The following is a 144,179-nucleotide window of genomic DNA, read 5'->3' as shown; positions in this document are numbered from 1 at the left end:
TCAACACCATTGTGTTGTCCATTTGAATATTCGTATGCACATTCAAATACATAAAGTTTAACATGATTTTGATAATTATGCGTTTGTCTTGAATTAGATTATACTGGTACATGTTTTATAATGTGATTGCTTCAAAAATAGCCGAGCTATAGCGCATGCATTGACAGAGGCTAAATTGAATACATAATAATTGTACTCATCAAAATTGAGTAAAAAATAAACTTAATTGATTCCCCTTTGGGATCTTCTTTAAATAATTTAACTAATGCTTTTTTGTACCAAATATTTAGAACTACTTGAAAAGTCTGTTGAGTTTTGTTACAGTTTGTACACAAGGCAATTATGGAAAAAATTGCAGCGGGGAATGTTCACAGAATTGTAAGGATAATAAATGCAACGCAGAGAACGGCAACTGCGTACTAGGATGCAAACCAGGATTCGATTTTACAATAAACGAGAATTGCTCAACAGGTAATTTATTTCGTTAACACCATTGTGTTGTCCATTTGAATAATCGTTTCACATTCAAATGCATAAACATTATTTTGATAATTATGTGTTTGTCTTGAATTAGATTATACTGATATATGTTTTATAATGTCATTGCTTCAGAAATAGCAAATCTATAACGCATGTATTGAAGCTAAATTTTTTTTTCTTAAAATTGAGAACATAAAAAATGTACTCACCAAAATGGAGTAAATTAAATAAAACCCTTTACTGATTTTCCTTTGGGAAGTTCTTTACATTACCTAACAATGATTTATGTTTTTACCAATAATCTTGAACTACGTGAAAACTTGTTGAATTTTATAACAGTCTGTACACAAGGCAATTATGGACAAAATTGCAGCGAGGAATGTTCACACTATTGCAAGGATGATAATTGTAGCGCAATGGACGGCAATTGTGCGCTAGGATGCAAACCAGGATTTGATTTTGAAATAAACAATAACTGCTCGTCTGGTAGGTTACTCCATCAATGCCAATGTTTTATTAGTGGAATATTCGTGTCAAAATGTATATGCATAAACATAACGTTAATAAATGAAAAACAATTAAGACTGAGGTTATACATTTATTTGTTTTATTTTAATGAGACAGTTAAAAAAAGACAAAATATGGCCTAATCTGCAACACATATGTTTTGGCAATTTGTATTTTCTTTGAATTCATTATGATGAAAGTTGATTTCCATTTCAATGGATTAAAATAAATCAAAACCCTAATATATCTCTCTATTGTATCTATTAAACAGAACAAAAATAAAGCTTTTTTTCAAAACATCTAGAAAAATTATTATGGTCTATTAAATTTTGTTACAGTCTGTACACAGGGCTATTTTGGACAAAATTGCACTACAAAATGTTCACAGAATTGTATGGATAATAAATGCAACGCAGAGGACGGCAACTGCGTACTAGGATGCAAACCAGGATTCGATTTTACAATAAACGAGAATTGCTCAACAGGTAATTTATTCTGTTAACGCCTTTGTGTTGTCCATTTGAATATTCGTGTGCATATTCAAATACATAAACATGACTTTGATAATTGTGCGTTTGTCTTGACTTAGATTATACTGATACGTGTTTTATAATGTGATTGCTTCAAAAATAGCCGAGCTATAGCGCACGCATTGACAGAGGCTAAATTGAATACATATATATTGTACTCATCATAATGGAGTTAATTTAAAAAAAAACTTTATTGATTCTCCTTTGGGAGCCTCTTTTAATATTTTATCTAATGTTTTTTGTTTGTTTTTTGTACAAAATATTTAGAACTACGTGAAAAGCTGTTGAATTTTGTTTCAGTTTGTACACAAGGCAATTATGGACAAAATTGCTGCGGGGAATGTTCACAGAATTGTAAGGATAATAATTGCAACGCAGAGGACGGCAACTGCGTACTAGGATGCAAACCAGGATTCGATTTTACAATAAACGAGAATTGCTCAACAGGTAATTTATTCTGTTAACGCCTTTGTGTTGTCCATTTGAATAATCGTTTCACATTCAAATGCATAAACATGACTTTGATAATTATGCGTTTGTCTTGACTTAGATTATACTGGTACATGTTTTATAATGTGATTGCTTCAAAAATAGCCGAGCTATAGCGCATGCATTGACAGAGGCTAAATTGAATACATATAAATTGTACTCATCATAATGGAGTAAATTAAAAAAAAACTTAATTGATTCCCCTTAAGGAGCTTCTTTAAATAATTTAACTATTGCTTTTTTGTTTTGTACCAAATATTTAGAACTACGTGAAACGTCTGTTGAATTTTGTTACAGTTTGTACACAAGGCAATTATGGACAAAATTGCAGCGGGGAATGTTCACAGAATTGCATGGATGATAATTGCAGCGCAGAAGACGGCAACTGCGTGCTAGGATGCAAACCCGGATTTGATTTTGCAATAAACAATACCTGTTCATCTGGTAAGTTACTCCATTAATACCAATGTTTTGTTCGTGTCAAAATGTTTATGCATAAACATAAGGTAAATAAATGAAAGGTTTACAAGAGGTTATACATTTATATGTTTTGTTTTAATGAGACAGCTACAATAAGACAAAACATGGCCAAATCTGCAACAATTATGTTTTGGCAAAGTTCGTTTTTTTATTTAAAATCATTATTTTTTATTATTAATAATATAATAAAATCATTATTTTTAAAGTTGCTTTCCATTTCATTGATTTATTTAATCAAAAACCCAAATAAGATTCCATTTGCTTGTTTTGAACAAAACCTAGTTTATGATTTAATTATTTTGTTCTAACAATTAGAACAACTTTTTTCGTCAATTGAAATTGGTTACAGTCTGTACATAGGGCTATTATGGACAAAATTGCAGTAAAATTGTTCACATTATTGTAAAGATAATAATTGCAACGCATAGAACGGCAACTGCGTACTATGATGCTAACCAAAATTCGATTTTGCATTGAACATTAGTTGCTCATTGGGTAATGAATTTCGTTAACGCCAATGTTTTGTCCATTGGAATTATCGTGTGCACATAAATATGAAATAACTTGACCTTAATAATGATTGTTATCTTTGTCAAGACTGAGGTTTTACTGATAATTGTTTTGTAATGTGACAGTTACATGATATATAGCCAATCTTTTACACATTCTTTGAGGCAAAATTAAATCATCTGACAAATCAGTAGAATAAAAGTTTGATCTAAACAAAATGGAGTATAATAAATTAAAACCCTTAATTGATTCCCCTTTTGAATCTTTTTACAGAACCTAACGTATGATCTTTTATTTTTATTAAATATCTACAACTACTTGAAAAGTCTGTTGAACTTTGTTACAGTCTGTACACAAGGCTATTATGGACAAAATTGCAGCGAAATATGTTCACAGAATTGCATGGATGATCATTGCAGCGCAGAGGACGGCAACTGCGTGCTTGGATGCAAACCAGGATTTGATTTTGCAATAAACAAGAACTGCTCATCTTGTAAGTAATTCCGTAATTTTTTGTTCCCTGTAATATTCGTGTCTTAAGTTATATCCATACATTTGACGTTAATCATTGAAAAGTTTTCAGGACTGAGGTTATACATATATATATGGTTTGTTTAATGAGACATCTACAAAATGAAAAGAAAACGTGGCTGAACCTGCAACACATTTATTTTTAAGAGTTTCATCGTACCTTTAAATCTTTATGATTAGAGTTTGTTTTCATATAAATGGTATGAATTGATTTAAATGTTCAAAACTCTGAATTGATTCCCGTTTGAATCTTCTGAACAGAACTTGCATTATAATATGTAAGTTTCACCGAACATCTAGAACTACGTACTTAGTCTGTTGAATTGTGTTACAGTCTGTAACGAAGGCTATTATGGACAAAATTGTAGCGCAAATTGTTCACAGAATTGTATGAACGACATTTGCAACGCACAGGAAGGCAACTGCGTGCTCGGATGCAAACCAGGATTTGATTATGCAAAAAACAAGAACTGCACATCGGGTAATTTCTTCTGTTAACGCCAGTGTGTTTTTTTTTTTCATTTAAATATTTGTGTGCAGGGTTATAGACATAAGCATAACTTAAATTAATTAAAAATTTGTCAAGAATGAGGTTACACTGATATATGTTGTGTAGTGTGACAGCTATAACACATTTATTGAGGCAAATTTGTATGTTTTTACAAACAGATAACAGAAAAAAGATAGTATCAGCAAAATGGAGTTAAACCAAAATCGATATCCCTTTAGGATCTTCTAAATAGAATATAAATTATGTTTTTCTGTTTTTACCAAATGTTTATAACTACTTGAAGAGTTTGTTGAATTTGTTACAGTTTGTACTCAAGGCTATTATGGACAAAATTGCAGTACAAAATGTTCACAGAATTGTATGGATAATAAATGCAACGCAGAGAACGGCAACTGCGTACTAGGATGCAAACCAGGATTCGATTTTACAGTAAACAATAACTGCTCATCGGGTAAGTTACAAACACACAAAATGTTGCCAACACTGCAACATATTATTTTTTGAAAAGATTGTATTTTCATTAAAAGAATGTGATGTTTGTTCTCATCTTAATGGAGTAAAATGAATCATAACCCTTGATTCATATTTGCATCTTCTGAACAGACCTTATTGTTATTTATTTATTTTTACCAAACATCTACAACATAGTTTGTGATCAGTTGATTTTTTTATTATTTCGGCTGTACAGAAGTCTATTATGGACGAAGTTGCAGCGAAGACAGTTCATAGAAAATACAAAATACGGCCCAATCTGCTACATATTTGTTTTGGCAAAATAATAAAATCTTTAAATCACTATAATTATATTTGGTTTTCATCTAAATGGAGTTTATTTTAAAAAAACACTCTTTATTCCCATTGTGATAAAAAAAATTACCAAAGCGGTATACTTTTTGTACAACTTGTATCCTGTATGATAATGTTAAAAGTCACTTTACATTCAAATCAAAATTATTGTAAGTATCCTGGGTTCTACCTTGATAGTACAAGCGTGTGTGAACAATATAAAAGAGCCACAAAGTTACAAAACTGATGGACATAGCACGGGTTGCTGTGCAGAAGGTTACACTGGATATAAATGCAACAAAGGTTATCTTACCGCTTTGAGTTTCCTATCATTTACCTGTGCATGACTTGTTGTAGAGCTCTCAGCCTTCGTATGCACATTTTATATGGTCAGTAGATGCCCTGTGCTTTTTTTTGCTCGACAAAACTCGGCGCTGCCGACGGGCGACAAATCAAATTCGGTGAACTATGTAAAGATGTGTGAGGTGCATAAATGTTGTAAGGCGTAAACAAATCCAGGCTGTTTTATGTTTTCAAGAATGTCCCACTGGTAGCTATGGCGACAAGTGCTCCATCAGTTGCAGCCAACATTGCATTACAAAAGAGTGTCACCATGACAGTGGGGTATGCAACAATGGATGCCAGCTTGGTTATAATTTTCAGGTCGACTCAAAGTGTAAAACTCGTAAGTATTAGTTTGTTTTTCCTGTTAATGTAATAATTGTTTTCTTTAGAAAAAACAGAATTTGCGTTTAAAATGCACTTTGATAAAAGAAGGTAGTATGGCAAGAGAAAATAGCGGATGTACATGCGTATGATCTTACGCGTTTTCACTGCACCCATCTGTTTCAATTATGTACGTCATAACAAGTCGTATGAAGGAAGACTTACATGAGCTCCTTATAGCTACTTCATTAACAGTTTGTTATATTCTGTATAAAACCATGAGCCTAAAACGCCCAGTTGATATGTCTATATATCTGGTTACTGCGGCACCACTTCTAATTAAGATTTTAAGATTGAGAATATGGAAAGAAATAAAAAAAAATTGAGGCGAATGTCGTCCAAATGCTATTATTGACAAGGTGTTTGTCCCGTTGGATGTACAAAGGAACGTTCTGATTAGATTGGAGTTGTAGACTATAAACCGAATATCGATGACATTTCAATAGTCCCAATTTTGCACCAGTCACATGGATAACAGTTTATTTGTTGTACCAGTGTCTTCTTTAAATAATGTTGTATTTTTTTAAAGAAAAGCAGTGTCCGGTTTAAGTTTTAAAATCCAGTACAAAGGATAAACAAATGATATCTAACTCAATAGTAACGTTAAATATGATTTTGTCTTAATTGAACATATAGTGAATACTTATACGTTAAATCACTGAGAAGTGGAATAAAAGAGAATATCTGTCGGACCGAAATATGAATTGATAACATTGATAATATTGTCTTATCAAGATTCAGATTTAAATAAAGTTTCAGTTCTCGAAACACAGTTAAAACACAATTTTCATAGTCATTAAATGGATATTGTTGTAGATATTCATATATGAGACGTTGTTTGTAAAGAAAACGCACACACACACACACACTATAAATACAATCTTTAAGAATGTAATATTTTTATCTGTATGCAATCTGTAATCAAACAGCTAAGTATACATGGAACCGACAAATCGTATGGAAACGAAATCAAATGTGATGGATACCCATCAATAGTCTTAGGGCATGTTAGCTTAGGAGATAACTCTGCATGCTGACACTGCTATATGCTTCTATACAAGGTTTATATTTGCTTTTATGAAAATTGTGTTTGTCCCTGTATCTCGTCTTAAATATGAACGTCAATAAGACGATTTGTCGCAGGATATAGGGCAGTCTACGCGAATGTTCGTAGGACAGAACGAAATGTCCGGTACATTTCAATATTCAAAATTTCCACTCTGGTCGATCACAATGTCCGTCACATTATTTATTTTCCTTGAATTTACTTTGAGTTTCTATTCGATAGTTATCGTAAATGTTAAGTGTTATTATTAACTATTATATCCTCGTTACACACATGAAATTGTAATATCCGGAAATACCCATAAACTCATTGATCAAAGAAAATTTGCAAAAATGTTTGTAAATAACATAACTAATTTTAAATGCTCGGGTTCTGTATTTATTTAATCCTTAAGGTGATTCCAAGCAATGATCTTAATTTAAATTTGATGATCGATGCCATGCTGAAATCCTTAATTCCCAATTCGAATGGCTTTTATATATGTTTTCTTTAATACAAAAACGTCTGGAGCAAACAAATATTTCAAGTAAATAACCTGTATGTATATATTTGATTTAGTAACATTTCATTGTACATGGCATAGCTCCAGGTGTTTATGCACATTGAGTCATGAGCCGGGTGTTATAGTTTAGACACATTAATATAGAACAATTAACAAAATACATAATTCAATTAAAATGCCAATAGTTTTTGTTGAAAATACATTCATAGAAAGTAAGTTGAATAATTATGTTATTTCTGTAAAACAGGGGAAATAACTGTATTTTAATTCATTATTAACATTATTCATTAAAAATCATCACATGAAACTTCGAACACATGTTGCAAGAGAAACGGGCACGTGAAAAGCAAGGCCCTAAACTCTGTCCGAAATAATTGTTGAATGAAGCCCCTATTTGACTGACTTAACAACCAACAGCCAAGCGTATGTTTTTGTTCTACGGCACTCTTTACTTTATTATTGTTTACTTCAACATTATCTTAGTCTGCAGCTAAATCCAAATTAGCAGCTCAGGCAAGAAAAGCTTCTTTTTTTTTAATTAAAAATTCTCAGTTGTCATTTGGTACGTTTAATCATAATGAATTTTTTAAACTTTTTGATACAATGGTCTCCCCGATACTGACATTTGGCTCAGAAATTTGGGGATTCAAGGAATGTAATGAGAGTAAAAAAGTACAGCTTTTCTTTTGTAATATTTTCTCGGAGTTAAGAGTTCTGAAAATAATTGTGTGGCTTGAGGAGAATGTGGTAGATTACCAATGTTCACTATTTATGTCACGAAATGTGTAATATATTGGTGCAAAGTATTACAAATGCTTAAAAAGAGATTCCCTAGAAATTCATATATTATGATAAAAAATCTTGATAGTTTAGGTAGGCGTACATGGGATACTTACATAAAAGAAATAGTGTTTACATATGGCTTTGGGTATGCTTGGATTGCCCAGGATGTGGGAGATATAAATATATTTATGTGTCAATTTAAATTAAGAATTGCTGATTGTTCTAGACACACATGGCTTTGTGATGTAAATAATTCCTTACGTTATGATACTTATAAATGCTTTAAGTCTTTATTGAATGTTGAAAGATACCTTAATATCAGTTCACCGTTTCCTGTACGAAAATCATTGGCTAGATTTAGAACATCTAGTCATAAACTCCATGATATTGAAATTGGTCGATTTTTTGTATTAATAGAAGTGATCACTTTTGTATTTATTGTTTATTGGATAAAGACATACTTGTTATTGAAGATGAATATCATGTATTTTTCAAGTGTTCAAGATTCAATGACATCCGGGAAAATTATTTGTTCTTTTGGTATCGTGGAAATACTGACATTGTTCATTTCTATAATATGACGGCATCGGAAAATGTTACCCATATTAAATCCATTGCTCTTTACATTCATAAACTCATGTTAGCTATAGATAACACTTAACTTGCTAACCAAGAGACACAACTCTTATTTAGTTATATATATGCATTTTGTTATATTTGATATGCATTGTAACATGTATTATGGGCTGGAGGCCTTTCATTGAATAAACTTTCGTTCATTCGTTCTTTACTTTATTATTATTATTATTTATTATTTTATATTAATAAAACATAGTAACATATACTTATTAACTGTGACATATGCTGTAATATTATAAAAATATCCTTATTGAACGAGGCGAAAGCTGCATATTATACAGCTAATAAGAAAATAACTGTTTTATTACATGATACCGCAAGATATATTATGACGTCATATGCTAATCTGGTTCCAGTCTTTAAAGTAGAAGTAGAAAATGTAAATAGACTAATTGTAAAGAGCTTAACAAAATAGAAATGTATTTACGTAAACTGTACAATTACTTGTGACATATAAACATATATTTAAACACATCAGACTACAAGATAAAAGGTAACAATACATGATATGACTGGATCAAACAATAAATCTCTAAACATTTCAAAAGGTTAAGAATCAAGAAAAGGTCAAGCATGTTCACGTTACATAAAATATTGGTGAAAATAGTGTGTAAGTAAAACAATGTTCAATGGTTACATCATCAAAATATCGGGATAAATCTGAGACAAAATATCTCACTGCATTAAATGTAATGTGTGTGTCATTGATGTTCGTATATTCATGTACTTGACATCAATATCTCAGTCTTCTTTGATGAAAGTAACTGTACAATCTTAAATATTTATTGTCCTTGTAAGCCTTTTCCAAACATACTTTGAAATACATTTGCCAACCAAGTTCTATTTGTATTAAATCCTGTTGTCATATGTTATATTTATAAAATAACACATGTTTGAACAAATAGCAATACTGTCTTTATCTCCAGCTTGCAATAACGGATTTTTTGGATACAACTGTTCTTCACCGTGCCATTGCATTGACTCTGATTCCGTGTGTGATATCAGATTAGGAAATTGCTCTACAGGTTGTTCGTTCGGATATGGAGGACGTAACTGCAGTTTAGGTGTGAAATTTAATAAAAACAAACAGTAGCATAATGATGTAAAAAATATTTAGTATTTCCATTGGAGTATTTAGCGGGCTAAAAGGATATGTTTTATAAATATTCATTGAGAAAAGTCATGATCTGTAGCATAATGTCGTGAATGTTTAGATGGAATATGCTTGAAGCATCAATACATTTATATCAATCAAGCAATATGTTCTCGAAGACTGCTAAGTTCCATTACACTTCATTAAAATGCTTGTTTTAATTAGCTTAGTAGGTACAATTTTATACATTTCAGCTCTCACTGAAGATAACAGAGATCAGGAAGCTTCTAACGCCGGTGCAGTAGCTGGAGGTGTAATCGGAGCGCTTTGTGGTGTCGCTGTCATTGTCGGTGTGGGGTTTTTCTTCTACAGAAGAAGACTTAGGTAAGCCATGGTCACGCTGATTTTGTTCTGTAATAACTGAGAATTAATTGTGACTGGACTCAACTTTTCGAATAACAAAGAATGATAAACCACAAGTTTATTTTAATATTTCAGAAAACCGCAAACAACAGAATCAAGTAAAGCGTACGAAAACATCGAGTTTAATGCACAAAAGCAAACCGTTTCAAATTCGTTAAAGCACAGTCCTGCAAAAACATCAGAAAGTAAGTAAATATTAATATTGAATTTAAACAAGATTGGCACGTCTACAAAATCGTTCTAAAAGAGACAATCAAAGCACAGAAATGTTATATTTAAGATTTTCATTATCACAGTCCCTTTCTGAATTAAACTTATGGTTTAGGATCTCACTTTCAGAAGCAATTCAAAATATTCCAGGATCAAACACATTTACCACATACTGTTTCATGTTAGAGTATAGCACAAAACAAACATATTTCAGTTCAACACACCACGGACACCGATGTAAATTACTATGTGTTTAAAAATAACATACCTGGCATACAGATTCACAAGCTTTGGGATTACATCAGAGAGAACAAGAAGAACAGAGGACAACACTTTAAAGACGAGTTTGCAGTAAGCTTTGAAAACGTGTTTCAATTGTTTTTCATAAAGTCATGTGATTTGTTTGATTCATTTGTAATTGTTATATTGTCCTTAGGATAAAATAAAACATGCATACGTGGGAATGTAAATTATTCTAAGTAAGATTATTCCATGTTGGTTTTTCCCCATTTTTATAAAAAATGTAGTTATCAAGTTGGCTGTGTGTATGCAAGATTAAAATAGTAAAGAGTGACTAATCGTTCTCAAAACTTATGTATTATGGCAATTTAAAAGTACTACAGTACATATCTAGAAATAATTTACTAAAACTCTAAATTTCTAGAATTGTTAGAAATATGCACAAATGGTGTAACATTAGATATGGATATAGGATCCTTAGTATAATTGCTGCAAAGGTAAGTGTGTATGTTAGAGAGTGCGCACGCGCGCGCGCGTGTGTGTGTGTGTGTTTGTGTTTGTGTGTGCGTGTTCATGTGCGTGCGTGTTGAAGTAATGATAAAAACATGTCCTGTTTTGTTTCTGATTTTTGTTTAAGTGTTATCATCTTGTTCTGTGGCAGCGTTTGCTTGAAATATTAACAAAAACAGAAAACACAATCCAGAATAATTAAAGTGTCGTAATATTTATGATTAAAAATAACATATCTTTTTCTGGTCCACAGAAGCTTCCAACAGGGCTTGTTCATAAACACGAAGTGGCTGGAAGGGAAGAATACAAGGGTAAAAATAGATACAGGGAGATGTATGCATGTAAGTTTCGATAGGCGAGTAAAACTTAAAACTATTTATTACACAAAGGAGCAACTTGAGCATACCAAAATATGCCATTTGGACATGTATAAAAAGGAAGCATGGAAAAACTATTAATGCAAGGAAAAAAATGATACAGTAAGGGATACGCAAGTAATGTTAAAGTGAGAAAGAAGAGCAAGATGGTGTACTTAGAAAAAGTAAATGGGAATTGTTTAACTAATAAGAAGGCCTGGTGGAAAAAGTACATTTTCTAACCATTTCAATTGAAAATAACAACATTATGCTTAGATACCTGGATACTCTCACTTGAAGTATGATATTAACACATTCGTTACTATTTGATTTAATGCAATAATTCCTCATAATTCTCGTAACTCCAGACTTCATTCTTCTAAATGTATACACCAAATAGGTTTTGGAAGGTTTGGTCGCCATAACGAACACTAGTTTCTTTTTAAATTACCTTGGTGAGAAAGATGACTTCGTCCTAGCCGGAAACAAATATGTTGCAATTAATTTCATTATTGTCTTGTCACTCATACGTTTTCTGGTTATGTTTAGATGACCACTCTCGCGTGCCGTTACAGAAGGAAAGGGATGGCGACTGCGATTACATTAATGCGAGCTACATTGACGTAAACTCATTAACCTCTCTTAAAATAAATCGAAAAATAACATGCCCCTTGTTATTAACATTTAACAAATTCTTAGCAGAAGCCAACACCATATTTTAATACTTTAACTGATACAATTGTTTCTATTTTGTATTGACAGGGTTATTGCAAAGCTCAAAAGTTTATCGCTTCTCAAGGTAACACACAACTACGTTTTTATTCGACGTTTCATTAATTGACACAAACGTTAGGCCACATGACAGTTATCATTGTAGCTCGGGTCAAATACAAACAAAAAATATTTATCTCAAAGTTTATGATATCTCTCTGTTTTCATATAACATTGTTGTCTTCTTTATGTTAAACTTTGCAATAATTGACTATTGACATACTATTTTAATGCTTCGTCCTTACTCCTATTCTTGAGTAAAGGTCCAACGAATAACATGATCGACGATTTCTGGCGAATGGTCTGGCAAGAGAATGCAGAAAAGATTGTAATGCTTACTAACCTGATTGAAATGGCGGCGGTAATATCAACTTGAATAACTCTCTGATAAGTTGCTTATCAATGATTGTGTTAACGTTCTGTATATTGTATTTTTTAATTATACTAAATTCAATACCACGCCATTAACAGTTGCTAAAAAGGTACTGGTTGGTATGTAATATATCAATATCAATATGGAAGTTTGAACCGAGACCAACTAAAATTGGTATTTTAGATTATATTGAAGGTTCCCATTTTCATTATTATGTCAAATATATTTTGCATACATATGAAAAGTAACTAAAAGTATGCCATTCTTAACATGACAAATCCTTTGCAGTGTTGTTCTGTTTGCAATCACATCAATTATCATTTAACGTGGATAATTTCAGTTTAAAATCATATTTATCATAATATAATTTTATTCTTGCATTTATACTTATTTTAGGAATGCTGCAAATTGATACATTGTACATGTTGCTTATATTATATCAGATAAAGTGTCTTCAATATTGGCCGGAAATGGATCAAACCTGCTCCTTCGGCGGAATCGACATATCCATTATTGCTGTGAAGAAGTTTCGAGATTATGAAATAAGAACATTAATTGCTAAAAAGGTTTGTTCCAAAATTTTAAGGAGTTAATACTATTTAAATTTCTTAGTTATAGTCATCAAATGTAGTTGTTTTTCTCACACGATTCTCATTTTGTTCATGGTTTCAGTGACCGTTACGACGTATACTTTTTTCCAGGCCAAATGCAAATCCAGGGAAATTCAACAGTATCATTTTAAAGCCTGGCCGGACAAAGATGTACCTGACAATGGATGGTGTCTGGTTGAATTTTTGACTGTTGTTGAAACACAGTCTACAAATGCACCAATCATAGTACACTGCAGGTATCAATAAAGTTTTAATACGTCATGCCTTCTGAATAATTATACTAAAAATGAACATTAGCATGTGTTATTACAATCATAATGTTAAGACCTTGACCTTACATTCAAAATGAACCTTCTATCTAAACAGTTGGAATTTATATTTAAAGTGCCGGTGTGGGGCGGACAGGCACGTTCGTTGCTCTTGACAACCTGTTAGAACAAGCAAAGTATGAAGAATGTGTTAAACCTTTGGAGATGGTTATAGCCCTGAGGCGGCAACGAGTCAACATGGTCCAGACAAAGGTCGGCTTTAAACCATATTAGATAATGATTTTATACGTACAGGCTTGTCTTTGTAGATTGTTCATATCATTATGAAACACCATGTTAATGGTTATATTACTATTTGCGTAGAAGACGAGTTGTTTTGACATCTGATGTGGTATTTGGATTTACTTTGAAGAGACTTTGGAGAGTCATGAATGTTCGAGTTTCAGAATTGCCGAGTTCTGGTTTGATTATATGTCCTTGTATGTTAGTCCATGTTATGTAAATTTATCATAATTCTCCCATAGGATCAGTATATATACTTGCACGAAGCACTTGCCGAAGCTCTGCTGATGGGCACAGATCACATCTGGCATAGACAGTTTGAAAATGTCCATCCCTTCATGATCGCAAAGGAAACTGGAGAAGAACAGTCAAGACTTGTTAAACAATTTCAGGTAGAATGATTTTACCACTAAGTTAACAATGAATCTAAAAAAAATGTTTTTATTTTTAAAAAAACAACAAATAAGGTAAGGAACTTGTTAAAGGCTTTTGATTTTATTGTTTGGTTTCTTGTTTTTTATTAGTTTAGTTCGTGTGTGTTAGCTCAATTATATAGACCTAAATCCGTTTATTTGCTAGTTACCAGTACCATTTTTATTGATGTTATCTTTATCCAAGGTTATGTTAAACAAACTAATTACAGTTGATTGAAAAAAGCCTTACAAATGAAGCCGAGCAGGTGCAGAATGAGCCAGTTTATGGAAACGTGGAAACAATAACTTCAGAAAGTATGAGTTAGATGAGTTTAATGTGTGTTTAATATGTGTCCACTCTGATATCCCTTTTAAAATAATTAAACCAAAAATATAAAATGACACATTTGTACATTTACACAGCTGTGAAAAGCAGTCATATTATCAATATCTGTTGCTTCTGAATTAAAGTTGACGCATACAGTCCGAAATTGAAGAATCTTGGTTCAAATTTTACACAACAGTTCGGCGCAAACCTTTTGCCAGTAAGTATCCAGCGAACTAACTAAGTTTGCTGTTTGATCTGTTTCAAATAGCATTGCCCGGTTATATGGTGTGCCAAATTGTTTGTATCCAAACGAAGTATTTGTACAATGTTTACAAATGTATTGAAAAAGTTTTCCAACCATTATTCATTAGACTGAGATAATTTTATCATTATCAAAAAACACTACAACTATATGACTTATATATTTTAATGCGATCGATATGTGCTGTATAATGTCAACGTTGCCTCATTTAATGAGCTAGTTTTAGCATAAACATGTATATTCCAATGCAAATTTCATGCAGAATGGATAAATTAGATATCTCATTTCAATGTAATTTATAACGACAAGCCTTTTGCCAAAATATTGAATGCATATTAGCATACAGACATAAACAACTTCCCTTTCCACTATTCGTTCGGGTGTTCCTAGTACCAGATGCATATCTATTTTAAATGTGAATATTTTAGAACTTTTCCGGAAATAACACGTTTTTGATGTGTAAATCACCATGTGAAGAGCAGCTGGAAGAGTTTTGGTCTCTTGTTGAGGAGCAGCACGTGATCACCGTCATTATGCTGACCTCTACTTCCAACCGAGCACACCAGGTGTGGTTTAACACTTCAAATTAATTCCACAATGTACAAAACAACATAAATACATATCGAATCATTGGCGTATCCGGCCACAAAAGGGTGCTATCTTGTAACGACCCTTTGATAAATGTATAAAGTTTATTTTTACGATCCGCAAGCCATACTTCAGCAGCACATATAGTATAAAATAGTTAATGGTAATGACAGCTAATTGAAGTGCATATAGTATGGTAGTATTTTTTTATATTTGTGAAAAGAGAAAATGTACAATGTTTTAATCAGTTTCTGTTATAATATTTGTTTGGTAAAAAGGTGTTAACTTGTGAACACTAGATCAAGGAGAAGATTCCAGTAAGCGGCTGTTTTATTGGCCGGTTTAAGGCGGTAACCCCGACATGTATCTCATGATAAAATTTAATGTGTATGTCTGTCTTGGTTATTGAATGTGTCTCTTGTTTTTCGTGACTGCTGGGCCTTAACATTGTGTCCCTAAACAGGGTTCTTTTAATAGTTTGGCTATAAGGGTTTGTCCCTGTAGTTCCCATTGTATTAGTATAACGTTTTAGACACACCGCCGATAACGTAACTCTCTCTATTGCCTTAAAACTAAACATAGTAACAGAACAGTCACCTGTTGTTCCAATCTTTAACAGCACTAACAGGCAAGCGTCAAGTCAAATTGTTTGGTATATATTATAGACTTGTGAGTACATGGGCGGAAATGGAGGTGGAAAAGTTGGAAGATATTCCGTTAGCTTAATACAAGAACGGAAGAACAAAACATATAATGAAAGGAGCTTTTCATTTCGGGACGAGAACAATGAGGTGGTAATATAATGTAATCCAAAACATTAACATAATGTGTATACTTATTTCGAACACTTTAACACTATTCTTTTCAAGTGTACATAAGTATTTAATTGAATTTTATAATGTAAGAGAAATTTAGTATATATTTTTTAGTGTTAAAGTTAATATGCATATCCATTTAAGGACGAAGAATATCTGACAACAATAAAACAGTTTCAAATCAGCGGTTGGACTGAAGACGAAGCACTCCCGCCAATACAAAACATGTTGGACTGCCTCGATGCTGTCAGAAAGTGGCAGCCGCACCTAGCCGAAAACAGACCTGTTTTGATTCACTGCGAGTAGGTACCTTATTTAAGCAGTTGAATATGTGTTGCGTTTTTCAATTAAGTGTGTTGTGTTTTCTATTTCATTAATTCAATGTAGGCTCTCGTTTTAGTTATTGGCTATACGGAAGTGATTTGTTTTGCAATTGGACATGTCATTCGAATAAATCCTGATAATTGTAGAAAGAAAAAATATGTTTTAAACACATTTTGATATACACATATAATTTCATAACAAGGACGGGACAAGAGCGGAGTGGATTAATCGCAGTACTTTTGAATGAGCTTCATCGCATGGAAAAGACACGAGGTCAGATAAACATCGTGGAGACTGTGAAGACAATGAAACAGAGAAACAGGGACATCATACCTAATACTGTGAGTAACATTTGTATATTACATGTTTGCATTACATGTATTAATGTTTTGTTTTTTGTCATAAAGATTCCAATAAAGAAAACATTTATGTCAGGGACTGTGCAACTGAATCGTTTAACCATTTTTGTTATTGTTTGTTCTAAACTTACCTCAATTCAACAGTTTCGGTAGTTGATTTGCTCATCCCCAGCATGTAAAAACTGAATATTGTTTCGTCTATGGTTCTCACCACCTTATAAGTATTTCTCCACCTTATAAGTATTTCTAACTCGTTTGTCTTTGTTTTCAGGTCCAGTACAAATTCATTTACGATTCAATTTTGGAACATTCCAGGAGCATAACGGACTATGAGAACATTTAAAGAAAACCTGCAAAAGGTCTTGACTATTATAGGTTTTAGTACTGTAGTATGCTGTCCGAATATAAAGTATTTTTTAACGTTTTTATGGCGTTTACTTACAAAAAAACACAGATCATACTTCAATCGCATTGCTTCCTTTAAATTCTAAACGTGTGTGTGTGTGTGTGTGTGTGCGTGCGTGCGTGCGTGCGTGCGAGCGAGCGTGCGTGCGTGCGTGCGTGCGTGCGTGCGTATGTGCGTGCGTGTGTTTGTGCGTGTGTTTTATCATTAATAATCAGTTATTATTTTAAAGCATAACTTGTTTTGGTAATGGAAATCTTAAAACGCAATGCAACATGCTAATCATATGACATACTTATAAATGTTTAACGTTTGTAATCGTGACGATTTGATTTTTGTTTATTTGTTTTTTTATGGCTAGTTTTATTCCATTGCATGATTAGTCGTAAGTTTGGAAATCTTCTAATGCTAATCAAAATGCTAGCTATATGACATACACATGAATGTTTCACGTTTGTCATAGTGACCCATTGCATTTTTGTTCATGTGGTGTTGTTATTGTATGGATAGCCTACACGTATTGTATGGATAGCCTACACGTATTGTATGGATGACTGACACGTATTGTATGGATGACTTACACGTATTGTATGGAAAGCCTACCCGTATTGTATGGATAGCCTACACGTATTGTATGGATAGCCTACACGTATTGTATGGATGACTAACACGTATTGTATGGATGACTTACACGTATTGTATGGATAGCCTACACGTATTGTATGGATAGCCTACACGTATTGTATGGATAGCCTACACGTATTGTATTGATGACCTACACGTACTATATGGATGACTAACACGTATTGTATGGATGACTTACACGTATTGTATGGATAGCCTACACGTATTGTATGGATAGCCTACACGTATTGTATGGACAGCCTAACACGTGCTGTATGGATGACTAACACGTATTGTATAGATAACCTACACGTATTGTATGGATAGCCTACACGTATTGTATATATAGCCTGCACGTATTGTATGAATGACTAACACGTATTGTATTGATGACTTACACGTATTGTATGGATAGCCTACACGTATTGTATGGATAGCCTACACGTATTGTATGGATGGCCTACACGAAGCTATATAGGCTGTTTGATGGTCAGTTACTCAAGACGAAGAAATAATTTACGTACATTGTTTACAGAAGCCTACAAGAAGAAACTGTTATCCATTTGTTTGTGCTATACTTATAATCAGATTTTATGTATAAATGTTGTATGTCTTGAAATTGGAATTCTTTATTTTAACTTCGTACACGGAAAATAGCATTTACGTTGAATACATTATTGGTTACATAATAAATACACTATTCAAAGAATCTACTTCAACAAACATATTTTAAATGAACTACTAGTATATATCGCAGTATCGTACAAACTGAAGTATTTTGTGATGTAAATCTTGTACCGTTCGCTGGCCTGTTAAATGTTAAAACCCTACTGCAGAGATCTTTGACATTTGTTCTGAAATAATTTTTTAATAATAAAAACCTTGTTAACTGTTTGTATGCATGTGATTTCCCTGCAAATAATTGCGACGATTTGTCAATAAAAATACCAATCAAGACCCAGTTTCATAGTATAAATGGTTATGCTCAGCTGCTACAATGCTGTATAATCCCTCTTAATGATCTGAAAGAAGGTCGATGGCCGCCATATTGAAGAGAATTGAGGTCAACTTCCTGAATAACAAGAATACGAATGCATCATACCATTTTAGAGCGGTATAATATTCGCATATAAGTATTCGCATTGGTCGCTGACCACTGTCTTAAAAAAAAAACAAGAGCACTGAATAGTAACAACGATAAAATTGTGTTATAGAAATTGTCTTAGAAGTGGTTCCAAGCCCATTTTGTTTGTGTGTAGTTTTTTTTTCTTTTCGTTATATTAATTTTTTAACCGAAAGAAAAGTGGCAAACACTATTGTCGAGAACCCCAATATAGACAACTGAATGGTACAAAGTACGTCTAATGAACGCTTGACACTCCCTGTCAAGCAATCCACTACATGGTAATATAATTGGTAGGTATTGACAACCATAAAATAGGTTCAGCTTCACAAGGACTAAACGTGTTACTTCTAAGTACATATCAAGAGTTAAAGGGCTTATCAAAACAGCTGTACAAAAATAGAAGCAATGTGAGCATTGCCCCTGAACTTGGAACACCTGAATGTGTATCAATAACAACTCGTGACCGATCATATACGTACATGTATCAAATGGAGGTTTTTCTTGCATACAATGAGAACAACTGACCATGTTCAAACCATGTTTACTACCGAAAATTCTAAGCTCCTGATCTAACGTGTGATAAGATTGATATTGTATGCTTATTTTAAGAACGAATACTTGTGCCTAACCTACTCATTAAATTCACCGAAACCACAGTGTACGGTACCAATAATTCGCCCACTTCAGACTTCTATTTTTTAGAAAATGTTCCCGACTAACATGAAAATATATCATTTATTTCTACTTTCTATAAATCTGAGCATGCGTCCCTGTTTTAACGAGTATCTCGGGATGAAATATTTTCCATTTTGTTGGGTGTTAAAATCTCGATAATCATCCGCTGGAAGATATATGGGGCAACCTTGTGCAATTTCAATATTGAAGATAATTTTCTTATTTTCAGGGGAAAAATAGTTTTCTTTGTTTGAAGATTCATTTCGACCAAACCGGAATTTGTATAAATAACTAATTCAACTGTCAAACGCAGGCGACTAGTTGGTACTGGCGAAAAAGTTGTTCCTAACCAATATATCAATTGCATTACTTTGCTCCTACCAAAATGTGCTTGATTATATCGACAATGATTAAAATCAACTTATAGCAATCATTGTGTTTATATGAATTTACCTCTAACAATAACAAAACGTAAAACACGTTTATTGGCACAAATCTGGTAAAGTAGAAACACAACAGAAATGTTATATCATAAATATATAAGACATTTGAAAATTGTAAGCCATGGTTAAACGTGTAGAAATATGAACAAAAATAACAGAAAAAAGTATTTCATTAAATTTATTCATCTCAGCTCCACTGACAGCCTTTTGTGGCTCTTAAACGATACTGGTTATAATGTTTATGGATCCATCCATGTCTACAGTTTGTATATAACAAATATCATAGGTATGTGTAACCCCTATTTAATCCTTAACGACAGACACTATTTTATGCGTTGGTGGGTATATATATATAAGGTTTTCCTTGCACACCGGACCGGCATTTCCGGTATATTTAGTCGTGTCTAGCACCCCATGCCAAAGGAACCTCGCGCAGCACGTGTCATTTATTTCTTTCACTGTCAATTTGATCAGACATAAATATGGCCACTCCAATAGAGCACGAGTGTATATCTATAAAGTAACAAGATGTATTATTGCAAAACAAAATCGTACGAATCTTTAATAGAGCACGATTGTATATCTAAAAGTAAAAAGAAGTGCTAGTGCAAAACAAAATGTTATGAAATTTCAATAGTGCACGATTGTGTATCTGTGATAAGTAATATTTATACAAAACAAAATTCATATGCTTGAATGAAACTTCAACATAGCGCAATTACATATCTACAAGGTAACAAGAAGTATTGTTTCAAAATAAATTAAATCGTAGATAATTTCAAAAGAGTGGAATTATCTGATTATGTAAAACGTAACAAGAAGTATTATTACAAATAAAATAAATTATCTTTACAAACGCATTTACTAGTCAACATTGAACTTAATTTACTCACGTCCCGTCATGTTTCAATATTTGTTCAAAACAAAATTGTCCGCTCTCCATCATAAGCATTTCTAACACAACCAGAAGGGGAGGTATATGCCAACCTTATCATCACTTTGACGCATACAAATAACCATACTATGGCCAGTTGTCATCGAAGTAAATTTTCCGGTTTCCCCAACTCTCTTTTACATGCTAGACGATAATGGTTGTTTATAATATTGTCTAATATGACATTTCCAAATGCGTTTATGATATTCAAAAATGAAATATTAACTGCAACACGGAATGAGCTCTAATGTTATTGATATTTGATGGAATTGCTTTAAAACATTATTCGTTATTATCATTAATTACCGCCTATTACGGTTTAAATAGCGCATTTATAAAGCATTATGCTGCATATCATAAACAAACAAATACATGTATGTTAATATAGGTCTTCTGTTAGGTATATCATTCCCGCAAATTTTTGACAACAACGTATGCCGAACGTGTATACACATTATGACAGACAAATACTGATATTATATGTATAGCTAAGTCAATCGCGCCAAAACGATCTCATTAACTTTTGAACACGTTTTTGATTAATACGAGAAACCCTTAAAAAAGATTCAACTAGCACTAAGGCACTTTATACATAAATGAACGACGTAATGTGTCTGTGAGACAGTAATACTATGTCGATTTATGTCCTCTATTTCGCCATGAGAAAGTACTAATATTTCATTATGTCTGTGTTGTTCTTTAGTCACGTGAGTTGAAGTGAACCAAGTGTGGTCTGCACAACGGTGATAATAAAGCAGACGATTCCTACTAGAACACTAAGAATGATCATGTTTCGTGCCTTGGAAGCGGCCCTTAAGGATTCCTCGTTGTCACATTCAAAGGTCAACTTGTTGGCCTGAAATGATAAAAAAAGTATATGCTCTCCGTTGTTTTGAAGAGATTTATCAGTGTAATAGGTATATAAATTTATTAGCTCGGGGAATTAAACGTTCTAACGTAGCACACCCGGGGCGATCGTATAATTTTCACAATACTTTCAAATAAATCAAAACTTGTTTAATTTTCGAATTATTTTTTTGTATTGGCCAAGCAAACCCCTTAAAATGTTTTGTTATTCGCCTCTAACCATTCAATGTTTACACGTCGCAATTTCATTACAGGTTATTCATTATGTGTATAAAATATACATGCATACCATTTAGACTAGTTGGACGTCAACATATACCATAACTGAGTGGTGAACGCATACATGTATACTTGAGAGATGTAAACATTCATGTTAACAAGAAGTGCGAGGTGGACATTAGGCATTTTTTTTACACAAAAGGAAGGCAATTTCAAAGTAAAACAGCGTTCTTCCAGTTATTTATTCGTACAATGTTTAGTTGCTATGGCGGAAGAAACATGCATGAATCGCATTTATCTACGTCATCATAAACACGTAACCCAGACCAAAGATGCTTGGCAATCGATGAAAGTAATTTGCCAGACCAATTTGACTTTCATATATTAAGTACGTTTGATTTATAGTTTTAGCAAGAGCTTGTACCGATCGATTCATTTGCATCTTCATAGTATAAACACGTATAGCTTCGTCGATGTAATGATAGTGCGTTTAAATAGTCCTTGTATGAAGGCGAGGCGTTTCGACTGGTTGCAAACAAACTATTCAAATGTAGGATGAAGCGATGACATGAGTTTTGCTAAGAAACATGTTCTATCGTACCTATATTTGACTAACCCAAACTAAACTTTTTTCTTCTAATTATTCAGTTGTCAAAATCCAATATATTTACAAAAGTTAATAGTATATTACTCAAATGTTTTACTCATATGGCATATGGAGGCTATTCGTTGCCAAAAGTCCAGACGTGTATGTGTGTATTTTAGGTTTGTATCATTGATGATTTACCAATTTACATTTTACAACCGCCAACTCATCGGTTGTATGTTTACATTTTACACTGCACATTTTCATTTTTCATTGTACCGATTGGAGTTTTATTCACGTTGCATATATTCAACAGACGATTCAATCGTTTTTATAAAGTTGTGTATGTTAAACACACGTCATTCTGTGAAAGTCACATGCCGAGTTTTACATTGCGGTGTGTAGAAGACAGATTTCAGTTCGTAGTTCTACAAAGTACATTGTATGGATTCGCAGTTGAACATGTTTACGAGATGAATTTAATTTTATTTATAGATAGCTCCGCCTTAACCATGTCTTAACTCCGCCTTAACCATGTCTTAACTCCTCCTTACGTCTATCACTCGGCTCTATTTAAACCAATTATGGATACTTTTGACCATGGACATTGCGAACCTTATTATGGACATTACGAATCATCTATATTATGACACTATGGACTTTGATTTGGAAACAGGATGGATTATAAATTATTTCATGTCGAATGAAATAATATATGACATGTTTTTGTCTATATAATAGTAATTAATACGCACATATGACACGAAATGAGATGTATGCAAAATGATACTTGACTCTTATACTTCAAAAATGAAAAGTTCCACTCTCACAGATTGACCGTGTTGACAACTATATTTATTTTTTTTGTATTAGAATTAGCCAATTTTTGCGTAAATGTCTGGATACCAGTGGTATAAGACTGCTGACAAAAGATCAGATACAGTTTTTCAGTTTTACGTTCGCAAATCGATGTTTTATGGCTAAAAGTGATACTACAGTAACGTTTTAAGAAAAATGAAAAATGTCGGCAGTTTTCCAAACAATTTAGATCTGTTTTATTGTGAGTAATCTTATTATTTGTAAAGAAAGCATTGCTACCAAAATCAGCCGAGTCTGGGACAAAAAAAGGTTGTCAAAACTGTCAATCTGTGAGATTGCAGCTTTAAATTACTATAAACACTATTTTAAAATCTACCATTAGAGGAAACTTTCTTGCCTTTTTGCAATGTTTAAGATTGCAAGTAATATTAGATAATTTATAATTTACGAAGAAAAAAAACTAAATTTTCATTAAGTTGAAATTATTCACTAAGATGCCCCAGAGGTTTCTTACCTGGTAGCTGGAACTGTATGGATAAAATACACTAAGATTACATCCTCATATAGCTCGTACATTATACTGTAACAAATATTAGTTTATAGGTAATTAATAAAGTATTTTAATGATGAAGTCAATTTATTGTTAATAAACAATTATTACTTGCTGCTACCTTTTATACCCCACCCACACTCAACAGTCAGGGCTTTTTTTCACATTTAGGTGAAGCGGCCCTAGCCCTTTTGGAGGGGAAAAATCGCGCGTTTGTTTTTCTAATCTAAGACTCACGATATCTATTATTTCATGTTCTTAAAATCCCCCACTTGATTGTTATGGTTCACAGTGGCAGATCCCGTAATTCATAACTGGGGGACACAAGTGGGTTGGAGGGCTGTTCTTCCATCCACATGGATATTTTGTTTCAATGATGTATTAAATTACACGTTTACACCATACATGCTTATTAAGATAGTAAATGTATAACATCAGACAAAACTAGGTTGATATCATTATGATGTCCATCAAAAGTTTCGTTGGTATGTTGGAGCAGGTTTTGAACAGGAACTTGCGTTAGAGGGGCGTTACTTAGGGGCTCAACGTTTTGGACATGATTCCTCGAGTGGGCATGACATTAATATGTTTAAAATGTGGGAAGTGGGTTTTAGGGGTACTCCCCCTAGAATATTTTAAATATTTTTAGTCTTAATTGGTGCGTTATGGCGTAATTAAGTACTTTTTTCTGAGAAATATTGACCAAAAAAATAACCTTTAAGTTAACTTGCGGGCCAACTGGGGGTGACACAGGCCCTACAGCTCCCCCCCCCCCTACTGAACGACCCGCCCATGGGTCCACTTGTAAATAAAATAAATGAACAATTTTTGCTTGCTTGGGTATATAGGTAAAAAAAAAAACTGACAGTGGCAGTATAAATCTGGGTCCGTGAGCCCAGCTCAGATACACCCAACTGCAATTGACTAAATAATATGGTGATTTATAACCCATTTAGGAACATTGATCGTCAAAATAAAATAAAAGATGAAGTTACGGACTTACAACCGGGAATTTACAGGAGGTAGGGTGTTATCTCCCTTGCTTGATTCGACGGAAATAAACGAAAGAAAATCTGATTCGTTAGCTCCGCCCATTCACCTTCGTTTCTTTCGGTGACATTTACCATATAAGGTATAGGCGAAATCGTCTATCCTTGTAATTCTGAACTTGTCAATTCACTTTTGTAAACCTGGACTTGTTGGACTGCAAATGTTCATTTTACGAATGCGAGTGTCGACTGTAGGATTGCAGTTTTACATATGCATGATTCGGCTTTCTAAATTACATCATCATATTGTAAAGGCAAGTTATACGATCTATGTTTTAGTGAGTTTATACAGGGTTGATCTGACAAATATACATTTTGAGTACTATAATGACAAATGACAAATCAATACGGAAAAACTGACGAATAGAAACAACAAATAGCACGTCTACATTGACAAATGTAAGAGACATTTAGTACGATTAAGAAGCACATTGTGGGAATTACACGTCTGGATTTTTGGCAACGAATAGCCTCCATAATGGCATGCTGTGTGTGTAGCAATCTTATTATTTTGGCTGGTTCTTCACCGAATATACCTCGACTAAACCATTAGGATTTACGTACTGAAATGTTTTGTCAATTTATAAACTAGAAGTATCTCTCTAAAGTCTAGTCCCTGAGTGGGTTTCTGTGTGCATGAAAGGTCCCCTTATTATTATTGCTGATTTTGTTAGAGGAAGGGCTCAGGTGCTAGAAAAGTGAGGGTGATCGTGTCGCATCATGGTCATAACCGAAAATTCACAAATTTTGAAGGATCAGCATTAGCAACAAACGGAATTTCTGTACAAGTTAGCTTAATTTATCATTTTTCTTCTTTGTAGAACATGGTGATACTTTGTAAATCACGTTTTAAGTGGAAAAAATACAATTTTTAATATATTTTTACAATTGTTGTAAAAAATGACCCTTAATTGTAACAATGGTGCCAAAAGTTATGTAGTACTTGCAAGATATGTTCTAAAAGAGTAGTTATTATTCTTTATATGATAAATGTATATGGTGATACGATATTAGGTCAATTTTCTGATCAAATGTGTAATTTAAAGTCAAAAAAGTGGGTGGGGTAATTTGACATGAAAATGAGCCAAATTTCAATTATTCCATATTAGCGACATGTCACTGTTGTATGCCAATATTATCTTAACAAGTGTTTTTTCCCTTAATTATTACATGATTTATCATCAAAATCAATTGATATTTATTCAATTATATTAAAGAATAAATGATAATTTTACTATTTTAATACACTTTTTTATTTATTTTTTATCATAATTGGATCTACTAGTATACTAAAATATTAAAACTCCAGAGCAAAATGCTAGTTTTCATATACTTGAATAAATGTTTACAATATGTGTATACCTCTTGAATAATTTTAAGCAATTGAAACTGTCTTATTAATTACTAAAGTAATTTTCTTCAACAAGTTTCTTCCCCTTTAAACAATTTGCCCTAACAGAAAATGCAGACACTTAACCTATGAAGGCAAGATGACGAAATAAAACATTCCTTAGACAAACATGTCGAGGTATGTATAAAAGGCTTTAAACTATAGATATTTCAATTTTACGTAATTTATATATATGTTTGAAACTGAAATAGACAAAAAGATGACATTAAGAAACAAGATATAGCTTGGACCCTGGCAAAAATGAATTTATCACAAATCGCAGATGGGTCCATTAGCTTTGAAAATAAGGAGCAGCTAATGCCTTCTTGGAGTGTATTCAACTTGACGGTTATGACAACAGGAAGCATTAGTAAAAAGATAATAGGGCTTTTGCCACTCAGATACTGAGCTCTGTTATTGAAAACTGTATACAAGTATATAAAGTATTTCCAATGCATTCTGGAACAATTTCACCAAGACCGATTACCAATTTCTTGCGATGTACATGCAATAAAGGTGTTTATCATATCGCCCGTGAAATAACAATGACAAATCCATCAGAGTTCAGCAATCGTATACTCTGTTTGAGCTCATTCCACATGGAAAAAAAAGATTAGTGGTGCTGAAAATATTTAGTTAAGAAACTCATTGTTTGGCCCAAACGTTGTAAAGTCTGTGCTAAATGGCACTCATATTCCAGTGACCCTGTGGCTGAAAATGAAAATAAAGGAAAAAGAAAATGCACAGAAATGATTTTTGCATATTATGTCATATTGTGTAATAAATGAGTTTTTTCATATATTTCTAATTTAAAACCAGTTATATAACATAAGTTATCTTAAATTCGTTACACAGACAATTTGATTTAACAAACAATCATATAATAACGCGAATCTGTTCAACAGAAATTTTACAGTGACATATTAAAGGTAAATATTTAATTCATACACTATGAAACGTGAAATGGAGAAAGCACATACATACATTGATAAATAAGGTGAAACAATATGTAAGATACATTTGACCATTGCAACTACGCAAGATCTGTTCAAGCGATGATTATATCATATAATATATACAGATTTTTTTCTGGTCAAAACACATCCAGGTGCCACAGCGCTGCTGAAGTACAGTGGATTTAATCTCTCGGGGTCCGCCTTAGCTACTTCCAGAAATCCTGTTAATATAACGATCAAGCAAACAATCAACGAACAGTCAAACTGTCAAGGCGGTATCGTTAGTTTCTGTCGGAATTACTGTGGTTACTATCGCTGGTGCACAACTCGTCATTGTAAGTTATACTAGGTCGTAGATCTCCTGCCGCTTACAAACATGACCCAGAAGAGGCATTGGTCTATTCATATCATCAACCTTCTCAAATACGAAACAGGAAGGTCGATGTCAACACATTTCCTGAAGTGATACGTGATGTCCCTATCCGTTTGGCATGAAACACGACGCGGACCAGCCAGAACGGTTGATTCACACTGTCCAATCGAACGCAACACACTCTCAAAAGTTTCGCTACCACTGAGGTCAACATAATGGTTTGAAGTACTCGGAACAATGTCTCTCAGAGGAAGACATAACGAAACATCTTCGGTCAGCTGGTGCTTCTGTCAGTGTTGCATGGCATTGATCTTGACCTAACACTGTCCTTTCTGCATGCATATCGGCTTAAACGTTAGAGATAAACGGCTTGACACACCAAGGTCATTATAAGATCTCCCGACACAGATGACCTAGTGCTGCTAACGAAGAATTCCAATGAAATAAGCAGGACTGTTTTATTTGATACTGAAGATGGCTACAAGCGACAACTTCACAATGTTTATGAGATTGCTTAAAACAAAGGAGAAGACATGTGTTCAGTATAACCAGCCGTTCATAGCTTTACATGGCGGGATGCAGCAAGTGCGTTTGTGAAGTAAGGAAATGTTGTTCCCACAAAATACTTAGAGAAGAACCAATATTATCATATTGCTACACTGTCTAACCACAAACATAAATGCACTGAGGACCTCCTTGAAGTAATCGAACGCTCGGCAAAATAAACACAGGTGCAAAAAATGCGATATGGCACATACTGCAAAGAGAACCATGGTCGATGTAACATTCTAGATTTGTATGCCAGTATTGACAAATGTTTAGTACAGCCATGTAGGGAATCCCTTGTTTGTGTGTTCAACTATGATGTGTACGTCTGACTTTACTCAAACGAACATTACCGACGGCTACCAGATGTAGAATGTAATGGTTGGTAAAGGAGCCAAATGATATCGAATACGAGTGGACTAGTAGTATCTTTGAAGCACACGAAATTGTTGACATATTGCGTACTAATGAAAATATAAATTCCAGTGACTCTTAAGAAGACGATGACGAAGTTGACCTCAAAACTATTATGGACATCTTGTTTGAAGACGAATCCTGTTTGTAACGTATTTTTTTTATTAAGTATCACAATATTTTATATGCATATTCATCACAGTATGTGATATTTATTTCTTAATAATGTGTGCAGTTCACCTTTTGCCATAAACAAGAATAATTGTATACATATGTTTGCTAAATGACGTCAAATTTTCACCGCTCAAATGTATTATTTGTTTCATATGTATATACAAGAAACAAACATTCATTTTAGGGTGATGTAATAAACATGTGAAAGCAAAGTTTACATTATATCTCATTAATTAGTATTGTATGTAGTTATGGCTAAATAGAAAATAATCCAAAAACCCATGAGGATTCTATTAATGCTTGTTGTTCATCATAAAACATTAACAGTTTTGACGTTATGAAAATTATGAAAATTACATTATTGTGAGACATGAACTATTGTTGTATCTGAAAATATAATTATTTGATTTCTTACGTAATATACTAAAATTAAAACAGTTTCCTGTCCTTTAACTTTAAATTAATGGTAGTATTCCAAAAGTGAAAACTGTTTTCGAAAGTTAAAAATGATTAAGGTACTAATTTGAAATTGCTGTAATTTCCATGACCATTGATATCGCTGTGTACAACGCACTGAATCTTACTTCCTGATGAACCACATCGCGTACGACACATTTATCTCTCGCAATCTGTGCGTATTTTTCCAATTCAAAATCTACTGTGTAGACAAACACAAAAGTTTTAGTATTTTTATCCACCTTGATCACTTGCCTTTTACATAATACATATGCACGCAGTATGTGTTTCAGAAGACAGTGCAATGAAGCGGAAAACTGCAACAAAACAAAGAAGACACAGAGCCCGACAGATAAACATCGATGATTAAATTGACCTATTGAAAGAGATTACTACTGCTGAAAATGACAGCGCATTGGCTAAAACGTCTTGAACGGTTAGTGTTTGAAACATCATTTGACTTGGAACGTGTTCGCAACAAACATTCCGCGCTATTTTTAATGATCTTCAAAAATATTTTACATTTCGATGCAGCAAAATTCAGCTTTAAACTACTGAGTATGAAGTTTATCTCGTTTCTAAGCGATCGTGCGGATGAAGAATTACTTTCTATATAGTCGTGGCATTAATTCATACTTGCGTCCCGTGTCATACATCATTTCTTAGCACGAATTCCTCGTCTGGCCATTAGGAATCTCCACAACTAAAGATATTCAGAGAGTTAGCACGAATGACAAAATAATTTTAGATAGCATTAAAACAATGATTTTCAATTTATTTTAACGATGGAAGATGAACAGTTAGCAACTGATGTCTTGAAGTTATTAATATAAACATTATGAGTAATAAGTCATCTTCTATACGATTTTCAACATCTCCTCAAATGACTTTACATGTATGTTATAGTTAGTGTTTACTTTTGGTCATCTTATCGTTATGTTGATCGGTCGTTCATAATCGGGAGCCGAAATATGGTTCACAATACCATAAATATGTTGCGCAAATGCCTTTATATAAGCAAGCGCACATGCGTGAACTTCTGAATAACTCACTTAACAAATAAGAAAAAACAAATAATGACTAAATGGAAGTTTTAAGGTTTGTAATCTGGTTGTAAGGGCTATTCTTAATACGTCCGGAGGCATGAGCAATCATCGTGTGCACACATCGTATGATTCTCTATATACTTGCATTGCCACTCTTGAGCCTAAAGCGAGTTTCCAGAAAACACCATCAATCTTCAAGCTACACAATAAACAACTGATACTCAGGGGATACGCAACAGCTGATACACAGGGGATACACAGCTGATGCTCATGGGATACACAGCTGATACACAGGGGATACACAGCTGATACACAGGGGATACACAACAGCTGATACACAGGGGATACACAACAGCTGATACACAGGGGATACACAACAACTGATACATAGGGGATACACATCTGATACGCAGGCGATACACAGCTGATACACAAGGGATACACAGATACGCAGGGGATACACAGCTGACACACAGGGGATACACAGCTGATACTCAGGGGATACATAGCTGATGCACAGGGTTCCTTCTGCAGGACTACCATCTTTTAGAATTAGAACATAAATGTTTCATCGTGATAATAATGATAATAAGCATATGTACAGCAGCACAGGTCATATGCATTTCATATATTTCACAAATTAAAGTTTCCTTTTTTCTACAGTTATGTTAGACCAAATCATACCAAATCACCTGTGTATATTCGATAGGTCAACTTCCATACGTATATGATGAAGGATATTTTTCAAAATATATATTCTCTTTGTCATTATATTTCACAATGTAATTCGTCTTTTCCTTAATGATAACATATGTTTAACTGTGTGAAGTTGCCCAAACGTCAACAATCGTCATTTGACATAGAATGGTGAGCTGGTTCGAAAAACGACATTCAAAAAAAAGAATAACGAGCTGGCTAGAAAAAACGAAGATCGACCTAATTTTCTTTACATATTGTTTCGTATGTTTGCAACCAGTATCTATACATCCAATACAATTAAAACTGGTTCCAATACGACTTGTTTATACAGCGTGTTAATCATTGTATAAACTTTTAGAAATAGTACCGTTTATCACCCAAAAAACGTTTACGTACGACATGCGAGATTGGCGGCATTGCATATGTCGCCGTCGTTTGGAAGGAGCCAACGGGATATGGAGCCTCGCGGTAGTTGTCACGTGACGTGGAAGGATACGGTCCGGTGGGATGGGAAGTTGAGCAGGTTTGGTTTTCAAGCGGCTCCTTGTTAGTATATTCGGTTTGGGGCTGTTGATGCCCACCAGTCGCCTGTTCGTAGGTGGGTGGAAAATTGTCAGGCGGCGGCCCTGAAACTTGAAGATCTTCGTGCAAGGGCAGTGTCATTATTGTTATTAGCAAGGTAAATCATAAATGTATTAGTTTTCACTTCCACGTTTGCATCTTAATGACGCGTTCCTAACGTAATTTGTTGGATATAATATCATTTGCTTTATCTCTTAAACAGCAATTCTGGTACGCGGTATTCAAGGGAACTATGGTGTACTTCAGAGCTTTATCCAGTAAATAAATAACTCAGTGAAAATTATATCATTTTTTTTAAATTAAAGGGCTTGGTTCACGAAAGTACATGAATGGCACCGGTTTTCACCATATTGTAAATTTCCCATCCCAGCATCATTTTCACTGTTTTTACAAAGAATAATTATCATGTGTTCTTGCTATATATATATTTTTTAAAAATATTGTGTTTTTGCGTGAATAATTTCAGCCTAAAGAAACCATACTTTTACCAAAATGCTCGTTTTTGTGCCGTTTTGTGCCGTTTTTTTAGATTTTGAATGTGGCGGCATTTCTCACCAGTCATAATATTTTTACAACAACCACTGCCCTACACCCCAAATGCAATATGAAAAGTTCGTAACTGGTGAACGCTGCCGCCACATTAAAAAAAAGAAAATTCTCGCATCCGTTGGTCGATTTTAACTTTTTCTGGAGGGCAAATCAGGCATGTGGAATTGTTATGCTTTTGAATTGTTTGCAGTTTTCCACGCATGTGCTGTATATTTGAAATAAACATATATTATATTGTCAAAGAAATGATACTTAAACAGTTAAGAAAACAACATCAACGAAAAAACACTCTCCCGACATATGACGATTCCATAGCATATTTTATTTCCCACTATTTTTCTTTGCGGTAAAAAGAAAAAAGCGTCTGTTAGCAGCTTTCAATGTCACAACGATGTAAATAAAGTAGACACTTCGTTTATAAGGTAATATTTTAAACACCATAATTAAATACTTCTATAACATGCATTCAACCTACTGGCCATTAGATTTTGCACCATAAATTGTTAAATGTGCCTTTTTTAAACGAATAAATATATAAGTACGTCTGACGTCGTCTGTTGCTGTGTGCTATTAATAACACGAGTTATTTTGTTCGCACGAGGTGATCATATGTTTAATTATTTAAACTGTACATGTATTGAAAATGTACAAATATGATTATTACAACATTAAATATATTTTTTTTGAAATTAATAACACTTGATTGCTGATTAAGTTACGTTTTCCATATAATTTAAAGATCTGATAAACTCTACTAGGTACCCATGGGGTATTGGTGTAATGGATAAAGCGCCTGATTACAAAGTCGGAGTACGGTGGTTCGAGTCCCCCCAGGGTAACCATATTTTTTTAATTCTTCTCATGTAAAACATTTTTAATTTTGATATCGTTAATGATCAAGGAGAATCATTCAATGTTATTATTATTATTGTTATTTTTACAATAGGAGTGAAACAGATAATCAAAAAGAATTTAAAAAAAAAATTGCTGTTTTTATTGCATGATAAAATATACATTCATCCGTAATATTTCAGATGCCAGGAGTACGGCTTCCATTCCAGTGTGTTGTATGTAAAACACGGACAAATCCAAGAAATAGACGTACAATAAATTCAGAACTTAAGCAACTGATACTTAAGCGCCTGCCAATTGAATTGAAGGTCACTGATGTACTCTGCAACAAATGCCGTATAAAGCACTTTTACAAGCTATCACCTGTTGAAAATTTCGATAATAAACTCATTGACCAAAGTTACAATGAGGAATATCAACCTCCAGTATCAAAGAAAACCTCATTTGCTAGCCCTCCATCCGTTAGACTGAATATCCCCTCAACACCCAAATCTCATTCACGGTGCTTTATTTGTAAGAGACCTGGACCCAAGCTTATAGTTGTGCCATTAGAGGCAAGATTCACAGCTTTTGTTCAGCGGAATGTAATCATCAAAAGTGGCACAAGATGCTGTCCGGTCCACATGGATGAATCCAAAATAAAAGATGAAGCCCTCCAATCTGTCAAGGCATCTGAATCTGCATTTGTAAACCGTGCAACTGTGTTGGAACTATTGAACAAGTTGAGGGCATCATGTAACAAGACCCAAAAACGATTTGACTTCAACACGCTGAACAATGAGAAATATGTTGATCTCACCGGACTTAACAAGGAGGCCATTCGGGATATTTGTGCTGGTGTGGAGGGACATATCCGTAACACCCCTGTCAGAGATATTCTCACAACAGTCGGAATTTTTTTCTTTAAATTAAAATCAGGACTTTCAAATACTATTCTGTCAATTATATTTGGTATTTCCAAATCAAGTGTTCGAAGAGCAATCGCTACAACAAGACAAACTTTAAAGGAAAACTTTGTACCTCTCAATTTAGGATTTAACCATATTTCAAGGCAAAAAGTAATTAATCAACACACACGCCAACTCGCCCGATCGTTGTTTGTTGATGAAGCTGGAGACAGTTCACGTCTGATTTTAGTGTTGGATGGAACGTACATATATATCCAAAAAAGCCAAAACCACCATTTCCAACGCAGGTCATACAGCATGCACAATGGGAGGCCACTTGTTAAGCCAATGGTGATTGTAACAACAAGTGGCCATTAAATGTCTGTACTTGGCCCTTACCTGTCTGATGGAAAGAACAATGATGCAAAAATCCTCAACCATATCATCAATACAAACGTTGAGGATATCAAATCGTATGTCCATCCTGGTGACATATTTGTGGTGGACAGAGGGTTTAGGGATTCCCTGCAGCTATTAGAGGTAGGGCAGATGTATCAACATATTTATCAATAGTTTTCATTATGATATTTTGTTTAAAAAGATATATCTATAGGAAAGAAAAAAAAAGTTATGTGATTTGCCCTTTGAATCTATGATTTCCATTTCATATAATGAGCAGCAAAAGTTTATATTTCTTTAATAATATAAATAATCAATATAATGTTTATTAAACATACATATCTTGTTTTAGGATCTGGGAATACAGTCAAAGATGCCTTCATTTTTGCCAAAAGGCGAGACCCAGTTCCAAACCGAGGTCGCCAACACTAGCAGGCTTGTCACGAAGGTATCAATCTCCTTTTATTATTTCAGGATCCAAATTCATTGCACATGCTTTATAATCGTAAGTAAGGGCCAAGTCCAGCACCATAATGACACTTCTAATAAATATGGTATGATATATATTAAAGCTGCACTCTTACAGATTGACCGTTTTGACAACTTCTTTTATTTTTTTTATTTTATTTAAATTGAGCCAATTTTTGAGTTAATGTCGCGAAAGTAGAGATATGATACTGCTGACAAAAAAATCAGATCGCAGTTTTTCATATTTGAGTTAGAAAAATGAGGTTAAAAACTTGGTAATATCACGTGATAACATAGAAGAGCCAATCACGCATAAGAGAGGAATTCTACTAGGTAGACATACCTAATAAACTTTTTTAATGGAAAAATACGAAAAAACTGTTAGTTTCAATGCATTATACACATCAATACCAAGTTTAAGTCAGTTTTCGACAATTTTCTTTTTATTTCGCTATTTTATCATACAGTGTATAGCCCTTTTAAAAACATACTTTAAAACTTCAGATCAGATGGGTGGTTGAGTCTGCCAACGCACGGCTCAAGAGATGGAAATACTTAGACAGAGTATTACCTAACAGCCAGGTTCCATTTATTGGCGACTTTGTGCAAATAATTTGTGCCGTTTGCAACAAATATCTTCCGCCACTTTCATCTTCATGCTCTGATGATGACAGACTCGCACAACATATGCTGCAGTTAGCAACTCAAGAGAACTCTCTGAAAACTGAGATTGAGGAGAGCAATCTCGACAAAAGTCGAGCCGTGTGGGTTCCAGTTTCTGACACTGATCTTGAAGACTTCCCTCGTCTCACTGAGGACATACTACGGACCCTCACATGTGTTGTCTATCAGTTGAAGCTTTGCCCTGGATACATCCAAGAACACCTTGAGGGCGATGAAGACATTCGTGTACATAAAGAAAGAAGTGGGCTGATTCGTGTGCGTTTACAAAGTCGTCATGTCTCGGCGAAACAATACAATCTTTGGATTAAATTAAACAATTATGAAATTCTTGGTTGGTATTGCAAATGTAGATCTGGTTCAAGGATAGTTGGAATGTGTGCACACTGTGCAGCAGTGATTTGGTACTTGGGTTATGGAAAGCACAGATTTTTGGGTGCTCTTGGTGTCCGTGACTGGAGTGAATATGTTGATGATGCTAGTGTTGTTCCACCAACAGTTGATAGTTCAGACTCGGACAGCGATTAAATGGCGCAGCATTTAAACAGCCAACAAACATATGCTAATGTTCTTTTGAAGGATAAACTTTATGACTTAGTGTTCATGTTTCAACAGTTGTTATTTTGCATCAGAAATGCTTAATGGTAATTTATATGAATAGACTATACAAAGTCCATATTGGGAATTGTTAAGTTGTTTTTATGTCCAGTAAGCTTGTCATTTTTAATGAATTAGTACTTTAAAATATGTTTTCTCTAAAAGGTACTCTAAATATTCATTACCAATATAATTCAAATGCTTTAATTTGTTGTTTATATAATTATATTTACACAGAGTAAAATGAAAACTATGAAACAAATTTTAAAAACATGTATTACAACAGCTTTTGTCATACTCACAAAAATCCATATATGAACTGTAAATTCATATTGTTCCATTGTTACCATAGCAACCATCATACAACTATGTTGTAAATGACATGAAATATTATCACTTTATCTGAAGTAACAATTTATAATATATCAATGCAAAATATCAATATAGAATTACATATTTGATTAATTTAACATATATAAAGAATGATTTTACTGCAATTGTATCCATGGTAACATCCTAATTCTTAATTGAATTAAGTACAGAAATCTGGTATATAACATTTTTTATATATGTTGCAATAATGCTTTAGAAGTAAAATATATCATCATTCATGTTCAGGGTATTGTCATTTATATATTTTAACTGAAAAATACCCCTTAATTGATATGTTGCCATGGCAACCGAAATGTTGATAGAATCATCATATTACATTTCATTATTTAACTGCCATTGGTTGTTCTACCAAAATTCACGGGAATCAAGCACATTACAGATGGGGCCATTTTTTACCTTTCGTGAACCAAGCAAGAAAGTTAGCAATACTTACCCAGCAAACATATGGAAAAAGATAGACAAAAAGGACAAATTTATAGATCTATATGAGTACATGTGATCATCAATAGAGGTAATTTAAAATATTCATTGTTTACAATTAGAAAATGCCCGGCTGGAATAAATTGTTCATATAAATATATAAAGATAGCACACGGCTCAAATAAAAAATAAAAATTCATTGTGAAAGCAATCGTTACCCGCACAATTTCCCGTTTGCTTTAGTTGTTATGTGGTGGTGTTCAAATAATACCCGTTTGCTTGTCTTGCTGTATTAAAAAAATACCATGCTCAAGTCGAAATATTAACGAACACCATTACACTATACATCTTATGGAACTAGCATTAAAGATGTTTTACATACAATAAATTATTTGTGTTATGTTATATGTTATTGGCATGCAAGTATTGCCTGCTTTTTCGCTTCTCATGATGTCATCTCCGTCAGCTCCGGTCATAATTGAATGCTGTTAACCTGCACCATTACCATCGATATTCCGTTCTGATCCATGAATTTCCACAGACTCTACGAAGTGATTGTGGTATCGATAAATGGCAATAACTGTTCGCAGAGTACGTTTGTAAAGCAGATATAATAGCGTCGTCGGACCCACGCTAGTATTCCGATATCTCTAATCATAACCATATGAATATAATTAGTATCAAAGATAAACTTTCAGTCAATGTAACACTATAGGTAAATCCAAATTGACATAGAGTTGTAAAATCAAATAATTATTAATGAAAACTTTACGTTAAAACAAACGTTTGCAGTTCGTTGGTTCCATAACAGTAGTAAAACACCTAATACTGGTACATCCGAATACACTGGACAATATTGTTTTTAAATGATTCGTGACTATTATATTGCAATCGCAGCAATTTCCTTTAACTATCACCATCAAGTATTCAAAGGATTTGTCATTCGATTTCTTTCTCTGTAGTTTCCCCCGCTAGTTATATACTACTTGCAGAACTTTTTTTTTACTTTTAGTGGTCACTCCAATGATACCGCTGAAAGTGTTGAAAAATCGGACTATTAACTGATAGATATTTCAATTAAACATTGCATTGCAAAAACATCTTTCTGAAATACAATACTGCTCAGCAAGTATTTAATTGATATCGCCGTGTTTTCATGACACCAGTGGCGGATCCGTGGTCTAGTGGTAGCACCCTTGACTATCAATCCAGGGGTCGCAGGTTCGATTCCCCGTCGCATCACTAAAAATACTCATCGTCTTCGAGACATGAGACGTTAAATGGGGGTCCCGTGTGACAGTGTTATACACTGGTGCACGTTAAAGAACCAGGGTAGCTCTAACCAGGGTTACATTCTATCTGTGCACTATGCTCCAAAAGCCTAAAATGACTAACACTCTTAACGGAGCACTCGCCGAATGGGCAAGGCCCGGGTGCGAGTATAAATAAGCTCACACACACCCCTCATGACAGCAGTAGTATTTGTTTGTAAAAAGAACTCGTTTGAATAAAAACACACCAACACATCTATTTCTTAATATTAGAAGGGTACGTCGTTGTTGTTTTTTCGAAATACACCTCTGACTTCTGGTCAGATCACATTATTATTTATTCCTGTTGGAAAATTTATGGAAATACATGGTTAGGGTGACAGCAAGACCATCGTAACGGTGACTGGTTGGAGGATCAAGCGGACGGATAACTTTGAGCATGGCTTTGTATATTCACCCTTAACATTATCTGTGATGAGGCAAAGAAAATAAAGTGGAGATCGGCATAAGGGGATTTAAATTAATGAGCTTTTATTGCAATACAATGATTATACCTCAGACTTGAAGTTTCGGACTCGTGATGTTTGCCATAGATGTTAAACAGGTGACACAAAGATGGCCTGGGTATTGTCATGTTATTTACATGTCATGATATACCCAAGTTCACCTAAATGCTTTAACCTTTTGCAGGCCCATTTATAAATGAATCTAACAAATTATGTGATCGTGGGCTATACAACAGTTATTCTGTTATCCTGTGTTGTGGTCCTTAATTTGCAGAAATGTCTATTCTTCAAGTGCACAGATGAGCTTGGAATCGGACTATTTCAAAGTCAATGTCAATGTCTTGTGATATCTCCATAGATGTGGCATTGCAGTTTGTGTTTGTTTCATATGTCCTACATCCATTTTAGGACATTAATGAAACTTAGTATCTTGTTGGAAAAACTCATTTAGCAAGTTTCAGAACGCAATTTAAACAAATTTACCACGGCAACATTAAAGTGAAATGTCTAGGATTTTAATTGCCACTTATTCTTTATTTCAGAACTCTTAACTACCGTCTTATGGGTCGTATAGATAGATGAATAATTCAGTAATGATTGTTTTACAAAATACTATGTTTAGAGTTTTGATGACAGAAGTGGTTATCAAACATTATGCACTTTAAGTGCCTCTTTGTTAGGTAGGTGTTCATATTAAATAAAAAAAAATCATTATTGCACACAGTTTTTTATAGTAGTGCAAACTTTCAAACTTTCAACATAGGTTAAAGAAATCATGAGACTGTTGACTGTGACTTAGACTTTTGATCGACTGATACCTGGCCAAAAAGGGATAATTATGCTAGTTACTTTGGTGCTCGCCACAATGTTTAGGTCATCTTTCCGCCTTTGGACACAAAAATTGTCTTGGCTTACACCAAATAGGAATTAGATACAAAGTCATGTTATGAACAATTTAAATACGGGTCATCTACTTTAAAAACACATAAAAAAAGACGTTGGAATAGTATTGTCTATGCTAGAGAATCAATCAATCATGCATACAGATACACAAATTCATTTGAATGTTGAGTCTTTATTTGCATTGGTTTGGTGTTTGTAATATCGCTACACAATCCCAAACGGCCGATTTGTTTTTACTGTTACTGTTGTTTAAGCAAGTTATCCATTCAACAGTTAAATGGCCAATGCCTTGAACTTGTTACCGAAACTCTGCCATCAATGACCATGATGCTTAATTTCTCTTTTTCTCCCAAAAACTATACAATTATGTTGTACTGTTAGTCTAGCATTTTGCAACAAAAATAAATAATGACTTATAGCTTCATAACAAACGCAACAACGGATACAGTTTAATAACATGTTAATAAGAGTAAACACGTAATTATTCTTTTTGCTTTAAATCGATGACTGAAATTGGTATACGCCCGCAAGCCGGGAATCAACGACGGGACTGTACTTTGTTGGGGTTTTGTTATATGTTTACACAATCGGGCATGTTAAAATCTTCAATGAATGTTATATCCATTGGTCATGTTCGAATTATATTATTCCGTATATAATACTTTTTTACGTTGTAATTTTTCGAATTGAAAAGACACAGATAGCTTGAAAAATGTCAAAACGTTTTGCTGTGTGAAGGAAATGTGTATCAATAGCTTCGGAATAATAAAATGAAACTGCAATGTACAAGAACTGCTGACTTTTGTTCTGTCTTCGTTTGCTGTCTGCAACAGATTTGCATGTCACATCAACATCTAAGTTGTCATTGTTGCTCGAACATATTTTGTCTGCTACAAATGTCATCTATATAATATTATATAAATAGTTTGGTTTCTATGAGATTAAAACGCCTTACACCTGCAAACCAATTTTAAAGAAATAAACGGAAAATGTCCTTCCTTATACCTTAACCATATGGAACATAAGTGTAAAGTTTTTGCAGCTTGAAATGCAGACAACTTTGATAATATTACTTTTAATTATATTTTACGCATATTTTAGACAAACTATCCACAACATTCCAATGATGCTCAAAAGCTAAACTCTTATCGTTGTTAAAAAATTATGTTGTCATTGGAAAACGAACTTGAAATTTGATAGGCGATCGTTCGTGTTATGTCTATATGGAAAGTTTCAGCTTTGTAACAAACAATAGGATGTTTTTTGTAGACTATTATTGTGTGCATTGTCGGTTCACTCTGACGCTCTGCTTCATGTACTCTTGTAGTGTGAAAAAAGGTGCCTTAGCTTTTGGTGAGTCAAAATTAATTTTCATCAACGTTATATACGCTTCAAACTCTTGAAAAAACTAAGTGGCATCGTCAGTTTATTACGCTGAGAAATATGTGTCAATCTTTATGTACTGGTGAGTAATGTTTTCAATGGGTATTGGATGTTGAAAGTTTTGTTCGTAGTCATGTCCATTGCTTAAATACTTGTCAAATTTATAACTTTATTATCATGAATGATATTCTCTCTGATAAGCTGGTATATGCATGGTGGCATTTAGCAGGTTTGTAATAATTCATTTAAAAGGCGCCAACTTCCTTGTTGAAGTATATTGATTTACGATATATACAGTGGAATAGATAATTTATAATTGCTCTTTAACAAGAAAAGATCCTGAACTTAATTAGATTGATATTGAAGATTCATAGATAAAGCTGAGGTAATACATAACATTTAGTTTGCTATAATAATACGTGCATTTCGTATTTAAAATCGTGACGTGTACAGATACGAGGAATACAGAACTTGAAATTAATTATGAAAGTTAGAAATATACTGCAGAAAATAGTTTTCTTTATAAATGATTAGTTTGCAACATAATTTATCTACATAAACATTTGCTAAAAGATAACCACAATACACTTGAGAATGGTATAACACAAGGATCGGAAACAGCAATTTGTATTGTGTTTATTGGATCTCTTTGTTTTATTGGCAGTTGGATTTCAGGTACGATCGGCTCTATGTTTAAAAGCACATCATAATTGTATGTATATACTAAGTTCCTTTATTAGTAAAAACATCATCTTTAAAGGACAGTTTTTTAAAACATCCCTTTTTTATAACACCTGAGGACTGACAAAGTAATATGTGATATTTCTTCCGGTTACTAATTTGCTGATACTTTGACATTTTTCGAAAACAGGTAATATTACAGTTTTGTTACAATAAACAAGATAAGCAATGCTTGAATCTTTGACGATAATAGTTTACGAAAACTGTGCCGTGCACAGAAACAATTAACTTCACAGAATTGACATGCTGACAAAACTCGGTATTAAGGAAGAGTTTTTGGATATAGAGATGGCGTTTACGTTCCCTTAGGCCAAGGTCGCTGTCACTAAAAATAGAGAAACGGTTGAAACTGAATATCTTTAGATAGGGCTGGCATATCTTGACTTATGTCAGTATTTAGGAAACGATTATGGAGACCTTTCTGTTACATTACTGTTGACATATCTATACTAAACTGAGTACTTAGGAAGAGATGAGGCGAACTTTCATTGGATTGCGTTTGGGGCCCTTCGGGTGAAGGCAATTGTTGCTCAAAATAGAAATATAACGGGTAAAACTGAATCTTGCAATGAAGACTGCAATTCTATTGTCAATCATTGAAAACCTGGTTTCCTTGCATTGCGCCGTTTTTTTTTTTAATTTAAATGTTAAATTGTATTCCATACAAGTATATTTATCATTACAATTAACAGATGCCCTAATGAATGACAAGATCAATAAAGTTAAGATAAATTTTATTTCCAATCCTGGGTCATGTTATATGACATGTTAATCACAGTTTACATAATGCAGAAACTAAATTGAAACAAAAAGGTAACGTATTTAGTAAATGTAAATAAGGCTTCATATTGTTGATTTTTTACCACAAATAAAATAAGCTCATTTGGAAAATTAATTCCCATTATCCTTTTAATGCCTTACTAAATTGTGTTTGTTTTGCATTTATGTACAAGATTATGTAACATAGTCTTGTACCATTTGTTTTTTTTTTTCAGACAGCTGCCTTACCTTAAATACGATATCTTTACAGAGAAAAAATGTGCAGGGAACTCAACAGGCTGGTTGTTTTGTTGATTTTAAACAGTTTGACCAATGTTTCGGTATTAGGTAAATATTTTACCTTTTAAACTCGTATTTCACTTTAATTGATACAAGTTTAAAGTCTACATAAGTAAAAAATGTGTAAATGGATTTTATCAATTTAGACTTGAATTGCGATCAGAAGAAATGCGTTTACATGCCAAGTGTGAAGTTATGACAATACATACTAATTTAAACCCCCAGTTGATTTGGTTTCCATTCAATCTGTGATTAACTAACTGTTCCAAGAGGACGTTCCTATCTTTTATCAATTAAGCTGTCTTGATGCGTATTCGTTCTGTATTTTTGTGTTTGTATTTGTGTATGTGTTATTTATACGTTTGTGTCTCTAGTTCCTTGTCGTTTGAGACCTTGACCATGTTCCTCTAAACAGGGATTATTTTACAATTGATATCGACTAGTATCAATTCATAGTATTATTCGTAGACCTTACAACCTTGTGTTAGAAAGAGAATATGAATGCGTAATTTACAAAAGCTGATTAATATCGCTGATTGAAATTTGAGCTGAGGTTTATTAAGAAACAAATACCGAAAAATTGAGCAACTTCATGATAACAAGAGTGGCATAGCATACGTTTAAATAACCTTTTAACCATCGTTGTGGTTACTTGCACTTCACACTAAGTTGAATGAAACAATAAATACCATAGCTAAGTGGGTATATGCTGTATAAAAGAACAACTTCCAAAGCACAGTGAATTGTATTTTTTTTATAGTTCTTGAACCGACAAATTTTGATCCCTTTGGGAAGTATGCGAAAAACAACGAATTCTGAAGATATTCCAAACATGCTAAATTAGCCCTAAATGACTTCATTGAAAAGAGTGATCACTTGTCTCTTTGTCAAAGACGGAAACACTAAACGTATTAGTACTTATCCGTGGTAATGGCAACTAATATATTCCAAAGCACGTTTAGATGAATCATAAAAAGCTCATATTAAAACGTTTCTCGGTAAAATTCAATGTTATTTTTTTCTGCTGCTGTTACAAAGCGAAGTGATCACTAACCGGGTTGATGTTTTTAACTAAACGACCTGCTTTCTTTTTTCTAGCGACCGGGAATCGAGTGAAAGGAAGCGCAAATCAGTCGTCACAATACCGTACATGCCAGCAGAAAAAGCCTTCGACGGTGAAATAATTTTCCATGAATCTGAATCTCGTTGCACATGCAGTGCTACAGCTGTTCGTCAAATACCTCGGTGGTGGGAAATGAATTTTGGATCCAAGCATTTGATTGGTTCCATAAAAGTCATCGGTCGTGATGGTACGTATAAGTTAGTCATTTAATTTGTAAGCATGTAAAGTGTATCACAAAATCACTTAATTGATCGGATTTGTAAAAAAAGAAATCCATTGAATAACTTAATTTGAAAATCAGTATGTACGAAAGCCTGTTTTTTTATTAGTTCTTATGTGAATACGTTAGTTTAAACATATTTTATTCATCAATACATGTCAAATACAATGTAAATCAAATACAAGTACAAATGTTATGAAACGGATGAGAACGAAAGATAAATTAATCTTATAATGTTCTTCTCCAAACAATTTGTAGAGTGCTTTTTTAAGTGACGGACATTATATAATCTCTATATAGATGACAAAATGAAAATCATAACGATGAATATAAAGTAATAGAATGTTGAACTATATCTGGGACATATGATAACACGGTTACTTAATTACTAGTATCACACCATATCGTTAATTGAATTCAAACGGAGAAATATAGAGTTGAAGAAGGAAAGGTTAGGTGCTTGGTTTAGGTAAAACACTTCAAGTGTCAAGCAATCTACTTAGCTTAGTACTATGAATGACATTACAAATTTAGTCTGAATTCGATACAAATGTTGGATAACTAGTCAAATCGTTTGGACAATTGAATAAACAGATGAATAGCATCAAACACTATCTTATTTTGATCTTCTGAAAGAGTTTCATCACCATAAAGTAGGTTATGAACAGTTACTTCAGTCAGCTCTTCTACAGAAGACAGCATTATTCGCCTTTGATCTGTATAAAGAGGACAAATTAGGAGAAAATGATAAGATGTTTCCTGAATTCCACACGAGCAGAGGGGAGATGGCACGATATTTCTAACAAACAGGTGATGATTCAATGAGCTGCATTCATTGCGAAGACGTGTGTGCAAGACTTGTAATCGGCGCTTACCATAATAAAAAAGATCATTCGTTTTTGGGACATCCGACTTCATATAAGTTTTAAATCCAGAAACACTGTCAATTAATTTTACTTCGCCTGGGAGATTATTTTATGCAGATATAGTAGAAGGTAGGAAAGAATTCATATAAAGTGAAGTATTTGTACGAATGCTAGATATGTGTGATGAGTTTCTTAACAATCTTGACGAGGCTTGGCCTACTGTTTGTGGAACGAGGTCAGAAAGGTAATCTGGTGCAAGACCATTTTTCATTTTGAAAAAAAGAAGAAGCTTGTGTTTTTCTCGCCGAGAACTTAAATCCTCCCAACCAGATTCGATCTTAAGAAGTCGCAGGGAAACAAGTCGAGTACAACCAGTAACAATACGTGCACACTCAGTTTGAATTTTATCAAGTTCATCCTTGTCATATTGAGTACAATTACTCCAAACAACATCAGCGTATTCCAAGATTGGCCGTATGAATGATAGATAGGTGACCTCAAGAGACCTCCTATCAAGTTGATAACGGAGTCGTTTCGTGATATTGACTCTAGACCAAGCCTTTCCAATATTATAGTTAATATGAGAATGCCAATTTCCTCCATCAGAAAAGAAAATACCAAGGTGCTTGTGTGATTCCACTACAGGGATAGCGATATCAAACATGTACAGAGAGGGATGTATTGGTTTGTTCCTCTTTCGAGAAATAACCATTGATTCTGATTTGTTTGGATTAAACTTGACCAGCCACTTTTCAGCCCAAAGAATTATTTTATCAATATCTCTCTGTAATTGAACAGCCCCCGTCTGTGGGGAATCCACTATAACAAATAGACTAGTATCGTCAGCAAAAAGGTATAGACGAATCAATTTCGCTAACTATATCATTAATATAAACAAGGAATAAAAGAGGGCCCAGAATTGATCCTTGTGGAACACCTGCTTTAATTGATTTTAAGTCAGATGATGCTCCAGGAATAACAACGCGTTGTCGTCTGTTTTCTAAGTAGTTGGCGAACCAAGATAATAAACTACCACACACGCCAGCTCTTTTGAGTTTAAAGAGAAGACCACGATGCCAAACTTTATCAAATGCTTTACTTATATCAAAGAAAACAACTTTTATTTCGAGACCAGAGTCGAGAGCTTGACAAAAGCTATTATATAAGTAGGTAAGTTGGTTTACGGTAGAATCCCCTGGAAGGAAACCAGATTGATATCGGGTAAAGAAATGTGTGTCTCGAAGGAAGTTAAATACATGTTTAAATACAACTCTTTCGAAAACCTTCTCCATTGTATTTAAAAGAGATATTGGTCGATACTTAGAAGGGTCCGAAGGAGCTCCCTTTTTGAACACAGCACAAACATTTGAACATTTCCAATTTGTAGGAACAACACAAGAACAGAGCGAAGCGTTTAATAAATCACATAAAGGTTGACTAAGTGCTGTACAAGCTTCTCGCAAAACACGATTATCAATGCCATCGGGTCCAGATGCTTTTCCAATTGATAGACTACGCAGAACATCTTTTACCTCTGAAGGCATGATAACAATTAAATCAAGTTTTCTATCATTGAAAGCTAAATCAACCCGAGGTAATACATGTGATGAGTCGTCAACATAAGTCTGAAGAACGAAATAATCATTTAGAATGTCAGCCTTGCCTTTATTGTCTGCAACACACTCATCATTAAGCGGGTTAATTAGCGGGGGAATTTCCCGAGATGTCTGCGGAGAGATAAATGATTTAAGAGTCTTCCACCAATCTTTCGAAGTGAGTTGATCAGATTTAAGTTTCGGAGCAAGTGAATCAAAATATTTCAATTTTGAGCTCCGGATTAGAGAGACGACTTCATTTCTCAAGCCACGAAATCTGGCCCAGTGCATTGGATTATTAGTGAGTTTGACCCTTTTATAAGCGCGTTTCCGCTGTCGTATTTTTAGTTTAATATCTGCATTTATCCAGGGAGGTTCAAAGGGATGGATATATATTTCTTTATTAGGAATACACTCCTGAGCATGATCAACAACAGTCTTAGTAAGAGAAGATGTGAAACAATCAATGCTTGGACTACGAACTAATGACCAATCAGTATCTGAAAGCCTTTGACAAAGTTGAATATAATTCCCATTGTCATATTTCCATATACGACGACGAATAGTCTTTTTGATTGGTTTTTGGAATTTAAATATACCAAAAATAGGACAGTGGAAGCGAGTGTTTTGCTCAAGAAATGGCTCACCAACGCCGCTATGGACTATGTCGTTGGAATTCGAAACAAATAAAAGATCGATAATCGACGAAGTATTTTCTGTGAAGTGAGTTGGATCTTTGATACATTGTTCGATGGATGTGAATACGTTGTTCGGGCTAAACAGTTTCTAGTGCCAAGGGCGGCTCCAAAAGTCTAATACACCGGCTTCGGTATACCTTTTCCCCTATATGCAGGAGAATTATACATTAAATCATCACCCTTGTTTTATTTGTATAGATCAGGTTATAATCCATCTTGAGTTTTTTGGAAGCAATGATAACTATATATACTTAATATGTATCATGTATTATAGTTTGCACTTGGATGCAAGTAGAAATGCAATCAATTGCCCGAGTTACGGTGTGTATCAGGGTTCTCCTGGTCTATGAGCAATTTGGTGTGTGTCACAAAACTCATTTATCTTAGTAGGTTTTCCATAAGATACCAAAAATAAGCTCTTAAACTCAATGAGACGTTCTGTCTCACTCCGGAGTAGGAGTATAATTCCTCAAAAGTTTATATATCACACGGATAGAGACCTTCTGCCTCTTGAAGTATAAATACCAATTGGTGTTTATTCATTGATTACCTATTTTTGAAATTTCTAGGCAAATTATCCAAGACAAATATGTTGTGTTTAGAATCTAGAGGTCTGGCTGGGCTGATGAGTACTGGTGCTCATTAGTAACTACTGCAGAGGTCTCTGTACTAAGATAAATGCTCTTTGAGATTTCGTCTGAAGTCTCAAGCTAGTCTTGCAAGTTCTCTTTCTGGCTGGGCATATGAGTAGTGGTGATCATAAGTATCTAATACAGAGGTCTCTCTGTAATAAGACAGATACTCTTTGATGTTTTGTCTGAAGCATCAAAGTACCTGGCCAGTTCTCCGTCTAAGATCCCTAGCTATGCCAACCTAAGCACAAAGGTTTTCCCTGGGGTTCAAATATTGTATCCTTCAAAGCAAGTCATGGATTCAAAGAATCAGTCAAGCTGGGCTCAGTCCAGTAGAAAACGTCTGGAATCCCCCTCCTTAATAATAGCAAATGGGAGAGTGTGGTATCAACCGATACAAAATTGGGACGTAATGTCTGGCAAGTCACGTGGCCGGTGAATAAATGGGTTTTCTGACCAAGAATCAGGGGCAGACAATTTTAAGGAACACAAGATGACAGACGAAATGTTGTATCGAGATCCTGAAGTGTGCTCTTGCCTGGGTAAAGACCACTTACAGACTATGGTTACTTTTCCCAAAAGGTCATTTTGCAACAATAGCTATATTATAGTCTAATTAAAGCTAAGAGTTTCCAAATAACTGAGAGCTGACCGGAGATTAACTGTTTGGGATATCGCATTGAAATTTGGACATGGGACTGCATCTGTTCATGATTGAATCACAACGCAGCCAGACATGAGAAAGGTTTATGTTTGCTGGATTTTATGTGTTCTCACTGTCCAGCAATATCAACAACGAGTTGCTGGCAGTAACACATTTCTGAAAAAATACAGAAACCATGGTAACAGATTCCTAGAATCCATCATCACTGCTGATGAACCGTGGGTTAGTCTTTATGACCCCGAAACTAAACAGGACAGTTCTGTGTGGGAGACTCAAACACCTACCAAAGCTTTCGCGAGGACATCTGCGAAAAAAATGATGTCAATCTTATTTTTCGAAATGCAGGGCGTCATCTTAAACCACGCAGTACCCTCTGGGATGACGATGACAGCCATCTATTATTCAAAGGTTTAAATTAGTTTTATATGTTATACTTAATAATGTTTTTACGTAATGTAATTGTCGGCAAATCTTCACCATGACATCGCACAACCACATACGTCTGTCATTAGTAAGACAGCACTAGCTGGATTAGATATCAAAACTATACAACATCCCCCGTATCTACGGACCTAACTATGTGATTTTGGGATTTTTCGCATCATCAAGAATGAGTTGAGAGGCTCAGTTTTCGACGACGTCAAAGCTTTGCCAGATGTTGTTCGGGAGTGTTTAAGGAGAATACCAGCAGAAGTCTTCAACATCTGCTTTAAAATTTGGGTTCGCAGACACGAGAAGTGTATGAAGTACTTTGATAAATATATTGAGAAATATTGACAAATGCATTGTGTCCAATATTACGAAACAGATCTTCTGTTCTTTTATTTTTGTAATTTTGCTTCTGAAAATAAATAAAAGGTGTATGAGCTATGTATGTTTATAGAATTGTGTACAAATACTTTCCGAACACCCCTCGTATTCATTGTGTACTTTTATGTTTATTATTGGACCTTGCCACAGGATATTAGTCCCCCTCGGCCGGGTTAGACACCGAGACCGCCGATTCGAACACGGAACAGGCTGAAAGCGGCAACTATATTACATCTTTTTTTACAGGTTTCGGAAGAGAGCAAAGTCAAAGCCTTGCTGCTTATATAAGTAACGATACGATGGAAACAAACAGTGGAACAATTGTTCACTTGCCTGATTCGAATACTATTGGGTTACTCGTGCAGTTTAATCACGCTCCTCGGGTTGCCCAGTATATCAACATAAAAAAAGATGATGCAAATAATGTGATGACTATTTGTGAAGTAGAAGTATTCGGAGCAAGTAAGAAATTAAATGTCATAATCAAATCTTTGCTTTAGACAACTTTGTGAGATGTGAATGTCATATTTTTACTACTATTATTTGCGGGACATGAATGTCGTAAACTAATTAATTATATATTAAAGGACCTTGCATATGCTTGTGTATCGACAGGTTGGATAAGAGCCTAAAAAGGCTTCGTTTGACTTTAAAATTGTAAATATGAAAAACTTTTTTTTAATAACTACTCCAAAAACAATCAGTTATACTAATTTTGGCTCATGTTTTAATTAAGAATCAATCAGTTATCAACTGTTGTTTTTTTTCATTATGAATTGCATTATTATTTATGCAAGTTTGATCGTCGAAAGTAAAGGCATTATTTTTTCCAACTACAAAATTAAATCATTGCCAATATACTCGCAAATCAATGTAGCACAACTGTGGTTAATATCAGCATTAGCATTGATTTAAATGCATGCCATGATATGTCTCGGCTTCATCGTGTTTCTTCAAATACACAAATTAGTATCAATGCAATTTAAAAATACAACAACTGTTTTTAAATTATGACAGACTGTCCGTCAGGATATTTCGGTGACATGTGTTTGCGAAGATGTCATTGTAAGAACCAATGTGAAGTTATTTCTGGTCACTGCACCGAATGTGAGCCCGGTTGGAAGCCACCTACATGTGAAACTGGTAATTTTGCAAAAGTCTCTTAATAATCAGTATGTTGTACATCATTTTCGGCAACAATTTTTAACATTAATTATTATAAATGTTTATTGTATAACACTTTTATAAAGTTTCACCCGTTAATGATTCAAAGGACGTCAGCATCAATGAATTTTTATTAATTATAAAACGGTTTAAACATTTGTGGGTATGAGCGATCTAGTTTATTAGAGAGGTCCAATGGTATAGGTGTATTACTCTCATTGAAGATAGTTTGGGTTCGATCCAAACTGTAGAGACCTTCCCGCATAGCTATATATAGACCCCAGTATTGGTTTATATCAAGGATTGGTCTCGAGAGATATTCAAATTAGCTTTCAACTGTCTTCACAAACAAGCTCATATAAATATTTAAAATAAACAATATACTCTGAAAAGGGATTTTTCATTAGTAGATCTGCCCACTTTAAATTTACAAAACATTTTGAAGGCCATGTTTAAAAGTGGTGTCATAAGAAATCAAAACAAAAACAATTACCTTGACAAATATCTAACATACGAATAATGAATAAATGATTTTGTTAAAAAGCCAGCATTGATTGGTACTGGTATGGCATGTTTCACAACTCAAGTCTTATAAAATGATGAATCAGGGTACCGTTTTCTTGATAGATCTTGATCTTAACTATGTAAGTAAGTCATTCTTGGCAACTCCAAAATTATTTTTGTTCCATTTTTTGTAAGTGTTGATAATAACGAGAAGGGGTCCGCATTATTTTGAATAAAACATAAAACATTTACATGTTGTAAGTTTTTGTGTGCACCAACCATACTTTGTAAACGTTATGTGTAAAAGCTGTATATTTAATGCATGCATTTCAATTTTGAGAAAACTTTCTAAAGCGAAGCATACTTAATAAACGAATTTGCCGACCTCTATATATATTGCTTTTAGCAAGAGATATACATTTATTCCGATTAGTATGACTGTTCAACATTGCAAGTTGTGAATGTTCGCGCAGAGCTTTAAAATTCCACTACAACACTATAAATCACTACTTTGTTACTTGATTGAAGCCACTGACAGGTCGCTAATTCCACTACAACACTATAAATCACTACTTTGTTTCTTGATTGAAACCACTGATAGGTCGCTACGGTTTAAGAACATTTTGAACACTGGAGATCTAATAAAAATGTCATATATTAACACTAAAATGTTTCTCTCTTAAATCTTTATGTTTTCAAATCGCATTTTTTGTTTCTTAATACGTATATATTTGCAATATATGTTTTGTTTGTAAAACATAACAAAACGAGTTCCTAGAGAGAATCTGGCCCCAAGAGTCCGGATGTTTTTCTGAGGCAAAACTGATCGTTTGTATGTCTTATAATAACACAGTTACTAAAAAAATATATTTATTTTTGATTTAATTGTAAATCAGTATAATAATTATATCATATAGATGTACAAATATAAACCAAAACCCTTAATTGGATCCCAAAGTTTTGTTTTAATTTAACAAAACGGAGTGGTTGATGTTAAAAACAGCATGTATCCATTATAATTATGTGAACAACTAATTTACATATCAAATTCAATGTCTTTTAGCATGCCATTCTGGGTTCTACGATGACTGCAAACAAGTGTGTGGGCAATGTAAGCAGCAACCATGTAACAAAACTGATGGCTATTGCACGGATGGTTGTGCAGAAGGATACACTGGAGATAAATGTGACCAAGGTATTGGAATATTGGTATTCTAATCGCCTGTTTTACCTATTTCTTACGGGCTTGAAATCGACATACTCACACACACGCACTACAAGTCTTTTTACGTTTCACATGAAAGGAACTACATCCTTTCTTTGTCGGACTGATGGCTTCCTTTTTTGGGATACCTCTGAACTATAAAATGGGAACCTGAAAAACCTGTCATTCATTGGGCATATAATGAGCGTGTATGCCGTTAAACAAATTGTACCTGTTTTGGGCACAATAAATGAGCACTAAATTTATAATTTTCTTTCGGTTTTGTGGAGTGTTTGTAACTGTGATAAATGCACTTTTGTCATCATCCTGTGGGTCAAAAATGTAAAAAGAGTTAAGAGATGTTATATGGATAAAAAAAAACGCTTTGATAAGTTAACTTTAATTAAACATATTGGTTCTTTTAAATAAGTATGGGATATGCAAATTGATAGTGATTTTTCGTGCTTAATTTTAAATATACAATTAGACTTTCTTACATAATTGTTTTTGCGATAAATGTACTTGGACATACATACACTTCAAAGAGTTTACATAACCAAAAACATACTGGGCCTGTGTTTCTCACAAGATGCAAAAAAATAAACCTGTTTGATCGAAGGCAAGACAAAAGGCTAAAGTTTAGGCGTTTTAAATCTAAAAAGAGTAACATTTGTACATAAATAGTTCACTGTCAAATGTCTAAAACAGGACTACGCTTTATTTACCTGAATTTAGCAAGGCTGTGTAAAAAAATATAAGAATTGAAATTTAGCTCATTTTAAGCATAAACCTGTTAACATGATGTATATATTATGTCAAATCATTTATCATTTCAAATACTTGTGCACTAAATAGAAACCAGCAACAAAATTCCTCCCTGTCGAACTAATCTTTCATATTTATGACATTTTATGAACACCAGTTTGCGAACTTTTATACTACATAATGCATGTATTATTATGTGCAACAATTTTCGACATATCCCCAACAGTTAAAGTTTGTGAAATAGGCACCCGTGCCATACCAAATCAAACGCAGCATTCTAGTCGAGACAAGCGGTGTAAGCATAACCTCCCCTCTCAATCTGTGTGTAGACTGTTTCCTGTTAGTTGAATGCGGTTGTAGTGCAGAAAAGTCCTTTCTTGAATTAGTGCTGCTTTGGCGACAGGAGTGGTAAATTATAAGTGGTCACATGGTTGTTAGGACATGGTCTTGTAAGTTGTATCCGTTAAAAAATGTTACAGGGACACAGCAGTTACGAGACTGGTATATTACTGTTAGATTAATAATATTTGCTTGTTTTAACTACTAGTTCATTTATACATATTTGACGCAATTTGAATTTCCTGCAATCTGATAAGATGGTGTCATTTAAGAAGAAAGTTTTTTGTGTCGTTGTCCGCGTCATCAACTATACTAAGCGTATACACTCTAAGGAGATAAAAGACATTGAAATGTTATTGGTTGAAAAATTGTGACGCTTACGATGAGAACGACGTACGCGAGCACGAAGCCGGACAAAATAATCTCAATGTATTCGCATATGATACAGCACGTTTTCCGATCATTTACTTGTGCATGACTTGTCCCTGAACTTGACATTACATCGTTTATTGTCAATAGATGACTCCTATTGCCTTTTGTTCGACAACATTGGGCGCTCCCGACAGGCGACATAATTCGCGGAAATTCAGTTAGAATATACAAATTGAACACAATTCGCAAAACCTACCAAAAACAAGGTTATTTCATGTGTTTAAGAATGTCCCACTGGCAGACATGGCGACTACTGCTCTAGGAATTGCAGTCAACATTGTATTGCTGAAGAGTGTCACCATGTCAGCGGGATGTGCATCCTTGGATGCAAGCCTGGATATAATTTCCAGATAGATCAAAAGTGTGAAAGTACTGAAATGTTTTCGTCTATTAATGTGAATGTGGTCTCACTGCGGAGAGCACATATCGGTTTTTTACAAGGTTAACAATTTATTATCGTTGTTATGAATGAATACCTCAGCAGAAATTCAAATAGCTACCCTCACAAGGATAATACATAAATCAAGAAGGTAGGATGGTAAGATATATACAATGGCGGATGCACTGTCAATTGAAAATCTGTTTCACATAATACATTTCTGTCGGTTAAGTTTTCAAATCCGGAATAGTGGCGTAATAGTATTATATCATTTCTGTTAAATATTTAAACTTTTTATTCTCTAAAAAATCCTTGAAATAAAGTGGAAGTGTTCAGGCACTGGTAACGTTAGAGGGGGCGCAGAGTAGGAGCGCAGCTGACTCTCTTGAAACATATAATTTAGTTTAAACGTGGTTTTCCCCTTAAAAATATTTAAGATTTTATCTAAATTTAAGTTTACGTTTCCATGACACAAGTGTTCATAAGTCGAAATGTATTGTCTCATGATTTCCTCTAGTGGACAACAATTTTGGACCGATGTGTAACTGTTATCATTCATACTATAGCAACGTTGTTTAAATAGAGCCTTTTTTTGCTTTTTAAGACCCCCCCACTCAAGTTTGGATCATTATTTTTCCGACATTAATTAGGCTGATCACTCTAATCTAAAGTCCTTAAGTCGGTTCTGTTTGTCAAATTTAAACTTCTGTTACTTATTTAAGTCACAGAACTATATTGCTTTTCAATAAATACACTTCTTTAAAGAAGAATCATTGACAATTGTTTGTTCCAAGTTTCATCAAAATTGGCCGACATTCATATGATTTGAAGGAACGTGGTCATATACCTTAATACATGTATACAAATCGGTCTTATTTTTTAATCATGATACATTGCTTTGAACTAATGATTAGAAAATAATTTAATGCTGCACTAAAAGTATTAAAATATTCACTCTTGTTCATTGGTGTGATAAGCTTCAATTAATTGACCCTCACTTATGGAAGCTTTGACTGGGGTTTTCAAACACCTCACCAACTTTCACACGACTAGATAACAATGGTATATGTGACTGTTTTTATTGAACTGACACACTAGAAAACACCCAAATATGCCACATCTCTGGGGCCTTTCAATCCGACTTCACACACTTGGGATCTTGTCATCAAACACAGACCGCAATGATCCGTGTCCAGCGTAGAAACCCGGTTTCATGCTCCAAAGATCTTATACCAATAGCCAAAATCTCATCTTACCATACTTGATCGCTATGCTCCTTGTAACTGAATACCTGCACCGGAATAACTCTATAGATATCCAGTTTCTGGTGATTTTCTACCCCATAGATAGCAATTACCTGTGTTCAATAATTGACAGCAAAAAGTCAAGAACCAATTTAAACTTCGAACGTCGACTAACACTTAACTGATTTAAAGTTACCTTGAAAGTGGACAGAAAAGGACTCACACTGACTGTCGCATTTTCATAATCCTGGACGAGTTAATTATTTATATGGTTAAAACGACTTACGTCTGCTATGCTGCCAACATTCTACCGGAAAGCCGGTTTACTTAAAAGATAATTTCAATTACATGTATTAACAAACTACCTAAAGTTAAATAAGTATATGACAAATAATTTCAAATAAAATAATAATATAACAACACAGTTCTTACTTATTTGGTCAATAATTCAATAAGATATAGTTTTCTAAATATAAATATAGAATGACAGATATATAACTTTTATGCGGTTCGTTTACCTAGAGAAATCCCACGTCTACGGCTGTATCAGATCCTGCAGAACTTGCAATTTCAATATTTACAATAATTGTATTCCAATTGTTTTTGGTTAAAGCCCTAAGTCCTGACAAACTTAAAATGATCCTGGTTTCAGACCACCACAATCTGTACCGATGCTAGCCTCCTCGATACTAAGCTCAGTTATCAACAGAAGTCGTTCTGTCACAAAGACATCCTTACTGGACTATGTAACTTTATTTCCCATCTTGTATGGACAGACACAACTTAATGTCCTGGCCTACGCGAAAATGTCACAATTCTGCTGACAAATCTGTTCAACTAGTCCCAGTAGTTTCTGTCTACGTCACTGGTTCCTGTAATTTCATTTGATACAGGGCTGAGCTTTTTTGGTCATGGAAATTGGGCTGGTTACCATTGTTTTTGCATACTATGATGATTCATGTAGTAACAGCTATTGGGCTTGTCTCAAAAGGTTTTTGATACAGGGATTGGCTGCTTGGCTGACCACTAGCGTTTATAGTATTATAGTTCAATACAGAATGTACAGGTGACTCGTACATTCGCAAGTGACACAGCAACTACAGCTACCAATGTCAGGATTGGTGTAATAATGTATTATGGTGCATGAAATAGCTGTGCGGACGGCTGGATCATGAAGTTTTGCGGTAGACGAACAATTTAAACATTGAATTGAACTCTTTTAAGCTGGCTAAATATTATACAACTTCAACACACAACTATTGCTTTATTTCCCTATTTCATATTGTATGTAGACACAGTTCTTAAAAGGTCGTTTTAAGTTAATCGCGGCTTAACGTCTCATCAAAGTGGCTAGTCGTATGATTTTACTTTCAACAAGGAATAGTGACTTGAGAATTATAAAGTATTAAATGTAAGCTGTTCTGAAAATGGAAATTTTCAAAGTAGTTCATGCCTAAAGATATGGGTGAAATAATCATCATTGATAATAAGCTTCTTGCAGATTATAAGGAGGAGCGGATGTTTACCATTTACGAGGTTGCCGGGGTGGCTGGAGTGTCGGTAGCAGGATGTCTTCTCCTTGTATTTGCTTGTAATCTTGGATATAGAAGATACAAGTCGGCATCAAAGGAAAAAGACACAACTAACGTTATTCCGTGAGTAATATATCGTTGGATGAATCTTTAAGTTTATAGTGGTAATAATGCAGGAGACAGTTAATAAAATGTCAAAACATTACATGTACATTTACATCTAGATACATTTACACGTTGGTTATATGATGTGAATGATTTTCAAAATAATGCAAAAAATGAAAACTACGCAATTCAGCTGAACCAGAATTATGCATTTGCAGTTTAATACAGTCTTCATTTCAAATTTCACATCGGATACTTTCATGAGACGCGGTATATGTATCGGATGATTTTCACGTTAATGACAATTATATTCTTTATGAGATAAGCGTTTTTTATGAGGAAAGAATAATGTATTTAACATAGGGAGGCAAACTAGCATTCTAATATTCAATCGAACGTTAGGTATTCGAATGTCAAAATCAGTATTGGAATATTCGTTGTATTTTGTTGGTTTGTTTTTACTTGTGTCTGCAACTGTGTTGTTTTGTATAAAGTGTGTTTTTATCTTGTTGTTATTTCAACGGTTGTCCCGTAATGCCAGAGGCTTGAACGGGTTGACAATACACTGCACGCGCTTCATATTTCAATAAGGGATCTGTCGTCGGGTACTATAAACAGTCCTCGTAATTTTGGAATAGCTGGCTATGAGACAATTGACATCAAACAAGTTTCAATTATATTCGGTACATTTAAATGACCATGTCAATTAAGGAGTTACGGAATCGGTCTTCACACCAATGTGTTTATTGGCTGCCAATTAACCTGTGCAATACTGCTGGAACCGCCGTGATGGTAAAGATGATATTTGCTAGTTGTTTCGATATAACGTTCGTGCTTTGAAATGCAACTGTAAAGTATAGCGTTTAAGGATAAATTTCCTGAATTGTTGTACAATAGATGAATCAAAATCCACGTTTGTTTTCGTTCAAATCTGTTACTAGGCTCGGAGTTGGTTTGTTTTTTCCATAGTTTTATTTAGTTAAGGTCGACCAATGAACGAGATTGCGAGGTATTGCAGAATATCGAAAATTAGATACCCCTCTAGCGATTATTGTGGATCGTCAGACGGTAAAAACAATCTTCCGTTGGCGCATAACGTCATTGAACTAGAAATTTACGGCGATCTATCTTTATTTACAGATAAGAAGGCAATATAATTTAAATAATTCGATTTTAGTTTTTGTTTGTTCAAAACTAATTCCTTTTTGATGAGATTGTTTCTGAAAATGGCTAAATTCAGAGTTTAATTTGGGGAAAATACAAGTATCGTCGCTTGTGGGGAGTATAATGTAGCCGGGTACCATCTACGAAGAAGGAAAAAAAACTGCCCTGGCTAAAGTGAATAACGATAGTTTACTACAATTTCTTAAAGATTCATTTTTGTAATCGAATATTCGATCGAAAGATCTACAGAATATTCGAATACAGATATGTTGCCACTCGTTTGCATTCCTAGTTTTAAATCCTTATTGACCTATATTTTATTCAAGTTCACAACCATAACAACATATTACTAGATCTAGTCCATCTAATTGTATGACCAAACAAGAGTCTTTGACTCTACTAATTATGTCTGAGAACCTTTCCGTTTTGGGATTCGACATTATAATCTTCACGTAACCGAACTAAGATACAAACGACTTTACATAGCATATTTTTGTGGAAAGAACATAGTGTAAATGACAAGCATGTTTCGTTAAGATACGGTTGTAAATTGCACACTTTCATATTTTCCAGAGACATCGACTATGTGAATACGGGGAACGCATACGAAGGCCCGAACGAAGTACAGTTTCAAACTAGCGATGAACATATCTATCAGACTATCCAGAACTGACGCGTGTCAAGAACTTTTATCTGTGTGAGGATGCGATAAAAATCATAGTTTTTTTTCAACAGAACTGCGACATATTTTGTGCGTTCATTAATAACACGTACATTCTTATTTGTGTTTTTCAGTTACATGCAAACTGTTATATCAAATTTGAAATCCAAGGCTGACTTAAATTAACCCTTTATGTTTTGGTTAATTATACAGCTGTTATTTGGTATTTCAATGTAGTTCTGATGACCAAAATACCCATAATGGAAGTTCATGAGTCGACTTTAATTACGCTGTTTAATGTATAACAATAAGTCAATGGTACCATTTTATACTCAATCATAATGCCAAATTGGTATACTGCATTGTTCAATATGTATGTTTGTTGTTATGCTTTCATGAGCCTTGTGTATTGCGTATGTTACCAAAAGTTATTAATATGTATTTATGTAAGTGTATAAATATACATGATAGCTTCTTTTTAATTCATTGCTGCATGTTTTGTTTCTTGATAAACTTTGTTGTTGTTTTTATTAATATTTGTCGGTAAAAGCTATACATAGCTTATCTTTATCTACATGTACATAAGATTATACACTATTTTTAATTTCCTAAAAAAACACACACACTACTTCAAAGTACTTCTTCTAGCGTTTCACGTATATGACAACCATAAATTTCCTTTAAATTTATTTCAAACCAAATTGATTTAAACAAATAAAAAGTTATGTCGCATTCCTCCTAAGACAATTACTCACTTTGATTATTTTTACACCTTTTATATTTCAAGGACTCAATATTGCATCAGCCGGAAGTCAGCAAGTTCTAGTTCCATCAAAATATATTTAATCTGAGATATTTATGAAAGACTTATCTCTGAGTGGAGGTATTAGACTGAAAACAAAGAATAGCAACTAAACATTACGTGCATCACTAAGACATAAACATAATTAGTGCAGAACAATGCTTTCGATATTTTCCACATTGAACGATATAATGTGATGTTCAATGTGTTTTATAAAAATGTACACTTTAATTGATAATGAAAACATAAATTATAATAGCCCTGATTTTTTTTCGAATTTTTTTATTTGAAATACAAACTTTCCCCCAATTATATGAAGGTTACACGGTACTATTACAATATTCTATATGTTTCTAAAACTCCTACGCAGTAATCTCCATTGGCGACAAGTAAAAAAAGCGAGTTTTGAAAAATTAACATTGAGCTTAATTGTTTGTTTTGAAAATGTCATTCGAAAGAACGAATTCCAGAAAATTCTCTCTTAATGTATAGTATTTTTGTATGCCCGTTCTATCTACTCATAAGAGTAAAATGTGTTCACAAAAACAAAAACAATATTATAAAGCCCTGAATTCACATAACATGCCGGTACAAAGGTGAATTTCATACTATTGAAATTCATGTATTAGACCATCGACTCTATTGTTTCCGAAGTAACGTGTATATATTTATGTTGTAATTTTGTTTGTACTGGAGGATTAGCTTGGGAAAACCAGAATATTTATAATTCTAGGCTTAAACTATTGTAACAATAATATCAACCATGATAATGTCCTTCGGACATATGTTTACCCAAAATGTTATCATTGAAATAATAACCTGTTTTGGTTACCTACATGCACGTTTTTCTTCTGATTTTATTGCCCCGACTTGATGCTATGCATCACTTGTTTTCTTGTATCAATTTGAAGTAGCAATTTTAGTCTTCAATATAGAGAGGGCATCCTTGACAACATCGTGTTAGTATGGATTTAGTTATAACGTACCATTTACCACCGACAATAAACACTTGTCTTTATGTGTGTTATTGAAAGCCCAGGGCCCGTATTTTCTGAGCTACATGTTGGAAAATTGAACCTACTAATTTGTTAAATTTGCAAAATGGAATAGTCTGAAGGTTTTCTACAACAATTGAGGAAAATTGATATTAACTGATGGATTACGCAATGATTTACTGTTTTGCATATGTAGAATAGATGAAGCCAGTTCTTCATTTCAAATTTCAATTAAAATGTGAATCTTATTGGGTGTTTCCTGTGTTTTTATTTCTAGAGAAAAACAATATTACTAGCGTGGAACATAATTAAGTTGCAATTATAGGAATAAATATCATTACTTTGATTGAATTAATTCGAGTGATCAACATGCAAATCTGAAAATCCCTGTTATCCGTATGCGTTTTATACTATTGGTGTGTCAATGCATGATAATGTTTAATATAAAAACTACTTATATCGGCAACAATACACGATAACTTAGTAGTACATCTGTTCAACTTGTCCTAATTGAATGTTTTTCACCACATGCTTACATAAGTTCTAATGTTATATAAAGTAAGTTGACTATCGAGATTCACTGAAGGCACGAATTTGTTGTTCTGCATTGCGAAGGGGAGTCGAAGAAACATGGACTACATAAAACAACGATTGTTTCAGTGAGCCAAAGCAGAGACAGTTGATGTAACCCAAATCAATACACCCGCTGCAATATTATGTTATAATTAAAATAATTAAAGCACAAAACAATTGAAACAAATGCTTTGTATCAGATGTGATGTGTTTAACCTGTTCGTATCAATGCACAAAATGACTTTCCTTTCCAAATTTAAATAAATCTTACAGAGGGACCAAATCACTCTAGATAGACACTTGCAGATGTTGACATTATTCTCCGCAAAATGATATATACGCAGTGTGTCCCGTATTGAGGGCGTATGACGCGATAGGTTTTTGTTAAGTGTTTGTCATACATTTCAGCCGAAGTATTTGTAAACGTTCAGATACATCCGTGCTAGGTTTGCAGTAACATAAATCTCGCCAATGGCATGTTGTGTATTTATCAATGATGATTTGACGTTTACCATTGGGGAAGTAAATTAGGTTTAAATAAATACAAACATTGTATTATATGCTGTTAAAAGTGTATTGTGTTAAAACATTTTGAGGTGTATTGTGGATCCTTTTTGCATCAGGCCAAGCTATAGTTAGCTCGTTTTTGTATAACTGTAGAATATTTCAGCTGTTTCAAAGTACACTTCATGAACAAACAGGTTCAAAGTATCGCCATTTCGAGATGAAAGGGATGTTAAATATCTAAATGTACGCTTTTTTCAGCTAGCTATTTTGCATGGCCTCAGAAAAAACGTCCATGATATTAATACAATATATAACAGATTAATACTGTTCTCAGTGCTTCGACTCTTTTTGCTTTCATCTTTAAACGAACGGCAACTTCTACATGGTATTAGGCAAGTTAAAGACAAAACTACTGTAAAAGGAATTACAGCTGGCGACACGTATGCCAACTTACTGGCCTTTTTTGTCCTGATAAAACTACGATATAAAACAGAAAATGTAAGAAGCTGACACCGAATTGGCAGTGGTGATGAGTGTCTCTGGCCTGTATTAAAGTAGTTCATTTAACGTTCAAACTACAGTGATAAAGCTTTTCCTGCATACTATTAGATAACATCCAAAGAGGTTTCTGCGTGGTAGCCAAGCCGAACAAGTAGTATTTCATCAGGTTTTTCGACCCCCACCCACCCCACTACACAAGATCTAAATCACGCGCAATATCGTGCAAACAAGAGTGACACATCACAATATAACTTTCGTCACAATCGTTGTTAAATAAATACAGTTTAATCTCAAGACAGCCGTGTAAACAAATTGTTTTACAACGAAAACACTTGATATAGGGTAGGCATATAATATATTATTCGAATGTCTTCGATGTGTTTCATTTAGCTTTAGGTAAATCGTAAATATGCAATAACCTACCTTTGCCGATTTTTTTTTTGGTTTGGAAACGATGTTCTCAAACGAAAGTTAAATTAAATTAATGTATGTGTTTTATTTAACTGTAATGAAAGGCCAAGAAGAAGATTCTTTTCGCGGGTTTGTAAAAACTGTGTAATTATTTAGCTTTATTGTATGCACCATCTATAATTACGTTATCATGATTTATTTTGGTATTGAGCCAACGAGATTGTTTATGTTTTATTACGTTATTATTTATAAAATCATTATTTCTAAGGCAAATATCTAGAAGCATTTTGTTGATTTCAGTATTTTATTTTACGAGTGTCATAGAAAACATGTTTATAGTTTTTCTATGATCATGAATACGATCGTAAACTGAAACCAACATATTTTCGGAGAGGAAACCAACTTATTTTGAAGTTTTATTAATATAATTATTTTGATTTATTTTCTCAATAATAATTTTTGAAAATAATGTTTTTACGCCACTATCCGTCGGACGCCCTTCACGCAAATTTATAGCTCATAATTCAATTGTCAATTTTACCGGTTCGCTGGTAAAAATTTCTCCGATATTTTGTTGATTGTTTATTATTTACTCGTTTTTAGTGCAAATATTTTATGAACGTTAATCAATGAACTTTTATCAATGCATTTATGTTTTAAATAATTACAGTTAAAGCACGAAAGCACTTTTAAATTAAACAGGGCATGAATAAATGACCAAATACTACGCCGTCATTTAATGCATGAACATTTGAAAGGCCTTACGTGTTAGCAAAACACTTGCGGATAATATTTGGCTAAAATGTTTTGCTTAATTTTAGAGTTTGTTTAATAGTCATCAATCACAGTCAAGATCAGTCTGATTCTCTCGTTTTCAAGGTAAAAAGAGAAGGCCTGGGTGGGGTAAAAATCATCAGTTAATATGTTAATGTTGTGTGAATTTCCCGGGACAGTTCAGTTTGACATTGAATATCAACGGACGGGTTTTGCTCTCTGTGTACATGTGGTTGCCTGGATTTCTATCAGCAATTTTTACTTTACAGCGTTCCAGTATAGCTGGAAAGTATTGTCGTTACTGTACGGTCAGTTTGACCACAGTTGACCAATAGGTGATTGAGTTTTGTTATGAGGGGTCGAGTTATCCAATAGAAAAGATTAACGGTATAGACCGTGATTTTGGAGATGAAAATTGATTCAATTCTAGCATGCACAGTAATCTGGACATTTCGGTTTTCTTTAATTTATTTTCATAATGGACGAAAGTAGCAGTGCCAATAGTGAGAATGTTTTAATGGACAGAATTGAGAAAATGATTTCTAACAAGCTAGCGTGTTTTTTTAGGAAAGGATCTCTCAGTCGCAGAAAGATATTGCAGACTCTCAAATTTGTAAGATGCAAGAAGACATTTTGTGTAACGATACGTATCAATTCAAGAGAAAAAGTTGTGAAGACCAGTTCAAGTTTAATCTTAAAGTAACAACGCAGCTGAGGGAAGCGGAAAGTCATGTTAGAAAGATGGACATTGAAGCAGCGGGAGCAAACATAGTAAAAGGTATGGGTTTAATGATGCAGAGGCAAAAGCTTGTTATGATGGCTGATGCCTCTGAAATGGGCTGAGCTGTTGCGAAAGAATATGTTAGCAATCCTTTTGGCTTCGGACTCTCAAGACGAAAATAAAATTTCGAGAGCGTCAAAGAAGGCTAAGCAGTTCCTGAAAACCCGGCCAGGCAGGGGTCGGTTTCACCCTGTATACCAGCAGGGCGTCGGCTTCTCCACCCCACCTTACGGAACAGCAGCGCCGATACCTACCGTGACACAGGCGGATTTCACGGGACCAAAACCACAAAGACCTGGATTATGTTTCGGTTGCGGGAGACCAGGGCACTGGAAATTTGAATGCAGAGCTGGGGAAACACCCAAGACTTATGATAAGATAAGTAGAATAGTAGATGGTATTGTTAGACAGAATAAATTTGAAAATTTTGATCAGCAAAAGCAATTGCTTAATTTGCCCGGACAGGCCTCAGAATGTTTGGACGGTGCGCAGGTAGAAAAAGACCTCGCGACACCGGTCGGCAGATAAAAGCGTTTCATAGCAGAATGGGATAAAATTTGGGTAAATAACAATGTTTACACAAGAACTATTTTATTAGAAGGTTACAAGTTGCCGTTTAAAATTTTACATAACGCTGAAATTATGAAAAATAATAAATCGGTCAAAGATAACTCTAATTTTGATGAAAACGAAATTGAAAACTTGCTGAGTAAGGGGTGCATATCCGAAATAGGTCAAGTTCCTAAAGTGGTGAACCCGTTAACTGTTGCTTTCGGAAAGAAGGGTAAACCCCGTATGGTATTAGATTGTAGGCATATTAATAAACATTTGGTTACATTTAGGTACACGTGTCGGTTGCTAAACAATTGTTTAGAAAATCTGAGTTTTTGTTTACATTTGATTTGAAGAATGCATATCACATAATTGAGATATTTGAAGGGCATAGAACTTTCCTGGGATTTTCATGGGAGAAAAATGGAGTTACAAAATATTATGTTTATAATGATTTGGCTTTTGGTCTGGCGACAGCTGGTTTGATTTTCTCAAAAGTTCTCAGAGTTGCAATAAAACATCTGAGGTCATTGGGTCATATGGTTGTAACATTTTTAGATGATGGCCTCGGGGGACACATAAATTTTGATAAAGCCATGCATTTAAGTCAGGAAGTAAAACGGTTGTTCATTTCACTTGGTTTTTTGTTTACTGAAGACAAATGTTCATGGGTGCCAGAAAAAAGAGCCACATGGTTGGGATATTTGTGTTGTATGAAAACAAACACTATCCATGCTACCGAAGAAAGAATATGTCGGTTAGAAAATGCATTAGATTCACTATTTTTTCAAGTTCGAAAAGATAAAATTTGTTTAGTACCTGTTCGATTTTTGGCTTCAATAGAGGGTCAAGTTATTTCATTCCAAAGTAGCTTGGGGAAAATTGTTTGTTTTAAGACTAGATTGTTTATGCATGCATAGATTCCAGATTGGGTTGGAATAGCATGGTATTATTAAGCAGTAACGCTATTAAAGAGTTGGAGTTTTGGCGTCAAAATGCTAGGAATTTGAACGTTAAGGGTGATTGTATAGCGACTGAGGTTCAGCCGTTTTGGTTATGGTGGCTATGTTGCTCTTTGTGCGGGCGCCTTTATTGAAGGCACAGAGGTTTATGGTTCTTGGAACGAGCAAGAAACGGTGAAAAGCTCCACTTGGAGAGAGATTGAATCTGTTGACAGAGTAGTGAAGAGCAACGTTGATTGCTTACAGGGAAAAACTGTTTGTATGCATTGTGATAACAAGAATGTTACAAGCGTTCTACAGAAGGGTAACAAAAAGCCTGATTTACATAGTGTAGCTGTTGATATTAAGGAGTTTTGTGATATGAATGATATAACACTGAAGCCTAAATGGATACAGAGACAAGACAATGTCAGAGCAGATGAATTAAGTAGGCAATATGATAACGATGACTGGAAAATGACACCTTGGGTATTTGATCAAATTGAATTCAAGTCTTGGGGTACTCACACGTGTGACAGATTTGCATTAAATTTGAATAATCATTGTAAGAAGTTTAATTTAATGTTTTGGTGCCCTGGTTGTACTAGCATTAATGCTTTTGATCAGATTTGGAAAAATGATTTAAATTGGTGGGTGCCACCACCAGTATTTATCGCAAAAGTTATTCATAAATTTATGCACGAAAAAGCAAATGGTACATTAATTGTGCCTGTATGGAAATCTGCAGCTTTTTGGCCTTTGTTGATTGATGGAAATGTTTTTAAAGAGTTTGTAAAAGACATCATAAATTTGCCAAAGGATGATATTATTGCTAAAGGAAAAGGTAACAATGGGGTTTTTGGTCAAACACCAATGAAAGTGCAAATGATTGCTCTGAAAATAAGGCATTGAACGCCTTGGAGTTAGGGGTGAAAGATTGTCATATTTTTACAGATGATACATGATGATTTTCTTTGTATTTTGAGGTGTTTATGGACATATTTATGTATTTTCAGGCATAGGACTGCTGGGTAACATAGCTAGGCAGATGCAGCAGGAGGGTTTGGCACAGAATGCCAAAAATGTTGATATTGCCAAAAGTATGGCCAAGTAAATTGTTATGTCAAAAAGTGAAAGCACATCAAAGAAATACCATATTGCATTTAAAAAATGGTGCGATTTTTGTGAATCAAATAAGTTTGGGTCGATGCCCGGAAGGCCAATTTGTGTCGCTATATATTTAACGGAGTTGATGGGTGATTCTGCCTCTTAGCCCAAAGTTTCTGCAGCTGTTTACGCTATAAAGTGGGCCCATTCATTGATAAATAAAGAAGATCCTACAGACAATGGTTTCGTTAGAAACTTGTTGGAATCGTCTAAAAGAACTGCTAAGGAGCCAGTGAAGCGGAAGGACATTGTCACTTCGGAGTTGTTGATACAGTTGTGTAGCTCATATGTTTATTCGGTTGATTTATGTGAATAAGAAATTTGTGTATGATAACCTTAGCTTTTGCAGGTTTTTTTTAGGTTCAATGAATTAAGTAATATAAAATACAAGGATATAACTTTTAGTGATAATTTTGTTAAAATTTTCATTTCGAGAAGTAAAACTGATCAATACTGAGATGGCAATGAAATTTTGGTAAGCAGAGGCATTTCATCTGCATGTCCAGTTGCAATGTTGGAAAAGTACATGCATTTGGCAGATTTGAACACAAAGTCTGGTTCCTTTTTATTTAAGCCAATAAACCGATCAAAAAACAGCTGTAAATTGATTTCAAAAGATAAGCATATAAGTTATACAAGAACTAGAGAGGTTGTGATAGAAATGTTTAAGAAATTAGATCCTGATATTAATATAGGTTTGCATTCTTTGAGAGCTGGTGGAGCTTCAACAGCAGCTAATAGTGGTGTAGACACTAGATGCTTGAAACGTCATGGTCGGTGGAAAACAGACGTGTCTAAAGATATGTACATTAAAGATTCGGTTGAAAGTAGGCTTTCAGTATCAAAAAGCTTAAATATTTAAAGTTTAAGTAAATTGTTCAATAATCACTTCTTAAGTTTTGATCAGTAACTGTATATTGATGAAGGCATTATTAATTGGAAACTGTGTTGGCTCTTTAAATTCTTTATTTTTTTGCCTTAATTAGGACGTATATTATGAAGCCTTAAGCTCTAACTTTGAAATTTGGTTCTAGCATTTGTGCACGCTATCGGCCAAACAAATATAGTTGTTGGGTTGTTGATTTATGTATAGATATTAGGGTGAAGTAAAGTATAAACTGAGTAATGGAAAGACTAATAGTAAACAGGTTTTCGATACCATCCAGTGCATACTAACGGATTAAGACACTAGTATATACGACTATACCTCCAGTAGAGCTATTGAAAAAGTGTCTTCTTACGGTTGTAAGCGGACCGTGCATGAGATTTTCGAGTAATCCCACTAGCCGACACATTGTATTTGAAAAAGACATGATAATAATCTGATGTTTTTCTTTCGGAAAAAAAATATTTCTATTTTACTATTTAAATCAGTATTTATTTATTTATAAATGCATTTATTTGTTCACTTATATATACAATACACTTATCGTCGTATAAGTCACATAAATAAACTGTTTTATCGAGGACAACATTCAATAACTAGCAAGTGTTTAACTGAACAATGCTGTAATTCATCCGCATGATTGTAATTGCACGGTTTAGATCCGCCTACTTGTAACCGCTCAGATATTGGAGCTAATGTACAGACGAAAAAAACCTCTCAAACATCGCGCAATTGTCACGAACAACGTGCAACCAGCAAATGTCTCTGTACAATCGATACCTGTCTCGTCAAGCACATTCTCCTTTATCAGCTAATATATATGGCTTGGGCTTCAGCGAAATTTTCCTTGTTGGTTTATCACTTGGTTTATTACTATCAGTAAGTTTTTTAATGTATTTAACAGGTGTCGCCTTTCTTGTTCTTTATTTTTAGGTCTTCTTCAACATTGATTTACGATATGTCCTACTGAGCGGATACTAAAGGGTATTCAACTGAATCTTCAAACAGATCAAATTCAAATGGGATAGCAGAATAAACGGATGTAAACACTTCGCTTTTAGTTTGCTGAACTAATACATGTATTTGTTATCTTAAATTGTTCAGATGCAAAAAGAAAACTACTTGAAATATAAATTCAAAGCAAAAAAGGCAGAAAGAAGCCTACTTCGAAAATAATAATTGAACATTATGATTTATTCCTTTACTAATTTCTCATATATATAACTACACATGTTAGACTGGAATATCACAGGCCTCGGAATCTGCTACTGGAGGTGTTGTTTCTAAATTACTGTTTACATCTCGCTTCACTTGTTGTTGGATTTCAGGTACGTTCATATCTATGTATAGACGCAATTCATATGCATAATTTATGTTTGCACTGAGAATATTAACACAATATTTTTCCTTCATTAATTAATACAGCCTAGCTATTTAACAGTTTCTTAAAAATTATCAACACATATTTAACTGACTGACGATTGCTAGCTATCCTGATCCTACCACTGATTCTACCACTGACATGACCTGTCCACTGATTCTAAAACTGACATGACCTGTTCACTGATTCTACAACTGACAAGACCTGTCCACTGATTCTACCACTGACATACCCTGTCCACTGATTCTACACATGATATGACCTGTCCGCTGATTCTACCACTGACATAACCTGTCCACTGATTCTACCACTGACATGACCTGTCCACTGATTCTACAACTGAAATGACCTGTTCACTGATTCTACAACTGACATGACCTGTCCACTGATTCTAACACTGACATGACCTGTCCACTGATTCTACCACTGACATGACCTGTCCACTGATTCTACCACTGACATGACCTGTCCACTGATTCTACCACTGACATGACATGTCCACTGATTCTACCACTGAAATGACCTGTCCACTGATTCTACCACTGACATGACCGTTCCACTGATTCTACAACTGACATGACATGTCCACTGATTCTAACACTGACATGACCTGTCCACTGATTCTACCACTGACATGACCTGTCCACTGATTCTACCACTGACATGACCTGTTCACTGATTCTACCACTGACATGACTTGTCCACTGATTCTAACACTGACATGACCGGTCCACTGATTCTACCACTGACATGACCTGTCCACTGATTCTACAGCTGACACGACCTGTCAACTGATTCTACCACTAACATGACCTGCACACTGATTCTACCGCTGACATGTCCTGTCCACTGATTCTACCGCTGACATGTCCTGTCCACTGATTCTACCACTGACATGACCTGTCTACTGATTCTACCACTGACATGACCTATCAACTGATTCTACAACTGACATGACCATCACACCGATTCTACCACTGACATGACCAGTCCACTGATTCTATCACTGACATGCCCTGTCCACTGATTATACCACTGACATGACCTGTCCACTGATTATACCACTGACATGTCCTGTCAACTGATTCTACCACTGACATGACCTGCACACTGATTATACAACTGACATGACCTGTCCACTGATTCTACCACTGACATGACCTGCACACTGATTCTTAAACTGACATGACCTGTCAACTGATTCTACCATTGACATCACCTGCACACTGATTCTACAACTGACATGACCTGTCCACTGATTCTACCACTGACATGACCTGCACACTTATTCTTCCACTGACATGACCTGTTCACTGATTCTTCCACTGACATGTCCTGTCCACTGGTTCCACAACTGACATGACATGTCCACTGATTATACCACTGACATGACCTGCCCACTGATTCTATCACTGACATGTCCTGTCCACATTTTCCACAACTGACATGACCTGTTCACTGCTTCTACCACTGACATGACCTGTCAACTGATTCTACCACCGACATGTCCTGTCCACTGGTTCAACAACTGACATGACCTGTTCACTGATTCTACCACTGACATGTCCTGTCCACTGGTTCCACAACTGACATGACCTGTCAACTGATTCTACCACTGACATGTCCTGTCCACTGGTTCCACAACTGACATGACCTGTCCACTTATTCTATTACTGACATGACCTGTCTACTTATTCTACCACTGACATGACCTGTCAACTGATTCTACCACTGACATGACCTGTCAACTTATTCTACCACTGACATGACCTGTCAACTGATTATACCACTGACATGTCCTGTCCAATGGTTCCACAACTGACATGGCCTGTGCATTGATTCTGCCACTGACACGACCTATCCACTGATTCTACCACTGAGACTACCTGTCCACTGATTTTACCACTGACATGACCTGTCCACTGATTCTACCACTGACACTACCTGTCCACTGATTTTACAACTGACATGACCAGTCCATACTTATTATCCCCACCTCGTTTCGTTTAGCTGCTCGCACTGTGTTTGCTTTCCATCTCACTTAAATACAAGATAAAAATGATGTACGTCAAGTAGGCGCTATATAAATTTAAAAAAAAGTTGTTCTTTACAGCAATGATAACATGTTAGGTTAATGTTCGAGAGACATTATTGTTGATAATACTGTAAGAATATATTTGTTTTGTGAACACTATACTGTTATGAGTAAATTGAATGATTCCAAATAAAGACTGTACACTATGAGGGAATGATCTGGAATATTTATTACATTGAATGACATTTGCAAAACAAATTTGCCATAAAATCTTCATCTATTCAGGAAAATGTTAATATTTAAAAACAATAATTAGAAAAAAATATTCAGGGCCGTTAAAATGTATGACTTCGTTATCAATTAAAGTATACAAGTTTTAAAACACACTGCACTTCACATTTTATCGTGCAACGTGGAAAAGCATAGTCTGCAACTTATGAACTAGTTTAAACTACATTTTGGACAAAATCAAATTGAGCCCTCCAGGGCGTCATCGTATGGAAACATTAAAAGCGTTGAAAGACCGTAGAGGCGACAAGTCTGATTTTACTTTTTAATCTTCTCTTCACAGGCGATTAAAATCGAACCCAATTAGTGTTTGATTGGCCAAAAACTGAAACCGCTAGGTGCCTGTCATTACATAAGATAAGGTAATGTAAAATGGTGATATTTTAATACAATTAACTTGTTTAGCAATAATCACTGATTTAAATGAACACATTTTCATTTTTCTGCGAAATAATCTATAATTACCAATTCAAGATTGTTCGGCTTGCTATCAAATTCACATTAAAGTTGCAATCTTATAAGCGTCATTAAATAAAGATATATTTTAATTTGCACTATTTTAATTTTGCATTAAACCAAAACGTCCCAATTTGTAAACCCGGCGCATTTGTTCTTTTATCATGTCATGTCAAAAAGTATGTCTGACGATACCTGATTTAGATTTGCGATACTGAAATATCTAAGCATCTTAATTATGTCTTTGTTTAATATCGTTCAATTCATTTACCACACTATATTCAGAACATATTAAACAATTTACAGTTCTTACAGTGCACTTATCTTTTAATTAGACATAAGCGAGACAAAGAATGAACGCTTCGCCATGATTTTGTTTCGTGAATATATCACTTTACTATATTCACGTCAATTTATCCATGGATTGGTTTTATTTAGGCTCAAAGTTTAAATTGCATGAGAAAGTGTATTCATATTATTTGAATAGTGTTTAAACATAATGGAAATTTTTAATATGTATGTAAAATTATTTCATAAAGACAGCCAAGCGCAAAAATCGTTATACCTGATAAAATACAAAGTATTGAACTTCTTTTACTGTATATGTAATTACATAATCAAAGCTCAAGTTAAACAAAAACTGTCAAAACAAGATTGAAACAAGTTTTGAAAGGTTTAGCGCCATAGCTAATGGCAGGTTCTATTGTAAAATGGGAAACTACCCGAACTGTATGCAGTGGTATTAAATACGATCTTAGCCAGAAATTGAAAACAAAAACACTCCTGAACTTGTTGTATGGAATTTGGCCTGTGATTTTTATTTTGTGATACGTCATGCTTTTCCGTCGCATAGGTTTCTTTTTGTTATACTTAAAACATTTTTTTTCAATGAAGATGGCTGGATTTAGGTCCATAGGCATCAATAATGTCATTTCAATCTCATTCGTTTTTGAAATCGTAAACAGCTTAGCTAATTATGTTAATTTTCATTCTCGTTAAACAAATAGAGTTATCAACAAAATTATCATTCCTACAAGATAGCACATTAAGTGCGGCCTCTGCCTCAAGCTCATTATCCGGTGATCAAGTGCAGCCTCAAACTCGGCACATGTTTTGTACAGTAACAATGTTATTCTATGACACCCATTTGTAGTGTTACGAGCTTTTACAAGAATGGTCAAATTTATGATAACTACGTATTTTATCAGAACAGAACAGAACAGAACAGAATTTATTACACGTAAACTATACAGTTTTTTTGTGTTTCATATACATAACAAATATATTACAATTACAATTATACAGTGTAGTGTGAAATATTAAATAAATATTATAATCAACTTTTTTGAAGGATGAACTGAAATGTAAATCACAAATCTACCAAACTAAAAAGTATACAGAACAGAACATATTCTATAACACGTAAATTTAACAGTATGTGTGTTATGGTTACATATAAACATATCAGCATTACAAGTAAACTAAGCTGATAGCGACTGGTATTATTGACATACAAAGGATGAACTGAAAAAAGTGTTATTGCAATCATCAAAGTTAGTACAAGGTTTTTATTTGACATTTGTATATGAATACATGTTGGAACAATCATTTTCAATATATAATTGAATACAGACGACAATAGAATTAAATATCATAACTTAAAGGTAAAACGTGATTTAAATATTCTAAATGATAATGTAAAAAATCAAAAAAACTACTTATTACGATGAACAATTAATGATATGGTTTATATATTCATTAATAATGTATTACGAATCTTAAATGCGTCCGATATATATTGACCTAACATAAATGCTTCAGATTTATTTTGTGTATTTAACAGCTGAACAAGTTTAAACACACTAGGTCTAACTCTGTAATAACGTTTAATATAATTTTGTCTTAACATAACATATAATGAACACTTAAACATAAAGTGATACTCATCTTCTAATTCATTAGAATCACATAATTGACAATGACGCAAGTTTCTTTCCAGTCTATCATATCTACCAGTATGTATTCTTAGATTATGGGAACAGATACGTAATTTTGTAATAGCAATTCTCAGGCTTCTTGACGCGATATATTCTAAATAATATTCAAATTCAAATGAGGTTTTAAGTTCTCTATACAAAGTTAAATTACCATTTTCGTTGACATTTCGTTGCCATTGCTGTAAATATTCGTCTATAAGACGTTGTTTAAAAATACAAATAAAATGGTTTTCGTTTATCTGTGAATCATCACACCATACATAATAAAATCCATATCGTGTAAGAAGGTTCTTCACATTACTAAACCAGTTTGACTTATCATTATCAATATCTAACATAGCATCTTCAATGACCGATTGAATAACAATATTATCGCTTTTCTTAAGTTTAAACCAGTATTTTAAAATCCGTATATATCTATTAATATGTAACGGGTATCTACCCAATTCACCATATATAGCAGCGTTGGTTGGATGTTGTTTGTCTAACCCCAAGTATAGTTTTGCAAAACTTCAAATGTATCCTCTCCAACTGTGCAGATTTTGTAAATCCCCATATTTCACAACCATATGTAATAATAGATGAAACGAAGGCGTCAAATAACTGCAGTGCTAGCCTTGGTTTACATTCATACCTTTTTAAATTAGACAACAACGTGTTCATTGCTTTTAAACCTTTACCGTACAGTGTTTGGGTATTAAGATTAAAATTACCAGTATAATTCAACGTAACGCCTAAATAGTTAAAATCGTTAACAATCTCCACGTTTTCATTTCCATATATCCAAGTCTCATTTCGTTTTGTACCACCCCTTTTGCGAAATACCACAATGTTTGTCTTAGCAATGTTTACCTCTAAACCCCAAGTAGTACAGTTATTATGTAATCTATCTAGTGACATTTGTAAATCTTCTGGGGTTTCACCAAGTACGACAATATCATCGGCAAATAGTAATAAAATTAAACATATATCCTGCAAAGCTAACCCACAATCATTTCTATTTTGTAAATATAATTCCAAGTCTTCAACGAATAGAGAAAACATTATTGGGGACATTATATCCCCTTGCCTTAAGCTTACTGCGATATCAAAGTAATCTGAATAACTATTACAGTGTTTTACACAGGACTTAACTGACTGGTACATACTGCGTATAATACGTAACATTTTACCATCTAAATTGGATTTATACAACTTCAACCATAACGCATTCAAATATATGGAATCAAAACAACGTTTCATATCAATAAAACAGCAATATAATCGTTTGTTCAAGTTTACATATTTTTGAACACTTGAGTGAAGAATAAAAAATGCATCAACTGTAGACCGACCTCTTCTAAAACCAAACTGGGCGTCAGAAATAACATTATTTTCGTCACACCATTTTGATATTCGCTGGTTAAGTACACATGTAAACAGTTTCGAAAAATTGCTTAACAGAGTTATTCCTCTATAATTTTTAACGTCAGTCTTATCGCCTTTTTTGTGTAATGGTATGATAATTCCCTTAGTCCAAGCTATCGGAAAATTTCCGCAGTTTAAAATGCTATTGAAAATCTCTGTAATATATCCACCTAAGATATCACATGCTTCAATAAAATACTCATTTAGCAATTTATCTTCACCCGGAGATTTATTCTTCTTAAGCAAGGCAACAGCTTTACGAACTTCATCGTATGTTATCGGGTTATCTAGGTCTCCCAAAATATTATCAAGTTCATTAAAATCATAGTTCCTGTTAAAGTTTTCAGCTTCCTCATTATTATCATGATTAATATCAGCGAACATTTGCTCGAAATGATTTTTAAAATCCTCCAAAGGTACATTAACACTTTTATTTGTGATCTGTGAACGAAAATATCTCCAGAATTCTTAAGGCCTATTACGTTTCAAATTTTCAAACTCTTTCAAACGTTTAAATTTAAAAGCTCTACGTTTCTTTGACACAGTAGTTTTATACAAACTTTTCAATCTACACAATTCAACTCTGTCTCGATCACTATGCGAATTATTATAAACATTCAATGCGTTTTATATAAGTTCTTAGCATTTCTGCATTCTTGATCGAACCATTTAGCAGAATCAGTGATAAAGCATTTTTCAAAACTTGGGTATTCTATTACATGCCTAACAAATAATGGGTCGGCAACCTCACGAACAACATCTGTAAAAGTATTCACCATAAAGTCAACATTAATAACATTTTGTACATCACAATTTTGAACTAAATTATTAAAATCGACAGTTCTAGCAATTAATTCATTTCTGAATGCGTCCTTTTCTTCATCACTCCATTTTAGATATTCACTTATGTGTGGTATTTCTTTAATTACATGTGTATTGCACACAATATCAAAAGACAATGGTGCATGATCACTGAAATCATTGAAATGGCCAACCTCAAACTTATCAACAAGATTAAAATTATGTTCATTAAGTATTAAGTAATCGATAACACTTGAGCCATTTGTATTGAAACATGTATAATTGCCGACGCCAAAGTCCGCTCCCAAACGGCCGTTAACAATTCTTAGTGCAGTGGCCTTACATAAGTCTAATAACTTATTTCCATGAGAGTTACTGCCCCTGTCCATTGAGTATCTAGGTAAGGGATTGTCACATTTTATCTATGAACTACATTCATAAGTTCAGTTTTTGTCCATCAACACTATTTCAACAGTACTACTAGAATACAATGCATTTATTAAACGATACCTTTTACTTAATTAACAGGTTTTTTATGGACGCACATATTCCGATATGATAATTGCACTCAATCAAGAAAGACAGGTCAGTAGAATCACAAATTATTTTCCGTCATTCAAAAATCCGTCGCTTTATCAAACATGACCTAGCAATTTATATCATATGCTGGATAACAATCAAGCAATAATTTCTTAAAATCATATTATCAAAACATGATGAGGTACAGAAAAAATCCGAGCAAACAAATTCTTTGTTTGAATTATCCGTTTTGAAGGTTGTTTGACAGCAAAATAAAACGAATAAAATGAGTAAAACTGATTTGGAATATGTTATACTAAAAAGGGTTGTGATGCAATTCTTTTATTATCTCGATTTTTAATGTATTCTAGAAGTAATGAGATTACTCACATTTTTGGTGTCATCACCAAAATTTGCAAAACGCAGGAAGTGGAATATGTTTTTCATGAACATTTTAGTTTCAACACCTCTACTTCAACAAAATCTCTGACGTTGGAATAACAATTAAGCTACAGCATAGGTATGCATCGTACTTGTTATATTGTCCCAGGTTGTTATGAAATGGTTTTAATGTAAGTACTGCGCCCTCGGTCTCATCCATCTAAAATATTGCAGAGTCTTGACCTTGCAGTAGATTATGTATACTAAGAAGCAATTAGATCATAACAACATTGACAACATGACATTAGTATGCGTTGGAACTAATATGCAATTACTTTCTATGCTTAAAGTACTAATTGTATGCTATAAAGTTAGATAAGAGGTTTTATACTAAAATATTGCTTTGATTTTAGGATATATATTTTTTTATGTAACTTCAAAAGCTTTAATACGTTCCATACAAGTACAGTCGAAACCCGTTGGCTTGATATCCCGGGGACCAGTCAAAACACTTCAAGAATCACGAATATCGAGCCAAGCGGAAATTATTACTTATAATAAAAGAAGATTGGTATTTTACGTCAAGTTCGAGCCAACGAAGAGATCGAGCCAAGCGATATAGAGCCAACGGGATTCGACTGTAAATTAATTGTGCTGAATGATGTATGCATACTGCAAAAAATGAAACATGAATATACTAGATTATTTAACACGGTCTTGTTAAATATCGATTTCAGATAGCTGCCGTTCCTTTATAACGATGTTTTAACCGAATATAAAATGGACAGAAAACTCAGCAGTCTGTTGGTTTTGTTGATTTGGAACATCGTTAGCAATGTTGCAGTATTAGGTAATTTTTCACCTACACTTTTAGTATTTCACTTCAGTTGAATCAAGTCAAAAGTATAAGAATAAATCAATTAAATTACAGTTACCTATGAGTAACAGAAAGATGAACTGGTTCAATGAACAACTTATAATCTTCCAACCAGTCAATATAGAAACTGGTTGACTAAAATTAATATGAATTCATATTAGATTGTTTAATGAATATTAAAGTAAAAATTGATGTGAGAATCTAATTCGGTATAAAGTAAAAGCTTTTTGTAGTGTTAATTAACTAAACTATATTTTGTCTGACATATAAAATGTGTAATGTACACAAAACATTGCTCCAAAAGAAGCATACATCTTTGTAAATGGGCCAGTCATAAAATGTTTTGACGGGTCACGCAGAGAAGTGAATAGATAACGCGCGTTGTCAGTAAAAGGTGCCACCACACGAAAAGTACTGATTGGTCTGACAGTTTATTTACAGCGATTAGAAAACATCAATCGTTTTACAAGTGAAAATGAAACTACAATCTTCTAAAACGACTGAGGCACACTTTTGGGTGCTTATTATGCCGAATCGTCGAATTATCGACAGAAGGATAATACATTCTTGGATATTTAAAAAAAAACAATATCGTTTAAAAGGATTGATAAAATAATAACACCGAGCATAAGTGGTCAAAAGATACCGCTACAATGGAATAATAATACGTTGACTACAATATAAAACATCCAAAAAGCATATAGACAAGGAAAACATTATGAATCAGTATGCTTTTAAAATGTCGTATTGTAAAACTTCTGAAAGTCAGAATTGTTTTTTTACGTTGGAGTGACATCTCGGAATATATTTGGAGGCAAATTTCAAATACCATTTGAGGCGTGTGTTTTTGTGCAAAACGCGTACATAAATACTGCCTTATCATCCTTTTTGTTTATTAAAGCTGCATTCTTACAAATTGACTTTTTTGACGACTATTTTATTGTTTGTCTTGTAATGAACCAATCTTTGCGTGAACATTTGGCAACCAGTGATATAAGACTGGTGACAAAATATCGGATCGCAGTTTTTGACATGGACGTTCAAAATTTTTGGCTGAAAAAAGGTTATACACGCTGTTAGGAAAATGAGTTTTTCGGCATAAAATATTAATTTTCGAAGGTAAATGTGAAATCTGATCCTTAGTCGACTGTCTTATATCACTGGTTCTCAGACAGTTCCGCAAATAATTGCTCATTCTTAGACAAAAAAAAAAATGTCAAAAAGGTCCATCTGTGAGAGTGCAACTTTTACTAATGGTATTTCAATACATAATCGTTAAGCATACTTGAATAAATTAATGTTTTCGAAAATGACATGTGCGCAATTGTTTTTGCATGTATCTTTAGAAGTATGGGTTGGTCAAGAGCACAGAAAGTTAAATATTACACGAAACACCAACTTTGAAAACGAAGCTAAGAATTAATTTTAACATAAGAAATATTATCAAACGAGAAGTATTTTATGTACGACTGAATTACATAAACTGGCTCCAATTGCGGACGTTATGCGTCATTTTTAAAAAAAAATAAACAATTGCCTACGTTGGAGAGGACATGTATGTTAGCATCATTCACATGTTACATTGTAATCATTAGTATTAGTAATAAGTTTGTAAATGAGATTGTATAATGTCATATCATCTATCAGAACATGATTTATAAAAGTTATTTCTCGATAGAGTGGGATTCGTTTTCTGTCAATCATGTTTTTCTGTCCATGTTTAATGTCTTTACAAGTTCATGTGACTTTTTGGTATTTTCTTTTATCATGTTATCATGCCATTTTGGAAATAATAAATTCCACATTCCCGGATGTGATCAAGGACGTTCTATATATGTTTAAGATTGAGAATGCACTTTTTAGTAAACATTTAGTTTAAATTTAAAACATACAAAAATATCAATCTTCTAGTTACGCAGAAAGAAAATAGGTAATGAGTATGTCGGAGATTAATATTTATTGTGCTGAATTAGACTTTTGCTAACTTTCCTGCCTTATGCAAATTGATGCTTTGAAACATTGACGTTGCTTACCTCCAAAATGAATTCTTTAATAGTAACGTGAACAAACTTTGTAGCTGCTTAATTGAATCTAATTTATGGTTATCATATACGCTAGAAATCGCTGTCACCCAGTCGGAAGTTTGCCATTTTGCATTTAAATATATACGTAAAGTAAACAGCATGTTGTAACCTCAGCAACTGAAGTTCTTTGTTGAATACAAGCTTATGTTAATAGTTCGTAAAACAATTGTTTAAACAAAATATGTGTATTAAAAATTTTGAACCACTAATTGGTACATCGATCGATCGAATTGATGTTGAGGACAAGATATACGGCAACTCGAATGATCATATAATTTGGTTAATAATTAGGTAATTTTATGTTCAACTTGACCAAGTCTTTCTTATGTGGTCGAAAGTAATGAGATTTTTATAATCTAACTTTAAAGTATGTAAGTTGATAAGACATTTGATTAAAATCATTATATTAAATGCCTTATCTTATTATTGATGTTTGTTTCACTTGTACGTTCATGGTTTCTACTTTTCTAGACAGGACTTGTTTTGACATGCAATCATGATAGTGACATTGGCCAGACTAATGAATGAAGTCAAATGCACTAAGGAATCATTTCTTGACGTGAATTTTGTAAATTGTCTTCCAAAAGTTCAAAACTATTTTTCACCTTCGCTTCAATTTTGTCGACTTTTAAAAAAAAATTGTCAGAGAATCCACTTACAAGTTAAACACAACTGTAATAACAAACCGTACTAATTAGTTAAAGTATCCAATACTTTTTCCTTATTATTGTTTACACATCTTTTGAAAAGCAGTCGGAAACACGAACACAGAAAGGGTTTTGACAGCATATGGAAACATTCCGTTCCTCCATTCCCGAATCTGGTGAGTTTGTCTGCCGATGAAATCGGCAGAAACTCGTATAAGGCGGATTTTGTATTGCGCATGTTTTGGTATATATTGTCGTCAACTGCAATGTATTAGAATGAACAATGATTGTCCCAGTATCGCGTTAAATACGTATTTGGTAATAATTAATATAAATGAGTAGTATTAAAGCTCCAACAGCCAAAGCCGACAAACAATAACATGAAAAGACAAGACAATTAAATATTCAATGTGTAAACATTAAAACAGAGGCTATATTTTACGATATCAATGACCAAATAAAGTGCGATATAGACAACAAGTGTTAGCTATTGGAGACGCATACACAGGATACTTTGATCAAAAACATTCCACTTAATGCATCGACCCTCTTTGGTAGGTCTATGTGTATCAGTGTTAACAAGTAAAATACAAAAAAGCAAGTGTTTTGAGCTGAATATGTTGTTTAGTAAACAAATGACTGATATAAAGATTACAACGGATATGAGTTCAAATTTTGCAAGACACACAATCATTTCGAAATCAAGCGGGGTAAAAACAAGCGCCAAATGTTGTGTAACAATTCTTTCAACCATACAAAACACTGTTCAGTCATACCAAATGCACACAAGTGCATACCGGCTACCTTTGTTAGTATTTGTGTTTGTAATGTTCTTTTACAGATATTCAAATGTATCTCTGTTTTTTTTTATTTCTAGAGACAGGAAATCCAGTGACTGGAATCGCACATCAGTCCTCAATATATCAAAATTGTTCGGCGGATAAAGCGTTTGACGGCAAAAAGAACTTCTCTGAAGAAGATGAAGAGTTGCCAACATGCACTTGCAGTGTTACTGACCCTGAGAAATCCCATCCATGGTGGGAAATGGATTTTAGGTCAATGCATTTGATTAGTTCAATAATAGTCACTGGTCGTTCAGGTACGTATGCGTATATCATTAAGTTTGTAAATATCTAAGAAGTCTCACAAGGATCACATAAGTCGCTGCTATTAATGTTTCTGAATTTCAGTATCTGGTTGAGTTTAATTTATAGCGTAAAAGGACATATCTCATACCTGAAATAATAACCATACCGTTTAATTTGTTAAATTAGAAAATGCATAAGAATGCAATAAACGTTAAATACAGAACGTGCAATGCATGTGTCTCAGCCCAATTTGATCCATTTCACTCATCAAGTGTTCCTTGGGTCTAATAAACCGGCAATTGCATACCTGTTTCGGTATGGGCATGACGAGAACTACATTACTGAAAAATAGTTCGTTCACTGAATATTTTGGATATTGTAAAGTGTGATTTTGAAAAGCATGGGCATTATAACTCATAAATAGTTAAATAATGAAACAAAAGAACAGCGTGAAGCGTTAAGTGTATTTGTTTTGCTATTAATTCCTTCAAATATGAAAAACATATTTTAAATGAACGTTTGATTTTAATATGACCATTTAAGTTTAGTTCATACTCCTAACCTATAAATTGTATGTATTAATTAGTCATTAACAAGAATACCTAATACAGCCATACATTATCTAAAGAGACGCCTTCTATGTCTTAAAATTTACATTCCGTTCCAAGGCGGTACCTAACAATCCTTGATAAACATACCATAGTGTTTTATATATAGTGTGTATGCACTGTGCTGCTTGTGGAGTTTTGTGCTGTTCTTCCATGTTTCTTGTTTGTGATTTTATGTTCTATGTCTTTGGCGTTTACCCATTAAACCGGGTTTGTATTTAAACATTTTGCTACCGAGGTTGTTTCTGTAGCTTTTCGCATAAATATTAAGATGAAATCGAACACTTATGTTTATTCTAGTATCTATTATGACAGTAATTGTGATATGTATAAAGAAAGAACTATATATAGTTAAGTATAGAAAAAAATACCCACCAATACTTGATTGCTATTGGTTATAGTGTACGCTATATCTTGTTGTGGAGGTTGAGCGCCCTTCCCCACGCCCCAAAAAGGCGGGCCAGTAAAATGCCTCCAAATTTAACGTGCACTGCGGATATTATTCAAAGCGGTATTCATATCAGTATGAATGCAAGGTCATGCATGTCAAACTCCTGTTCTCTGATTTGCTGTCTTATATTCAGGGATTTATACCTATCTCTTTCTTATATGCCTATCAAATTCCTTTCCCATATCCAACAGTGAAAATACAGCGCGCCGTATTGAAAAATCCGTATCATGATACTGTCGTTTTCTGATTCCGTATCATGCGAGTACCGTGTGAAATCTTGGAACTACTTTCGCGTTGCTAAAAATAGCGTAACCAAAAAAACTGGTAAAACCTGTCAACTTTTAAATGCATAAATTATGTAACTTAACTCAAGTTCCAGAAGCATGTAAATATTCAGGAACATGGTTCTCATGTTCTACAAAGAACCATGAGGATAAGCATGAAACAGAGAACACTTCCGATCTATCTAGTCAGCTACTTCAGTGAACTAGTTGCTTGCCATTTCGAAGTTCATAAATTGTTGCTTTATCCAGGTCCATTATCATAAATATGAGCAGCTCGCGTAAACAAAGATGAAGGCGAATTCGCGTCATCGATAGAAAAAGCGACTGAATCACGAACTTCCCCAAATTCTGCATATTACAATGTGTGTATACCACGTGATAAATTGCCATAGATTTGCCATAAATGCCAAGTCGGAAGGCAATATTTTGCTTCTAATGAAGACTTTAAACAAAGAACTTCACTATTTCATCACCATTTTAAAGGAAACATAGCGCATTCTACGCCACGTACAGAGCCCTGCCTTCGGTCTGTTACCAGATTTGTAATGAGAGTTTAGATTCTTAAATAACTTCGACAAACCTTTTCACAATACGGCCATCTGACGGAGCACTGTCAACACAATATTTTGGAAATAGGTTTGTCGAAGAGTTTGATGAATCGAAACTTATCTCCTTATCACCAAACTTCGGTAATAAAACAAAGGCGGGCTGTTTAAGCGGCATAGACTGCCCTTTGTTTTATTTAAAACGGTGTAGTAATAAAAAAGTTATCTTTGATTTGTGTCTTTATTTTAGGCAAAATGTTGCCATCCGACGTAGCATGTATGACGTCATTTATCACGTGGTATACACACACTGTATTATGATCGTCAAAATATCCAACGAATATTTACTTTGTTAAAAATGGCTGCGTTACGTCTACAGGAAATGAAGATAAGTGTATACTCGTAAAATAAGTACCGTATTTTTTGTGTTTTTTGTGCTGTGACATATAATAATTGTTCTCGTATAAGCAACTTATTTTTTATTTAAAAAACACAAACTATTTTGTTCTTTTTTGCTCAATAAATTCTGTAACTTCTGACTTCGTTTCGCTGTAGTAGCCTCCCTTTAATTCATTACACAAAACTACGTAACACATTCGGATTCATACAGGCATTTGACAGATGGCGGTAAATTTAAATAAAATTGAAGCCGACAAATTAAAAGGAATAATAAAATAGGCAGGTTTATGACCTGCGGTATCGACAGATATGTGTTTACACACCGAACTCGACGTGATAGAGGTCACCAGAAAAGCGTTCTATAATAATATCCCCTATGTATCATACGCTCCACAAAATGTGCGTGCATAAGTCGATGTACGATCAAATAAGACTTTTGTTTACTTTCCCTATTTGAAATGTTAACAGTTAGCAATTACAGCTACCTCCAACAGTTTTTTTTTCAATGCATCGTTTTAAACTTGTCATTATAGTGGAAAGTCAAGCTAGCGTGAATTCGCATTTTCATATTTATATGATTTTGACGACGAAAGGCAGAACAAATCATATGCCCATTTTGTTCAATGACAACGCTCGCAAGGGTCGTTTTTATTTTATAAACAAACATAACATATTTAAATTTAAAAAAAAAATACTGAAATATCATTTATAAACTATGATCGTTAACTGTATGTGTGTATTCAAACTATTTCATAGATATGATAGGACTATTGAAAAGATAACAAACTCTTAATGTTCAATTTAATGTTTATTGTTTCCAAAATATATACAGATATTCTATTATATCTAGATTTCGCTTGAGATAGTTAGCACTAGCTTATAAATCTAGTGTCCATTGTTTAAGCAGCACATAGTGATGCTTTTTGAGGCGCAAGTTTAGTCCCTCCACTTCGTTATTTAACCAACTCTCAAACCCTTGCACCGAGCCGTCCAGGGGTTTCCCTGCTCTTTCTCGCTGTGCAAGCAGACTGTCAATCTCAGGAGTTTTGTACCTCTTAGAACAGAAACTGTCTCTTTTTAGACGTGTATTTCTATGCCTCCTCACTACCGTAGTCTCGAGCAAATGATGTTTCCTAATTTACTATTTAATACGATCCGATTGAAGAAATTTAATCCGTAAGATAGTCGCGGTAAAGGTTCGCGCGCTTGTTCTTCGATAGTTGTTTACATGTCAATGAAACTTCATCGTCTTCCCCAACCCTTCGATTTTCAGGTAGTTTCCCCTTTTTCTTTGTATTGCAACTATCATTATTAATATTATTATTAGAAGTAGTATTTTTATTATTTTTTTTATTATTATTATTTTTATTATAATAAGCTGGTTTTTTTTGGAAAAATAAAGGGTCTTTCCAGATTTAGAGTCAGTGATGCGTTACTTATTTAAAATGCTTATGAACCTGTAAAAAGCATACCATTCCGAGATCATATGAAAATGTTTTAAATATGTATGCATCCGTATAAGGGTATGAGCGTGTTTTAGTAACGTGTATGCGTGAACTGACCCAGAATGATGATGATGATGATGATGATGATGATGATGATGATGATGATGATGATGATTTTACTTTGATTTTATATCTGTTTTTTTTTGTTGTTGTTTTTCTCAAAAGAACATATACAGAGTGCAAACCTTACTGCTTTTATAAGTAACAATACAATGGACACTAACAATGGTACAGAGGTATGTTCGTCTGCCGTAAATACACATGGATTAGACGTAGCTTTGGACCCTCCCCGAGTTGCCCAGTTCCTTATTATAAAAAGAAATGACACTATTAAAGTAATGACAATTTGTGAAGTTGAAGTATTCGAATCAAGTAAGATTTTTTTTAATATATTGAATCTGGCTTTAGGCATATTTATAAACATAATAAGTATATCAACATAAATTATGTACAAATGAAATAACAACTTACTAGCATAACAGGCGATTATGGTGAACTATATGTTATTAATAGTGTTGCGTTTTAAAAAAATGCAAATGATATATTTATAGAAACATATTTTATTTATGATAGACTGTAGTATTGGACAATTCGGTGACAAGTGTTTACGACGATGCCATTGTAATAGCCCATGTGATGTGGTTACTGGCAATTGCAACGAGTGTGAGCAAGGATGGTATACACCAACATGTGAAACTGGTGTGTTTAGCTAGAAATATATATTTTGATTTCTTACTGAAGCATTTCAATTTAATATATATTTACACGAAAAAACAATGCATACAGCTTTAACAGATTATCATCATAAGCAAAAGTATATGCATTTTGATAACACCTGCCAAAACAACTGCTGTTTTAATTACTAAATAAATTGCAAATATATTATACATGTTCAAACTAACTTTCATCTTATTTTATAAGCAATGCGGTATTTTACATGAAAGTAGATTTTTAGAATTTGGCATATTTTGTCTCAATCTTTCCAGAAATCATCAAATGATTATATAGATGGTTAAACCAATAGTTTTGTAAAACTTAAAGACTTTATTAAAGCAAAGACAGCGCAAAGAAAGTGATACACAACTATCCATTTATCAACAAAGGTTTAAAAAATATGCAAAAACTACATGCACGGTATTTTCAGCAAACAACATTACCGATCTTATAACTACATACCAGGTGAAGGAATATCCCAAATCACGATGTGTTTTACATGTCGCACACATGTTTAGTTGAAAACTCTGCTTTTAATAAATACAGACTAAGTAAACGTATATTCCTTCAGTTAAGGATTTTTCTTTCATCATATTAATATACTAGTTAAATGTAAATATGAAACGGTTCTGTCCAATTCTTTGACAGCTTGTGCAGAAGGCTTCTATGGACAAAACTGCAGCAAAAATTGTTCACAAAATTGTATGAACAACAATTGCAGCCCCGAGAATGGCTCCTGTGAGGAGGGATGTAAACCTGGATATGATTATTCAATGAGCACAAACTGCTCACATGGTAAGGGTTTGAACGGTTCGACTTTAACTATAGTTATTTCACTAGGTAAGGATCTCACTTTAGGTGTACCCATTCAGTATATTTAATGTTTTCATCATAATGGACTAATGAAATGTAAATATGAAATGGTTCTGTCCAATTCTATGACAGCTTGTTCATAAGACTTCTACGAACAAGACTGAAGCAAAAATTATTCACAAAATTGTATGAACAACAACTGCAACCCCGATTATGGCTCCTACGAGCAGGGGTGTAAAGTGTATTATCTTACTTTCTAAATAATGTACTAGTGAAATGCAAATATGAAATGGTTCTATCCAATTCTTTGACAGCTTGTGAACAAGGCTTCTATGGACAAAACTGCAGCAAAAACTGTTCCCAAAATTGTATGAACAACAATTGCAACTCCGAGAATGGCTCCTGTGAGGAGGGATGTAAACCAGGATATGATTATTCGATCAATACAACTTGCTCAGATGGTAAGGATTTGAACAGTTTCACTTAAGCTATAATTATTTTACTTGGTAAGGATCACAATAAACGTATACACCGTCAGAATAATATCTTACTTCCTTCATAAAGTACTTGGTAAATTTAAATACTAAATGGTTCTTTCAAATTCTATGACAGCTTGTGCACAAGGCTTCTATGGACAAAACTGCAGCAAAAGCTGTTCACAAAAGTGTATGAACAACAATTGCAACCCCGAGAATGGCTCCTGTGAAGAGGGATGTAAACCTGGATATGATTATTCGATGAGTACAACTTGTTCAGATGGTAAGGATTTGAACAGTTTCACTTAAACTTTAGTTATTTCACTTGGTAAGGATCAAAATCAATGTGTACCCTGTCAGTATATCACCTTACTTTCAACATAATATTCTTGTTAAATGTAAATATGAAACTATTCTGTCCAATTCTTTGACAGCGTGTAAACAAGGCTTCTATGGACAAAACTGCAGCAAAACCTGTTCACAAAATTGTATGAACAACAATTGCAGCCCCGAGAATGGCTCCTGTGAGGAGGGATGTAAACCTGGATATGATTATTCAATGAGTACAACTTGCTCAGATGGTAAGGATTTGAACAGTTTCACTTAAACTACAACTATTTTACTTGGTAAAAATCCCAATTAACGGGTATTCCATCAGTATATTACCTTACTTTCTTCATAAAGTACTTGTTAAATTTATAATATTAATCTATTCTGTCCAATTCTTTGACAGCTTGTGAACAAGGCTTCTATGGACAAAACTGCAGCAAAACCTGTTCACAAAATTGTATGAACAACAACTGCAACCCCGAGAATGGCTCCTGTGAGGAGGGATGTAAACCTGGATTTGATTATTCGATGAGTACAACTTGCTCAGAAGGTAAGGGTTTGAACAGTTCAACTTTAACTATGAGTATTTCACTTGGTATGATCGAATATATATATAGGGAAACATTGAAATAAAGGCTTAATTATTTTTATAACATAACTTACGGCGCAGGAGTGATATAACCCCATGGAATAATTTTCACATATAACTAGTGTAAAAAAATATATTTCTTCGTTTAGTTATAAAACAGGAGCGGTCGAAAAAAGCAGACACATTTCTCATTTAATTAATACTCGGAATGGAAATGTAAAATAATTATCTCCTTTCAGAAATATTTTGAACTTAAAAATGTTGCTTAACGGATATACCTTATGCAGTAATTGTCTACCTGATTTGTTGTTTCGCAAATAATGAAGCGACCTTGGTAATTGTCCAACGACAAAAGTAATATGAATGCAATCGGAAAAATATCCCGTACACAATCATTGGTGTCATCTCCCAAGAATTACTGTAAATTATTCCGTTTCTGTGAACTCCGAAAAAAACATGTATAGCATTATTTCTTTTCCTCAGTCAAACAGAATAAAATTTCTCGAAGGTCTTTTAATGCTAAAGCACACTATCATAAATACGTTTAACATTTTAGATTCCCCTCCTTCATTGTAGGATATACATTGAATTGATATTTCCCATTTCCGATTGAAGAACTAAAGTGTCTTAAATCCCTCATCCCTCTCTCTATACACTCGAACCTTACGGGTCATTTGTATGGTAGATTTCCTTTTTTCGGTATGATATTTTATTTTGATATAACCTGCATAATATATATGTCGCAAATGGCGCACATCGGATAAGGATTATATATTTATATTATGACCATGAACGTGATGAAAATGAATGAAACAATTGCTTTGGAAAGTGTTGTTTTGGAGTCGTTTCGAATCAACCAGACTAGGTTTTTTGCCCTGCATACAGAATTCTCCGTTCCAATAACACACTCAGTTCGTATGATGGGAATTCTCTCAGACGACCAATAAAACCTGTTTAGGCAGGAATATGTTTTCTGTTGTTATATGCGGATATACAACAATAATTGTTGGTGGCATACATATGATGCATTTTTGTTTTGTCTACAGATAAGTGTTAATTGCTGTTGGAAGACAGATTGTATACATGTTGCTATATGGATATCGATATTTAAACCAACACAATTCTTCCTCTGACTTTTGGGGAATTTTTGTAAGATTGGCTTTACCATCGAATACATTTTAAGTCTACGTCTATGATGGGAAAGTCCTAAATCAATCCCTGATCAGTCAAAATTGTTGAATGGATTCTTCTTCCAATTTTAAAGACACGCAAACCTTTTTTGATTTTGACGTTTCTTTTCAAGGATTTATCAATTTAATTAAAATCTTAAAGACTGACAATGCAACTATACATATGTTTGTATGTCCTGAAAAGTATAGTGAATAAAATCGCGCAGCCGTATGAGAAACTGTGTAAGTATTCACTACGTTTATGAAAGCTACATAGTCTTTAGAATCTAGGTCATGCATTTGTCATTCATAACTCTGATCCCTTGAATGTTTGTTACTATTATCCCTTTACGGAAGTTCTAAAACACTTTGTACATAAACACATGTTCATGTGTGACGGTCGTTCATATACGACACGAGCGACCGATATAATGACCTCATTTCAGTCTTTTTTTTATTTCCAACGGTTCTACAGTTAACCAATATGTATATGCCACGGCATTATAATTTTATACAGACTATCTAGAAGCTTCTGAAAATAAAATTTGGCTATTTTGAAATATTGTGTAATGCTTACATAGAGGTGTTCCATGTACCACTTACCGCTGAATAGTTGCCTTATTATCATCTCACGCATATTTAAGGTAATTGTTGTTTTTTTGTCAGATTTCAATAGTCTATAACAAAGCTTGACTGCGTACTCGAACATCAAATGTGTTTACCACCCACAGCAAGTACCAAGCTGAGGCCAACGATCAACTGTTAAACTGTATGAAAAGTCATCATATTTCTTGTATTGATTTAAACATTTGTTAACAGATCTATAACAAAAATGGTCTTCGTACTGAGAATGAAAAAGGAGGAATAGTTTTTTAAATTTTTTCATTTATTTGTCAATTTTAGCAGAGCTTCAACAACTTTTTTTAGGAATTTTACGGCCGCTTGAAAGTCTGTATATATAATGACAGTCCTTTCTTTGCTGGAAAATAACTTAACAACACCATTAGACAGATCCTTGTTTAGCCTGCTTATTGGCTGGTACTCTTTAACAAGCCAGATCAGTCGCTTTTATCTTCTCTTAAAATACCAACGCACTGTTAGTTACATCTACTTTTCGTTATGAACAACATTGAGATCCACGAAGTAACAACACAAACACATTTTGGCGCCAGGCTTTCGAGACATGCTCATCGGATGTTAATATTCCGAAAGTCAAACAAATCGCCTGCCAACGCATGAATATAATGATTTCAAATAGTATATATACCACCTTCATAAAACCCCTGCATGTATTTGCATACGCTGGCATTTTCTGGAATTATTTTCAAACCTATGAAGAAGGCCTTGAGAAGATTTATGTCTGGTGCCACAAGGCTCCATATATAGAAGAAATAAAAATGAACATATATGTTCGTAAACTATTATCATTTATAGTAAACATGTCATTTTGACAGTATATAAAACGATTTAATTCTTTCTTACATTTCTGCTTCATCTCAAATTACGCCGTTAGTTTGTTCGTCCACTTATCTGCTTTAGTCGTATTTCTCTTTTACTCTCCCTTTTTATATAGCATGACACCACGGACCAATTTAACTCTTTCATCTTTAAACCCGTTCAGAATTACATACAACGACGAAGGCTTTTAATCATCTCTTGTTAATCCCAATGAGCAGTCAACGTGCATACCAAATACCAATAGGAATGTGTTGAAACTATCTGTGATATGTTTTATATACTTTCCTATGAGTCCAGTAAAGAGTTTAAAATAAAAATGAAGGTATAAAGATTGTGTCTACTCCAGATGGACAAAATTAATCTGATAATTGTCAATACATATGCTTATTGCATTTGGATTTACATGCATAGTCGTTTAAATCTCTTTTCCAAACAAACTTCGTAATTCATAAAACAACCAGTCAATTAATATAACTATCTGATGCCAAACATGCTTTTGAATGTCTGTAATTTCCGATCAAGAACTTTACTTTTTAAAAACATGTTGTACTTTTTATGAACTATTATATGTTTAAACCAACTAAAAATTTGTTTTTGTTTTCCCCAGCTTGCGAGCATGGCTTTTTTGGATACAAGTGTTCTTCGCCGTGCCGTTGCAATGGCTACGATTTCATTTGTGATACCATATTAGGAAATTGCTCCTCAGAATGTTCATTCGGATATGAAGGCCTCAACTGCAGTATCGGTGAGTAAATGAATAAAAAAATAAAAAAAAATATTAAAACCGTTTAAAGTATGTTCAATGGATTATTTACCATCCTTAGCAATATATTTTTATAAACATTCATTTAGAAAAGTCATGGTTTGTGGAATGATGTCGAAAAGGTTGTATTTAAGCTATACAGGATTGAATTTGCATGAGGCATTAATACATTATACCCATTATGTAAGATATCCTCAAAGCCTTATAGTTCAATGACAAATCATTTCGATCTTTATGTATCAGCAAAGCGGATGATATGTATATATTTCAGCTCTCGTTGGAGTTGACAGTGAACAAAAGGTCTTTCCCTCTGGTGCAGTTGCTGGAGGTGTAATCGGAGCTCTTTGTGGTGTCGCTGTCATTGTTGGCGCGGCATTTTTCTTCTACAGAAGAAAACTCCAGTTAGTCCATGCTTCATCTGATAATGTTCTGTTATCATATATGTTAAGTTGTGATTCGATTAGATTTAAATGAACAATGAATGCTATACCACAAGTGTAATTTTAATATTTCAGAAAACCGCAAACAATAGAAACAAGTAAAACGTACGAAAACGTTGAGTTTAATGCACAAAAACAAACCGTTTCATATTCTTCAAAGCACAGTCCTGCAAAAACAGCAGAAAGTAAGTGAATATTAATTTTATTGAATTTAAACGAGATTTACACGTCTACAAAATCGTTCGAAAAGAGACAATAAAAAAAAAAACACTTATTTTAGATTCTCATTATGATCCCAGTTTTTTTTAATTAAACTTAATTTTAGGATCTCACTTTCAGAAGCATTTCTTAATATGCCAGGATCAAACACACATACCACATACTGTTTCATGTTCGAGTATAACAAACATATTTCAGTTGAACACACCACGGATACGGATGTAAATTACTATGTGTTTGAAAATAACATACCATGCATACAGATTCACCATCTTTGGGATTACATCAGAGAGAACAATAAAAAAGGCTGCAGACACTTTAATGACGAGTTTGAAGTAAGCTATTCAAACGGGTTTTAATTGGTTTGTATGTATTCATGCCATTTGTTTAATTCAGTTGTATTTTGTATGTAATCATAATAATGAAAAATAATTTGCATACGTAAGTGTGTAAATTATTCCAATTAAGATAATTCTATAGTATTGGTTGTTCCCCATTATTATAAAAATGCAGTAACAAACTGTTATCAAGTTGGCTGTTTGTATGCACGACTACATCGGTAAAGAGTGACTCTTCATTTGTTGTATGTAATGTGGACATCAAGCCCGCAATTTATTACTTATATTTGCACCAATAGTTCATTATTTCATTCAATAATTGTTAAAAGAATACTTCATTTCATTTAGGAAAACATTTCAGTAACTATTTCCTACCCATTCCATAAATAGAATGACCCGACTGTAACCGGAAGCATTTTTTCAAATGACGTCACAATAATGCGGGAAAATATCAGCCACTTGAAATCACTTTTAAACGTAAAATTCAAACACTTAAGGCAACTATTCATTTAGAATTTAAAAAATAATACTTTCTAAAATGTTGATTTATATTTTACGGGACCTGCTGACACAATACAAACAATAACAGTATCAATATTTTTCATGTATATTGTTATGCAATAAATTGCGATCCGAACATATCCGAAGATGTTGCGTTCATCAGTTGATGAACGCAATTGCCGAAAGGCATTTCATTTAAAGAATGGAAGTTGAGGTGTAAACATTTGTTTATTAACATTGTTCGAAGTGTTATCGTCTTGGATGGTGGCAGTGGGTGCATGAAAATATTAACGGAAACCGAAAGCACAATCACGGATAAAAATACTTGTCTATGTTATTTATAATTATAGATAACACATCTTTTCATTTCCGGCCCACAGAAGCTTCCAACAGGGCTTGTTCACAAACACGAAGTGGCTGGCAGGGAAGAAAACAAGGGAAAGAGTAGATACAGGGAGATGTATGCATGTAAGTCTAGATAGGCGAGTAAAACTCAAAACAGTCTATAACCTTTAAAATAAAAGTGACCAATTTTGAACATCGAACATATACAAATGGGCAACTTGAGCATACCAAAATATGCCAACTGTGCATGTATAAAATGGTAGCATGAACAACTATTAATGCAAGGGTAAGAACAGATATAGTGTACTTAAGTAGATATCGATATGCAAGTAAAATTAAAGTAAAAAAAGAAGAGGAAGATTATGTACCCAGAACAAAAGTGAATGGGAAATGTTTAACTGAAAAGAAAGCCTGATGGAAAACGTATATGTTCCGAACCTTTCAATTTAGCATGAAAGCATTATACTTCGAAACAATAATTATCTTACTTGAACTATAATAATGAAACATTCCTTTGTAATTTGATACAATAATTTATCATATTTCTCATTACCTCAGGCTGCATTTTTCTAAATGTTTACAGCAAATAGGTTTATGATGATTTCATCGTTTAAGGTACATGACCACATTCCTCCGAAAAATATGAATGTTTGTTCCAAGATTTATTAAAATCGGCCGACATTCATATTTTTCGGAGATACGTGGTCATGTACCTTAAACGAACAATAGTTGTTTGTTTTTTTCAAAATTACTTTAGTGAGAAAGATGCTTTCGTCCTAAACACAAACAAATAATTTGAAATTGAATTCATTATTGTCCTATCACACATATGTTTTCTGCTTATGTTTAGACGACCACTCCCGCGTGCCGTTACAAAAGGAAAGGGATGGCGACTGTGATTACATTAATGCGAGCTACATTGACGTAAACAATTTCAATTATCTTGAAATTAATCAACAAATAAAATGATCCTTGTTATAAATATGTAACCAATTTCTAGCAGAAGCCAACAGCATATATATCTTATTTAACTAATACAATTGTTTCGATTTTGTTTTGGCATGGTTACTGCAAAGCTCGAAAGTTTATCGCATCTCAAGGTAATACACAAACACTTTTTTATACGATGTTTCCTCATTGACACCCACGTTGGGCTATTTGACAGTTATCATTTGAGTTCTGGTCAGATAAAACTATATTTATCTCAGAACTTATGACATCTGTTTTCATATAACATTGTTGTCTTGTATACAGTTGGGTATTGCAATAAATTACTATTAAAAAGTGAATATATTAATGATTTTTTTTTCTCTCTTTTTCTTTGGTTAAGGTCCAACGAATAACATGATCAACGATTTCTGGCGAATGGTCTGGCAAGAGAATGCTGAAAAGATTGTAATGCTTACTAACCTTATTGAAATGGCGACGGTAATATCAACTTGAATAACGCTCTGATAAGTTGCTTGTGAATGGTTGTGTTACTTGTTGTATAGTGTATTTCTTAATTATACTAAATACAATACCACACCATAAGCATTTGCTAGTATGTAATTTATCAATATCAATAAGAAAGTTTGAACCGCAAAAACTAAAATAAGTATTATTAATTATTTTGAAAATTTCGATTTTTATCATTATTTCAAATATGTTTAACATAAATATGGAAAGTAGCTATGGCATTCTAAACATGTCACACCATGTGTGGTGTTGTTCTGTTCGCAATCATAGCAATTATCATTTAACGTGGATAATATCAGTTAATATCCTTATACTATAATATAATTTTTTGCTTGCTTTTATACTTATTTAAGCATTGCCACAAATTAGTCTATTGCACAGGTTGCTCATTTCATCAGGTAAAGTGTCTTCAATATTGGCCAGAAATGGACCAAACCTGCTCTTTCGGTGGAATCGACATATCCGTAACTGCTGTGAAAAAGTGTCGAGATTACGAAATAAGAACATTGATTGCTAAAAAGGTTTGTGCCTATATTTAAAGGAGTTATTACTATTTTAAATTCTTAGTGAATTTCGTCAAAGTTTTTTTCTCACATGATTTCCATTTTGTTCATGGTTTTAGTGACCGTTATGACGTTTACTATTTTTCCAGGCCAAATGCAAACCCAGGGAAATTCAACAGTATCATTTTAAAGCCTGGCCGGACAAAGATGTCCCTGACAATGGATGGTGTCTAGTTGAGTTCTTGAATGTTGTTGAAACACAGTCTTCAAACGCTCCGATCATAGTACACTGCAGGTATAATTTAAGTTTTAATACGTCATGATTTTTTAATAATTAAACTAAAATTAGACCTTATAATGACTGTGTTCTACATTACAATCAGAATAGTAAGACGTTGACCTTTCAACATGAACCCTCTATCTAAACGGTTGGAATTTATATTTAAAGTGCCGGTGTTGGGCGGACAGGCACGTTTGTTGCTCTTGACAACCTTATAGAACAAGCAAAGACTGAAGAATGTGTTAAACCTTTGGAGATGGTAAAAGCCCTGAGGCAGCAACGAGTCAACATGGTTCAGACAAAGGTCGGCTTTAAACCATGCTTTATAATAGTTAACATGTGCAGGATTGTCCCTGTAGTTTGTTTCGTAATATTAATAGGTTCATGTATATATTACTAATTGCGTAGAAGACGAGTTTTTTTTTGCCATCTGATGAGGTATTTAAATTTACCTCGAAGACATTCGGGAGAGTCCTGAAAGTCTGAGTTTCCCGATATTCCAGAATCCCAGAGTTCCGATTTGAGCAATATATCCTTGTATGTAAGTCCGTATTATGTAAGCATGTTATAATTGTCCTACAGGATCAGTATATATACTTGCATGAAGCACTTGCTGAAGCTCTGCTGATAGGCACTGATCACATCTGGCATAGACAGTTTGAAAATGTCCATCCGTTCATGCTAGCGAGGGAAACAGGAGAAGAACAGACAAGGCTGGTAAAACAGTTTCAGGTAGGGTGATATAACTACTAAGAAAAAAACGAATCCTAGACACTGTTTTTTTAACAATTGAGAGAGTTAAGAACTTGTTAAAAGACTATTGTTTTATTGTTTGGTTCCTTGTTTCTTATTAGTTTAGTTTGTGTATTTAAGCTCAATTATAGAGACCTGAGTCCGTTTCTTTTTACTAACATATACCGTAATGCTTAACTGTTGTTCCTTTTTATCGTTGTTATGTTGTATACACTAATTACAGTTGATTGAAGAAAGTCTGACAAATGAAGCCGAGCAGGTGCAGAATGAGCCAGTTTATGGAAACATGGAAATGATTACTTCAGAAAGTATGAGTTATTTGCGTATAAAGTGTGTTTAATATGTGCTCTGTCAACCATGATATATAAACCAAACGTCAAAAGACACATTTGTTCAGCTGTGAAACGCAGTAATTTTATTAATATCCGTTAATTGTAGTTGACGCATACAGCCCGAAATTGAAGAAACTTGGTTCGAATTTTACACAACAGCTCGGCGCAATCCTTTTGCCAGTAAGTATTTATCGAACTAATTTTGCTGTTTGATCTGTTTCAAATAGCATTGCTCGGTTAAACGGTGTGCCAATTGTTTGTATCCAAACCAATTTTGGTACAATGTTAATGAATTGTATTGAATAAATTTTCCAACCATGTGCTTTTAATTATATAAAAGAGATCGTTTTATAAAATATCAAAACATTTGTAAACTGTATTACTCATATATTTTAAAGCGATTGATATGTGCGGTTTACAGTCAACGTTGCCTAATTTAATGAGCCAGTTTTAGCATAAAAATGTATTTTCCAATGCAAATGTCATGCAGAATAAATAAAAACAATATCACATTTCAATGAATGCATAATAGCGTACAAACATATACAACTTCCTTTTCCACTAGTTTATTCGTATGGTTGTTTACACTATCAGATGCATTACTATTTTGAATTTGAATATTTTAGAGCTTTTCCGGAAATAACACGTTTTTGATATGTAAATCACCATGTAAAGAGCAGCTGGAAGAGTTTTGGTCTCTTGTTGAGGAGCAGCACGTGATAACCATCATTATGCTAACCTCTACTTCAAGCCGAGCACACCAGGTTTGATTATACACTTCAAAAGAATTCCAAAATGTACTAAACGACATATAATAAATATATATATATCGAGTCATTGGCGTATCGGGCCGGAAAACGGTGCTTTCTTGTTACGACCCATTCCTAAATGTATAAAGTTTATTATATGAGTATGAAATGGTTTATGGTAATGTCAGATAATGGAAGTGCATATGGTACGGTAGTATTTTCTGATATTTGTGAAATTTAACATAAAATCAGATTTTGTTTTTATATTTCTTTTATGAAAGGCCTTTATTTGTGAACACTAGATCAAGGATCAGATTCCAGTGAGCGTTTTATTGTCCGGTAAATGGCGGTAACTCCGACATGTATTAATTAATGAATTTTGATGTTTATGTCTGCCTTGCTTATTCTCTGTGTCTCTAGGTTTTTAATGACTGTAAAAACTTAACATTGTGTCCCTAAACAGGGTTCTTGTTAATAGTTTGGCTATATGAGTGTTGTCCTTGTAGTTCCCATTGTATTATTATAACGTTTTAAGCACATAGCCGATAACATAGCTCTTTCTATTGCCTTAAAACTAGAAAAAGTAACTAAACATCACATGTTGTTCTTATTTTTAACAATACTAATAGACAAGCGTAAAGTCATATCGTTTGGTATATATTTTAGACTTGTGAGTACATGGGCGGAAATGAAGATGGAAAAGTAGGAAGATATTCCGTTCACGTCATACAAGAACGGAAGAACAAAACATTTAATGAAAGGAGCTTTTCATTTCGGGACGAGAACAATGAGGTGGTAATGTAAATTTGTTGTGAACAACATCACCATAACAATAATGTGTATATACATAAGTTTACATAAGTATTTAATTGAATTTAATAATGGAAGAGAAATTTGTATAGAGTGTCAAAGTTAATTTACATATCCATTCAAGGACGAGGACTATCAGACAACAATAAAACAGTTTCAAATCGGCGGTTGGACTGAAAACGAGCCACTCCCGCCAATACAAAACATGTTAGACTGCCTCGATGCTGTAAGAAAATGGCAGCCGCACCTAGCCGAAAACAGACCTGTTTTGATTCACTGCGAGTAGGTATCTTATTAAAGCAGTTGAATATGTGTTGTTGTTTTTTCAATTATATGCTTTTTCAATTTCATTAATTTAATTTATGTAGGCTCTCGTTTTAGTTATTGGCTATACGGGAGTGATTTCTTTTGCAATTGGACATGTCTTTCGAATTAATCCTGGTTATTTTAGAAAGAAGAAAATATGTTTTAAACACATTTTGAAATACACATATAATCTTATAACAAGAACGGGACATGAGCGGAGTGGATTGATTGCAGTTCTTTTGAATGAGCTTCATCGCATGGAAAAGACACGAGGTCAGATAAACATCGTGGAAACTGTAAAGACAATGAAACCGAGAAACAGGGACATCATACCTAATACTGTGAGTAGCATTTGTTCATATTACATGTTTGCATTACATGTATTAATGATTTTTTGTTTTTGTTTTTATCATAAAGATTCCAATAAGGATAATATATATGTCAAGGACTGTGCAACTGTATCGTTTAACCATTTGTTTGATCGTATGTTCCAAACTTATCTTATTCAACAGTTTCGTCTATGATTTGTTCATCCTCAGCATGTAAAAACTGTACATTGTTTCGTCTATGATTCTAACCACCTTTTAAGTCTTTCTAACTCGTTTGACTTTTGAGTATGTTTTCAGGTCCAGTACAAATTCATTTACGATTCACTTTTGGAACATGCCAGGAACATAACGGACTATGAGAATATTTAAAGAAAACCTGCAAAAAATCTTAAAATTGACAATGGCTTAGTACTGAAGTATGCTGTCCGAAAATAAAATAAAACGTTTATATGGAGTTTATGTGCCAAATAAACACAGATCGAATTTACACCACAACTGCATTGCTCTCTTGTACATGTTAAACGTGTGTGTGTGCGTGCGTGCGTGCGTGCGTGCGTGCGTGCGTGCGTTATTATTAGTCAGTAATATTATTTTATGCTATAGCTTTTTTTGGTAATGGAAATCTTCAAAATGCTAATTATATGGCATAATCATTAATGTTTCACGTTTGTAATCGTGTCGATTTAATTTTGTTTTGTTGTCAATTTAAATTTGTTTTAGTATGGCTAGCTTAACTGAAGCTAACTACCTGTTTCACTCATGACATAAACATGAATGTTTCACGTTTGTCATAGTGGCGCATTGCATTTTCGTTCGTGTGTTTTTGTTATTTTATGGATTGCCTACACGTATTGTATGGATGGCCTACACGAAGCTGGATACCTGATGGTCAGCTACTCAAGACAAAGAAACAATTTACGTAGCTAGTATACAGAATGAAGAAATTGTTATACATTTGTTTGTGCTATACTTATAAACAGATTTTATGTATAAGTGTTGTATGTCTTGAAATTGGCTTTCGTTATTTAACTACGTATACGGAATATAATATATACGTAGAATACGTTATTGGTTACATAATTAATACACTATTCAAAGAATCTACTTAAACAAACATATTTCAAGTGTACTACTAGTATCGCAGTATCGTAGAAACTGAAGTACTCTGTGATTTCATTCATATCTTTTACCGTTCACTGGCCTGTTAAATGTACAAAACATTTGTCAAAACATTACTGCAGAGATGTTTGACATTTGTTCTGAAATAAACTAACTTAATGATAAAAAAAACCTTGTAAACTGTTTGTATGAATGTGATTTCCCTGCAAGTATATGCGAAGATTTGCCAATAAAAATACCAAAGCAGACTCTGTTTCATAGTGTAAATGGTTATGCTTATCTGCCAATATTGCTGTATAATCCCTCATTATGATCTGTAAGAAAGTCGGAGGCCGCAATATTGAAGAAAAGTTAGTGTTTTTTCCTGAGCAACAAGAAAACGAATGCAACATACGATTTAGAGCAATTTAATATACGTATATAAGTAATTAATCGCTGAGAAAACAAAAGCACTGAATAGTAACAAAGTCATGAAATTGTGTTATGGAAATTTTCGTAGAAGTGGTACCAATGCCCATATTGTTCGTTGTTGGTTCTTTTAATTATATTAATTAATATTTCAACCGTTTAAAAAGTGGCAAACACTATTGTCTAGAACCCCAATACTTACAACTGAAGGGTTCAAAGTACGTCTAATGAACGTTTAGCATTCCCTGTCAACAATCCACTAGATGGTTAAATAATTAATCAGTATTGACACCCATACAATATGTCCCAGATTTATTGGTTCAAATCAAACCATACAGATACCATGTTATACAATTGGTTTCCACGATCCATGTCAAGGGTCAGCTTTACAAGGACTAAAGGTGTTACCACTAAGTAACAACATAAAAAGAGTTAAAAGGCCTATCTAAACAGCTGTACTGCTGTCAAATGCAAGCAAAGTTATCATTGTCCCTGAACTCGGAACCACTGAATGTGTATCACTAACGACTCGTTACCGATCATATACTTACATGTATCAAATGGAGGTTTTTCTTGCATAAAAAGAGAACAAAAACAAGTTGTTCAAATCCTGTACTCTACCGAAAATTCTAAGCTCCTGATCTAACGTGTGATAAGATTTATAGTGTATGCTTATTTAAGAACGGATACGTGTCCCTAGCATACTCATTCAAATCCCTGAAACCACAGTGTACGGTACCTATGATTCGCCCACTTCAGATTTCTTTTTTTAAAAACAATTACCTTAGAAAATGTTCCCGACTAACATCAAATATATATCATTTATGTCTACGTTTTATATATCTGAGCATGAGTCTCGGTTTTTAACGAGTATCTCGGGATAATATATTTTCCATTTTGTTGAGTGGTAAAATCTCGATAATCCTCCGCTGGAAGATATATGGTGCAATCTGGTGCAATTTAAATAGTGAAGATAATTTTCTTATTTTCAGGGGAAAATAGTTTTCTTTGTTTGAAGATTTATTTCCACACAAACCGTAATTTGAATAAAAAGAAACTAATGCAATTGTCAAACGCGGGCGAATAGTTGGTACGGGCGAAAAAGTGGTTCCTGACCAGTATATCAATTGCATAACTTTGCTCCTTTGAAAATATGCTGGGCAATTTCGACTATGATTAAAATCAACTTTTAGCGATCATTATGTTTATATGAATTCACATCAAACAATGACAAAAAGTTGGTCACGTTTATTGACACTAATCTTGTTAAGTACCAAAACAACAGAAATGCTATATCACAAATATATATAAGACATCGGTAAACTGTAAGCCATGGTTAAGTTTGTAGATATATGAACAAAAATAACAGAAAACTAGTATTTCATATTTTTTTCTGTCTCAATTCAGCTCAACTTATAGCCTTTTGTGGCTTTTAAACGATACCGGTTATACTGTTAATGGATCCATCCATATTTACAGTTTGTATATAACAAATATCATAGGTATGTGTAAGACATATCTGTACTTAAACGTGTGACATCATTTTATTTTGCATGCGTAGCCTTGGTGGGTAAAGAGATACGGCTTTCCTTGCATTTGTATACCGGACAGGCATTTCCGGTAAATCCAGTCGTGTCTAGCACCTAAAGGAACCACGCACAGCACGTGCCATTTTTCCTTTTACTTCAATAGTGCACGATTTTATATCTTAAACGTGATAAGAAATATTTATACAAAACAAAATCGTATGCTCGTATGAAACTTCGATAGAGCGCAATTGCGTCCCGTCATGTTTCAATATATGTCCGAATTCAAAATTGTCCGCTCTCCTACATGAGCATTTCTAACACAACCAGAAGAAGAGGTATATGCCAAACTTATCATCACGTTGACGCATACAAATAGCCATACTATGGCCAGTTGTCATCTAAGTTAATTTTCCGGTTTCCCCAACTCTCTTTTACATGCTAGACGATAATGGTTGTTTATAATATTATCTGATACGAGCCAGCATGACATTTCCAAATACGTTTATGATATTCTAAAATGAAATATTAACTGCAACACGGAATGAGCTCTAATGTGATTGATATTTGAGGGAATTGCTTAAAAACATTATTCGTTGTTATCATTAATTACCGCCTATTACGGTTTAAATAACGCGTTTATCCAGCATTATGCTGCATATCATGATCATAAACAAACAAATGCATGTATGTTCATTTGGGTCTTCTGATAGGTGTATCATTCCCGCACATTTTGACAACAATGTATGCTGAACGTGTATACACATTATGGCAGACAAATACTGATATTACATGTATAGCTAAGTCAATCGCGCCAATATGATCTAATTAACTTTTGAACACGTTTTTGATTAAAACGAGAAACCCTTAAAAAGAGTCAACTAGCACTAAGGCACTTTATACATATATGAACGACGCAGTGTGTCTTTGAGACAGTAATACTATGTCGATTTATGTTCTCTATTTCGCCATGAGAAAGTACTAATATTTCATTATGTCTGTGTTGTTCTTTAGTCAAGTGAGTTGAAGTGAACCAAGTGTGGTCTGCACAACGGTGATAATAAAGCAGACGATTCCTACTAGAACACTAAGAATGATAATGTTTCGAGCCTTGGAAGCGGCCCTTAAGGATCCCTCGATGTCAAGAGAGAGGATGACACTTAAAGGTATAACATAGGTGAAAGTTAAAAATATAGATGCATACCATCAGGACGAGGCAGACGTCAACATATACCATTACTGAGTGGTGAACACATGAATGTATACAAGAAGTGAGCTATGAACACATTCATGTTAACAAGACAGAATTACGACTTTTTTAAACTAAATCATAAAAAAGGCAATTTCAAAGTATATTATTTGCGTTAATTATACAATGTTTAGTTGCGATGAAGGAAGAAACACGCTATCATAATCACGCAACCCAGGCCAAAGACGCTTAGCAATCGATAAAAGTAATTTGCCAGACAAACTTGACTTTCATATAAGTATGTTTGATTTATAGTTTCAGCAAGAGCTTGTACCGATCGATCCATTTGCATCTTCACAGTGTAAACAAGTATAGCTTCTTCAATGTAATGATAGTGCGTTCAAATAGTCCTTGTATGAAGGCGAGGCGTTTCAACTGGTAGCACACAAACTATTCAAATGTAGGATGAAGCGGGGAAATGAGTTTTGCTCAGAAACATGCTTGAACTAGTCTAGTTCTTTAAGCCATTGGAATTTACGTACCTAAAATGTTTTGTTAAACTAGAAGTATCTCTATATCTGAAAAACATGTCGTTTTGCCAAAATACTGGCGAAGTTTAAACAAAACCGGCGTAAATTTTAAACCTTATTGACAAATTAATAAGAATTATTTAATATTTAACAATCAACTTATATTCAGTTTCAACTGTTTTGTTTTATTTCAGTAACATTAACATTGACTTTGACACTAGACAAAAAATATGAGCTTGCTTGAAAAACGTAGATTCGTAGAAACGTGACCTTTTTTCTTTAGATATAGTTTCGTATATTTGCGACCGGTATCTATACATGCAATACAATTAAAACTTGTTCCATAACGACTTGTTTATACAGCGTGTAAACTATTATATTTATGTTTAAAAATAGTTCCGTTTATCTACCCCCCCCCCAAAAGAAAAAACCAAAACGTTTGCGTACGACATTCGAGATCGGCGGTGCATACGCCGCCGTCGTTTGAAAGTGGCCAGGGGGATATTGGGCCCCGGCGTTGATGACACGTAACGTCAGTGAAAACGGTCCTGTGGTTTGAGGAAACTTGCAAGTGGGGCCTAGGGGTGGCTCGTTCAAAGGATCTCGAAGTTGGGGCTGTCGATTCCCAACAGTCGCCTGTTCGTACGTAGGTGATGAATTGTCAGGCGACCCATGAAACTGTAAGATGTCCGTGCAAGGTCAGGGCCAAAAATGTAATGAACAAGGTCATTTAACATGTATACAGTTTCAGCATATGTAGATAAGAGCCTAATTTGCATCATCTTTCTATTTAAATGAAGTTATGAATATTTCTTCACCGACACGTTTGCATATTAAGGAAGCGTTCCAATCAAGTGTTTAATATAAAACCATTTGCTACATCTTTCATACAACAGTTTTGACCCGCGATATTCAAGGGAACTAATGCGTTCTTTAGAGCCGTATTCATAAAGCAATTCAGTAACACATAATTTAGTAAAACAAATATATTTTCTACGTTAAATCTGATGAAAGTTAACAATAATTTTACAGCAAAACAGATGGGAAAACTAGAGAAAAGATTAAATTTACAGAATCATATGAATACATTTGATGATCAATAGAGGGTATCTAAAATATGTATTGTTAACAATATTTATGTGAAAAACTACAGAAACAAGCTCAGTAGCCAAAAGTGTTTACCAGTTAGAGTCAATTATGCATGGACAAATAATGAGATAGCACCTGGGTCTAATAAAACATAGAAATTCATTGTGAAAGTTATTTTAAGCTGCAAAATTTCAAAACTTTCTTTAATTGTTCTGTGCTTGTGTTCAAACGTTACACGATTACTTTTCTTGCGGTATTCAAAAATAACCATGCGTCTATCGAAAAATTAACGAACATTATGTTATATTTTAAGTGCATGCAGGTATTACCTCCTTTTTTGCTCCTAGAGATGTCCTCTCCGGTCATAATTGCCTGTTAACTTGCACCATGACCGTCGATATTCCGTTCTGATCCATGAATTTCCACAGACTCTACGAAATAATTGTGGTATCGATAAATGGCCATAACTGTTCGCAGAGTACGTTTGTAAAGCAGATGTTACAGCATTGTTGGACCAACGCTAGTATTCCGATATCTCTATTCAAAACGCTATGAATATGATTGATACCGAAGATGAACTTTCAGTCAATGCAACTATATAGGTAAATCCAAAGTGACATAGAGTTTTAAAATCAAATATTTATAAATGAAAAATTAAACGTTAAACGTTAAAAGATATGTATACAGTTCTTTGGTTCCATAACAGTGGTAAAATACCTAAACTAGAACATGCAAATACATTGGAAAATAACGTTTTTAGATGATTCGTGACTAATATATTGCAATCGCAGCAATTACCTTTATCTCCCATCATCAAGTATTTAAAAGAACAGTTATTGGATTTCTTGATCTGTTGTTTCCCCCGCTAGTAATATTCTATTTGCAGAATTTTTACTTTACTTTAAAAGTTCACTCCAATAATACCGCTAAAAATGTTGGAAAATCGGACTATTTACTGATAAATATTTCAATTAAACATTGCATTGCCAAAAACATCTTTCTGAAATACTGCTCAGCATATATTTAAATGATATCGCCGTGTTTTCATGACACCAGTAGTATTTGTTTGTAACAAGAACTTGTTTGAATAAAAACACACCAACACATCTATTTCTTTATATTAGAAGGGCACATCGTTTTGTTTTTTTAAATACACCGTCATATTAACTTTTGGTCACAGCACAGTAATATTTATCTTTCCTGTGGGAAAATTTATGGACATACATGGTAAGGGTGACAGTAATACCATCGTCACGGTGACTGGTTGGAGAATCAAACGGACGGATAACTTTGAGCATGGCTTTGTATATTCACACTTTATATTATCTGTAATGAAGTAGACAATAAAGGGGAGATCGGCATAAGGGGGGTTTGAATTAATGAGCTTTTATTGCAATACAATGATTAGACCTCAGACTTGAAGTTTCGGACTCGTGATGTTTGCCTATTGTCATTTTATTTACATGTCATTATATATCCCTAGTTCATCTAAATGCTTTAACCGTTTGCAGACCCATTTAAAAAAGAATCTAAGTAATTATGTTTAATTATTACAGCAGTGTTGGGTAGACTATCAATCTTTAAGCAAACGCCGGACGAAATGGTCATTGAGGAGAACATACAATACATTTGTTATCCTTTGTTGTGGCCCTTAATTTGCAAAAATGGCTATGCTTCAAGTGCACAGATGAGATTGGAATCGGACTATTTCAAAGTCAAGGTCTTGATAATATCTTCATAGATGCGGCATGTATTTTGTGTTTATTCCATATGTCCTACATCCATTTTTAGAAATTAATGAAACTAAATCTCTTGTTGAAACAACTCATTTAGCAAGTTTCAGAATCCAATTTAATAAAATTTGCCATGGCAACATCAAAGTGAAATGTCTAGGATTTTAATTGTCACTTGCTCTTTATTTCAGAACTCTTGACTATCGTCGTCATGATTGCTCAAATGATTCTTGGACACATATTTAACAAGCAAAATCAATTAATGGGTCGTATAAATAGATGAATAAGTCAGCAATGAATATTATATTGTAACTATGTTTAGAGTTTTGATTTGTTAGGTGGGTGTTGATAAAAACAATGAATTAATGCACACACTTTTTTTAAAGTAGGGCAAACTTTCAAACTTTCAACTTAGGTCAAAGAGTTCATGAAACGTTTGACTGTGACTTTGACCTTTGATGGACTGACACCCGGCTTCCAAGAAAGGATAATTATGCTAGTTACTTTGGTGCTCGCCAAATTTCTTGTGGCTTCTTCCCGCCCTTGATCACAAGATTATTCATGGCTTACACCAAAAAGAAATTAGATACAAAGTCATGATATGAACAGTTTAAATACGGGTCATCTACTTTGACTTTGTACATTCATATTACTTTTCTGGTGTAATTTTTGTAAGGCCAACAGTTGTTGAAAAATTTGACTATGTGGCACACTCTGTTGTGTATTTACTCTTTTTATTGCTCTTCACACTGAGAATTAATTGTCGAAAAGATTCAGGAGTGCATCCAGAAAGCGCTCCATTTTTATCTTAATTAGAAAGGTTAAAATTACAACATTTTCTCTTCTGTTTTGTATTGTATTATTTCTATCCACTTTTACAAATATACCAAACATAAAAAGGCGTTTGGATATTATTGTCTATGTAAGAGGATCAATCAATCATGCGTACAAATACAAAAAAATATTTTAATGTTTTATCCTTGTTTGCATGGCTTTGGTGCATTGTTTGTAATATCGCGACACAACCCCAAACGTCCGGATTTGTTTTGAATGTTGCTGTTGTTTAAGCAAATTATCCATTCATTTTTATTCAACAGTGAAATGGTCAAAGCCTTAACGGCTTTTGAAACTTTTTACCGAAACTCTGCCATCAATGACCATGATGTTTAAATTCGCCATTTCTCCCCAAATCTATACAAATCTGTTGTACTGTTAATCTAGCATTTTGCAACAAAAACAAATAATGACTTATAGCTTCATAACAAACGCAACAACGGGTACAGTTTAATAACGAGTTTATAAGAGTGAGCACTTTACTATTATTTTTATTGTTTTCAATGTTCTAACCGCAAACGCATAATGCCCGTTGTCGCTGCCTTTCCGTCCTGTCTAGCTGCGTTCTAGACCTTTTAAGTTCAGCCGCTGAAATCTAGTCCATACTATCTGATCGATAGTCATACGCATTGCTGATTTGGGATTGATGTAAATCATCCTGAACATTAGTTCTGAAAAGCATTGACAAATATGCAAATTGTTCTGATTAACGCAATATATATTTATTTAAGAGTTCTCCTTCAGTTGTGTGGACTTTCGAATATTTGCATCAAGTGTGACAAAAATTGTTTTAGCCACGTTGAGCCCATTTTATAATATTGAACAGGGGTTACTCTGTAATGCGAGCGGGAACATGTTCGCAATATTCACATGCAATGATAGTTTTGACATTCATGTAGTCGCGTTTAAAAAAAGGTTCGAGTATAATATATTAGGACAGTGCCCTTGAGCTGAAGTTGAGAAGGTGCCTTAGCGTTTGGTGAGTCAAAAGTAATTTTCATCAGCGTTATGTACGCTTCAAACTCTTGCAAAAACTGAGTGTCATTGTCAGTTAAATACGCTGAGAAATATTTGTCAATCTTTAAGTACAGGTGATAAATGTTTTCAATGGGTGTTGGATGTTGAAAGTTTTGTTCGTATCCGTCTCCATTGCTTAAATACTTAATTAATAACTTTATTCTCATCAATATCATTCTCTCTGATAAGCTGGTATATGCACGTTGGCATTTAGCCGGTTTGCAATAATTCATTTGAAAGGTGCCAACTTCCTTGTTATAGTATATTGATTTACGATACATACTCCTGAATAGTGTATTTACAATGGCTATTTAACAAGAAAAGATCCTGAACTTAATTAGATTGATATTAAAGATTCATAGATAAAGCGGAGGTAAAACATAACGTTTAGTGTGCCATAATAACACGTTCATTTCTTATTTAAAATCGTGACGTGTACATATACGAGGAATACAGCACTTGAAATTAATTATAAAAGTTAGAAATATACAGCAAAAAATAGTTTTCTTTATTAATGATTAGTTTGCATTATATTTGAATCGATATAACAATTTGCTAAAATATAACCACAATACACTTGAGAATGATATAACACAGGGATCGGAAACAGCGACTTGTATTGTGTTTATTGGATCTCTTTGTTTCATTGGACGTTGGATTTCAGGTACGATCGGCTCTATGTTATGTATATACTATGTTTCTTTATTAGTAAAACCATCATCTCTAAAGGACAGTTTTATTAAACGTCACACTTTTATAACACCTGACGACTCATAATGTAATCTGTGATATTTCTTCCGGTTAAGAATTTGCTGATACTTTGACTTTATTCGAAAACAGGTAATTTTACAGATTTGTAACCATAAACAAGAGACGCAATGTTGAATCTTTGGCGATAACAGTGTATGCAATCTGTGCCGTGCACAGAATCAATAAACTTCACAGAATTGACATATTGACTTAACTCGGTATAAAGGAAGAGTTTTTGAAGATATTTTACGTCCCCTTAGGCCAAGGTCATTGTCACTAAACATAGAGAAACGGTTGGAACTGAATAACCTTAGTTAGGGCTGGCATATCTTGACTTAAGCTACTATTTAGGAAGAGATTGTAAAGAGACCTATCATGGGATTACGTTTGGGCCTATGGAGATAAGGTCAAGGTCAATGCTACTAAAAACGAAACACGGTTGAAACTTAATTTTCTTTAGCTAGGGTTGACTTACTTTGACGAAACTTAGTATTTAAGAAAAGTCTATCGGCCCCTAGGGTTAAAGTTCAAGTCACTGTTACTTAAAATAAAAAAACGGTTGAAACTGAATAGAAAACTAGTAAGTTACTGTTGATCTTTACTAAACTCAGTATTTATGAAGAATTTATGGATATTTTTCATTGCGTTGCCGTTAGGGTCGCTGGTGTCAGGGTAAAGGTCATTTTTACTAAAAGTGGAAAACAAATAGTTGAATCGAATAACCTTAGTTAGGGTTGACATATCTTGACTAAACTTAGTACTAAGGGAGATTTAAGGCGAAATTTCATTTGATTGCGTTTTGGGCCCATCGGGTAAAGGTTACTGTTGCTCAAAATAGAAAAAAGGGTAAAACTGAATCTTGCAATAAAGGCTCCAGTTCTATTGTCAATCATTTAAATACTGGTTTCCTTGCATTGCGTCTTTGCATTATTTTGTTTTAAATTCAAATGTTAACATGTATTTCATACAAGAATATTTAATATTTAAATTGATAGATGCCTACTGCCCTAGGGAATGTACAAGATAATGTTACATAGTCTAGAATACATTGTCTTCCAGACAGCTGCCTTACCTCAAATACGATATCTTAACAGAAGAAAACATGTGCCGAGACCTCAACAAGCTGGTGGTTTTCTTGTTTTTGAACATCTTTACAAATGTTTCGGCATTAGGTAAATAATGCGTTTCACTTCAGTTGAAGCAAGTTTAAAGTCTACATAAGTAAATAATGTGTTAATGGATATTATCAACTTAGACTTTAATTACTGAAAGAAGAAATGTGTTAATAGGCCAAGTGTAAAGTTATGACAATACATACTAATCTAAACCCACAATTGATTTGAGTTCCATTGAATCTCTGTTTAACTAACTGTTCCAAGAGGACAATCCTTTCATTTATCTGTAAAGCTGTTTTGATGCGTATTCGTTCTGTATTTTTTTGTGTTTGTATTTGTGTATATGTTATTTATATGTTTGTGTCTCTATTTCATTGTCGTGTGAGACCTGGGCCATGTCCCTCTAAACAGGGATTATTTTACAATTGATATTGACTTGGCTAGTCTCAAAAGTATTTAGCTTTAGCTACATAATTATGATCAATTTACTATTGAACCGCGACAAACAGAAATGGATTTGATATGCGTGTGTGTTGAACCGTAAATTCAATGTTAAGGTTGATTCATTATCAAATATGTGTCACACAAAAAAGAATCTGAGTTCTTTATTCAATAACATAGTCTAAGATATCATAGTGTTTGCTTACGTCATATCTATTCTTATATCGGTTCCGGTATTGTGTTTCGCAAGTAGCATTATAATGGTCCCAGTATAAGCATATCAATTTTATAATATTTTATCTGTGTTATCTATTTAGAAAGAAATGAAATTATTGAAATTCTAATTGCTTATTTGTTTAGGTTTAAATATCTCTGGTTTGATCATTTTTATTAGTATCAACTCATATCATTATTCGTAGACCTAACAACCTTGTGTTAGAAAAGAGAATATGAATGCTTAATTTACAAGAGCTGAATGAAATCGCTGATTGAAATTTGAGCTGAGGTTTATTAAGAATCAAATACCGAGAATTTGAGCAGCAGCATAATAACAAGAGTGGCCTAGCATAAGTTTTAATAACTTTCTTAACCATCGTTGTAGTTAGTTGCACTTCACACTCAGCTGAATGAAACAATAAATACAAAAGCTAAGAGGTGCTAGTCTGTATAAAAACAACTTCCAAAATACAGTGAATTGTATTCTTTTTTAGTTCTTGAACAAACAAATGTTGATCCCTTTGGAAAATATGCGAAAAACAACGAATTCTGAAGATGTTCCAAACGTGCTAAATCAGCCCTAAATAACTCCATTGAAAAGACTGGTCAATTGTCTCTTTGTCAAAGATGGAAATATTAAACATGATAGTACTTATCCGTATTTATGGCAACTGATGTATTCCAAACCACGTTTTGATGGATCATACAAAGCCAATATGAAAACTTTTTTCTGTGAAATTCCGTGTTATTTTCACTGCTGCGTTACAAGGCGAAGTGATCACTAACTAGGATGATGTTTTAAAATAAATGACCCGCTTTCTTCTCTTTTTTTCTAGCCACCGGGAATCAAATGAAAGGAAGCGCAAATCAGTCGTCACAATACCTTACATGCTCAGCAGAAAAAGCGTTCGACGGTGAAATAATATTCTATGAATCTGAATCTCGTTGCACATGCAGTGCTACAGCTGTTCGCCAAATACCTCGGTGGTGGGAAATGAATTTTGGATCCAAGCATTTAATTGGTTCTATAAAAGTCATCGGTCGTGATGGTACGTATAAGTAAGTCATTTAAGTTTTAAGCAAGTAAAGTGTATTACAAAAAATGACTTGATTGATCTGGTTTGTTAATAGAAATCCATTGAATAACTTAAATGGAAAATCAGTATGTACGGAAGCCTGATTTTATTTGTTCTTATTTGAGCACGATGGTCAGGTTAATCAGTTTCTAGTGCATAGGGCGGCCCCAAGAGTCCAATACACCGGCTTCGGTATACCTTTCCCCTATATACAGGAGAAATATTCCTTAAATGATCACCGTTGTTTTATTTGTATATACACGGTTATAATCCATCTTTAGTTTTTTGACGAAAGGATAATAATGTATACTGAATACGTATTATATTAAAGTTGATGTATGTCAACTTGTGAGAAGGTGGTTCATATATTTCATTTATTTTAAAAAACATTATTTGACAATTAGTGCGATTCGTTCAAAGATTGTTTACCATAAACTACTTATCTTCACGCTTGTTCAAAATCGATCGTTTTCTAAACTGTATTCTTAACGTGTTTAGTTAATGCAGTTGCAGTTGTAGGTTTAAAGTTACCTTATTGATGAATCTTGTGTGGTGTTATATATCGTTATGGTTCCATGCTTGTGCAGTTGGTATATTCGGGTCAGAGAGAATAAAGCAAGTTAAACGTTGTGAAGCGCAGAGTAGTATTCATAATCATCAAAATATGTGTATACAGTATTATTAACAAGTTAAAGAATATCGCCCGTTTAAGGTCATTATGTATGATACATTCCAGTTAAGAGCAAAAAACAAACGAAAAAACAAAAAGGAAATTTGATGCATTATAGTCCTATAGATCAGGTCAAAGCAGTACGAATAACAAGACCGGCGGTTTTTAACACCTTGAAGCATGTTAAAATAACATAGAGTCAAACTATAAATCTATCCACATTTAAGTTTTGTTTCGATAGTTGGTATTGCAGCAAGTGCATTATTGGAGTAGCGTGCCACAAGAGGAGGCCAACGCTCATCTAAGTCACACAATGTAATTAGTGTAATTAATGGGATTGAAGTGTTTCTTCATAATAAACTTACAGAAAAATGATAGTTAAATACACAGTGAGAGGGAGTTTCTGAAATATAACCTTCCAATGCATGATCATTTATAATTGTTTATGTAAAACTCGTCCCGCCTGTTATAAAGCTTAATTGTCAATTTGCCATTTTTTAAATCCAAGTTGACCAAAATGATTCAATGGTATTACAACTGTTTGTGTTATGTGTTTTTTTCCATTCGTTGTATGCAGGATGTCGAACTGTCGGTTCGTTTGTTCGTTTTATCGTGTCCCCTATTGAGTTCGATAATACCAATATTAAGGTCAAAGCTGCGGTAGAGTTTTTAGTTGAGTTTATTATGTAATGTGTAAGCTGTTAGACAGTTTATTTGTATCGATACATGTAGGCTCTTTTCTTGTCCATGTCACTCTTTCTATAAAGTTAAATCCATTTGTTCGAATCGAAAGCAATTTATGTTAGCTGTCAAAAACTATTTCCGTTCTATTATATATGTATTTACAACTGATTGCAAATACACATAACAAAACGTGTTCGTTATTCATTTTAACATGGAAAGGTCGCAATGTCAATTTGTACCTTCGAACAGTCGGGTTCAACGTTCAAGTTTTAACACTTGCACCGTTTGTGCATAAAGCTTTTGGTTTATGTAAACCTAAAATACAAGTTTATTGCAATGAATTTCTCTTTGCTTGTCATTTTGCGATTTTTTATGGGAAATCGGCCGGCTGAATTTGTTTGAATTTAGTGGCAATTCCTTGTTCCAGCTGATAATTAAGTCGTCTCGCTGTATGTTTGGTGGTTACATACTATTAAACTGTTAGTCATTGCGGATAATGGTGATGGGGATTTTTCCGAAATGTAGAAAGGCTTAAGGCTCTCTGCTGGTGCCAAACAGGCAATGTAGCAGACCATTATGATCAATATTGTAAACAAAAGGGGCCTACATCATATTCCTCACTTAAGGGGAAATTGAGAGCTTTTTTTGGTGATGAGAAGAGCGTTCAAGCAGCTCAGATAAGCTTTCAGCAATAGTTTCAATTTGGACACGAGGCACCGGAAGAATTGGCAGATAGGTTCATGACCCTAGGGATACGTTCATTTAGGAACTTGGATGACAAGTTCATGAAAACACAAATGGTGAACCGGTTTTGCCAGGGGCTATTTGATAAAGATGCAGGGCATGCCATATGAACAGAGCCTGGTTTTAGCCATTCGATCGGTTCTCAAAAACCTATTGGCCCTACGGTAAGCTTTAGCTGACCTTGGGTAAAATTTAACAAATACCTTTCTTTTTCGTCAATAAGGGCGGGGTATAGGGCGTGGGCGAGCTAATGGTTGCTATGGGTCTGGGCAAGTTGGTCACTTCCAATCGGAATGCCCAAATAAAACAAACGTTAAACGACCAAGTTGCAAAGGAGTATGTCATTCCAAGCCCCCCTTTCAAGTAAACAGGACCTGCCTCCAAATCTCGCATGCCGATCAATTTCTCAAAAAATGTCTGACCCAACCCCGCCAAAATTTAATCAACACTTAGATAGTGGGGGACAACAAAGGAAAGAGGTGGCTCCACTTCAGGTTTCTAAGCCTGTTGTGGTCTGCCAAATATCCTCAACCTAGTTAACCATGCCTGTCAAAGTAGGTTATATATATATTGGTTACTGCTGTAGTTGATACTGCTGCCCAGGTCACCATAATATCTGATCAGGTATTTAAATCCAACTGACAAGACTCCCATATTGAGGCAAGTAGAATTAATGGCAGCTTGTAGAGATACGTGGCTATGGCTGGAATGGTTGTGGGACAAATACAAGTCAAACTTGTTGATCGACTGCATCAAGAACAACAACTGTATAAGTGGTTAAGTTCGCGACGTGGAAATGTTTGCAAATTTCGCGAATTGACTAAATTCGCGAATATATTGACCAGCGTTAATATCCACGCTGCATGTAGTGTAGCGTGTGCTTTTATGAGCTACTTTGCAAGAATAGGATTTATTGCACTTGAACGTAAGTCAAGGTCGTTCACAGACTGGTGGTGTTTGACTTTATCGGCAACGCAGTCAGAATAATAAGTATGAACTACTGATTTTTATGAACATTTTGTTTGGAATGGCATCGAGAGGCTGCATTTGATCTGTACATGACGGTGGGATGAAAACAAACGTGATGTTATTTGCCTTGAGTTTCTCTAACATGGTCTAACTGAAAAAAAAACGTCAAATAAAGCCAGAGTAGCTTGATCACATCTGTACAAACAAACAAAAGCTACAGATTAGTTTACACACCTATATTGTGATAAAGCATGGCATAGCGTTTCTTTGTTACCACGTACCGGCTTTAAATGAAATGTGTATTGTACAGTATTGTTTTGAACTGCACACAAATAACTGTAACAATATGAGAATACTATGCCTTTATATTTTGATGATTTATTACTATTTATGAAACCTGATTAACCGATTACTAAAACTTGACAACATACCTTTCAATTGGCAGAATTTCTCTAACGGACTCAAAGTAGGGAATCACTATCGAATCCAGAAACTTGAGAATCGTGTCACGATTTTCACAACGTGTAAATCTTACGCACAGTCATATTTTGAGATTCGCGAACATTTCTACCAGCGAAACGTCACAAATCTTCAATTCAGAAGTTTTTGACCAGCGAACAAAACCACTTATACAGTATATGTTGCCCTAACTAAGCAGCAAATGCTGCTCGGTTTCGATATTCTTAGATACCAAGGTAAGGCAGCACTAGATATAGGGCGGGGTGTTTTTCATTTTAATGGTATATAAATCAGCTTGGCTGTCTGTTCATCTAATGGTCAGCCATCTGTAGCAACAGTTACGGTTACTAAACGCATGATGGTTTCCCGACATACTGCGGCAAAGGTATAATGTAGAATTTATCAGGCCTTGCCAAGTTATATGATGGAACCAAGCAGCAACTATAGGTTTATAATGTTTGAGTTGTTCGCATTGCCGATTCAGAACCGATCATGGGTTTGGTAAATCCGAGTGACCGGTACCGAGTGGTCACCAAAGGTATGGAAATGGATAGGGCATACCCGGTTGTAATTGTGAAAAACAGGTAATAAAGGAGCCGGTTTGGGGACAATTAAACGACTCGGAGCACGCTCTCTCTCTCCGTACGGTGAGATGGTGCATTGATTTTTGAGCATTCAATGATATAATTGTCAATAACCTGTACCCCCTTCTCCTAATTGATGGCTGTCCAGTAACTTGTGGTTCCCCAAGCTTGATGCTAAATCTGCATATTGGAAGCTTAAGGTACGGGAAGAAGACCGTAAATAGACTGCTTTTATCACAAAGTGTGGGCTTTACGAGCATGTCCGTATGGGTTTTGACCTTTGCGGGGCCAAGCCACATTTGTTATGGCAATAAACCTGATTCTGATTGGGCTAACATGGAAGACCGTGTTGGCATTCCTGGATGATGTATTCGTGTTCGATAAGAGTTTCCATGTTCAACCGGGAAATCTTAAGGAAACCCTTGAACAATTTCGTAAGTATGGCATGACACTCAAGCCCAAGAATGCTCTCTATTTCATTCTGAAATAGAGTTTCTGGGTAGTGAAGTTGGCAACAATCAATTAGCCATGCCTGAGGATGACATTGGTGTGTTCAAAGATTGGCCTGTCTGTACATGTTCTAAAAATATAGAGCGTTTCATTGGACAAGCCAGTTATCATAGAACTTCCATATGTTGGATACAACACTGTACGCTTCAACGGTAAGGGCAAATTTGAGTGGACTAAAGAACAACATAATGCCTCAAAAAAGCACTATCAGAGCACCCCCCCCCCCCCACACACACACACACCTTACTTTCGTTGTCCAATGAAAGAGATGAATTGGGGCTAGACACACATTTTTAGCTATCGGGGCGGTGCTATCACAGTTTCAATATGGTCAGGGAAGGGTAATTGCTTATGAAAGTTATGCCTTGACCAAGGAGAAACGTAAGTATTGTGTAACACGACAGGAACTGTTGGCTGAAGTGCGCTTTATCAGACAGTTTAGGAACTATCTGCTTGGATAAGCTTTCTTGATAAGAACATACCAATCTAGTCTCAGGTGGTTGATGCATTTCCGTGAACCACAAGGGCAACTGGCGAGATGGCTCGAAGAGCTCTCGCAATACAACATGATACTTAGGTATCGGGCTTGACATGACCATAGCAACGCTGATGCGCTGACTAGGTTACCATTAAATAGAGAGTGCCAGGGGTGCAACGAAGGGGTTGGGGGAGTTGCCTTGTGGTCGGTGTAAATATTGCGCAAAGGCTCAATACAACTAGTGTGGACTATGCTGTGCCATTGGCAGCCCGGAATGTAAAATCGGTGACTGATAATGATCAGGATTGTTCGGGAGGTCTGCGGGACACGGGTAAAGCCGTTCACTTGGATGCAAGTAGAAATGCAATCAATTGCCTGAGTAACGGTGGGAATCAGGGTTCTCCTGGTCCCACTGTATATGAGGGTGAACGGTTATTTCCAGGTAAGTTGAGGAAAGGAGTGGGAATGATCCTGTCATAAACTTGTTGCGACAAGGGTCTGTATCTAGTCCAGCAAATATATTCTTGATCGAACTCGGCTGGTAAGAGCTAATGTATAAACAAAGATGCAGTTTTGTATGAGGTGGAGCCTTATACTTAGGATTTGCGGTTAATCTTACCAGCAACCCTCAGGAATAATGCACTGGCTCAATATCACTATTTTCGCTCTGCAGGGAATCAGGGAGCTAAAAGAACCAGGGACCGTAAAGAAAAACAATCCTGGTTTGGTCTTAAGTGGAAAGATATATGTCTGGCTATGTGGTATGCAACTAACATTTAAAGGGCATGAAAGGGAGTAGTATTCCTCTCACAGAATACCAAGGTAAAGCGCTGTGAAAAGGATGCATCTGGACTTTTAGGTCTTCTATGGGCAATGGATACATACTTATGATGGTAGATAAGTTCACAAAGTGGTTGGAGTGCATCCCTCTACCAACACAGTACGCCGAGGCCACCTCGACAGCAGCGGTTGACGATATTTGGCGTTCCGATCGTTTCAGATCAGGGCTGCAACTTTGAATCGAAATTGCTTTAGCAGGTTTGTAAGGTGATAGAAATACATAAGGAGAAAACCACGTCCTTCAGGCCGTCTGCCAATGGTCAGGTGGAAAGGTATTATAGCACCTGCATGGATGCAATCCGGTGTTGTATAGGTAAATCCCATAATTTATGGTATTTGCATCTCCAGCAAATCGTTGAGGGCTCTCCGTTTTTCAGTGAACCGAATGACTGGTTTCACAGCAAACAAGCTAGTGTTTGACCGAGAGATATATGAATCACCTAGTAGCATGTTTCCCCATCGCTCGGGTAAAAATAATAACCCTGAGACGTATGCTCATGAACAAGCTGCAACAATGCAAACAGCTCATCAAGTGGCTCGCAAGGTCATACAAAACACATCCAAGCGGAAGAAAAGGAAGCATGACCTTCGCGTACTGGAAAGAAGCTACACAGTGGCTAATGTGGTTTCTTTATTAGATACTGCTGTGCTAAAGGTAAATTTCGCAAACAATGCCAACCTTTGAAGGGCTTGCTGTTGTAGTGGAGAAGATGTCTGATTATCTGTTCCATATCAAATTCCGAAAATCGGTGTTAAGCCCTGTACGGAAAGAGAAATCCCGCAGTTGCAGAACAATCCAGTACCAGCCTGTACTGCAAGAAGAGATACTCGTGTGTATTGCTTTTACTGAAACACTTGACAAGGCCGGTTTATGATACATGTAAATAAAGCACGTATTTATAAAATACCTTTATTTTGCAGGAAACACTTTGACCAAAGGAAACGAGAATAACAATGGGACAGCAACCCTTAAGTTGGCCCCGGTTGACAATGCAGTCCATCTTGTCATGTATTTGCTAGTACTCGGAAGGGCACAAACCTTCGACCTATGTATTTACCTTTACGTCTAACATCCAGTAGGGACCCCGAACGGGCCATATTAGCTCTTCGGGGTCAGGTTAAATTCGCTAGGGGCATTGAGAAGGAGGGCTTTACAGCTAGGGAACTGCAAATCTTGCAGTTCCAGGGTGCCCATTGGCTCAGGGACAATGTTGGCCCACTGCCAAAGTCGAAGCTTCGCCCTGAAGCCACAGTGGCTCCTATGATATCTTGTCGGGATAACCGTCGGGATATCGACCCCAATTTGGAGCGTATTGAGGCGTATTGAGGAAGAAGATGGGAGGCTTGCACAGGGCAACTCTGAATATATGGAGTTCTGTGTCCTCTTCGTCTCTCCTGTAAAAGACTTATACATGTCGATGAGATAGATAAACCTTCATTGTCTGGCCTAGGCTCAGTTTCAAGAGGAGCAAAGGAATTTCGTGTGAAACTGAGACAAGCGGTACGGACCGTCCAAATCCTTAGGACTTTGGCCTCACTAGTTATGAACTTAATGTGGTTACTGTCGACGAGTGTCCCTTCCCGGGTTGTAGAAGGGAACTACGCAGAAATCGTGCACTTAACATGCATCTTCCGGGAGTGTTTGAGACCCTGATCCATGGAGAGGACATTTCCTTTCGGAGGCTCAGCGCTCTTAAGTTAGTGTTCACAGAGGCGGAAGCTCCATCTGCCTAGCTGCATAGGCAATGGAGGACTTCTGTGTGGCAAAGTCAATTACCATACCGGCAGATTTGACAGCATTACTGCACTGGAAGATAGATCTCAATCTTCCATCGATGCTGGAGGCCCACCAGGTCTCCAAACTTCGTGAGATGTTCTGTTTCACGCAGGAGAAGAGGGATATGGTTCCATCGGTACCGGTGCCTTTGCTAGCCACTATCACTTGGATCGCACCATCCGCGATCTAAACATTGAAGATCAGATACTCAGTCGGATTTGTAGCTTTATAGCTTTGTAGCTGCCTGAGGCTCTTGATGCGAGGGTGACACGGGTGGTTGGGGTCTTCAGTGATCCAAGGAAATATTCTTCGAACTCCGAAGAGAAGGCCTATTACGACCAGGGTGTGGTCCAAATGGTTGGGTTGCATCCGAAGACGGACCCCGAACCGGTATCTACCTAGTTTGGCCAGATGGAGAGGCTGCATCAGGTTCTATTAAAGCTGACCCATGTACTGGTCCTAAATGTTCGGGGTCCCGACTCAGTCGCGTATGAAACTCTCATGGCGGTCATGTTCGAATGGTTGGCTTATCCATCGGTAAGTAGGGAACAGCTAATCCATGTACACACTTACATTGGAACTGGAAAGACTATTGACGTCTGGACCAGGTCCTTTCCTAACACCTACTTTGGTTTTACCAATGTAGTAGCGCTGTCAAATGCTAGGACCATGGCACTAAGGGGTATGACTCTTGGCCGTCTCTTGCTTGAGACAGGCTCGCGATATCTCAGCCGGGGCCTGTCACGAGGCACGGAAAGTCAAATCCCAGCTTCCTTTGGGGTCACGGCAAGAAGCTGAGGTGAGGTCATGAGACTACCCTGGTGGGATGTCCTCTAGATCTTCAAACGAAATAAATCTTTGAGACAGCCACCCCTATTGAGGTTGTAATGTGGGATCGATCTGGAGGGGGTAATTGCATTGCGTCTTGAAGCGATTTGCTATTTAGAAATTAAAGTAAATTTGTTTTTGTCCATATAAAATAGGAATATTTCATCATTTTAATAAAAGAACACGGAAAAGCATAGTTGTATTGAATATGCAGTTTCAGTATTTTAACAATAACTTTTGTCAAAATATTTACATTCGTACTTGATTTTCTGAACGATAAAACTTGTGTTCATTTTTCATGAACCGGTCAACCTTTCGTGACCTTTGTAGGCGGAGTTTTGTAAGAAAGCAACGCCCTGATTGGGCGTTTGTGAATCACCATGCGTAGAGATCTTACTACGATCTTCTTCTTTGCTAAATATAGCACGGCACATGTATACACACAAATGATAAAATGACACTGTTAATGTGTCAAGTTTTAAATATTTGGACACGTTAAATGTCAGAATGCATGTTTTCGTCATAAGAAAGATACAATGGTATCGAACCTATTAATTAATAATAGTTTAAACTATCATAACACAACATTTAAATACATGAAATGATTGGAACCTGTCAAATTGTCATGTCTTTTTCGAGTAAGAACAATCGTCTTAAAGTGCCCATTCGAGAAGACTTGCACACCATTTAACTACAACTTGATTAAAACATTAAAATACAACAACATAATATTTTTTGACGTTATTTTTACCTGTAAAAGTGAGCGTTATCAACGTGACAACTTTTATTATGACCTCATTGATCATGCATATGTTAAACAGGAGTTAAAATATAGCGATATTTTTCGTGATAAAACAATAAATTTAACAAAGGAAATCATTATTACCACCATACGTATTACAGTAGCTACCAAATGATTTAAACGTATCTTGGATTTTTTTCTGTAAATTATTATTGAACTATTTATTATGCGGATGATAAAAAGAACGCCAAGCTTTAAAGACAAGGGCGAAAAGTGTTCGTACCATTAACATTTGTTCCCTTTGTTGTAATTAAAGACTTGTTCTCGATCCCTTAAGGTCGAAAAAAAATAAACAAATAAAAGGGAAAATGTAAATATAAGTATTGATTCTTATTTTTTGTGCGTTCATGCAGTATGAACGCTCGGCCGCGATTTTGCATATTTTGCCACAACCGCTATCGCGGTTCATGGATTTGCAAAGTCGCGGTCGAGCGTTCATACTGCACGAACGCACAAAAAATAAGAATCATCCCTGAAATGAGCTATTGTGGTGTATGGCACTGTACTCTTGTATTTCAGTAGATTTTCCATATTTTACCAAAATTAAGCTTTTATTTTATTTACTCTTTCTGGAGTAGGATTATAATTCCTCTTAGTTTTATATATCACATTGATAGAGACGTCCTGTATCACAAAGTATAAATATCAATTGGTATTTATTCAGTTATTACCTATTTTTGAAAGTGCGCGGCAAATTAGCCTAGTGGACAAATATGCTGTGTGTGGAAGCTCGAGTTCTTGCTAGGGTGATGACTACTGGTGCTATTTAGTAACTAATACAGAGATATCTCTGTACATAGATAAATGCTCTTTGAGATTTCGTCTGAAGTAACAAGGTAGTCTTGCCAGTTCTCTTTCTGGCAGGGCTTATCAGTTTTGTTGTTCATAAGTACCTAATACAGATTTCTCTTTGTAATTCGACAGGTACTCTTTGAGGTTTTGTCTGAAGCCTCCATGTTGTCTAGCCAGTTCTCCTTCTAAAATCCCTTGTCATGCCAACCAGTAACACTAAGGTACTCTCTGGGGTTCAGCTATTGCATCAAACCGGGCCAGTCTAATAGAAAACGTCTAGAATCCCCCTCCGTCAAAATAGGATGAGATAGAGTATGGTATCGATCGATACAAATTGTGACGTTTTGTTATGCCAGTCACATGACCGCTGAGTAAGTGGGTTTTAGAACAAAGAAGCAGGGGCAGACGATTTCCTGAAACTGAAGGTGACATACGTACTGTTGTATCGAGATAATGAAGTGTGATTTTGCCTGGGTAAAGACCACTTAGAGACTTAGGTTACTATTCCAAAACGGCCCTTATTGCAATAATAGCTATAAATGTCTAATTAAAGCCCAGAGTTACTACATTAATGAGTGCTGACCGCATATTAACTGTTCAGTATATCGCATTGAAAGGTGGACTTGGGACAGCATCTGTTCATGATAATTATAATCACAACGAAGCTAGGCATGAGAAAGGTTTGTGCTCGCTGGAATCTACGTGTTCTCCCTATCCAGCAGAAGCAACAACGAGTTGCTAACTGTAACACTTTTCTGAAAAAATACTAAAGTCATGGTTTCCTAGAATCCATCATAACTGCTAATAAAACCTGGGTTAGTCTTTATGACCCCGAAACTAAACTAGACAGTTCTGTGTGGAAGACTCTGAATTCTCCATCACCTACCAAAGCTTTGGTGAGAACCTCTGCGGAATAATGGATATACATCGTATTCTTCAACATGAAGTGCGTCACCCTAAGCCACGTATAATGAATAATTAGTTCAGGATAAAATTAGGTCAAATATACCGCTTTAAGGTACTGCGGCGTGACTTCATTTAAGCAATAAGGAAGAAGAGGCCAGAGCTTGTCGGCAAATCTTCACTATGACAACGCACAACCACATTCGTATGTCTTTACTAAGACAACACTAGCTGAATTAGATATGCATACTATACAACATCCCCCGTACTCTTCGGACCAAGCACCATGTTACTTTTGGAATTTTCCCACCATCAAGAACGAGTTGAGAGACTCTGGTTTCGACGACGTCAAAGACCTGCCAGTGATTGTTCGGAGGTGTTTCAGGAGGATACCAACAAAAATTTCAACAACCGCTTTAAAACTTGGGTTTACAGACACGAGAAGTGTGTGAAGTACTCTGATGAATATTTGGAGAAATTGTGACCGATACTACGACACAGATCGTTTGTAATTATTAATCCATTAAGTTGCACCGCTCACGTTTCCTTATCATTGCTATGGTGATTATAACTAGCGTCTTTTTTGTAATTTTGCTTCTGAAAGTGAATAAAACGTACAAAGAACTATGTATGTTTAGTGTTTACATATATTAAAAAATAAGAATGTTACGGCACTTTTCACGAAACGTTCAGAACAGCCCTCATATTTGTTGTGTAATTTTATGTTAACGGCCCGACTTGGCACAGTATATTAGTCCCGCTCGGCCGGGCTAGACACGGAGACCGCTGGTTTGAACACGGAACAGACTGAGGCAACTATATTACATGTTTTATTACAGGTTACAAAAGAGAGCAAAGCCAAAGCCTTGCTGCTTATATAAGTAACGACACGATGGGAGAAAACAGTGGCACAGTCGTTCACTTACCTGATTCGAATACTATTGGGTTAAAAGTGCAGTTTAACTACGCTCCTCGGGTTGCCCAGTATATCAACATAAAAAAAGATGGTGCAAATGACGTGATGACTATTTGTGAAGTAGAAGTATTCGGAGCAAGTAAGAAATAATATATCGTAATCAAATCTTTGCTTTAGACACTTTTGTGAGACGTGAATTTCATATTTTTACTACTTATTTGCGAGACGTGAATGTCGTAAACTTATTGAGTATATTTTAAAGGACATACCGACCTTTCATATGATTGTGTATCGACAGGTTGGATAAGAGTCTAAAAAAGCTTCGTTTGACTTTAAATTTGTAAATATGAACATTTTTCTTTAAATAACTACTCCACAAACAATCAGTTATACTACTTTTTGGCTCATGTTTTAATTCAGAATCAATCTGTTACCGTCTTTCGTTTTTTTCCTTATGCATCATCATTGAATATGTAACTTTCATTTTCAAAGGTAAAGTCACTATTATTTCTAACTTGAAGATTGAAGCATTGGCAATATAAGCGTAAATCAATGTAGCATTACTGGGGATAATATCATAATTAGCATTGATATAAATGCATGCCGTGATATGTTTCGACTTCATGTTTCTTCAAATACACAAAATAATATCAATACAATTTAAAAAAAAACTGTTTTCAAATTATGTCAGACTGTCCGTCGGGATATTTCGGTGACATGTGTTTGCGAAGATGTCATTGTAAGAACCAATGTGAAGTTATTTCTGGTCACTGCAACAATTGTGAGCCGGGTTGGAAGCCACCAACATGTGAAACAGGTAAATGTTCAAAAGTCACACAATCATCAAATTCTTGTAAACATCAATTTCTACAACGTTCTTTAACAATTATTATTATATATGTTTGATATATATCACTGGTTGTAAAATCCACCCGTTAATGATTGAAAGGACGTCAGCATCTATGATTTTTTTATTTATTGTTAAGACATTTGTTAGTGTGAGAGATCTAGTCGATGAGAGTGGTCTAATGGTATAGGTGTATGTCTCTCATTGAAGAGACCTTGCCGCATCTCTATATAGACACCAGTACTCGTTTATATCAAGGATTTGTATCGAGAGAAATTCAAATCAGATTTAAACTGTGTTCACAATCAAGCTCATACAAGTATGTTTATACAAACAATAGACCCTGAAAAGAAAATTACATTAGTAGATCTTCCCACCTTAAATTTACAGAATATTTTGAAGGCCACACTAAAAACATGTGTCATAAGAAATCAAAACAAAAATCAAAAACCTAAACAAATATCTAACATACGAATAATGAATAAACTATTTTGTTGATAAGCCAGCATTGATTGATACTGGTAGAAAGTGGCATGTTTCACAACTCAAGTCTTATAAAATGTTCATGAATCAGGGTACCGTTTTCTTGATAAATCTTGATATTAACTATCTATGTAAGTAAGTCATTTTTGACAACTCCAGAATTATTTTAATTCCATATTTTGTAAGTGTTAATAATAACGAGAAGAGGTCCGCATTAGTTTGAATAAAATATCAAACATTTACATGTTGTAAGTTTTTGATATGTGTGCACCAACAATACTCTGTAAACGTTATGTGTAATAGCTGTATATTGACCGTGTACATTTCGATTTTGAGAAAACTTTCTATAGCGAAATGTACTTAATAAACGATTTCGCAAACCTCTCTATATATATAATATATATTGCTTTTAGCAATATACATTTATTCCGGTTTATATGACAGTTTAACATTGCAAATTGTGAATATTCGCGCAGATCTTTAATTTGTAATACTATTCCATAAATCACTTCTTTGTTACTTGATTGAAACCCCTGACAGGTCGCTACGGTTTAAAAAACAAAAAACAGTGGAGATCTAATATAAATAATTCATATATTAACACTGAAATCTCTCTTCGTTTCTGCTCAAACAAATATATTCATTGCAAAAGTTTTAATCTATATTTTTTTTCAAATCGTATTTTTCGTTTCTTAATACGTATATATTTGCTATATGTGTTTTGTTTGTAAAACATAACTAAACGAGTTTCTAGAGAGAATGTGGCCCCATTTTTTTAAAACTTCTAAGGCAAAACTGATTGTGTATATGTCTTATAAAAACACAGTTACTAAAAATATATATATTGTTATTTAAACTGTAAATCAGGTTATTAATTATATCATATCGATGAAGAAATATACACCAAAACCCTTAATTGGATCCCCATATTTTTATTTATTTCAACAAAACGGAGTGGTTAATGTTTGAACCAGCATGTTCTATCATAATTGTGAACAGTTACTACATATCAAATTCAATGTCTTTTAGCATGCCAATCTGGGTTCTACGATGACTGCAAACGAGTGTGTGGGCAATGTAAGCAGCCACCATGTAACAAAACTGATGGCTATTGCACGGGTGGTTGTGCAGAAGGATACACTGGAGATAAATGTGACCAAGGTATTGGAATTTTGGTATTCTAATCGCCTGTTTTACATATTTCTTATGGGCTTGAAGTCGACATACTCTCACACACGCACTACAAGTCATTTACGTTTCACATGATTGGAACTACATCCTTTCTTTGTCGGACTGATGGCTTTCTTTTTTAGGATACATCTGAACTATAAAATGGGAACCTGATAAACTTGTCATTCATTGGGCATATAATGAGCGTGTAGGCCGTTAAACAAATTGCACTTGTTTTGGGCACAATAAATGGGCACTTAATTTATAATTTTCTTTCGGTTTTGTTGAGTGTTTGTAATTGTGATAAATGCACTTTTGTCATCATGTGGGTTAAAAATGTAAAAAGAGTTAAGAGATGTAATATGGATATAAAAATGCTTTGATAAATTAACTTTAATTAAACATATTGGTCCTTTAAAATAAGGATGGGATATGCAAATTTGATAGTGATTTTCGTGCTTAATTTTAAATATACAATTAGACTTTGTTACATGATTGTTTTTTGCGATAAATGTACTTGGACATACATACACTTCAAAGAGTTAACATAACCAAAACATACTGAACCTTAAATAGCCTTGAACTTATGTTGTGTTTCTCACACGATGTAAAACAATTAAAACTGATTGATTGAAGGCAAGACAAAAGGCTAAACCTTAGACGTTTTAAATCTAAAAAGAGTAGCATTTGTACATCAGTATTTCACTGTCAAATGGCTAAAACAGAACTACGCTTTATTTACCTGAATTTCGCAAGGCTGTGTAAAATATATAAGAATTAAAATTTAGCTCATTTTAAGCATTAACCTGTTAACATGATGTATATATTATGTCAAATCATTTATCATTTCAAATACTTGTTCACTAAATAGAAGCCAACAACAATACTCCTCCCTGTCGAACTAATCTTTCACATTTATGACATTTCATGTACACCAGTATGTGCGAACTTCACATTTGATACTACAGAATGCATGCATTAGTATGTGCAACAGTTTTCCACAGATTCCCAATAGTTATAGTTTGTGAAAAAGGCATCCGTGCCATACCAAATCAAACGCGGCATTCTAGTCGAGACAAGTGGTGTAAGCATAACCTCCGCTCTCAATCTGTGTGTAGACTGTTTCCTGTTGGTTGAGTGCGGTTGTAGTGCAGAAAAGTCCTTTCTTGAATTAGTGTTGCTTTGGCGACAGGAATGGTAAATTATAAGTGGTCACATGGTTGTTAGGACATGGTCTTGTAAGTTGCATCCGTTAACAAATGTTACAGGTACACAGCAGTTACGAGACTGGTATATTAATGTTAGAATAATAATATTTGCTTGTTTTAACTATTAATTCATTTATACATATTTGACGCAATTTGAATTTCCTGCAATCTGATAAGATGGTGTCATTTAAGAAGCAAGTTTTTGTGTCGTTGTCCGCGTCATCGACTATACTAAGCGTATATACTCTAAGGACATGAAAGACATTGAAATGTTATTGGTTGAAAAATTGTGACGCTTACGATGAGAACGACGCACGCGAGCACGAAGCCGGACAAAATAATCTCAATGTATTCGCATATGATACAACACGTTTTCCGATCATTTACTTGTGCATGACTTGTCCCTTAACTTTACATTACATCGTTTAATGTCAGTAGATGACTCCTATTGCCTTTGGTACGACAACATTGGGCGCTCCCGACAAGCGACATAATTCGCGGAAATTCAGTTAGAATATACGAATTGAACACAATTCGCAAAACCTACCAAAAACAAGGTTATTTCATTTGTTTAAGAATGTCCCACTGGCAGATATGGCGACTACTGCTCTAGGAATTGTAGTCAACATTGTATTGCTGAAGAGTGTCGCCATGCCAACGGGATGTGCAGCCTTGGATGCAAGCCTGGATATAATTTCCAGATAGATCCAAAGTGTGAAACTCGTAAGTACTGAAATGTTTTCGTCTATTAATGTAAATGTGGTCTCATTGCGGAGAGCACATATCGGTTTATTTTACAAGTTAACAATTTATTATCGTTGTTATGAATGAATACATCAGCAGAAATTCAAATAGCTACCCTCACAAGAATAATACATATATCAAGAAGGTAGGATGGTAAGATATTCATAATGGTGTATGAACAATTTAAACATTGAATTGAACTCTTTTAAGCTGGCTAAATATTATACAACTTCAGCACACAACTATTGTTTTATTTCCCAATTTCATATTGTATGTAGACACAGTTCTTATAAGGTCGTTTTAAGTTAATCGCGGCTTAACGTCTCATCAAAGTGGCGAAAATGTTTGAAGACGTTTATTTTGGTTAATTGGCTAATCGTATGATTTTACTTTCAACTAGGAATAGTGACTTGAGAATGATAAAGTATTACATGTAAGCTGTTCTGAAAAGGAAATTTCCAAAGTAGTCCATGCCTAAAGATATGAGTGAAATTATCATTATTGATAATAAGCTTCTTGCAGATTATAGGGAGGAACGGATGTTTTCCATCTACGAGGTTGTCGGAGTGGCTGGAGTGTCGGTAGCAGGATGTCTTATCCTTGTATTTGCTTGTACTCTTGGATATAGAAGATACAAGTCGGCATCAAAGGAAAAAGACACAACTAACGTTATTCCGTGAGTAATATATCGCCGGATGAATCTTTTAGTTTATAGTGGTTATAATGCAGGAGACAGTTGATAAAATGTCCAAACATTACATATACATTTACATCTAGATACATTGATACGTTGGTTAAATGATGTGAATGATTTTCAAAATAATGCAAAAAATGAAAACTTTATCCAATTCAGCTGAACCAGAATTATGCATGTGCAGTTTAATACAATCAACATTTCAAATCTCACATGGGATACTTTCATGAGACGTGGTATATGTATCTCTTGATTTTCACGTTAATGACAACTATATTCTTTATGAGATAAGCGTATTTTATGAGGAAAGAATAATGTATTTAACATAGGGAGGCAAACGAGCATTCGAATATTCAATCGAACGTTAGGTATTCGAATGTCAAAATCAGCATTGGAATATGCGTTGTATTTTTTTTTTACTTGTGCCTGCAACTGTCTTGTTTTGTTTAGAGTGTGTGTTTAACTTGTTGTTATTTCAACGGTTGTTCCGTAATGCCAGAGGCTTGAACGGGTTGACAAGACACTGCACGCGCTTCATATTTCAATAAGGGACCCGTCGTCGGGTACTATAAACAGTATCCGTAATTTTGGGATAGCTGGCCATGAGACAAGTGACATCAAACAAGTTTCAATTATGTTCGGTACATTTAAATGACCATGTCAATTAAGGAGTTACGGAATCGGTCTTCACACCAATGTGTTTAACTGGCTGCCAATTAACCTGTGCAATACTGCTGAAACCGCCGTGATGGTATAGATGATATTTGCTAGTTGTTTCGATATAACGTTCGTGCTTTGAAATGCAACTGTAAAGTATAGCGTTTAAGGATAAATTTCCTGAATTGTTGTACAATAGATGAATAAAAATCCACGTTTGTTTTCGTTCAAATCTGTTACTAGTCTCGGAGTTGGTTTTTTTTTTTCCATAGTTATATTTAGTTAAGGTCGACCAATGAACGAGATTGCGAGATATTGCAGAACATTGAAAACTAGATACCCCTCTCGCGAGTATTGTGGATCGTCAGACGGCAAAAATAACCTTCCATTGGCGCTTAATGTCATTGAACCAGGAATTTACGGCGATCTATCTTTATTAACAAATAAGAAGGCAATATAATTTAAATAATTCGAGTTTAGTCTTTGTTTGTTCAAAATTAATTCTTTTTTGATGAAATTGTTTCTAAAAATGGCTAATTTCAGAGTTTAATTTGGGGAAAAACAAGTATCGTCGCTTGGGGGGAGTATAATGTAGCCGGGTACCATCTACGAAGAAGGAAAAAACCTGCCCCGGTGAAAGTGAATAACAATAGTTTACTACTATTTCTTAACGATTCATTTTTGTTATTGAATATTCGATCGGAAGATCTACAGAATATTCGAATACAGATGTGTTGCCACTCGTTTGCATTCCTAGTTTTAAATCCTTATTGACCTATATTTTATTTAAGTTCACAACCATAACAACATTAGATCTAGTCCATCTAATAGTATGACAAAACAAGAGTCTTTGACTCTACTTATTATGTCTGAGAACCTATCCGTTTTGGGATTCGATGACATTTTAATTTTCACGTAACCGAACTAAGAAACAAACGACTTTACATAGCATATTTTTGCAGAAAAAAATAGTGTAAATGACAAGCATGTTTCGTTAAGATAAGGTTGTAGGATTGCACACTTTACATATTTTCCAGAGACATCGACTTTGTTAATACGGGAAGAGCATACGAAGGCCCGAACGAAGTACAGCTTCAAAATAGCGATGAACATATCTATCAGACTATCCAGAACTGACGCGTGTCAAGAACTTTTCTCTGTGTGAGGATGCGATGAAAATCACAGTTTATTTCAATAGAACTGCGACATATTTTGTGCGTTCTTTCATTACACGTACATACTTATTTGTGTTTTTCAGTGACATGCAAACTATTATATCAAACTTGAAATCCAAGGCTGACTTTAGTTAACCCTTTATGTTAATGGTTATATTTGGGTTTATTGTACAGCTATTATTTTGTATTTCAATGTAGTTCTGATGACCCAAATACCCATAATGGAAGTTCACGAGTCGACTTTATTTACGGTGTGTGCACAAATCAAAAGAGCAGAGCTACATGGTTTAATGTATAACAATAAGTCAATGGTACCATTTTATACTCAATCATAATTCCAAATTGATATACTGCATTGTTCAATATGTATGTTTGTTGTTATGCTTGCATGAGCCTTTGTGTATTGCGTATGTTACAAAAAGGTATTAATATGTATTTATGTAAGTGTATAAATATACATAATAGCTTCTTTTTAATTAGTTGCTGCATGTTTTGTTTCTTGATGAACTTTGTTGTTGTTGTTATTAATATTTGTCGGTAAAAGCTATACATAGCTTACCTTTATCTATATGTACATAAGATTATACACTATTTTTTTCCTAAAAAAAACACACATTACTTCAAAGTACCTCTTCTAGCGTTTCACGTATATGACAGCCATAAATTTCCTTTAAATTCATTTCAAACCAAATTGATTTAAACAAATTAAAAGTTATGTCGCATTCCTCCTAGGACAATTTCTCACTTTGATTATTTTTGAACCTTTATATTTCAAGGACTCCATGTTGCATCAGCCGGAAGTCAGCAAGTTCTAGTTTCATCAAAAGATATTTAATCTAAGATATTTATGACAGACTTATTTCTGAGTGGCGGTATTGGACTGAAATCAAAGTATAGCAACTAAACATTACGTGCATCACTGAGACATAAATACAATTTGTGTAAAACAATGCTTTCGATAGTTTCCACATTGCACGATACAATGTGATGTTCAATGTGTTTTATAAAAATGTACACTTTAATTGATAATGAAAACATGCATTATAATAGCCCTAATTTTTTTCGAAAATTTTGATTTGAAATACCAACTTTCCCCCAAATAGATTAAGGTTACACGGTACTATTTCAATTTTCTGTATGTTTATAAAACTCCTACGCAGTAATCTCCATTGGCGCCAAGCAAAAAAGCGAGTTTTGAAAAATTAACATTGAGCTTAATTGTTTGTTTTGAAAATGTCATTCGAAAGAACGAATTCCAGATAATTCCCTTTAATGCATCATTTGTTTTCTTGTATCAATCGGAAGTAGAAATTTTAGTCTTCAATATAGAGAGGGCATCCTTGACAACATCCTGTTAGTATGGATTTAGTTATAACGTACCATTTACCACCGACAATAAACACTTGTCTTTATGTGTGTTATTGAAAGCCCAGGGCCCGTTTTTTCGAGCTACATGGTGAATAATTGAGCCTACTAATTTGTTAAATTTGCACAACTTTTAAACTTCTGAATTCTTTCCACAAAAAATGAGGAAAATTGATATTAACTGATGGATTACGCAATGATTTACTGTTTTGCATATTTAGTATAGATGAAGCCAGTTCTAGATTTCTTCTTGGGTGTTTGCTGTGTTTTTATTTCTAAAGAAAAACAATATTACTAGCGTTGAACATAATTAAGTTGCAATTATAGGAATAAATATCATTACTTTGATTGAATTGATTCGAGTGATCTACATGCAAATCTAAAAAAATCCCTGTTATCCGTATGCGTTTTATACTATTGGTGTTTCTATGCATGATAATGTTTAATATACGAACTACTTATATCGGCAACAATACAATAACTTAGTATTGTATCTGTTCAACTTGTCCTCATTGAATGCTGACATATGTTCTATTTTTATGTTTGGTAAGTTGACTATCGTGATTCAGTGAAGCCACGAATTTGCTGAGGGTGTTCTTCTGCATTTTGAAGGAGGGTCGAAGAAACATGGACTACATGAAACAAAGATTGTTTCCGTGAGCCAAAGCAGTACCAGTAATTAATGCAGACCTAATCAATACACCCACTGCAATATTATGTTATAGTAAAAATACTTAAAGCACAACACAATTGAAACAAATGCCATATATCAGATGTTTTAACCTCTTCGTATCAATGCACAAAATGAATTTCCTCTCCTTATTTAAATACATCTTACAGAGGGACCAAATCACTCTAGATAGACACTTGCAGATGATGACATTATTCTCCGCAAAATGATATATACGCAGTGTGTAACGTATTGAGGGTACATGGCACCATAGCTTTTTGTAAAGTGTCTGTCATACATTTCAGCCGAAGTCTTTGTAAACGTTCAGATACATCCGTGCTAGGTTTGCAGTAACACAAATCTCGCCAATGGCATGTTGTGTATTTATCAATGATGATTTGACGTTTACCATTTAGGGCAGTAAATTAGGTTTAAGTGAATACAAACATTGTTATAATTATATTCTGTTAAAAGTGTATTATGTTAAAACATTTTGAGGTGTTTTGTGGATCCTTTTTGCATCAGGCCAAGCTAAAGTTAGCTCGTGTTTGTATAACTGTCAAAGTACTCTTCACAAACAAACAGTTTCAAAGTATGGCCATTTCGAGCTGAAAGAGATGTAAAATATCTTAATGTATGTTTTTTTCAGCTAGCTGTTTTGCATGGCCTTAGAAACAAAATGTCCATGATACTTATACAATATAAAACAGATTAATACTGTTCTCACTTCTTTGACTCTTTCTGCTGTCATGTTTAAACGAATGTCAACTTCTACATGGTAATAGGCAAGTTATAAGAAAGTTCTACTGTAACAGGAATTACAGCTGGCGACACGTATGGCAACTCACTGGCCTTCTTTGTCCTGACAAAACAGCCATATAAAACACAAAGGTTAGAAAATGTAAGAAGTTGACACCGAAGTGTCAGTAGTTATGAGTGGCCTGTATTAAAGTCCCGTTAACGTTCAAACTACACTGATGAAACTTTTCCTACATACTATTAGATACCATCCAAAGAGTGGTAGCCAAGCCGAACAAGAAGTATTTCATCAGGTATTTCGACCCCCCCCCCCCACACACCCCACTACACAAGATCTAAATCACGCGCCGCAATATCTTGCAAACTAGAGTGAAACAGCACAAAATAACTTTCGTCACAATCGTTGTAAAATAAATACAGTTTAATCTCAAGACAGCCGTGTAGACAAATTGTTTTACAACAAAACAACTTGATATTAGGGTAGGCATATTTATTTTTCTTATGTCTTCGATGGGTTTCATTTAACTTCAGGTAAATCGTAAACATGCAATAACCTACCTTTGCCGATTTTTGTTTGGTTTGGAAACGATGTTCTCAAACGAAAGTTAAATTAATGTATGTGTCTTATTTAACTGTAATGAAAGGCCAAGAGAAAGATATTTTTCGCGGGTTTGTAAAAACTGTGTAATTAATTAGCGTTATTGTATGCACCATCTATGATAACGTTATCATGATTATTTATGGTATTGAGCCAACGAAATTGTTTATGTTTTATTATGTTATTATTTATAAAATTATTATTTCTAAGGCTTTTTATTGATTTCAATATTTTATGTCACGAGTGTCATAGATAAGCATATAAATAGTTTTTCTATGATCACGAATACGGTCATACACTGAAACCAACATTTTCTGAGAGGAAACCAACTAATTTTAGAAGTTTTATTAATATTACTATTTTAATTTATTTTCTCAATAACCCCAAATAAACGCCACTATCCGTCGGACGACCCTCACGCAACTTTATAGCTCATGATTTAGTCTTCAATTTTACGGGTTCGTTGGTAAAAAGTTCTCCGATATTTTGTTGATTGTTTATTATTCACTCGTTTTTAATGCAAACATTTTGTGAACATTACTCAATGAACTTTAACAAATGCATCTATGTTCTAAATAATTACAGTAAAAGCACGAAAGCACTTTAACATTTAACAGGTCATAAATAAATGACCAAATTACTACGACGTTATTTATTGCATAAATATTTGAAAGTTATAACATGTTAGCAAAACACTTGCGGATAATCATTGGCTAAATCGTTTTCCTAGTTTTAGAGTTTGTTTAATGATTCAGTCATCAATCACAGTCACAAGACCTGTCTGATCCTCTCGTTTTCAAGATAAAGAGTGAAGACCTGTGTGGGGTAAAATCATGAGTTAATATGTTAATGTTGTGTGAATTTTCCCTTTTATTTTGAATATCGACGGACGGGTTTTGCTCTCTATGTTCATGTGGTTGCGTGGATTTCTATCAGAAATAATAGTAAACAGGTTTCCGATACCATCCAGTGCATACTAACGGATTAAAACACTGTGCATATAATATGTATAACATAATGTAACATAATCTTATCAGGCCAATCAGTAGCAGAAAAGCTTAGATAAGTACATCATCATGTTTAACCCTCCACCTGAGTTATTATAACTCTACAAAAGCGCTAAGCACGAGTTATTTGGTTACATTCACGAGGGTTGTGTTCGACGTTACTGTTTTATCAAGGACAACATTTAATAATTAGCTAGAGTTTAAGTGAATAATTCTGTAATTTATCCGCATGTTAGTAATTGCACGGTTTATATCCGCCTACATGTAACCGTTCCGATATGGGAGCTAATGTACTGACAAAAACACAAAAGAAACACTCTCAAATATCGTACAATCGTCATGAACAACTTGCAATCAGCAAATGTCTCTATACATTAAATAGATACCTTTCTCGTCCAGGACATTCTAATTTATGAGCTTAATATATATATGGCTTGGGCTTCAGCAAAATTTTCCTTGTTGATTTAGCACTTGGTAACACGCCATATCAGATATTTTTTTAGATGTATTTAACAGGTGCCGCCTTTCTTGTTCTTCATTGTTTAGGTCTACTTCGACATTGATTTACGATATGTACCACTAAGCGGATTATTCCTAAAGGGTTTTTAGCTGAATATTCAAACTGATCAAATTCAAATGGGATAGCAGAGTAAATGGATGTAAACACTTAGCTATTTGTTTGCTGAAATAATACATTTATTTGTTATCTTAAATTTTTCAAATACGAAAAGAAAACTACTTGAAATATAATTCAAAACAAAAAAGACAGAAAGAAGCCTCCTTTGAAAATAACAAGTGAACATTATGATTTATTAATTTACTAACTTCTCATAAATATAACTACACATGTTAGACTGGAAAATCACTGGCCTCGAAGTTTGCTACTGGAAGTGATTGGATTTCAGGTACGTTCATATCTATGTATAAACGCAATGCATATGTTTAATTTATTTTTGCATTAACACAATATCTTCCCTTAGTTAGTTAAAACAACATAATTATTGAGCAGTTTCTTAAAATTTCACAGCACAAATTTAACTGACTGACGATTGGTAGTTATCTAGACACTGACATGTCCACTGATTTTACCACTGATATGACCTGTCCACTGCTTATAACACTGACATGACTTGTCCACTAATTCTACCACTGACACGACCTGTTCACTGATTCTACCACTGACATGACCTTTCAACTGATTCTACCACTGAAATGACCTGTAAACTGCAGATTTTATCACTGACATGACATGTACACTGCAGATCCTACTGATTTTACCACTGACATGACCTGTCCACTGATTATACCACTGACATGACCTATCCACTGATTCCACCACAGACATGACCCGTCCACTGATTCTTCCAATGACATGAACTTAACACTGATTTTACCCCTGACATGACCTGCCCATCAATTCTACCACTGACATGACCTGTCCCCTGATTTTACACCTGGTACAACCTGTCAACGTATTCTACAACTGATATGACCTGTCCACTGATTATACAACTGACATGATGTGTGCCCTGATTCTACCACTGAGATGACCTGTCCATTGACTATACCACCAACATGACCTGTAACTGATCCTTCCACTAATATGACCTGTGCACTGATTATACCAATGACATAACATGTCCACTGATTCTTCCACTGACATGACCTCTCCACTGATTCAAACACTGACATGACCTGTATATTAATTCTACCACGGGCATGAACTGTACACTGATAATACCAATGACATAACCTGTCCACTGATTCTATCACTGACATGACCTTTCCACTGATAATACCACTGACATGACCTGTAAAATAATTCTACCAGAGGCAATACCTGTACACTGATTCTACCGCTGACATGACCTTTCCACTGATTCTTCCATTGACATGACCTGTACACTGATTCTACCACTGACATGACCTGTCCACTGATAATACCACTGACATAACCTACCCATTGATTATACCACTGACATGACCTGTCTACTGATTCTATCACTGACATGACCTGTCCACTGATTATACCACTGACATGACCTGTCCACTAATTATACCACCGACATGACCTGTCCACTGATTATACCATTGACATGACCTGTCCACTGATTATTCAACTGACATGACCTGTCCATTGATTATACCACTGACATGACCCGTCCACAGATTATACCACTGACATGACCTGTCCACTAATTATACAACTGACATGACCTGTCCATTGAATATATCACTGACATGACCCGTCCACTGATTATACCACTGACATGACCTTCCACTGATTATACCACTGACATGACCTCTACTCTGAATACACCACTGACATGACCTGTCCACTGATTCCATCATTGAAATGACCCGTCCATTGATTCTTCCAATGACATAACCTGTCCACTGATTCTAACACTGACATTACCTGTCCACTGATTATACCACTGACATTACCTATATACTGATTCTACCACAGGCACGACCTGTAGACTGATTCTACCACAGACATGACATGTTCCACAGATTCTACACCTGGTATAACCTGTTTTTTTAATTTTAATACAATTAACTAGTTAAGCAAGAATTACTGATGAAAGGGAACTCATTTGCATTTTTGCGAAATTATCTATAATAACCTATTCAAAATTGTTCGACATGACCTGTCCACTGATTATACCACTGACATGATGTGTGCCCTGATTCTACCACTGCCATGACCTGTTTTCTATTTATACCACTGACATGACCTGTCCACTGATTCTACAATTGACATGACTTGTCCACTAAATATACCATTGACATGACCTGTACACTGATTCTACCACTGACATGACCTGTACACTGATTCTACTACTGACACGACCTGTCCACTGACTATGCCACTGATATGACCTGTATCCTGATTCTACCACTGACATGACCTGTTTACTGATTCTACCACTGGCATGACCTGTACACTGATTCTACCACTGACATGACTTGTTCAATGATTCTACAACTGACATGACCTGTGCACTGATTCTACAACTGACATGTCTTGGCCATACTCATTAACCCCACCTCGTCTCGTTCCGCTATTCGCCGCACCGTGTTTACTTTCCATCTCACTTAAAAACAAGAAAAACTCGATGTACGGCGTACATAATAATCTGGAATTTATTACCTAGAATGACATTTGCGAAACAAACAAATACGCTTAATGTATGTTTTTCAAAAATCCTTTTGTCGCCCCTCGCCAAGGGAGAATACTACGTAAGAGATTGAGAAACATATAGGAAATTGTTATAGTACCATAAGGTCAGAAAAAGCATTATTTTGCAACTTGTGAACTGTTTCCTTAGTTTAAGCTACATTTTGGAAAAAATATCAAATATAGTTGGATACCTCATAGGCGCCAACGTATGAAAGCACATAAAGCGTTGAAAGGCTGCTGGCGCGACAAGTCTGATTTTACTTTTTAAAAATTCTCTTCACAGGCAATTAAAATCGAACCCACTTTGTTTTATTGGCCCAAAACTGAAACCGATAGGTGTCTGTCATTACCAAATATAGGTAATGTAAAATGGTGATTTTTTAATACAATTAACTAGTTAAGTAACAATTACTGATTAAAGGGAACTCATTTGCATTTCTGCGAAATTATCTATAATAACCTATTCAAAATTGTTCGACTTGCTTTCAAATTCACATTCATGTTGCACGCTTATGAGCGATTTTAAATAAGTTTATTTTCTTTTAAATTTGCACTGTTTTAATCAACATTACACCAAACTTATTTTCTTTCAAGAAAAGAGAAATTGGAAAAAGGTACCCATTATGTATTCGAATAAGTGATGGCATCCGATGTACAATCAATGCGATGAAAATTGAAAATCAGAAAAACAAACTTCAAGTACATGCAACATGTTCAGCAAGTTTTATAAATTACAAACATCTAAAAGGAAAGCCGTCAATAGCCTGAAATGATATAACCATTGCTTTGCTTCACAGTCATGTGAACAAAAGGAAACAAAACATGTTATTTTAGCGACTTCTAAGTTGGCGTTATTTGTAACACAAATACTATCTTATTTACTCATGAACAAAATAAAGCAACAAAACGTAGCCACGAGTGGAATATTCACTTTTGGTGTTCACTAGGTGAGATATATTGCTATCTTACACTGAAATAAACAATGTTTCTATTTATTATATGTCAAAAATAAAAACTTAAAGTCATTTGATAACATTTGTTTGAGGAATGATAGCTCATTATTTTTGTTAATGATAATTAAAATATGTAGATAATCAAGGACGCCATTCCACAGTCTGGTATTGCTGTCTCGATCCAGTCAAAATGAGGCATCCAGAGCTAGATGAAACATACCTACGAGTACGTCTATACCAGAATGACTTCTTTAGATTGGTGCGATGCTAAATAAACCGTTATCTTTAAGTATTGGTCAGGTGGTCTGTTCATATCTTTTAGTTTAAAATATCATAAATAACTCGCCTAAATAGCATTCACACGAATATTTGTCCTAGGGTAGGTAAATATGGAAATGTATAGTATAAGTTTTGTGAGGTACGCGCAGTCAATGGTCCGTTGTTGTCACAATGCTCGTTTGACATTTGGTTACTCTACTTAGTTTCATTCCCATATCTCTGAACAAATCATTCCCTTTGCTATTCAGGTACAACAACATGAAACATGAAGACACGGACAGACTATATTTGAAAATATTTAAACAATTGCCGTTTGAAACATTTTACTAGATAACATTGCATGATCCTGCAAACTGCAAAAACAATTGAAAAACAGATGTACAAAATAACAGGACAATATAAGTATAGGTTAAAACACACGGGGATGCCATTGCGCAAAATTGGTCCGAGAAACATATGGCATCTCAAGGTACAATTATTTCGCATCGACTTTGCAATGCACTATTGCAATGCTACTACTGCAGCGGTGTAATATCTTTCAAACACTGTTTTAAATCATGGCGTGGTATAACACACAGAATAATTAAACTTATAATGTATAATGTATATTTTAAATAACCACATTCCGTAAGTATCATGTGCATGGTAGGTAACATTGAATTTATTTGATCTAGGACAATCATCAACTTTGGATCGTTTGCAGTGCACTGGAATAAATACATCATATGCAGTCAATCTATTAAATAGTTATGCTGTGACATAATTTAGAAAGTTTGAATAACTTTTATTACGATGACTCGTCATGCTCTAATAAATAGTCAATCGACGTTTTAAAATTACAGCAGCGACTGGTAAGAGAATGCAATAAAAGTATGTTTCTGTTAAATATGTGCAAACATGATCTTATGAACATACATTATGTACAAAATCATATATCAACAATGAAAATATAATTACATGAGCAATATGTACAGTACTGAGAACTAACCAGGCTTAAATACTAGCCGATGCCATTTTTATTTACTGGTTCCCGATTTCCAAAATTTTAAGGAACGACCAAGCATCAAAACAAAAGGGACAAGTAGTTAAAACCCAAATCGAACAAAACAGACAATATGCTTTTTTATTTATGGACTAGCAATTCATAAATAAGTTTTTCTACCATGTTTATTAACTAATATTCATCTTATAAGAGCGTCGCACTGAAAAAAGCGCCATTGACTACCGTGGTCCCAGTGATGTCGCGAATTTTTAAGAGTGTTGCAATACATGGCGTAGGGGTGTTTTAAATAAGCATGGACTTCATTGAACAACGATTATTTCCAAAGGCAAAACAATAATAAAAATTATTTGGTGAAAATCTCACGCATACCTTATCCATAAAGCTTCTTAGACGTTATGTTATAAAGAAAACACTCCAAAACAATTTGAAGCAAATGCTTACTTGAAATTGTCGATTATCTTCGTGACATTGCTCAAAAGGACGTGTGTTTGTTTCTATCTTCAAGTTAATCTTGTTGAACGTATAGTTAACTCTAGTTAAGCGCTTGTAAAATAACATATACGCAGTTTGTCCTGCATTTGAGAGTATATAAAGTTAGAATTTATTGCTGAAATGTTTGACAAGCGTTTGAGCTGATTTTGATTAAGTATTTTAAACGTTCAGATCCAGCCGTGCCAGTTATACAGATAATTCATTACAGGAATAACTTCAATAAAATGTTGATTCTTTATCCGCCAAATGATTAATGTATTTAATGTATATCATTCTTAGAAGTATATAAGGTGAAAACAAACATCTTTTTATGTAAAGAAGTGCATGTGTTTTCAGGACATCTGCTCGCATTGACCAGACCTTTTTTGTTATCAACAAGGTAGCTCCTATATTTTGTTTTCTTTATTGTTATTTGTTTTTTTTAATAAAAAGCACGCTTTACGAACACACAATGTCAAGAATCACCGCTTTTTCAGATGCCGTTTGCTTTTAACAAACTCTTTAATGATTACGTGCTGCACGGAATCGAGACAATACTTATTCTAAAAGCTGGGCAAAAATAATATTTCTAGTGCTTCGATTATTAATTTGTGCAAGATTCTGACCTAGCAGTCAATATCTATATGGTGATGGTTAAGGGTTTCTTCGACAGTAATGATAGGTGGCAACACATATGTAAGTAATGTTGTTACTGTGAGAGGACACGTAATAAGCTGTTGGTAAGCCAATCGAAATATATTTAAAATTCAATTGAGAACTATTTAGGACGCAATTATTTAATGCAACAGGAATTTGCATCTATACTCAAAAGAACAAACATTTTTGTATTATTTGCTCTGAAAGTAGTTTAGCTTCATATAAGATAAACAAACCACAGCAATTATAAACTAAACAAGGCCGTGTACCGACTAGGCGTAGGTGATCGATGGCTCTGACCTTGTGTTATATCCTGTTAACATCTAAAGTACAGTGATAAAGCTTGCTCTGCATAATATTGGCCAACAAGTAAATATAACCCGGCAAAGAATTATATCTGCGGGAAAACAGCTTTTTATTAGAGATTTGGTTTCGTCATATTTGTCATTTTGATTTTGAAGTTTTCTTTTTAACGTTTATAGTAAACATGCAGCTATTCACCTGTGTCTTTTTTGTTATTGACAGGCCTCTAAACAACTATACTAACCTTAATTAACTTGTACAGTGTGATTGTTCTCCTTTGCTAAAGCGTTCTCCAGGGCCTCCGCAACAGCGATTAACGATTTTCTCTGCTGAGTGGATTTTTTATTATAGTTATTTGACTGAACAAAAGATCCTTACTGCAATATTATAATAAATGTGATTGCAGATTCGTAGATTAAGTCCAGGTAAACACCTTTATTTTAATATGCTATGATAAAACGTTCATTTGTTATTTAAAATCTAAAACGTGTACAGATAGTAGGAAAACAGTACATGAAATTAGTAAGGAAATCAAAGTAAGCCTACTAATGCAGTAAACAGTTTTTCTTCTATATCATTATAATTTAACAAATTACTCGTTGCTCAATAATTAGAACAACACTAAAGTCTTGTAAAAATGATATAACACAGGGATCGGAAACGATAGGTTTTGTGTGTAAATATTCTAAGTAAACAAGTCAATTTCCAAAAAGAAAATCCAAGCGACTAAAAACTGTAAAAAATGACGTCGAAACAAAACAGGAACTGTCGAGTTATGCTGCGGACCTTATCGAGCTTTATGGAAAACTTTTTCAATGACATCGCTTGTGACATCACACAAGTACCTGTTATGGAGGTTATTTGGCATATTTGTGAACTTTGACAGCTTTTTAAAACACAAAAACTGCTCATGGTGTGTATGTTATGCAATAATAGCGATAATACACCATTTTTCGGTCGTTATCATCTTCTACGCACTCGAGCTGTAAACCATTTTGCGGGCCTTTGCAGATGGTTACGACCTCAAAAAGGTGTAATAACCGTATAATTATATATGCCTTATTAAATTCATAGTCATGCCTTTAAGCCATTCAATTAAGCACATTTACTGATACAGGCCTCGAATCGCTAAAGGAGAGAAGGCAAACAATTTTACTTTCTTATCAAATGTTATCTTATAACGACACAACGTCATTCAATATTGATTGTTCTGTTAAGCTGCGTACCGTGTCGTGCGATTTATAATTATTGTCGACTTTCTTCCTGCCATCTGCAATATCCACTTGGAATCCACTCCTGGGATAAATTCGTCAATCTATATATCTACCCGCCTACAAGTTAGGCATTACAAATTATAAAATATTATTGCATCATTTCTACTATAATGAAGGTATTCGGAAAATGAGTGATACTCACGAAAGAGTGTGTACACTTACAGCAAGTATTGTAAATAGCCCATTTTGGCAATAGGGAGCAATTGAGAATATATACCACTTCTTTATAACCGTCCACAATAGCATGCGCAAAAAATTCTTCTTTTAGAGAAGTTATCTGCTTTTAAGCGTTTATCTCTTTAAGTATTCTGTTCGGATGAAAGGAAGCAATGGACAAAACCAACATCACGATATCTAACCACTTCAATCGTTACATGCATCAAAATACATGTGTTTGATATTTTCCAGTTAAGTTTTACCAATCTGATTCAACCACAGACATAACACGTC

At 34.4% G+C, this 144,179-nt stretch overlaps 6 protein-coding genes across 7 annotated transcripts in view; all 6 read left to right on the top strand.

The window, feature by feature from the left end:
• LOC128225931 (scavenger receptor class F member 1-like) overlaps positions 1 to 10,021 on the top strand; it is an 11,712-nt gene extending 1,691 nt beyond the window's left edge. The window contains exons 2-6 of the mRNA XM_052935825.1: positions 1,326 to 1,472; positions 1,818 to 1,964; positions 2,304 to 2,450; positions 3,343 to 3,489; positions 9,888 to 10,021. Coding sequence (XP_052791785.1) covers positions 1,326 to 1,472; positions 1,818 to 1,964; positions 2,304 to 2,450; positions 3,343 to 3,489; positions 9,888 to 10,021 — 722 coding nt within the window. The remainder of the gene's footprint in view (positions 1 to 1,325; positions 1,473 to 1,817; positions 1,965 to 2,303; positions 2,451 to 3,342; positions 3,490 to 9,887) is intronic.
• Positions 10,022 to 10,943: 922 nt separating this feature from the next.
• LOC128225930 (receptor-type tyrosine-protein phosphatase epsilon-like) lies at positions 10,944 to 17,120 on the top strand. The gene is made up of 14 exons (XM_052935823.1): positions 10,944 to 11,003; positions 11,270 to 11,357; positions 11,922 to 11,995; positions 12,135 to 12,171; positions 12,407 to 12,504; positions 12,960 to 13,082; positions 13,218 to 13,363; positions 13,513 to 13,648; positions 13,921 to 14,070; positions 15,110 to 15,247; positions 15,935 to 16,060; positions 16,229 to 16,386; positions 16,611 to 16,749; positions 17,039 to 17,120. Exons 1-14 carry the CDS (start codon positions 10,944 to 10,946, stop codon positions 17,108 to 17,110), a joined length of 1,545 nt encoding a protein of 514 aa, XP_052791783.1. The 3' UTR covers positions 17,111 to 17,120.
• Positions 17,121 to 34,364: 17,244 nt separating this feature from the next.
• On the top strand, positions 34,365 to 36,062 carry LOC128225929 (uncharacterized). The gene is made up of 3 exons (XM_052935822.1): positions 34,365 to 34,526; positions 34,738 to 34,833; positions 35,358 to 36,062. Exons 1-3 carry the CDS (start codon positions 34,365 to 34,367, stop codon positions 36,060 to 36,062), a joined length of 963 nt encoding a protein of 320 aa, XP_052791782.1.
• Positions 36,063 to 41,618: 5,556 nt separating this feature from the next.
• Positions 41,619 to 60,776, top strand: LOC128227216 (tyrosine-protein kinase receptor Tie-2-like). Its single transcript, XM_052937525.1, has 8 exons — positions 41,619 to 41,682; positions 42,744 to 42,855; positions 43,906 to 44,117; positions 49,662 to 49,877; positions 50,433 to 50,558; positions 52,147 to 52,278; positions 56,948 to 57,101; positions 58,821 to 60,776. Exons 3-8 carry the CDS (start codon positions 43,958 to 43,960, stop codon positions 58,918 to 58,920), a joined length of 888 nt encoding a protein of 295 aa, XP_052793485.1. The 5' UTR covers positions 41,619 to 41,682; positions 42,744 to 42,855; positions 43,906 to 43,957; the 3' UTR covers positions 58,921 to 60,776.
• A 3,518-nt stretch (positions 60,777 to 64,294) lies between these two features.
• Positions 64,295 to 99,680, top strand: LOC128225928 (uncharacterized). The gene is made up of 27 exons (XM_052935821.1): positions 64,295 to 64,744; positions 66,013 to 66,193; positions 66,762 to 66,845; positions 81,549 to 81,770; positions 86,914 to 87,060; positions 87,393 to 87,539; positions 87,691 to 87,837; positions 87,989 to 88,135; positions 88,288 to 88,434; positions 91,708 to 91,845; positions 92,135 to 92,264; positions 92,629 to 92,857; positions 93,742 to 93,829; positions 94,557 to 94,627; positions 94,767 to 94,806; positions 95,037 to 95,134; positions 95,563 to 95,685; positions 95,817 to 95,962; positions 96,116 to 96,251; positions 96,530 to 96,679; positions 96,924 to 97,008; positions 97,139 to 97,212; positions 97,659 to 97,796; positions 98,448 to 98,573; positions 98,716 to 98,873; positions 99,100 to 99,238; positions 99,524 to 99,680. The coding sequence occupies exons 1-27, from the start codon at positions 64,295 to 64,297 to the stop codon at positions 99,593 to 99,595; spliced, it is 3,813 nt and encodes a 1,270-aa protein (XP_052791781.1). The 3' UTR covers positions 99,596 to 99,680.
• A 9,310-nt stretch (positions 99,681 to 108,990) lies between these two features.
• LOC128227212 (multiple epidermal growth factor-like domains protein 10) lies at positions 108,991 to 132,745 on the top strand. 2 transcript variants are annotated; one of them, XM_052937515.1, is made up of 10 exons: positions 108,991 to 109,044; positions 109,269 to 109,335; positions 110,481 to 110,593; positions 112,030 to 112,242; positions 124,149 to 124,364; positions 124,917 to 125,042; positions 126,585 to 126,716; positions 128,510 to 128,656; positions 129,200 to 129,353; positions 131,066 to 132,745. In XM_052937515.1, the coding sequence occupies exons 3-10, from the start codon at positions 110,524 to 110,526 to the stop codon at positions 131,163 to 131,165; spliced, it is 1,158 nt and encodes a 385-aa protein (XP_052793475.1). In that variant the 5' UTR covers positions 108,991 to 109,044; positions 109,269 to 109,335; positions 110,481 to 110,523; the 3' UTR covers positions 131,166 to 132,745. The 2 variants fall into 2 exon arrangements, with proteins under 2 accessions (XP_052793475.1, XP_052793476.1); XM_052937516.1 differs by lacking the exons at positions 108,991 to 109,044; positions 110,481 to 110,593 and having other exon boundaries at positions 109,091 to 109,335.
• The last annotated feature ends 11,434 nt before the right edge of the window (positions 132,746 to 144,179 follow it).

The sequence above is a fragment of the Mya arenaria genome, chromosome 3, assembly GCF_026914265.1.
Source record: "Mya arenaria isolate MELC-2E11 chromosome 3, ASM2691426v1".
Lineage (NCBI taxonomy): Eukaryota > Metazoa > Mollusca > Bivalvia > Myida > Myidae > Mya > Mya arenaria.
Note: the sequence above shows the minus strand (reverse complement) of the source record. Positions and strands in the feature narration are given on the sequence as shown.

Coding starts and splice junctions, on each gene's coding strand:
- LOC128225930 (XM_052935823.1), top strand. CDS start 10,944: ATGCACAAATGGTGTAACATTAGATATGGATATAGGATCCTTAGTATA. Junction 11,004..11,269: donor TTAGTATAATTGCTGCAAAG/GTAAGTGTGTAT, acceptor TCTGGTCCACAG/AAGCTTCCAACAGGGCTTGT. Junction 12,505..12,959: donor ACCTGATTGAAATGGCGGCG/GTAATATCAACT, acceptor ATATTATATCAG/ATAAAGTGTCTTCAATATTG.
- LOC128225929 (XM_052935822.1), top strand. CDS start 34,365: ATGTCTGTACTTGGCCCTTACCTGTCTGATGGAAAGAACAATGATGCA. Junction 34,527..34,737: donor ATTCCCTGCAGCTATTAGAG/GTAGGGCAGATG, acceptor ATCTTGTTTTAG/GATCTGGGAATACAGTCAAA. Junction 34,834..35,357: donor CTAGCAGGCTTGTCACGAAG/GTATCAATCTCC, acceptor TTAAAACTTCAG/ATCAGATGGGTGGTTGAGTC.
- LOC128227216 (XM_052937525.1), top strand. CDS start 43,958: ATGCCAGCAGAAAAAGCCTTCGACGGTGAAATAATTTTCCATGAATCT. Junction 49,878..50,432: donor AGTAGAAGTATTCGGAGCAA/GTAAGAAATTAA, acceptor AAATTATGACAG/ACTGTCCGTCAGGATATTTC. Junction 57,102..58,820: donor GACACAACTAACGTTATTCC/GTGAGTAATATA, acceptor CATATTTTCCAG/AGACATCGACTATGTGAATA.
- LOC128225928 (XM_052935821.1), top strand. CDS start 64,295: ATGCCTCTGAAATGGGCTGAGCTGTTGCGAAAGAATATGTTAGCAATC. Junction 87,540..87,690: donor CAATACAACTTGCTCAGATG/GTAAGGATTTGA, acceptor ATTCTATGACAG/CTTGTGCACAAGGCTTCTAT. Junction 95,135..95,562: donor ACCTTATTGAAATGGCGACG/GTAATATCAACT, acceptor TCATTTCATCAG/GTAAAGTGTCTTCAATATTG.
- LOC128227212 (XM_052937515.1), top strand. CDS start 110,524: ATGTGCCGAGACCTCAACAAGCTGGTGGTTTTCTTGTTTTTGAACATC. Junction 112,243..124,148: donor AAAAGTCATCGGTCGTGATG/GTACGTATAAGT, acceptor GTTTTATTACAG/GTTACAAAAGAGAGCAAAGC. Junction 129,354..131,065: donor GACACAACTAACGTTATTCC/GTGAGTAATATA, acceptor CATATTTTCCAG/AGACATCGACTTTGTTAATA.